A 144,179-nucleotide genomic window follows, 5' to 3' on the forward strand; every position below is an offset into this window, starting at 1 on the left:
TGTTTGAAATTCAGGTCTTTTTTATTCCCAAAACTTTTGCATTCGGAAGAGTGTTGCCAGCAGGCTGAGGGAGGTGATCCTCCCCCTCTACACAGCCCTGGTCAGGACACACCTGGAGTATTGTGTACAGTTCTGGGATCCCCAGTGCGAGAGGGACGTGGAGCTGCTGGAGCAAGTCCAGAGGAGGGCTAAGAAGATGATAAGAGGACCGGAGAACCTGTTGTACGAGGACAGGCTGAGAGAGCTGGGCCTGTTTAGCCTGGAAAAGAGAAGGCTGAGGGGAGACCTCATCAATGTGTACAAATATCCGACGGGAGGGTGTTGAGAGGATGAAGCCAGTCTCTTTTCAGTTGTGCCCAGTGACAGGACAAGAGGCAACGGGCACAAACTGAAGCACAGGAGGTTCTGGCTGAATATGAGAGGGCACTTCTTTACTGTGAGGGTGACAGAGCACTGGCACAGGTTGCCCAGAGAGGCTGTGGAGTCTCCTTCTCTGGAGACATTCAAAACCTGACTGGATGCTGTCCTGTGCCATGTGCTCTAGGCGATCCTGTTTGGCAGTGGGGTTGGACCAGATGGCTTCCAGAGGTCCCTTCCAACCTCAGCCATCCTCTGATTCTTTTGGTTAGATTGCATAATGCCATTTGTTTTTAAGGTGGTGTTATTTAAAATGTAGGACCTCATATAACTTAATGCTATTAAAAAAAACAAAAACACATATCAACACCGTTTTTACAGCATACTCCATGAAAAGTAGTATTAAACAGTTTCACAACAGAACTCTAATATAAGCATAGTTTTTTACTTAATGTATTAATTTAGCTCTCGTTCAGGAGACCTGAGACCTAAGGCAACTTAGTTTTAATTCACAAAGTGTAGCGTTTCACACATCTAATGATTTAATCATGTAAAGCTTATCTGTAAGTCAGGAACATTTTACCGTGCAGTGTTGAGCATACTCTTCACATATATGCAAGCGTTCATGATCCACAATATATTCACCTCTTACAGATACTATATATGATTTTATTGATAAGCCTCAGAGCTCAAAATTTCCTTTGTTTAAAAAAAAAATAATTATTTTACTCACCTAGCTATCATGCATACAACTATTCAGTGACAAGTGGGCCAGATCCTCAGCTCAGGACTCCACAAACTGAGGCATACAACATAAAAAAACTTCAATACCCAGGCAATAAATGAGACCAAACCCACAAAGACAGGCAGGTCTGGCAGGCTCTCCCTTAGTTTCGTGCACCCAGCTCAAATACGGAGAACATGAACTTGCAGCTGGTTCTTCTGCTTTCCCAACACAAGCATAACTAGGGCGAAGCCCTCTCAATGCCTCCTGTTAAAAACCCTTCCCTTCCATGACCACTCTCTCTTCTGGGATACACAGCATGTCTCTTGCTGCATACTCTCTCCCTCACCCATGATACTTGCATTCCTTTTTTTGCAGTGACCTGTGCCTGAACAAGAACCTTAAGCACTGTCTAACTTTCTCTCTCACCTCCCTCTCACCTTGCCTGGTAGGTGACCACTCATCTGAAAGAGAGGAGTTTGAAATGTTTAAGCTAGGCTGGGCACTGGCTACCATACACCAGACACACCAGCCCGCTGCTGTCCCTGCATGTCCCATGTGCTCTGTCCCAATCTAACTGAGTCCTTAAGAGGATCTGCCACAGAAATGTCTTTGGGTGTGAACTCCACATATTCTTCAGTGTGAGGTATGTGCAAAGACCACATTTTAGCATAGCTAAGATTGGCAACAGTTCTGGAGATAAGGAGAAGTTCCCATAGACACTCCAAGATCTAAGAATCAAATGGCTACAACAGAATTTCTTAGAATTATATATATTGGATACTTAAGATGTTTTTTTTTTGAGTTTGGTTCTCAAAGTCTGCTCCTAAAACTGATTCTGTGAAAAGCTGCAAAGATCTGTCTGATCAGAGCCAGTTTCAGGAACAGATGTTAAGATTTCTATCTTTCTTCCTTCATCCTCATTCCACTTGATATGTTTTCCTAGCTTGTATCTCAAAGAAGATATTATGAAAATAAGTATTTGAAAACAGAGATTTGTTTCCTCTCTATCTCTCAACTTATTTTTCCCCTGCAAAATAATTCATCTATTTTTAAGTAATTACAGACAGTCACGAGAGCATAATCTTCCGGTTTCAATCTAAAACCAGTGGCCAGGTAAAGGAAGGAAAGCAAACCAATGAGGTGCACTAAACCTATGAAAGACATGGGGAAGAGAGAGGGGGATGAGGGCAGCTGGCATAAACAGGTCACAAAACCTGTATCCTTAAGAGGAAAGGAATTGAGGAAGACAAAATGTACCAGCAGCAAATTGCTAGTGATTTTAGGCAAACTCTTGAACAAGCAAGGTGACACTAGTGAAATAATTCTGTGGGCTTTAATAGAACAAACGTGCAACTGATATAAAATTAAAACTGAAGCAAGAATATTATACTAGGACTTTCTGTATTCTGTTCAGATATTGGTAAGCAGCTTCTTTATAAATACATTATCATAGGAGGAAGCAGAACACCTAAGTATAAAGTGTAAATCACCCTAGCTTGGTGATTACTTTGTTAATTTGAGCATATAAGCTACCATTTGTCCTCCTCACAGCAGTATGTGAGCACATACTGCTCACAGCAATAGCTGCTTTGAGATCTGTCAAGGGAAGGCAAGATATAAAAATCCCGCAGTCCATAAAGAGTAGCCTGTGTCCCATTTACTCCCATAATTTGTAAATTAATACTTTCATCAGAATCTGAAACCAATCCCACAGGTTTGTACATAAAATGTGTTCCCACACACATTTTTCTTATGTGGATTGAAGGCCCATTGTCTGCACATTGTTCCTACTAACACCAGTACCATGATTCTGGTTCTTGATGTTAGCAAAAAATAGATTTGTTGTCCAAGTCAAGACTCAGCTTCTCCGCAGCTGGTTAAACCCAGTTGATTAGGTCATACCTTAACAAAAACCTACAAATATCTGGGGGAAGATTTCTAAACATATACCCCTGTCCTTTTAAAGGCTTGGTCAGGAACAGCCAATATTGGTCATACCGAACCAATCTTGCCCCAACATCCTATCTCTAGAAGTGACCAACAGCGGATGACAAACTGAAGAATGGGAGAACAGGGCAAGCACAATGACATTGTGCCTTATATGCCTCTAAGTTCAGCACCAATAGCTCATCTAAGCTTATGCTTTCCTTACAGAAAAGCCATGCTAACTCTTCTCCAGCACATCGTATTATCCAATTACCTATGACACCTACCTGTGTTACATTTTATAGCTTGACATAGCATCTTGCTCAGATGGAAACATAACGTAGTTCCTACATGATTTTTTGAACCCTCTGTGGAAAGCTAACATGTTATTATCCAATTTTCACTCCTCTGTCACTGACACCAGTTTAAAGAACAGGTGACACATCATAGTAGTTCAGCAATTTCAGATTTATGTTCCTTCTGAATTCCTGGGTGAATATGTGATTCCGTGATTCTGTAATATGCCTGGCAATATCTTCTCCTTCTCTTCCTCCCCACAGCAGAACAACAACAGGTTTGCATCCCCAGATCTGCTACTCCAATGTCTCTCAAGAGGAGTGTGCTCAGAAGACAGCTGGCTCAGATGACTTGTCAGCAGTCATGTGCATTGCTTGAGAAGGAGATGGCCTCAAAAGATGTAGTTATCATTATTAGCTTACTCACTATCAGAGATGTTTTTATAGCAATGCCATAACACCTATAACAAAAATGTTATAAATGAATTTTAGTAGGTAAAATACACAGCCAGGAAAATATCAAAATGCAAACTATTGTATCACACTCTGACACCAAATAGTTTTCTTTCAAGAATTTCTATCCTTGATGGATCCTATCTTTCTTGCTCTAAATTCAGCATTGATTTTAAGAAAAAAAAAATGTATTCTTTAATGGGCTTCCAAGTCAATGTTTAATTTACTAACTTTTGATGAGAAAGCTTCCTTCTTACATTAAACTGATCTTAGGTATTGCAAACTTCTTAGTCTTCTGTTTAAGTAGAAGTTTAAAAGTGTATTTACTTAGAACTGGCTGGATATCTGTACTATAGGAGTACAATATTTGAGAAACCAAATTGACTGTGACAAGGTGTCATTTCAAGCTACTACTTACCACAGATGCTGTTAATTCATTAAAACAAACAAATAAACAAAAACATCAGCAACAGAAAAAACAACTCTACCCTGCAACAGAGTCAGGAACAAGTCATTTTCATCAGGGAACAAGTCATGGCAAAAATCGAATGCCTCGATAACAGTATTTTGACTAAGAATTTTGACTAGGTTTTCCTGTTCACTGAGCAGCAAAGCACATAAATTCAGAGCATACCTTTCCCCACTGACTATCTACAGGGTCTCAAGGTCTGCAACAATAGGAAACTTCCACTCTTTCTTCTCGGTATTCAGAACCTAAATAGAAAGAAGGGCCTCAACTAATGCTTAGAGATGCTCGATGCAATCCAATGAGTAAAGAATCACTGGCTTGAAGGGACCCTTGAAGGTTATGAAATTGCTCCAGCTGGTGCTATCATAACACTAGATCAGGTCAACAACACCTTTGTCTACGCCTTTTCAGCATGACTGCTGCTCAGGCAATCACCTCCCAGACTGTATTGATAAGAAAGGAATTAAAATCCATAGACTGTCCAAGAGCATTTGTATCAGGTTCACGTGGCAAGGGTTTGTTAGGAAGGGTTGCTGCGGTGGTGGCCTCTGTGAGCAGAGCCCAGAGGCTGCCCAATGTCAGATTAGAGCCAGCTCCAGACAGCTCCAAAAGGGACTTGCTGCTGGCCAGAGCTGAGCCTCATGGCTCACCAGTGACACTGGTTGGGCCTCTGGGGGAGCAGATTGAAGAAAGGGGGAAAAACTGCTGTGCAACAGCAGCTGGGAGAGCAAGGAGTAAGAAGCAGCCCTGCAGTCCCCCAGGTGAGTGCAGCAGGAGGGCAGGAGGTGCTCCAGGCAGGCAGCAGCAGTTCCCCTGCGGCCTGTGGAGAGGCCCCTGGTGGAGCAGGCTGTCCCCCTGCCGCCCATGGGTCCCACACGGAGCAGATCTCCACGCTGCAGCCCGTGGAGGAGCCCCCGGTGGAGCAGGGGCAGAGGGTGACTGTGAAGGAGCGGCAGAGACGAAATGTTAGGGACTGACCACAGCCCCCATTCCCCATTCACCTGTGCTACTTGACAGGAGGAAGTAGGAGACGGTGGATGGGGGGAAGATGTTTTTAGTTTTCTTTTAGTTTCTCACTGTTTTAGTCTGTTAGTGATAGGTAATGTATTATATTAATCTCCCTAATCTGAGTCTGTTTTGCCTGTGACGGTAATTGGTGAGCAATCTCCCTGTCCTTATCTCAACCCTTGAGTCCTTTTTCATTGCATTTTATCTCCCTCTTCTGAGGAGAGTGAGGGAGCAGCTATGGCACAGTTTAGCTGCCCAGCAGGAGAAAACCAATGCAGCATTCATTGTGAACTACTGCATAAGAGAGAAATATCCACTATCATAATGTAGTCCTGTTTTATTTCACTCCTTCTACCTACCTGTAACATTGACCAAATTTGCACTTTCTTTAGGAAAAAATGCAAACAAATTTCATTTTAAAGCACTTTTAAAAATGAATAGTGAACTCCTATGGACTCTTCTAGAGATATGAATCCTCAGTAACTTTCAGTATAATTGCTGGGGCAAGTTCACAGATGATGGCTTCAAGAATAATAAAATTCCATGCTTTAATCCAGCAGTGCACTGGTAATAAAGAGATAGACTCATTTCACAAACAGCAAAGTTTTTAGACTTGTGGAAAGAAAACTAATAACAGAATACTGTTCACAATTACACTTTTATTTTGAATGCTGACTTTGTCAGCAGAAGTTTCTCTGACAGTGTACTTAGCACACACATTTCAGGTTTTGTTAGTGTCCTTGCAGGGGGACACTAGACACAGGAAAAACAAACTTTTCTAAACATCTGTCAAAGTAAGTAGAATATACCCAAGACTTGTGGATCTCAGCATGAAGAGACTTCTTGCTGTACATCAGTTTTCCATTACTGTCCACTCTCAAGTTAGTAAGAAAATGAGTCACATACATTATATCGAGTCAAACCTCATTACATCCATCTCAGGGAAAACCACAGCAACTAAGTCTGAACTGTTTCAAAAATACTGATGTTTAAGAGAAACATTGATGTTTAGGCGAGAGCAAATTCTAGAACTACAGACACAGCAAGATTTTAAAATTAATCTTATTTTCACCTTTGTAAGTTCAGCTAGTCAAAAAAGCACCCACCATGAGGAAGGGAAACAAAGGGCCAAAATAAACAACTTCCTGCTTCCATTTAAAGACAAGGTGAATCCACACGTTCAGTGCTGTATGCCATCTTTTGTTCCCTTAAGTTGACAAAAACTGGAAAAAATAAAGTAACAAGAATAACCACGGATATTCCACGACATCTCCAGAGAACTAAAAAGACGAGGCTTCTTCCACCAGAAGGAGATGTAGCCAAGGAGGAACACAATCGGCATCTCTAAAACCATGAATGGTGTAGAGATGAACGAAAAATGACTCACCAATATTCATCGCAATACAAGAAATACAAAACTTTCACTTCAATTATCAGGCCAGTGGAGAGGGTGTTGTTCAAAAGCAATTGATCAATATTTACCAAACGTAGGCCCCTGTATCGCCGTGAAAGAAATATGACAGCAGGAACATAACCACAATTCAGAATTATTTTAAAAATTTTGCAAAGACTGGCCAAGAGATGAAAACATCAGGAGGCTACATGCGTACATGCGTACATCAGAAGTGTGGCCAGCTCAACATTTTCTCCAGAGCCTGTTCTGTTCCCTCCATCTCCCACTGAACTTACTACCAAAACAGATCCTCTGTGCTGTGTTAGTACAATGTCAGTAAGAATTTGCTGGAAAACAGATATATTTGAAATTCCTCCTGGAAGTTAGCAAAGGAGGAAGTGAAATATTTTAATATGGTAAGTAATTCAGGGTTTTCCCACAACTCTACTTCTGCTAAAAAGCAGCAATCTGTCTTTTTTCTCTTAATTCAATATACTGCTGCCATTGGCTGCTAGCATTGGAGGATTTTTTTTTCATTTAAGAATATTTTGACAAGTGTGTTCTCAAACAATTTAACACTGCTCTTATAGTGGTAGGTAACCTACCTGATTTCTTACCCAAGGAGAAAATTTCAGCTGTTTTGGCTTCCATTATTTATCTATTGTATTTTATTGAAAATCATTACATTCAGATTAAGAAGTATTCAAAGGTTCTTTCTCCCCTTCATTATCACAAAGATTATGCATCTCAGTATACTGAAAACAGTTGGGATCAGAGCCTCAAATACTGGTTTGCAAGTGCACACATAGGTATTATGGACTCTACATCAAAGGTTAAAAGGAAGACAACGTTATCCCCTTAATGTATGCATGGTTTTTAGTCTACCTCTTCTCCAGCATTATTCAATGCAGATACTACTAGCTATCAATATTAAGTATGAGCAATTAGCAGACTTCTTGTTTTAGAGACGCATGGCGGACACCACCATCAGAACTTTGATTAGTATCACCTCCCCTTATCTCTTATGTCAGGTGGGCATAGCTGAAAAGATCTCCTTCTAGGTTGAGCAAGGTCTGTTTCTATTTTCATTTGCCAGCTTCTTACCGAAAGGCATCTATTTATTATTTCACACCAAAGTCAACACAATATTCCTCTTGCTGGAACACAGAAAACACAAAAATGGAATAAAGATGTTGTGCTGCGTGCTGGTCATTTCTTGAAGCTTTCTGTATTTTCTTTCACTTAGATAACTCAGATATGACCTTTGATTTAAGTTGTACAAAAATAACGAAATAAACATAATTAAAGAATAGGATATTCCTCACTTTCCTCAAAAACATAATATTGTCTCTTCCCTCTTCTCAACTCTGTCATGATGCCAGGCAGTGTTTGCTTTGCAGTTCTTCTGTCTTGATTGTTTGAGTCTGGGAACAGGCAGATCAAGCCAACTAGTTCAGCCTTGTAATTCAAATTTCAACATCCAAAAGGCATGCCCTGGAATTATACCTAGAAACTATTAAAACAAAAACAAACAAAACCCTCAAAAAAAATCCAAACCTCCAAATTCCAAATCATAATACCATCACCAAATAAAGCAAAAATCATTATCTTCCTAAGTTTTCATGATAATGTACACATGTAAAAGTGTATGTACACTTTTACCATTACAATCTAAAATTGACTCTAAAATCTAGAAATAGCATCTTGCAAGGGATGCAAAGAATAACAAGTAGAGATTCTATAGGTACATTGGCCAGAAAAGAAAGGTCAAAGAGAGTGCACCCCCTCTGATAAATGAGAAGGGAGAACTGGTAACAACAGACATGGTGAACGCTGAGGTACCCAACAAGTTCTTTGCCTCAGCCTTCACTGCCAGTCAGGCTTCCCATGTCTCTCATTTCCCTGAACCTCTAGGCAGGGGCTGCGGGAGCAAAGCCCCTCCCATTGTAAGTGAAGAGCAAGTTCGAGACCACCTGATGAAACTGAACAGTCACAAGTCTATGGGGCCCGATGACATGCATCCCAGACTCCTAGGGGAACTGTCTGATGGAGTCACCAAGCCTCACTCCATCATATCTGAAAAGTCCTGTGAGTCAGGTGAAGTCTGAAACTGGTGACTGGAAAAAGGGAAACATCACTCCCGTTTTTTAAAAGGGTAGAAAGGAGGACCCAGGGAACTACAGACTGGTGAGCCTCACCTCTGTGCCTGGCAAGATCATGGAATGAATCCTCCTGGAAGCAATATCAAGGTACATGCAGGACAAGGAGGTGATCCAGGACAGCCAGCATGGCTTCACCAAGGGCAAATCATGCCTGACCAAACTGGTGGCCTTGTGTGATGGAGTGACTGTACCAGTTGACAAGAGAAGACCGACCAATGTCATCTGCCTGGACTTCTCTAAGGCCTTTGACATGGTCCCACACAAAATCCTTAACTCTAAATTGGAGATAGATGGATTTGAAAGGGGGACAATTCAGTGGAAAAAGAATTGGCTTGAAGGCCATACCCAGAGAGTAGCAGTCAATGGCTCCCTGTCCAGGTGGAGGCTGGTGACAAGTGGTCTCCCTTGGGGGACCATCTTGGAACTGATGCTGTTTGATATCTTTACCAATGACACACACAGTGGCAACACGTGCACCATCAGCAAGTTAGCAGATGATATCAAGCTGAGTGGTGCAGTCGATACAACAGAAGGAAGGGATGACATCCAAAAGGACCTGGACAAGCTTGAGAAGCTAATGAGGTTAAACAAGTCCAAGTGCAAGGTGCTGCACCTGGGTCGGGGCAATCCCGGACATGAGCACAGATTGGGAGAAGAACTCATTGAGAGCAGCCCTGTAGAGGAGGACTCGGGGCTTCTGGAGGACAAAAAGCTCAACATGAGCCAGCAGTGTGCGCTTGCAGCCCAGAAGGCCAACTGCGTCCTGGACTGCATCAACAGGGGAGTGGCCATCACGTGGAGGAGATGATTGTCCCCATCTGCTCTGCCCTCGTGAGGCCCCACATGGAGTGCTGCATCTAGGTCTGGGGACTCCAGCACAAGAAGGATGTGGACCTGTTAGAGCGAGTCCAGAGGAAGGCCACAAAGATTATCAGAGGGGTGGAGCATCTGTGCTATGAAGAAAGGCTGAGAGAGCTGGGGCTATTCAGCCTGGAGAAGGCTCCAGGGAGTCCTCATTGCAGCCTTTCAGTATTTAAAAAGGGCTTAAAAAAAGATAGAGGGTGACTTGGGCAGATAGTGATAGGACAAATGGCAATGGCTTTAAACTAAAAGAGGATAGATTTAGATGTGATGTTTACTCAAAAGGTGGTAAGGCACTGGAACAGGTTGCCCAGAGAGGTTTTGGATGCTCCATCCCTGGAAGTGTTCAAGGCCAGGCTGGATGGGGCTTTGAGCAACCTGGTCTAGTGGGTGGCATTCCTGCCCATGGCAGAGGGGTTGGAACTAGCTGATCTTTAAGGTCCCTTCCAACCCAAACCATTCTGTGATTCTATGATTCCATAATTTAAATATATGTCAAAATTAACTAGTTTGCTGTTGATTCTTTAACAGAAATCCAGATAGAAGAATTATTCCTAGAGTAGACTCTACCATCTAAAGTATCAAGAGTGAGGTTCTCTCAAGTAAAAATGCTTCCAGCTCAACACTTCCTTCTGTTATGCATTACAAGTTATCAATATGCTGTCTGCTGTGTCTCACACTAAAAATTGTGCAGACAACAAAAATCAAAGTCAAATTCTCATCAAAATAAACAACTCAGAGGCTTTCATACTGACTGAATAATTCATGATCACATTTATTTCAGTTTAAGTTTCTATTTTAATTTTGACAAAGCCATTGCAGATAATCCAGACAGCAGCAGTTGTATATGAATCTAAGAGAGTCAGATACCGACATCTGGATATCGCCTCCTGGGAAGTGCACAATGCCTTGCTCACTGGTGAATCATCCAACTGAGCTGCCTGGATGTTACCCAGAACTAGCATTTTTAACCTCTGTATTTTGTCATTCAAGACTAAAGTGTTTATGAAGTCTGTCTCATCTATTTAGGTTATAAATCTCAGAGAGAAAGATCACCTCTCACTTTTATAATACCTCATACAGTAGTGCACACAGATTGACTGATCCTATAAGCCCTACCCAAACAAAGATGAAACGTGGGTAAGAGTGGAAGAAATACTTGCACAAGGTGGGTTTAGTGGTTTAGTGGTACAAATGAAGTGGTCAGATGAAGGGGAAGGCCTCATCCAGAGAAGCACAGAGTAGCAGATGTTAGATGTACTTGAAGTATTCATATGTTGCAAAAGTAAGAACTGCCCTGATAAGCTTGGAAACGTAACTATACAGTATTACAAATCTGAAAACTTAATTACCTGGTCTTACACATCAGATTCAGTCATACTCATTTCACTGCCCCTATTCTACTTATGCAAATACTGGTAGGATTAGCATCTAATGTAAGGATTTAACTTTTGCATGCAGCTGCAATCCAAATAAGCACTGCAAAAGTATGGAAAGAAGGTATTACATAGTTCCTGAGCTGGCCTGCTGCACCAGAGCAAATTATTACTTATGCAATAAGCAATAATAGTTTCTGTATTATTCAGCACTATTTCCACTTAGTGGGAGGAAATAATTAAAAGCTTTCTGGAAAAAGACTTTTTTGACATTTTATTCCAGTTTTAAAAAGGAGAAGCATAACCATGTTCAAGTGTCACTTTGTAGAACCAGCATTACAAAGTCATGAATGCATTCCACAGAGAGTTCTTACTGCTATGCCAGTTTTCACGTACTGACATCTACTTGAGCAGAGTATAGTCACTTCACTACAGTCACTTCACTAATGATGTCACAATACATCATTAGGATGTATTATGCAATGCACTCTCAATGCAAGACTGAGAAAATAAAACATTACACTATTATATTATCCACAGATAGCAAAATGTAATTCTCTAACATATGTCTCAGCAGCTATTTCCTCCCACAGACTCAGCACATGTACATCATGTGAATTTACATGCTCAAGAGTTGAAAGAAGAAGTTCTGGCTGCTGAATGCAATAACAACCATCACACTTCCTCTCCCTAAAGAATACTTACAGCTTGCTATTTTCAATGCACTTTATATTGCAGAAGCTTAATTCTATGCACCACAGATTCAATTCAGCATTCTGTTTATTTTTTCTTTATGAGGTTTATCATTGTAGGCAAAAAGGGTTTCTTGTATGGTTAAAGGTAGCATGATTCAAATGGTCAGCTTTTTTTCAGACTTAAGCACCAATTAAGCAACAGGAACTACGTGAATATAATGAACTATAGGAGAATATTAATTTCCTCTCCAAGAGATCAGTTCAAATTCTGACACTTTCCAATCACCTTTATCTAGAAATCCTGTCTCTGCATGTCATGAAAGATTTTAATTCCAATTCACTGACAAAGTTTTCACCAACAAAAAACTTCTATTCAAGCATCATTTCTTCATTTTAGTGGATTAGATTCAGTCTTACATACAGCTCCACTGATGACCTACTTATGCATAAATTACCCATAATCTAACACTACAGTCCACGAGATTACTACAGAAAAATTATACTGCCAAATTTCTCATTTATCTCTTCATTTTATAGCTGTCTTTGGATGGGCTCTGAGGAGAAATAATGTTTTTTTCCCTCTTATTATTTTACTTATTCACAAGGGCATATGACAACAGAAAATAGTAACTTCTATAAATTTCTTGCTGAGTCACAGTCAGTTTTCAGGGAAGTTGAAAAATATTTCATGAACATAACCTGGGGGAAAAAGCTGCCAAGAGAGCTGGGAAAGTGACTTGTGCAACCACAGGCCCATCATAGTGTCATACATGGTAATGAGTATGCAGAGTATACCAATTATGGATGGTATAGAGTTGTGTAGAAGATCAAAGTCATTGAGTTATACTGAATAGAAGACACAATTCAACCCACTGTGTCAGTCTAATGTGCGTGCTGATAAAAGCAAGGTAATTCTTCTAAAGAAAGGAAAGTTAATAAAACTTGTATTGGTCAAGACTTCAGGAATGCTTTGGTTGGGATGGCAAAGGTGTTCAAAAAGCTACAGAAAATGAGGTAGAAGAAAGGCAAGGTGGATAAAGAGGCAGCAGAGAAACTTGAGGGCAGGAGTAGTAGAAATGGGATGAAATACAAACAAGATGAAGTGCTGCACTGTGTGCTTAGGTTTGCTGCTGTATGTCAGAAGCCTCTTAACTGAACATAACAGAAAAAGCAGCGGTGACCCAAGGGGAGGAAAACAAACTTAAAAAGTGAAAGAAAGCTTCTGTTCCTCAGAATGGTGTTCCAGGACTTCTGTCTGTAAAGTCAGAGAAGACCAGAAGTAAACCTTTTTAAAAGTGACAAAATTAAAGGGATTACAGAAGGTGACTTCTGACAACTGTAGGGGCCTGCTCTCTGACCTGATAGTCCTTTCCAGAAATTGCATTTGGCTTCACATAGCAAGCTACTGTTAAAGTTTAAATGCTTCTCCAGAAATAAATGAGACATTGAGCTGGGGGGCCTCCTAACAAGATACATCTGTAATGAATTAATTGTTACAGTCATTGAACATAAAAAGCCCATTTGTGGCCATACATAAAACAGTCTGACTAGCTCATTGGTCACATCTGTGGAAGCCCTGTGAATAAATGATAGCGCAGTAAGGATAGCTGTATTCTTGGCTTTGAGTAACACAAGAGTGCCATTGATCACAGAATCACAGAATCATCTAGGTTGGAAGAGACCTCCAAGATCACTGAGTCCAACCTCTGACCTAACACTAACAAGTCCGCCACTAAACCATATCACCAAGCTCTACATCTAAACGTCTTTTAAAGACCTCCAGGGATGGCGACTCAACCACCTCCCTGGGCAGTCCATTCCAATCCCGAACAACCCTTTCGGTAAAGAAGTTCTTCCTAATATCCAGCCTAAACCTCCCCTGGCGCCCATTCCCCCTCGTCCTGTCACCAGGCACATGGGAGAACAGACCAACCCCCACCTCGCTACAGCCTCCTTTAAGGTACCTGTAGAGTGCGATAAGGTTGCCCCTGAGCCTCCTCTTCTCCAGGCTGAACAATCCCAGCTCCCTCAGCCGCTCCTCATAAGACTTGTTCTCCAGACCCCTCACCAGCTTCGTTGCCCTTCTCTGGACTCACTCGAGCACCTCCATGTCCTTCTTGTAGCGAGGAGCCCAAAACTGAACACGGTACTCAAGGTGCAGCCTCACCAGAGCTGAGTACAGGGGGACAATCACTTCCCTAGCCCTGCTGGCCACACTGCTTCTTATACAAGCCAGGATGCTGTTGGCCTTCTTGGCCACCTGAGCACACTGCTGGCTCATATTCAGCTATCAACCAGTACTCCCAGGTCCTTCTCTGCCAGGCAGCTTTCTAACCACTCGCCTCCCAGCCTGTAGCACTGCTTGGGGTTGTTGTGCCCCAGGTGCAGGACCCGGCACTTGGCCTTGTTGAGTTTCATACAGCTGGCCTCAGCCCATCGGTCCAGCCTATCCAGATCCTCCTGCAGAGCCTTCTTGAGCAGATCAACACATGCATGTAACTTGGTGTTGTCTGCACACTTACTGAGGGTGCACTCAATCCCCTCATCCAGGTCATCGATAAAGATATTAAAGAGAACTGGCCCTAGTACTGAGCCCTGGGGGATTCCACTAATGACCAGCCTCCAACTGGATTTAACTCCATTCACCACGACTCTTTGGGCCCAGCTACACAGCCAGTTTCTAACCCAACGAAGCATACGCTAGTCCAAGCCAAGAGCAGCCAGTTTCTCGAGGAGAATGGTGTGGGAAACGGTGTCAAAAGCCTTACTGAAGTCAAGGTAGACCACATCCACAGCCTTTCCCTCATCCACCAAGCATGTCACTTTGTCATAGATTATTTCAGTTATGGCATTGTGAATGTATTAGTACTGCTCACTACAGAATTTAAGCCTCAAGTCTTCAGAACCACATGACATTGTCTGAAAAAGAAATTTTCACACATGCAACTCTTCGTAGGGAAATAACACTTTTCAACTGCACTCCTCTTTAGACCTTTGTAGTGACACAGAGCTAACCAGCTATTCTATATTTAGCTGCCGGACACAGGTTATAAACACTCCAAGGTTGTTTTAGGCTTCTTCCGAGTGCAATGACCCTGTGGAAGTGTAAGTCCACCAAGTGCTCTGGTTTTTCCAGTCAAGCTGGATGCTTCTACTTGCATAGTTGACTGTTTTACTACTTCAGGCTTCAACGGAGGCCAGGATTGCAAATACCAAACAGCAGTTGTACTGGGTCAGATCAAACCACCAAACTAATATCGTATCTCTGAGAATGGTCTACACTGGATAATCATGTAAGAAGGGGGCAAGCACATGTGCATCCTTCTGCATCTATTCCCCAGCACAAATCACAGAGGTTTCCCAAATATATGAAAGTCAGTTTTGATTTATCAATCCTCAAAAGATATCTTACTTATTTTTTCAGTGTTCCAGTGAACTCAAATTATGTGTTTTGTGGAATACTACCTCCTTTCTGTATTTATAGGTATAAAGCAAGGCACAGTCTGGCACATTTTGTAATTTGTAATCATTATGTTTTTCACAGAAACCACCATATATGGGGTACAGATTACTCAGAAAACTTCCATTAAAAAAAAAAAAAGGCAAAGCCATTTTTAGTTCTCAAGGTAGATAAAGTCATATTTTCAAAGTTAGTGTGAATCAACATATTTCTAGATTTCCATCAGGTCTAAGACAATAGCTCTAATAGTCTTTAAGGCAATTTAACAGACAGCATAATTACTTTAGCTTGCAGAGGTGGGAGTCTAGAAATGGGAGTTTGCCTGGTGTAGTCTAAAAATGGCCTTGATACACCACTTACGTGCATCTTGCCCAGTGATTTTTTTCCCTACAGGAATGTGGATACTGCTGCTCAAGTCCAAATTAGGATCATTATTTGATTTTAAGAAGGCCTTAGGAAAGGAGTTCAAAAACAGTTTGCACTAAGGATGAGAAAGGTGAGAAGTCATTTTCCTGGTGATAAGAACTGTAGAGAGTTTACAGAAGGTTGTGATTTTTGGCCCATTTCAGGTATTTTCATTTCAACTATGATGCACATATAAATAATTTTTTCATCATTTCAGTAACTCTTATCACATACTTTTAAAAATATGACTCAAAACACTTACCATGAGACAGCTATGGAATATAAATCTGGAAGTTTTCAGAGGAATACCTAAAAGCAACTCTAACTACAATTCCTACTTTTCTCCAGAGTGGGCTCCTCATTTCTGGATTGGGAACTATAATTCCGGCCAAGCAGGAGTCAGCTAAAATCTTCCTCCCATTAGACAACCTCTGTGATGGTTGAGGAATCCCCACTGCAAATCAGGAACTCTTTCCAGCCGGCCATCTCAGAGGAGGCAAAATCCCCAGCATTAAAGACATTAGGCCATCTCAGAATTTTGGACACAACTCTTGAACTGACTTCACATATGTCAGAATAAGTGAAATGTTACCGTATTTCTACAGTTAATAAAACTTATGATTTTGTAGTTACTGGTCACTATATAAGATTAAGAAAGTGAAAATATGACATTAAAGTGGAAACCTTACCTATGCTCACAGCAAATAAGAACTGTTCCTTCATTTCTCAAACATGCCAGTGACTTCAATTGAGTTTTTCTTTGTTGCATAAGACACTTGCCATAAATTGTGATGAAAATGTATGCAGGTTCACGTAACTAGAATATACTATGAACAAACTAATTTCATTGGTAGCCACCATAAATTATTTTATTATTCTTGGAAGACTAGTAAAGATGCTGCAACTGTGTACAGAAGCAGAATAAATACACTCTACTTGGCAAGGGCTTATAAATGAGCTCTAGTGAAAAGACTCATTCTGAGAAAATGAAACAGCTGCAAGAATGTCTATCTTATTTAAGATGGCTTGGTTTAATGATTGTCTATGCTACTGTTGAAAGGTAGACTGCAGACATTTCCTTCTGAGATTATTACTTATCACTGAAATGTGTACAGCATGAAGCAGTACAGAAGTCTCCATGAATTTTTATGTACAGCAGAACACACACCATTGACTGTCAGTCACTTTACATTTTTGTTGCTGACAGTAATTTCAGATAACCATTTCATTCATATGCTTCCTTATATGACTACGTTTTCCATGGAAAGAAGCATAACAACAATGGATTGAGCAGCAGCCTAGCAGGCCAATTTAAAACCTTGGCTGGCTTCTTTTGACTGATTTGGACTGAGATGCAAACCAAGTTAGAAAGTGTATTTATTTAAGGACAGCTTGCTAAATTCTTCACCTTAGTGCTCCACTTTGTCTTTTCTTTCAAAGGGAAGAATTTGTCATTCCTATATCTGCTCACTGAACATATTTTCAAGCAGTGAACACAGAAGTGAAGCCAAATCTGTTAACAGCACAAATGATGTTACGGCAGACTGTAAGAAAAGTAAATAATCACTCATTTTATTTTTTGCTCTGAATTTTGATCTAACAGCTCAACCTCTACCAAAGATGCAAGATACATCATTGCAAAAGATAAAAAATGAAGCTAGTTACCAAATGAAAAGGAATAGCAGCAAGTCATGCAATCCTATCTTTGGAGCTCATGGGCCTTTGTAGATCTGATCCATTTGTCGAATGCCACTTGTCCTCCACAACGGTAGCACAACAGAGATACTTAGGCACCTGGTCAGACCCCTTAGCACAAGGCTGACTGGCCCAGCAAGAACTACGAGTTCAATCCTCTGCTTCCAAGCTCAAGAGCACTCACCGCTGGCTCTAGTTTGTTGTACAGAGGGCAGCCAGGTGCTGAAACGTATCAAATTCTCAGCTAGATATCACCTTCCCAGTATGTGTTTTACAGATGATGTTGCTCTAATCATTAGCCCTCAAGCTTTAGTAATTTAAAGTTGGTTTAAAGTTACTGTGGGTATCTCTATTGTAACATGTCTTCGGACCTCCCAGCTGCAGCATGAAGTGAAGTTAGCATTGCCAGACATCTGGAAGTTTTTCACTAGAAAATTTTCATCTGTAAGAAGTAAAACCTTTTGCAGAAGCAGTAATTTAGGTGGAATTTTTTTATCAAAATATAAACAGAACTCAAGACTATAGTAAGTTCTGACTGACTTGAAACATATTTCCAGAATTTTATCTTTGATAATATGTCTCTTTTTGAAGTGCCATTTCCAAACACACAGGAAATCCATTTCCCACAAATGTCCCATTAGCCCACAAGTCAGTTGCCAAGCAAATTTCTGAGCAGACAAGCACCAAAAATTTGGAAGGAGTTTAGACAGGATGCATGGAAGATTATCATTCCTCTTTTATGCTTAATCCTGTGGTGGCTAGCAATGAAAGTACTGTTTTAAGCCACATATCTGTAACATGATTTTTTCCTGTCTGATGCTGTCCAGTGTGAAGCTGGTGGGAGAAAAGATATTCCTATTGTTTTCAGATACTCATTGGTCCTATTGTTGTCAAATACTCATTGGTTTCCACAGTACTTGGAATAAACAGACAGAACTGCTCTCCAGAGTGAGAAAGCGACCAATCGTCAAAGAATGAATGAAAAGACTTGGTGGATAGCAGATACAAGATGTGAACCGTGTCCAGAAAGAACCAAGAAATCCATATGTTTAAACGTATCCAACTTTCATTCCATTCTCAGCAAGAGAAGTACCTCTGCAACTGCAACTGGGCAAATGAAACCAACAAACAACAGCAACGACAATAACAACATAAAAAACACAAAAACTGGAGTGGAGATACCAGAAGGTGGCTCACCCAACCTGCAGAAAAACATGCACCAAGCTTGCATACAAAAGAATCTCCCATCATCCAAAAAGGGCAGACTATCCTCTCCAGTGATTCTATACTGAAAGAATGAGTGAAAAATAAAAATCCTATAAGGCTGATCAACAAAAGGAAGTGGTGGCTAGAAGTACTGCTGACATCTCCAAGTGATGCAAAGCTAGAATGCTGCCCCTTACAGCATGCCACTGCCTCATCAGCAAATGCTGAACACTTAACAGAGAGAGTTAGGAACGCGTTTGGAGAAGCAGAACTGCCCGTCCCAAAAACTAGCTACAGTTAAAACTGCTAAGGTAGTTAGGAGGTAAGTGGTTTTGAACCTTGACTGCCCATTAACCAGAAGAGGAAATATCAGGATCCCATCATCTATTTCCATTGAACTAAAACCAAAACATGATGATGTTTTCAGAGAATATGGATAGCCTTTCACTTGTTGCTGTCTTCCTATCTGAAAGAGACCACATCTCCATCTCACTGATGTCAGTGGAGTCTTTCTAGAAGCAAGATTTGTATCCCGATATGTGGTGAGCTTCGTATTTGTCTGTTCTTTCCAGACTACATGTGTGAATTGCATGTTTCTGCACTGGGGCAGGTAGTGCAAAAAGGTACAAGGGTTTTACTGTTGCATCACTGAACATTAGTTCATGTATTAAGCTCTTTCAATTTTTTTTTAAATACTGTTCTTCCTTAAATGATAGAAGTGACACACAAAAATTCCAGATTACTCTTTGGTAAGCACCTTAAAAAACCAATCACATTCATCTTCTTCATGTTCTGGTGTTCAATTAGAAAGCTAGGTCTGTTTCATGTTAAATGTTCTTAGCAATGTATGTCCACAATCAAATTTAACCTCATCTCTCTCCTAATTTTCTGAAGAGCACAGAGGTGCATTGCTCTTCTTTACTGTTGAGATACTTCTAAATGTGCAAGATGGCAGTATCTTGTGGGAGTAGCTTTCCTGCCCAAATTAAAAAACTGTGTATCTCCAGTATCCTTTTATAAACATCATTAACACAAACTGAAACACCTTGCAACTGTGAGGAAGTTGCCTGCAACCTACTCCATTTTGTCCCAGTGGATCCTGTGCAGCTATATTATTTAAGTTCCCAAATACGGTGAAGGTATGTTTGAGACATTCTTTACTCACATGGTATTTAACAAGCTATAAAAAACTGTATGTGTATCATAAAACACAAAGTTGTAAACATATGTGCATCTCAGGCTTGGATAGTTAAACTGCATCATACACTGACACCAGAAAATAAATACGAGCATGATAATTAAGTATCGTCCTTTCACAGGCAGACATCCACATTAACCATACAGGAAACTAGTCTTCTCTGATATGGTTTCACATGCACACTATAGTAATACAGAGCCCTTTATCATTTGAAGCTATCTGCAGACTATTTGCAACTAAATGAAAAATAAGAATAACGTGAACATGAAAGGATGGCCTTGAAGAAGTTACTTTCAGCACAGCAGATTTTTCAAACCTAAGGCGAGGCTACAGATGCCTTAAAGTTCCAAGGGGAAAAAAAATCCTTGATCTAAAAATAGTCTCTTGTATAAATTTGGTGGAACCCATGAAAAGGATTCCTTTCTTTGAAGATGATTCATTACTGAACTCTTTGAACTATATGGATAGTCCCTAAGCCACTAAAATGCCAGAGGGCCAAAAAAGATCTGGATGTGTATCAGCTGTTTCAGTTACTGCATATCTACAAAGAGACAACAAAGGAACCTTCTAAGTTGATAGTGTAGGAAAGAAATAAATAAATTTAAGCCTAAAGCCTAAAAGTGTTGGTTTGAGCTAATTTTGAAGAGAGTTTCTCACCACCTGCTACCTTTTTTTTTTTTTTTTCCCCTCAAGTCTGTAAAGATGTGCTAGGACAAATCAATAAATATTAAGACAAAATCCAGAACACAGAGAAATACAAAACTTTGTTCCACATAAATTAGTGAGGACCTAAACCCCAAGAGCAGCATATAAATATAATCCACTGCAAGAACTTACTAGAGGCCATACAATATCCTCACGCTTTCTGGTTGAGTGTAACACTGATTAGTCCCACTAGTTTATATTTTATCGCTAATGTTAAGATATTTTAATTCCTTAATTATCTGACTTCATACCTGCATATTTCAGTTAAATAACTAAACTTGCTGCCTGTCTGAAAAAGTCTGACAATTCCAAAAGCAGAATGCAAAGAATCTAACTTAAAACTATGAAAATTTAAGTATAATATTTTTAAGACTGGAACAAATCTTGTCTCCAGCCTATCCTTCATAATCGAATTGAGTTTTCAATCATGTTTGAAAAGAAAATCTTCTTGGAATATGAACAATTGTACTAATGGTGCAATAAACAAGTTCTGTCCCTCACTCCAAGCTAACCTGAATGACCAGAGTAGTAAAATGTAGCTCTGCCACTGAAATGAGCAGTAATGCCAGAATGCACCAAAGAAACTCTTGCACCAGATAAAGCAACATTAATACAAAGTCACTTTTGAAAGAAAAGCTGCCATTAAAATAAAATTAATTTCCACAGATCTAATAGACTGTGTTAGTCATTTCTTGGGAATATCCCCTTTGGGCTGGAACACAGGAGTCCGTATCATCATTTCGCAAAGTTGTACCAGAAGTACCAGAAGTATCTCCATGTTTAGAACAATTTTGATTCCCATGCCTGACTTCCCCCCTCCGCCCCCCTTTTGTCAAAGCTCACTTCAGGTCTACAGACCTCCCAGCAAGCTCCATTCCTTTCTTATAATAAAAGCAGTGATCTAGCTACCAACATTTTTCCCCCAGGTATCATGACCAGCATGGTTTGTCTGGAAAAGCACTCCAGACAAATGAAAAAATATGTGAAGCTGAGAAGACTTACCTTTCAAGAGTGCACAGCTTGCAAAAAGACTGGTTAGTAGACTTGAACTTGTCAGGATAAATATTAGATACTTCTCTTTTGCTCTCATATGTAAGGTGATATAGACTTTGTAGTCTTATATTGTTGTGGAGGGTGAAAAAAATAAGAAAAGCACAGACTACTAGGTGACTTTAGGCACCAGTGGGACCCATCTATGCATTCCCTGTTGCAGTGAAACAGGTGTAAAACTGAATGGCTTTAGAAGCTCGTTAAGACTACCACAAATAGACTTCAGAAGTTGTATTTTCAAGAAGACTGCTATAAAACACAGAGTTTTTAGCACTGAGTCATAAACTACATTTTTGTTGTGTAGCTATAAGATCTGTACAGGAATATCTGAATTGGACTTCCAAGTGTCATCAGCATTCTGTGCCACCAAGTCTTTTTCCCAAAACATTTTGCTACACATATGCCTCTTCAGCCCCACTCCCTCTGGCTTACTTCTCAATCCAGGCCTCCTCCACCCTGTAAGAGATGCTCCTTTTAGAATTGTCCGAATCCAGACTAGATGGATTACTTGCTCTCCTTTTGAACAATTATGTCCCGCTTTGAATGGAATGGGATGGCTTGGTTGGAAGGGGCCTTCAAAGATCATCTAGTCCATCTACCTGACCACTTCAGGGCTAAACAAAAGTTAAAGCATATTATTGAGGGCATTATCCAAATGCCTCTTGACCACTGACAGGCACGGGGCACTTTGAGCTCTATTGTCAAGCCAGTTCATCACCCAGTGTATAATGAACCTTTTTATCTCACAGTTAGAAAATTCTTTCAGAAGGCTGCCATTCAGGACAGTATCAAAGGCCTTACTAAAATCCAGAAAGATTACATCTGCTGCCTTCCCTTCATCCAGTATGCGGGTGACCTTATCACAGAAGGAGATCAGATTACTAAGGCAGGACTTTCCCTTGATGAACTATCACTGTGCCCGATAGCTTTGTTCTTTAACTGCCTTTCAGTATCCCCCAGGATAAGCTTCTCCATAACTTTTGCAAGGACTGAGGCTAGACTATTATGTCTGTAGTTTCCCAGGTCTTCTCTCATGCCCTTTCTGTAGATGGGTGAACTGTTGGCTGGCTTCCAGTCAGCGGGGACCTCCCCAGACTCCCATGACCTTTGGTAAATTGTTGAGAGGGGTCATACTATAATGTCTGATAATTCCTTCAGCATTCCTGGGTGAATCCTGTCAGGCCCCAACAATTCATGAACGTTGAGCTGATACAACTGTTCCTTTACAATTTCCATGACCACTGAAAGCAAGTCACTGTTTCCCCAGTCATGGTCCTCCAACGTCAAGATCCAGACAGCCCACAATCTGTAGTTACCACTAAATACTGAGGCAATAAAAGGCATTAAAGAATTAGATCATCTCAGATCTCCAATCTCTCTTCTAATCACCTACTGCACCCTCATACATTTTAGTGCTTTAGTTGATCTTTCCGTACTTGCAAACCTCCACAGAACAAAGATAGCTAAGCAAGTTCTTCAGTCTTCCTAAAGGCAGCACTCACAGGACGCTACGGCTGCCCTACCGAGTACTGCTGAGATGCGTGAGCTGTCCAGCAGCTGCTGCATCTGAGAGCCCCCACCTCACCAAGTTTGAAAGTACTTAGGAAATCAAAACTTTTGAGATGTTTTTTCATCCTGGTCTCTCTTGATATGTTCTCTAAGGTGAAGGGAAAAGGATTTTTGTGCAGGAGTTAGCAAGGCTGATTGATAGGGCTTGAAAATAGATTTGAAGGGGGAGAGAGATAAAAACAGGCACACCAATGATAAGCCAAAATACCATCAAAATGGTATGCCAAAATTTGAGGGATTGCATGCTAGTGAGATCCTTCAGTCTGCTCCAGGAGGTGCTGGCTACAATGAAGTACATTTTAAATGTTTCTGCACCAATGCAGGCAGCATGAGGAACAAGCAAGAGGAGCTGGAAGCCTTGGCTCAGTCCGAGAGCTACTTCATTGGCATAAGTGAAACCTGGTGGGAAGAGGCCTGTGACTGGTGTGTTATGATGGATGTTTACAGGCTCTGCAGGAGGGTTGGGCAGGGCAGGGCAGGTAGGGGTGGCAGTGTCTGTAATGGAGGGGCTGGGCTGTATGGAGCTTGCAATTGGTGAGAACACGTGAGAGCCTCTGGGTAAGGACTGAGGGACAAGCAAATAAAGGGGATGTCATCGTGGGAGTCTACTATAGACCACCCAGGCGGGATGAAATATGCTTTAAGGAACTAAGAGACACTTCTAGATCACCAGTCCTTGTCCTTATGGGGGACTTCAACTAGCCAGACGTGAAATGGGTGTACCACACAGATGATTCGAACAGGTCCAAGAGATTCCTAAAACACCTTGATGATAACAGATTCACAGAATCACAGAATCGTCTAGGTTGGAAGAGACTAACAAGTCCTACGCTAAACCATATCACTAAGGGCTACATCTAAACGTCTTTTAAAGACCTCCAGGGATGGTGACTCAACCACCTCCCTGGGCAGTCCATTCCAATGGTTGTTACCTAACAACCCTTTCGGTAAAGAAATTCTTCCTAATATCTAACCTAAACCTCCCCTGGCGCAACTTTAGCCCATTCCCCCTCGTCCTGTCACCAGGCACATGGGAGAATAGACCAACCCCCACCTCGCTACAGCCTCCTTTAAGGTACCTGTAGAGTGCGATAAGGTCGCCCCTGAGCCTCCTCTTCTCCAGGCTGAACAATCCCAGCTCCCTCAGCTGCTCCTCATAAGACTTGTTCTCCAGACCCCTCACCAGCTTCGTTGCCCTTCTCTGGACTCGCTCGAGCACGTCCATGTCCTTCTTGTAGCGAGGGGCCCAAAACTGAACACAGTACTCGAGGTGCGGCCTCACCAGAGCCGAGTACAGGGGGACAATCACCTCCCTAGCCCTGCTGGCCACACTGCTTCTTATACAAGCCAGGATGCTGTTGGCCTTCTTGGCCACCTGAGCACACTGCTGGCTCATATTCAGCTGACTATCAACCAGTATTCCCAGGTCCTTCTCTGCCAGGCAGCTTTCCAACTACTCATCTCCCAGCCTGTAGCGCTGCTTGGGGTTGTTATGCCCCAGATGCAGGACCCGGCACTTGGCCTTGTTGAACTTCATGCAGTTGGCCTCAGCCCATCGGTCCAGCCTATCCAGATCCTCCTGCAGAGCCTTCCTTCCCTCGAGCAGATTGACACACGCACCTAACTTGGTGTCATCTGCAAACTTACTGAGGGTGCACTTGATCCCCTCACCCAGGTCATCGATAAAGATATTAAAGAGGACCGGCCCCAGCACTGAGCCCTGGGGGACTCCACTAATGACCGGCCTCCAACTGGATAACCGGCCTCCAACTGGATAACTTCTTCGTACAGCTACTAAGAGAGCTTACTAGGAAAGGTGCTTTCCTAGATCTGTTGTCTGTGAACAGACAAGGTCTTGTGGGTGAAGTGGCGGGCAACTGGTGGCCATCTTGGCCATAGTGACCATGAAGTAGTGGAGTATAAAATCTTTGGTGACAGGAGGAAAACTGGCACCAGAATTTCAACCCTGGATATGGGGAGAGCAGACTTCAGGCTGCTCAGGTAGTAAGGTCCCTTGGGAAACTGCTTTTGAAGGAATCATGGTCCATCAGTGCTAGTCAGTGTTTAAGTACCACCTCCTAAGACTATAAGAACAGGCAATTCCAAATGTCAGATGTCAAGCAGGTAGGGCGGAAGGGGCTTGGTTGAGCAGAGATCTTCTAGAGCTTAGGTGGAAAAAGAGAGTATGGCCACTATTAGTGAGGTCAGGCAACATGTGACAACTACAGAGACGCTGTTTTCCTTTGTGGGGAGAAAATTCATGTGGCCAAAGCTCAATTAGAGTGGAAGCTGACCAGTACTGTGGGGAACAATAAAAGGTTTTTAGTGTTTATTTCTTTTTAATATGTGAACAGCAAAAGGGGGACCAAAGAAAATACTGGTCCATTACTTGATGAGGATTGTCATCTCACAAACAGGGATATAGACAAAGTAGATACATTTAATGCCTTCTTTGCCCATCTTCAACAACAATGGTGGGCTCTGGGACCCCTGGAGCCCTGAGTTGGAGGGCTGTGATTGTAGTAACAATGAACTCCCAGCCACCCCTGCACTTGTGCAAGACTTGCTGTTCCAGCTGGATGCATGTAAGTTTATGGAACCTAATGGGATTCATCCCAGTGTACTCAGAGAGCTGGATGATGTCATTGCAACACCTCTCAATTATTTTTCAATGGTCTTGAGAATCTGGAGAGATCCTAGTTGACTGTAAGCTGGCAAACATTGTTCCAATTTTCAAGAAGGGCAAGAAAGAAGACCCTGGTAATTATAGACCTGTCAGTCTCACTTCAGTGCCAGGTAAAATTATGGAGAAAATAATTCTGGGAGTTATTGAAAAACACCCAAAGGACAATGCAGTCATTGGTCACAGTCAACAAAGGTTCACAAGGTGAAGATCCTGCTTAACCAACTTAATTTCCTTTTTTGACAGGGCCACCCATCTAGTAGACCAAGGGAAACCAAATCTTTTTGGATATCAGTAAAGCTTTCAATATGGTTTCTCACAGTATCCCTCTGAACAAAATGGCCAGCACACAGCTAGGTAAGTGCATAATCCAATAAGTGAACAATTGGCTGACAGGTTGGGCTCAAAGTGGTATAGTAAATGGAGTTACACCAGGCTGGTGAGGCTGGTGTCCTGTCACTAATGGGGTTCCCTAGGGCTCCATTCTAAGGCCAGGTCTCTTTAGTGTTTTTATAAATGACTTGGATGCAGGACTTGAAGGTATATGAAGTAAGTTTGCAGATTACACTAAATTGGAAGGAACTGTTGACTTCACCGAGGGATAAGAGGCCTTGCAGAGAGATCTCGAGAAATTAGAAAGCTGAGCAGTCACCACCAATCTGAAGACATATGAGGAGCGGCTGAAATCACTTGGTTTGTTCAGCCCAGAGCAGCGCAGGCTGAGGGGAGGCCTCATGGCGGCCTGCAGCTCCCTCACGAGGGGAGCGGAGGGGCAGGCGCTGAGCTCTGCTCTCTGGGGACAGCGACAGGGCCCGAGGGAACGGCATGGAGCTGGGACAGGGGAGGGTCAGGCTGGGTGTCAGGGAAAGGTTCTGCACCCGGAGGGTGGTCGGGCACTGGGACAGGCTCCCCAGGGCAGTGGTCACGGTACCGAGCCTGTTGGAGTTCAAGAAGCATTTGGACAACGCTCTCAGACATATGTTTTTTATTTTTTGTGGTCCTGTGTGGAGCCAGGAGTTGGATTCAATGATACTTCTGAGTCCCTTCCAACTCAGGATATTCTATGATTCTACGAGGCTGTGACAAGGTGTCCCACGTGCCATTTACTCACCTCTTGTATGCATCACAACACAGTCCAGCACATAAACACAGCCCTAACTATTTAACATGGTGAATAGTCTTATTCAGAAGTGGAATATACTACCTTTTCCTGAAAGTTTGTGTTATTTTCCAACACAACTAAACAGCTGCCTAGGTCACTCTTTTCTTTCTGACACTAGTGATTCATCAGGACAAGACTCTTTGCAAATGGATGGATTTCAGGGAAGCTGTCTCAAGAAACTACAGAAGGAGAATCCAGAGTTGTTATCACTCCAGGAGACGGGACTCACACAGGAGACTCAGATCAGAGGACAGAACCTGAGTGTCTCATCTCTGGAAAGCAGCCTAACCACCATGCTATCACTGACCCTGGGGGAAGTCTCTGTCTCAGAGTTTCAAAATAAATTTGCTTCACTTCAAAAATGAACACACACAAAATTTAAAGCCTCATTTTTCCCTATTCTAAAAGAGATTTATTGGTTCTCTGGCTAGGACAATGCCTAAGTTGCATTTTATAATCAGACACAATAATTATTAAACATAACTGCAAGAGAAGAAGGATCATTGACAATATTCATGTTCCCAGTGCCTTCCAACAGCATTTTAAATCAGTAACAGGGGGGAAGGATAAAGCCTTTTTTATGGTCCTTGTGGCAAAATGGTTGACCTACAAAGAAAGGAAAATGGAGTGCTGGAAGCAGCTCCAAAGTTAATTTCATAGACCTTATGCCCAATTCCACACTGGATTAAGCTTTTATTTTTTTATTTTTTATTTTTTTTTGTATAGCACTAGACCATAAGCCACTGGTAAGTATACCACAATTTAGATTAAAACATGCATAAAATAAGAAAGGAATCAGACCCTGCTCTTCCAAAAATAAACAAATAAGTTGCAATTAAATCTAACAGGTTACAGCTCTACATGAAAACTGGCTATGAGCACAGTTTGTCCTAGGCTTATAAATAGCTGTTTAATAGCTTGTTTTCCAATAGCTACATTGCTTCGAAGCTCCATTCTGCCTATTTTATCTCATTGCCTTACCTCACAGTAGACATTACTGACTCTGCTAATGCACAGTCTCTCATCTAACTGCCCTTTCTTTGGATTTCTTATTTAAATATAATTTTGTAATATCTATACACATGCTCAAACTTGTCTGCATACTGTGTAAATGCACAGGAACCAGAGAGGAAACAGTGGTTCTGTGACATTCATAGAATCACAGAATCACAGAATGACTTGGGTTGGAAGGGACCTTAAAGGTCAGCTAGTTCCAAACCCCCTGCCATGGGCAGTGATGCCACCCCCTAGATCAAGTTGCCCAGGGCCTCATCCAACCTGGTCTTGAACACCTCCAGGAATAGGACATTCACAGCTTCTCTGGGCAACCTGTGGCAGTGCCTTACCATCCTCTGAGTGAAGAATTTCCTCCTAACATCCAATTTAAATCTCCCCTCTTTTAGTTTAAAAGCATTCCCTGTTGTCCTGTCATTATCTGAATGAGCAAAAAGTTGTTCTCCATCTTTTTATAAGCCCCCTTTAAATACTGAAAAGCTGCAACAAGGTCACCCCAGAGCCTTCACTTCTTCAGGCTGAACAGCCCCAGCTCTCTCAGCCTTTCTTCATAGCAGAGGTGCTCCAGCTCTCTGATCATCTTTGTAGCTCTACTCTGGACTCGCTCTAACAGGTCCACATCCTTCTTGTGCTGGAAGCCCCAGACCTAGATGCAGCACTCCAAGTGGGGTCTCACAACGGCAGAGTAGAGCAGGACAATCATCTCCCCAAAACTTCTGACTTCTCTGTTGATGCAGCCCAGGACGCAGTTGGCCTTCTGGGCTGCAAGTGCGCATTGCTGGCTCATGTTGAGCTTTTCGTCCTCCAGAACCCCCGAGTCCTCCTCTACAGGGCTGCTCTCAATGAGTTCTTCTCCCAGTCTGTGCTCATGTCTGGGATTGCCCCGACCCAGGTACAGCACCTTGCACTTGGACTTGTTGAACCTCATGTGGTTCACGTGGGCCCACTTCTCCAGCTTGTCCAGGTCCCTTTGGATGGCATCCCCTCCTTCTGTCGTATTGACAGCACCACTCAGCTCGATGTCATCTGCAAACTTGCTGAGGGTGCACTTAATCCCACTGTCTACGTTGTTGATAAAAATATTAAACAGCACTGGTCCCAGGAGAGACCCCTGAGGTGGTATACCACTTGTCACTGGCCTCCACCTGGACATACAGCCATCGACCACCACATTCCTGTGGACCTGCTTGGGATTTGACGTGCTGGAGTCCCAGTGGCCAATATCTCTGCAATTCCTGCTCCTCTCTTCCATGCTATGAAACCAACTGACTCTGGTCCAATTTTCCCACCTTTTTAGAAATAATGCTGCCTCTTTAGAGGCAGTAGGAATCCAGGGCAAGAGATCAACAAATTGTAAATCTACTTCAAAACTAGTTCTGTATTTTCAAAGGAGTAACTCAAGTTATTAAGAGCTTCATTCTGAGACTGCTTCTCAAGAAGCATCATCTAGATGAGGGTCTTCTTGGAATACATCTAAGTTCTATCTGCTCTATATTTAAGATACTAAATGTTTGGCACCGGATGGGCAAATCAGTAGGTACAGATACATAGGATTTTTTAAACAGTTCTTCAGAGTAATTCTCTATTTGCAGAAACAGAACAGAATGTCTTTAATACATTTTTTTCATTTATGGCTGACAATACAGGTGAGAGAGAAATATATAAACAATTGAATGCAGAAGGCTGGAGCAGTGGTTGACACAAATGGTTGACCTGCAGGGGAAAAACGGGTCTCATGAGCTGGACTAAATGCTTCTCTCAGGTGGAGAAAGTTAGTTGCATTGAACGGCACCTCCAAAAGGCTGTGCAGTATCCTATCTCAGAATTAATATATAGCATTTTTTCCTCACCCAAACGGAAAGATGGTTCAAGCTTCAGAAGTCTAAAGCACTGGAGTGTTTTGAGGAGTAGTGGGAGCTTCTACAGAATAAGCTAGTTTTTCTTCACAGCCTGTAAGAATTGCCCCGAAGAAGATGCCCTCAGAGAAGAGAGGAAACAGTCAGTTGTTGCTGCCCTGCAAGACAGGTGACTTACTGAAATAAGAACTAGAAATGCAACTACTAGAAATGCAACTACTAGAAATGCAACTACTAAACATGGCCAGAGGGAGACAGTGACACACAAGAAATCATCATGTAGCACTTATCACTGTAAACTCATGCCCCAAACCACAAAATAATGCACTTTAAGCACCCATGCTGCATTTCACAATGCTCTGTACTTTTATTTTCACACCTGCAAAGATGACTGTTGATTTTCTGAAGCCATAATCCTGCTACCATTGACTTATACTGAAGTCCAGAAAATTCTGGGTCTGGTTACCCTGACAACAATCCCCCTCCTCTGCTACACCACCAAACACTTCACATGCTATCTCCTAGCAACCACACGGGTACATACAGCCTTTGCCGAAGGCAATTTCAAGAAAGTTACATATATATTAAATAAAATTCTACAGATTTCAAATATGCCATGCATCCTTCACTCTGGGCTTCACTAAAGAAGCCTGTGACCGATAGAGATTTGAATCTTTGAAAAAAGAGGAGTGATCAACAGGTGGATAGGAATTACAAGCAGAGAATTATCTACAAAAATGGAATACCCTTAGATCTGGCAGAAGTGCAGGTGATGCCAGAGGAAAAACTAACCCAAACCATGGCTGCTTTTTCACCTCTGGTTCCTCCTTACATCAACTTTACTACTTAACAAATCTTATTCTCCTGGACGTGCAGATACCTGATCGAGGATCAACTGTACTCGAGGAAACAGAAGAGGTACAGCAACCTGTCTGAAATGATAACTCCCCTGAGAAGTTGAAAGACCCTCACCAGAAAGAGTAAACTCTTTTTGTGAGTCAGGTGCTTTTTTAAAAGCTCATTGCATCAAACAGGGCAAACAGATGACAGATGCACATGCATCTGCCCCATCTGGGAGGGGGCACTCAAGCCAGCTGTTAGGAAATGCTTACATTAGATGTTTGCTATTCTTGCCAGTCTTTAGACTACCTGCAGAACAGGTGTGAGGCTTAGTTTCACAGCCTAAAACTGCTCAATTACTTTGCTGTCTAAATCACTACTCAAAGTATGATTGCTAGGTTATTCCTCTCCTGCCAGAGACAGGAGTGGAAACAATGTGCACATTTTCTGTACTACACCCTTGTGATTATTAAACACACAGAAATTAAAAGATATTCTCAGGTGCAGATATTCAAACCTACCTCTCACATCCCGAGGACATGCACTATTCCCAGAATATATTGTACAACTTTTCAGTTTGTATTATTTCTTTCAGCTGTGTGGTCAGTTTTATTTGAAATCCCTCTGCTCTGCATTCAGTCCTATCATGGAGTATTAGAAATTGCCAAAAGATCCAAATTTAGCTCCTCATAAGATAAAACATCAGTGTTATTTCACACATTGCAAATGGTACAAGGTAGAAAACAGAAGCTACTAATGCTCAGTTCAGCTGAAACAGTTTAACTTTGAGCTCTGAGAGCAAACCTTCCAAAATAACTTTTTACTGAAGCACTTACAGGGATGCAGGAGTCCTGAGATGCCTATTGACTCTCAGTGCCTAAATGACTTAGACAAACTGACCTCTTACAAGTTCACAACACTTCTCATTTTCCTACACAAACTAAGGAAGAAGAAGGGGAAAAAAAAGGCAGGTATGTTTTATATATAATGATAGAACTGCCTATTGCCCAGAACAGTTTTGCAAGTCCAGAATGTTGTGTGACTCGACGCCGAGTAAGTTTAATCTACCAGGCTGCTCTGTTTCCTTTGCCAAGTGGCTAATTATTGTCCGAGGAAATGGTTTTCTCCATGCTCTAACACTTCAATCCATGCACTTCTCCTGTCGGGCAATGCATAAGCATACAACCACAGTGCTTCTTGAAGTTACCTGCACTATTTGAAGGAGGAATGGAAGATCAGATATGGAGCATGAATTTTTGTAAAAGTCCTTTTAGTGTGCTCATTCAAAAAGTCTGGGCTTAGTCCAAGAAAAGCATTTCTCTACTAGCAACCTTTTTTACGGTAAGCATTATTCGGGCCAGCACCTCTCACAGACCAGCTGGGCTAAATTGAAAAGGCTCTGCACTGTAACATAGTTCAACATACTAACACTTTTCAGCCTGCCCCACATGTTTTCTTTGCCAGCTTTGCAACCCCACAATATGTTCAAGGGGACTTGATGCCTTAAACATCAAATCAAGTTGTGAAATGATCATTGCTACATTGAGTCACAAAGTACGGTGATTTCTCCCAATCTTCAGCATTATTTTCCAAGTTTCCTGTATGTCTAGTATGTTCCACATTCTACAGAACATACTAGCAGCCAGTTAAACAGTAGTACAGTACAAACAAATCAAGAAGTACAAAAAGTACAGTGACTTTTTGCATTCTTGGTCACAATACTGCTTTAAAGAGAAGAAACATATCTTAGATCAAGGCATTACTTAGGGTTGCATTTCTCCAAAGCCTGTGGACCTGAGAGAACTCTCTCAGTACCTAGACTTCTCAGAGCTCTCCATAGTACTTTGATATCCTCAGATTCGTAACTGACAGCTGCATCACTTCTTATATTCCCCCATATTAAAAATAATAATAATAAAAAAAAATTTTAAAAAGAAAAACTGGGTGCTTGACATATTGAAGAGCATCCTTCTCCTCAGTGCTTCCACCTCATAACTTAATATAGACCCATGTGGATAAGAAGAGTGATACTGTCCCAATCCATTTCTTCTAATTTTTGAGCTTTGCTTCTATATTTTGCTTTCCATATTTTGATATGGAAATGCTTGAAAACTGTCAAAAACTGTTTTTAGTGTGACTTTCAGAGAAGGTTTATAAATGCATTTTTCTATTCCACAAAGAATGAGAAGAATCAAACCATTGCACCTGTGCTCTTGTCATTTCAAGAAAAAAAAAAAAAAAAAAAAAGATAAAGTAATCAATGAATAGAAAACTGCAGGTATTTGTTTGTTTTCCCATCTGTTGCTATGGTTTAGCAACAAGAGCTTTAAAGCTTGTTTGTTCTTGGAGACTTTAACTTTGGCTAATGCTTAAGTATCACAGTGTTCAAGAAATGTGTTACCTATGCACACACTTTTGCTTGAGATCTTTACTGGCCATAATTAAAAGATGTATTTGCATTAACTACTACAGTGCAAATATTTTAATTTTTACATCTTTTCAAATCACTGAGAAAGTGATCAAGAAGCTGTTCTTATCTTGCTAAACAGCTGATACTGTTGCCCTTCAAAACTGGCAACAGTTGGGCAATGGGTCAAGCAACCCTTATACATGCAGTATCATCTCATGCTCAATGTTATGCTTCAATTAAGTAAACTAATTGCCTTGTATCTTTATAAAAAAACTGAAATAGGGTTTGAGATGTTAATAGTTTGCTGCCATGATACCATTTGCATAGTCTGTAGGAAAGATTAGGTGTGACAGGGTCAACGTGGAAGAATACACCTGCTATCTGCGGCAGTTGTATGTACATTACGAGTTTGGCCATAGGTGATATGGTAAGCATGTGTTTATTAAGAAATAATAACCGTGGGAACCAGAAACCGGGGGTCCTATTTCAAATTATGGCACAGACTCACCTAGTATAAGCTATCATCTCTATCTTCTATAATACTTAGCAAGTCCACTTAACTTCTTTGTCAACTAGTCTGTGGGTATTTGGTACCCAGCTTTTGAGATCCACAAAGAAATACTCTCACACTAGAAATACAAAATGTTTACTCATAACCAGTTATAAGCAGGATGTGATCAACACATCTGAATGTATGGAACAATTCAGAACTTTTTATTAAAGAAAACAAAAGAAATTATCTTTGTAACACTGATCTCACCCCAATGAGCACAGATTAGAAGTACTCAAAAACTACGGTTTAGGCAAGGCATTTTAAGAAACAAGTGTGTTTTTTGTTGTTGTTGGTGGTGTTTTTTGATGTTGTTGTTTGTTTGTTTTTTTATTACATTGGGTTGAAATCATTACAGGTAGTTTTCTTTCATTGTCAGGTTAATATTGTGATGTGGATAAGTTTTAAAGCATTTTATAATTATAGGGTCAAATGCAAATAATGCAACACTTCATTGTGTAAACAAGTAAAGAACATTTTAGAGCAGAAAACAAAGACAAATGAAGCAGCATCATTTAAGTGGGTTCAGTAGTTACACAATAGGAATATTTTATTATTTTATAATAAGGCTAGCAGCCATTTGACATGTGTCTTTGTTTCCTCACATAAATAGTTAGACGGGATTTCAATACAGCTATTATCTACAACCAAGCACTATATCAGTTAAAGCCATGGGTATTGCCAGACACATTTTCTTTACAAAAAAAACTATTATTTTTTCTTCAACTTTCATCTTCTATGGAAATAAATACTGTCATCATGTGTTACTGAAGAGCTGTAGTTCATGCCATTCCATTTCTTATAGCCAGACAGATATCAAGTATTATTTTGCCTTTATGATAGTTCTGTAATATTCAGACCTTACTTCGGTCACACAAGAACATATTATCCTGCAGGAAATTGTGCCAGGAGTAGTGGCAAGAATGGAGGCACTAACTTGATTTAAAAATGACACAAAGTATTTTACAGATCTTAATGCATATAAGACAGAGATATTTCTACCACGTCATTGGAAGTGTTGTTAAATAAATCAAAGCATCATTTCCCTCAGCTTGGGACTCTACGTGTGTCCAAGGAACTGAAGCAATTCAAAATAATATTAGGGTGCCAACTATGAAGTTCAAAAACGGCTGAAATATGTTCACTTTTAATGACCATAAAGTCAACAAATATATTTGCTTATAATGGCACATGATGTAATAATAAAAATATAAACAAAAAATAAACAATTTGTAAGAACAGAAAACAGTATTACCACTTAAAGATTTGGTTTTTATGTATTTCAACTTATAGAATCAGTCAACAATTACTATTTTGCTTTCCTCTACATTTAAAAAAGCTCCAGTAGAGCATTTTACAACTTAAGAATTAGGGCTTTGTCAAATTCAATCATGAATAGAAATGTAAAAATAAAAATAATAAAAAGAACAACAAAAACAAAACAAAACAATAACAAGAAAAACAACATGGGTTTGGCTATCTGTAGGGTAAAGTCTGTCCAAATAATCTGAGGAAATGTATGTGATTGCAGATGTGAAAAAAATGAAATGCTGAGAGATGCCCGAGCAGATAAAATTCCTAAAAAAAGTTTTGCATGGGTAGAATGCGAGGAAAACCCAATGACAGACAGACTGGAAAAACCTGTAGCAGACAGACTATGAACTGTTAGCAAATATCCATCACCTTGTGTCTAACATTCTGGATTAGTTTAAGTTTTCATCTAATAAACTAAAGATGGAGGGCACGCTGCTCGATGCTCCTTGAGTAGGTATCTGCAAAGCACTGGGAGAAAAACTCAACGTGTGTCAATTTAAGCCAGGCTACATGTTTAGTTTCTGAAGTTCACTGGTGGGGTAGCGGGGCTGGTTAAGGGAAAGCTTTCCACTGAAGAGATAAACATTGCATTTCATTGGGAGGGACAAGGGCAGTTACTCACTGACATTGCCTCGATGTTCATAATCTGAGCAACAACAGTACACATAGAATAAGGCAGCTCTGGGGCAAGGCTATGTAGCCTACTCCTTGTTCTATCTGCTCCGAGCAGAAGGCTGGATTAAATGACCTCCTGTGGTCCCTTCCAGTCTGAGTTATTCTGTGACTCCACCTGTGACTCAAGAAGTATCCCATTCAGAAATGAGAAAATAAAAAAAAGAACCTTCAAAAATCCAAGGAAATTTACTTTTACCTTATGTTTTGAGGTGGGTTTTTTACTCGTTTGTTTTTTTTATCTGGTGATCTCTTTCACTTACATTTTCCTTAGACATATATATATAAATATTAGTTACAAAGGCTTCCAGTAATCTTTTAATTTTCTGATTATAATGAAACACCAAGATCTAGATAAGCCCAGGGAATTACTTATGACATGATACCCTGCTTTATGATTACAACAGAGAAGTAACCTAAGGTGCAGCCGGGATCACGATACCATTTGCTTTGAGAACAAGCTTCAGAACGATGCTGCAAAATATAATTCCTAGAAAACATTCTGGGAAATTAGAGAAAAGCCTACTCTGGTGGTACAACATAAATTTAAAAAAAAAAAAAAACAAAAAAAAAAACAGTGCAACCACCTCTTCTACCTGCCAAACTTGACAGATGATGTTGAGGCGCGGGTTGTGGCCGCACCTGCCTTAGGCACTGGAGTCAGGACCGAGCCTTCAGCCCTGGGGTGTGAAATCCCTGCAGACACAGCCGCTGCCCACCCGGACTCCGAGGCGGGGCACACGGCGGCTGCCTTCCGCCTCGGCCGGGGCGGGTTCGGCCCCTCGCCGCCGTCCTCCCCGCCCCGCAGTTTACCTGGCGGCCGGTGCTGCTGCTCTGGGTCTCCGCCTCGGTGCCGCAGCAGCGGGGCGCCCTGGTCCGGGCGGGGGCGCCGGGCTGCCCGCGCTCCTTGCGGCGGGGCCCGGCGCAGGGCGGCGGCTGCCGGCTGCGGTAGGCGAGGACGGCGGGGATGGAGTCGGCGGCCTCGGTCTTGACGAAGAGGCCGTGCAGGGCGGCGGCGCCCTGCGAGACGGCGGCGGTCTGATGTGGGGAGCTGGACTCGTCCGAGTCCCGGCAGTACACCACGCCGCTCTGCGAGACGTGGATGCTGGGGGCGCAGCCCATCCCTTACGCACCCCGCCCCGCTCCGGTCCCGGTCCCGGTCCCGCTGCCGGTCCCGCTGCCGGTCCCGGTGCCACCTGCCGCCCCGCCGCCCTCCCGCCCAGCCCTGCGGGGCCGCCGCCCTGCGCTTCGCTTCTCCGCGGCGCCTCCCCGCGCCGCCGCCGCCGCTGCCGCCGCCGAGCTTGTGGCGCTGCCCCGGCCGCTCCCGCTTCATGTAGCGCCTACCTCGCCCCGCAACGCCTCCCGGGCACCTCCGCACCGGCTCGGCGAAGCGCGGCCGCTCCGCCTTCCCGCCCGCCCCCCCCGCCCCTCTCGGGCCCGTCCCGCCGTCCCCTCGTGCCGCCGGTGGCGCCTCGCGCCCCCTCAGGCGGCCTCGGGGCCCGGGGGGGCGTCGGGGCCCGACCCTCCTCGCCAAGGCAAAGCGGCCTCGGGCCCTGAGGGACTTCGTCCCAGCGCAGCCGCCTTCCCGAGCCTGGCCCGGTTTGGAGGTGGGCACAGCCTGGCCCCCCGCCAAAGAGCACCCACGGCATCCAAGAGTTTGTGTTATAAAGCCGGTAAAAGTGCCTGTGTGGAAGAAAATCAAAGCGCAGCTAGAATCATAGAATCACAAAGGTTGAAAGAGACCTTCAAGATCATCTGGTCCAACCATTGCCCTGCTACCACTATCACCCACTAAACCATATCCCTAAGCACCACGTCCAACCTTTCCTTGAACACCCCCAGGGACGGTGACTCCACCACCTCCCTGGGCAACCCGTCCCAATGCCTGACTGCTCTTTCTGAGAAGAAATGTCTCCTCATTTCCAGCCTGAACCTCCCCTGGCGCAACTTGAGCCCATTCCCTCTAGTCCTATTGAGAGAGGGAGTTAGGAGAATCTTATCAATTAGAGATTTGCGGTAACAAACATCAGCCCAAAAGGTGGAAATCATCGCCTTCATAAGAGCTTTTGAGCTGGCAAACATCTGGACAGGTTTGAAGTATGCCTTTAGTGTGGTGCATGCGCACCATGGGGCAATTTGGAAGGAGAGAGAGGACTTTTATCTTCCTCAATTAAACATGCAGAAGAGATACTGAAATTACTCCAGGTGGTATAACTGCCTACTAAAGTTGACATTAAAGGACACCAAGTAGGGGATACTGATATTGACAGGGGAAATAGATTGGCTGATGCAGGAGCCAAAGGGGTGGCAGAACGGGCATCTGAGAGTCAAATTTTGGCACTAGTACCAGGAACAGAAAACCAGGCATTAACAAAAGCTTTAGAAAACGAAGTAGAATATTCTAATATGTAAATGGAAAATGTTACCTGCAGGTTTAACATAAATAAACGATGTGAGAATTGTGATACCATATTAAATTGAATGGTAATTGGAGAACATAATAAAGCATGCTGGGGAGCTGAAGTAGCATAAGAGTTTTTAAATAGAAAATGGATAGGGCCTAATTTGTATACCATTGTTAGACAGGTATAAAAGTAATCAAGCTCCAAACAGTGGTAAATTACTTTTTTTTTGAACTCCCGAGAAAAGAGGGGTATCAGTATTTATTGGTATTAACTGACACCTTTTCAGGATGGCCAGAAGCATTCCCAACTAGAACAGCCAAGAATGGTAATTCAAGCTGAGGATTTGAGTTACTTGCTGTAGGCCACACCAGAGATCCACAGCAGAGCCAGCAACAGGGATCAGGATTATTCCATGCAGAATCCATATGTGCATTGTAAATAGATAAGCCCAGAAAGACTTCAGAGTTGTCAGCTACCTAGTTTGAGACTCAGTTCATAGTAAAGAACATGAAGGCAGATTGTATTTTGATTTTCAAGAATGATCCTGGTGGCAATGTCATGTCACACCCTAGACTATGTTGTTAGCTATTCACAGGTCATTCCTCTAAATAGATATTGGTGATAAGTCACTTCATCAGTCAGTCAACACCTAGGTTTCCTTAGCTTCCCAGTGCTCAGGGTTCTGTCCTGTTCCTACTGAATTCAGTGACAACTTTGCTATTGATTTTAGAGAGCATTGCAGGCTCCTGCCCATTCTCAAAGTGTATTTCCCTTGTTTGGATATAACATTTGGGTCTTATGTCAGAGAATAAGCCATAGAAATAAGAAGTCACAGCTCTGGAGAACGTTTACTAAATGCAACTCTTAAGTAGCCCTCACTGTGCTGCTGATGTCTGGCTAACGGGGAAGGACACCACTGCAGGGTATGAAGTTGCCTGTACAGGGTGCCAGAGCACTTGAGAGGAGTGAGGACTGCAGGATGGAGAACCATGTGGACTGCCGAAAGGCAGCAGAAAAGGGAGAGTAGTTTAATGAGAAACAGTACAAGCAAGTGATGAAGAGCATGAGCAGAGGCCGGAGTGGGACAAAGGGAGCAGGTGCAGGGGAGTGGGATGAATGTCTACAGCTGAAATCAGAGGTGAAGAAATGAAGGGGTATGTTACAAGTTCTCTTTTCCCAGCATCAGTTCTCTTGCTGCATCTTGCCTATGAGAATACAGCCATGGATTTATTGGACAGGGCAAAGAGGGAATATTTAACGCACATACATGCAAATTTACATCACAACTTATGGCTTACTTCCCCACCAGATGATACTCCTGCAGTCATCTGGATGCAGCCTTCCCTGACTGATGCCTACCAACATGAAGGCATTATTGTGAGCAGCACATACAAATTCAACCAAGGAATTACGGGAGGGACACTTCAAGTAATGAAGTAGACTCTACCCTCAGAAATGCACATTTTGTATGACCTCAGCATTAAGCCAGTGCATCCAACCTCTGTAAGATATTCACATGCACCAAGTTTTCCATTATTAAAGGGCCACCATGGGCTTTAGTTGGAACTGTACAAATCCTAACAAATTTTACACTTACAGGAAACCAATTTCCTACACATGACTAATTTCAGCATGATAAATTTAAGTGTGTGAGTGATTCTGGAAGACATCAGTGGAACCCTGATGCATCTTGTCTCTCTCTCTCTTTTTTTTTTTTTTTCTAGTAAAAAGGAAGGGATATGAATTCTTTATAGCTTTTACACCTGCAAATCTCTCCTCAATGAGGAAAATATTCTCCTCCAAACTTTATATCCTTTCCAAAGCCAGTCGTAGGCTTCAATCTGACCTCAATACTAAGACTCTGTGCTACGAGTAGATTGGTAAGTTTATGTTGGCATTATTGGAAGTAGCATCTGTAAATCCCTGTTCATTGCAGTAAGAATATACTACTTCAGAGGTCACATTTTACAGAGCCTTAAAAATCTGGTACTTGACAGCCAGCTCTTGAAGACAGTTACCTCAATTCATGGTTCATTTACTGTAAAACCAGTTTAAGAAGGCATAAATAAGCCTGTATATATATATATATATATAAGTATTAGACTCTTAGGAGGCTCAACAGTTTCTCAGTCCTTTCATTTTGGTCCATCAATTTTGATGGACCTTTCATATTGGTCCATCAAATTTGAAAACTACAGTAAAAACTAACATGCATACCCAGATTAGAACAAAGTAAAAACCTAAAAATTAATTTAAATTATCCAGACTACATGCTATGTTTTAAACTCAAACTAGACATGAAGAAAATAATAATCATAGTGAATAGAATAGAAGCCTTCTACATAGACCTCTATTTTGTTAAAAAACAAAACAAAACAAAAAACAACAACCAACCAACAACAACAACAAAAAAACAAACAGCACAACCAACTCTATAATAATAGATTATCAAATGCTAACTTCATGTTTCTACTCATCAACAATACAAGAAATCATGTTGCTTGGAAAAGAGAAAGATGTTAAATACAAGATGCAAAGTTTTTTTTTCTTTTTCCCTGAAGAAGAGCAGAATATATCTTTCAGACCACAAATCTGAGGACTCTCACACCAATGTAGTCAAGAGTAACTTCACTGAAAGCAATGAACTTCCTCCAGTTCAACCAAAAAGCAAAATCAAGCCCTTTATTTCTTTACTCCTCCCAAAGCTCCCTTATTTCATAACTTTTAAAAAATGTTGCAGCAAAATTGTTTTAATGTATCATGGATTTGTTATACTATGCTTGTACACTACATTCTGAGAGTGCTATGAATAACGATCTCCCAATGGCTTGGACAATAACAGAAAGGTCAGTTTTCACCAGAAGTTCCTAAAAGACCTTGCTGAATGGATATTTTGCAAGTTGGGAAACTGAGTCCTGAAGCACTCTGTTGCCAAGATCACTCAAAGAAACGGAGCTGAAGGGAGAACTCAGTGCTGTGCCTTCCCGTTTGCAGCCCACGTCCCTGTAAATGCTGCTCAGCACAGGTTGCAGGTTGTGCTGAGCGCGCAGAGGGGCAGGAGCCCTCCTCCAGGATTCACCTCCACCCCTTTGTGTGAGGGGGAGGAAGAGCTGCAGTTCCTGACCTCCCTCTGCAGCTGCTTCTCTCCCCAGGGACAGGAAAAGTTGCAGTCCTGGGCTTTTGCACGTTGGTGCTGACAGGGACAGAAGCCCAAGTGAGAAGCTGCCCCAGGATACCCAGGGCTGCAGAATCCCTCCACGGAACAGACACCTGCAGTCTTTTTCCTTGGATGAGCTAACTTAGCTCTGTCCGTCGTACCAGCACAATCTTGAGAGACGCCCTTTGGCTTTGAAGAGGAAGAGTAATGTATAGAAATACATAGCTACAGGCTTTGGTGACTAGCAGTAGCATTATGTGTTAGCATTAATCCCCTTGAGGAACAGAACTTTTGGCAGGACACTGGCCAGATACCAGCTGTTACAAGCAAATTTTGTAGGGCAACAGTGATCAGACCACAATTAAAAGGCTTAGACTTCTGTTCCCCACCAAGCCGTTTGGTTTGCCTTGGAGTTGGGGTGAATCAAGCATTTCACAGCACTCCAAGCCAAAGGCAAGCCGCGGACCCCCTACCTCCACTGAAAAGTCCCCCAGCCAACACTTCAACAGTCACTTCCTGGCACTCGGCTTGCTGTTTGCTTGCTCTAACTTCACTAACACGGCGGTTCTCCACGGATTCATCGCCGCATGGGAGCCTTCCCTCTCCAAGCACCTCCGGGGCGCTGTCAGGACCCCCCCGGCTCTGCCCAGGGACCGCCGCTGGTGGCCCCCCCCGGCACACCCCAGGCACGGCCGGAGCCTCGCAGCGGGCACAAGCCGGGCACAAGCCGCTCCTCACCTCCCTCCCGGGCCGGTTCCGCAGCCTCGGCGTGCAGCCGCCCCCGTTCATCCTCCGGGGAGAGGGACCGGGAGCAGGAGCGGCGCAGCGGCCGCCCAGGTGAGCGGGGTGGGACCCCCGCACCCCTCCGCCCACGGCACCTCCCCGGGGGCCGGCCCGCTCCCGAGTAAGCCCTTGTCCCGCTAGGCTGCGAGATCCCGGCCACACGGGAGCCCCAGGAAACGGGTTGGGCTTCTGGGGTTCCGATGAGGGTGGAGGAGAAGGGGGCTTCCCCGCGCTCGCCATCCTCTGCCACGGCTAGATCGTTTTCTCCCCTGGTTGGGAACGCTCAGAATGGAGAAAACCGCTCGGGGAAAGTATGGTGAATCAAGAGCCGGGCTTGCTTCAATGTTCTAACAGTTATGTAGCCTTTGGAGGAAAAGGCAAACCCTTACATCCCCTAGAGAAAGGGGTAAATCCACCCAGGGAGCAGATAGCTTGTGGCCAGCGATTATTCCCAGGATCCTCAGAGAAAATCCAGCCTCGCAATCAAGGACAGGAAAGACAAACTGCCTGGGGCTGAGAGAAGGCAGTGTTACCCTGACCTAGACCAAATCACAAATGTCAGAGGTGGGACCAGAGACATGCTTCAAACAGCATGTTTTCATCTTTGTGATATTTTAGTTTGCAACAAGTACCAGGTTGGCAGAATGCGTTGCCTTGGGAATGACATCTTTGGGCTTGACTGGATTTAGCTCTCACGTCATTGCTCTCTCCTTCAAGCTTTAAGAACAGCTTATTGCTATTTTTTGTTTTGGAGTATTGCTGTTTCTTGGGACTTCCTGAATATGGTTAACACTGTCATTGCTCGGTAGTAAAGCCCAATGCCTCAATAAGGGAGCTGTACCAGATGCCCAGCAAATGCAACAAAGAGTCAAGGCAGTGGAGAGCATGTGGATGTCACAAAAGCAAAGCAACAGTAAAGACAACTGGGAGTCGTGGGGCAAATGGTGGTCAAGTCCCAGCAGCTGCCCAGCCCAAGACCAACAAAACCACAGAACACAACACAAAATAACCCCAAAGCACTGAACCTGTACAGAAAATCACTTCTACAGAGGAGAAGCAGAGACAGTGTGGGTCAGCAAGTTATGCCAGATTGAGGCCAGGGACAGTGGAGAGCAGTCCTACTTCTATGGGAGGAGAAACACGGTCAGCAAACACAATCCTCCTTGAGCTCCCCAGAAACCCTAGAGAGGGCACACACTGAAATGTCCTTAACAGGAGGTAAGAACACCCACCTTGTTGTGGCCACACGTCTGCAAGAGCTGCTGTCTGGGAGCCAAAGCCCTTTGCACTGTCTCAGAGTGATCAGAGTAGTGGACGGGAGGTTTGCTACAGCCACGTTGTCAGATTCCTGGGCCTGGAGCCCCAGTATGGTCTCGGAGGTGGTATAAACTTTCCTCTTTAGCACCTCTGCACAGATGCCAGGTGTGAACCAGCCTTTAATGGCAAATCTCAGTCAGCTCTACACCGTTATTTCAGAGGGCTGTCAGACTGGCTGCTTTGCAGCAAGCAAGCATCGCAGCCTGCCCTGGGACTCTGGTGGACGATTTAGGGACTAATTAAAAGATGTCTTTTACTCCTGCCATTCTGTACAGCCAGGCTGCCTTCCCAGCTGAGACACAGGAAGAGGGGAAGAAGTGGCTGGGATCTTCTCAGATCTTACCCAGACAAGACATCGGGATGAGGGCAAGGTGCTTATCTGGACTCAAGGACTCAGAAGAGCTCACACTGTTTTAGGTAAGTTTTAGGTAAGACTGCAGAGATGTTTGGCAGTTTCCACCAGGTCTTTCACTGCGTTTCTCCTCACACCTTCAGACTGATAAAGCTTTTCAGGACTTGATAGAGGACTTGAGAGCAGCCGGAGTGTCAAATCCATGCAGACACTGAGAAGGTGACACAAGAAAAATGTCATGGTTGGCCCCATGGCACTCAGTGTGTGGCAGGCAAATGGCATTTTGAGTGTGCTCTAAATGTAAGATGCCATCCTGCAGTGGCTCTGCTGCCAGCAAGGGATTTTGTGAGCAAGGAGCACAGGCACAAGGCCACTTGCTTCTTACTTACTTGTGACTTGAGAATGGGCTGCTGGCACTAACTTTGGTGATTTAGAAGACAAAAAGTAACTAAGTCTTTGTTTCTGGGGAATCAGCCCTAATATAGGCCATTATTCTGCCTACTTTTCTTTCAAATGCAGAAGCAAAATAAAAAGTGAATCGTCTGCTTTTTCATTACATTTTCCATGCATGTAGATTTTAAGATGCAGTAAGGACCCCTCTTCAGGCTCAGTATACTACTACTGCTGAACTTAATGGGAATGTGGCTGTTTATATTTTAATAGGAGTGGAATTAGGCCCTTCATTCGAATTTTACAGCCTTTTTATTTGCGTTTTTATTAATCTATTTAATCTTTCTTAATTTGCTTCTGCTGTGTTCTGAGAGCATTGTAAGTACACTCTAGTGTCCTGAGTAATAACTTTAAATTCTAGTATGCAAACATTGTGCCTCCTAGTGGGTAATGTATATGGACTTCAACTCTCCTTTGGGTTGCATTTTCATATTAATTTCTTTGGGACTTTCTTCTGTTACTATCAAGAAGGTAATTTTCAACATTTTTATCACTCTAGGAGTCCCTTGTTTCTTTCTTATGCTGTTCCCTTCGCTCTTTCTTCCACAGCAGCCAGTTATGTGCTGAACATTTTGCCCTCTTGATTTCCTTTGCTGTGCATAAATCTGCCTTCGAATTAACCTCTTCCACAAACCAGTTTGTGAGGAGCTCATTCCTGAGAAGTTATTGTATTTATGCCAATGGTAAGAAAGTGGATTTTTGCCTGCCACCTTGAGTGGACTTGCCCTAGTAATATCATCCGTGCCTAAACTGTTCCTTGACAGCAGTAGAGCTCATCTTTCCAATGCAAGCAAAATGCCAACTTCACTGGTTCAGAGCCTTCTGAAGGAGGTATCCGAGACCATGTCATAGATAAGACCAAAGATGGGGTCTTTTTATGGGATGAGTTCCCCATTCTGCAGAATCCAGTAACAAACTCTAGCAGCAGAAAAGTACAGGTAAGGTCCATAACCCATTTCTGCCTCCTTAGCTGTGGCTGCAGCCTGGCTGTAGCTGCAGCTGACAGCCTCCATAGTCAGTGTAGGAAAAGCCAAGCTCAAGGCACCTGCTGATGATGGGCTGAGGCATGCTTGCCCAGACACTCCTTCCAGCCCAGACTGCAAAGGCCAGGGTTTGCTCCTGTGCTAAGCTTCTAGACTGAGGCTCAAGCAGACTGCGGAGCTCAAACCAAGTTTGCACTTGAGCATCTGTTTGGCATTAGCAAAGCAGGCAGGTGGTAAAACATTCCTGGTCTTGCAGACAGAACTAGTCCCTCAAATAAGGTATTCACTCATTTCACTACCATTAGAGAGTTTCCTCCTCTGATTTCACTGTAGGCAGGAGCAGACTTGCTGTGCTCCTTAAACAAAAAATATTTTTTCATTTATGTTTGGCTAGCATTGAAAATACTGCTAGATATTCATAGTTAAATCATCCCAATCTACCTGTTTAGAATAAACAAACAATATTTTGTTACCAACATCCATAATCTATGCATAGGTTAGAATATTAACACTGAAAAGGCCATGATTTGCCAGACTGCAAGCCAAACCAGAGCACAGAATACTGTTTCATCCTTGTTTATTTATATATTTATTTTCACTCAGTCCTTAAACACAAACTTTGGTTTAATCTCTCCTCAGGTTTTCATGTCACCACAAGGTCAAACAGAATAAATCATTGAAGGTTGACATTAGAAGCTGAGGCAAATATCTAACAGTACTCTGCCAGAACACAGCTGGGAGAAAAAGACACTGCCTGACAGAGATATGTCATGTGACGTGTACTCAAAAAAAGCATTGCTTTTGTCAATAGCTAAGAAAAAACTGTTCTTCAGAGAAGGAAGCATCCATCATTCAATAATAGTAGTAATAACAATTATCAATAACAATAGCAATAAGAACAACAATAGTAACAGATTTGCACTCCTTATCAGTTAATTGCCACTTCATATAAAGACACAGATAAAGCTGATAAAATTGAGGGCTTTATGCTGCATTTTATATGCCTGGCTCATGGATATACATCATATTTCCAGACTATTTCCCAGCTTGATGCTGCCTCAAAAGCCTTCATGAGAAATGAAGGGCTAATTCTGTCCCACACGGACATACACCTCCATGGACTTTGGGGCAAAAAAAAATGAGCACGAAAGAGTTGAGTAACTCATGGTCCCATTTCCTGAGTGGGGTGTGCAGAAACAAGAGGATGGCAAGAAGAGGCCACTGTTTGCTGGTGAATAAGAGGTCTCAGTTCAAAGAGTTTCCAGCAAGCTTTAGATAGTCCTGATAGCATTTGACTTTGCTGGGACTGCTAGTATGAGGAAAAGGCTGCAAGATACTTCATTAATCCAGTTTTCATCTATGGGCTTCAAAGTGCATCAAGTACTTCAGTTGCTTTTAATTTGCCCTAGTTAATCTTTTAAGTGTAATATTTGTATGCAGTCAATGCTATAATATTTTAGGTCAGCTATAAATTGTGTAAGCTGACAGTAGCTTCTTGTATTGCCTTAGAATGGTTCATTTGGTTGGTAGACAATCAATTTATTGTTAAGTGTGTCTTCAACTGAAAGTCGGATTGGTGTCCTTTATGTTCTTGTGAGATAAATAAAAAGTAATGAACTGTAAAAACACTCTAGTGTAAGAAGATTTGTAAACTACGACCCAGAAAGCCACAAAGCACATAATCACACAAAGAAAACAATCATGAGAGACATTATTTCTCTATAGACTTACCACAAATTAAAAGAGAACACCACACTACACTTTGAAGAAGAACTAGAGACACAGAAACATTCAACTCAATGAGCCAGTCTAGCAGAATTAAGGAAAACTAAGTCATTTGCAGCTAGAATATGGAACATACACCTCTGGAGGTATATCAGAAATGCTGTTCAAATTGCTGGAGATTGCTGGAGGAGACAGTGATTTCATTTTGCTCTTTAGAGTAAATTTAGGACTCACAAGGGCTGGTCCTTTTGCCATTGAAGTTCACATTAAGACATCGTCTTGTTCTCTCATGATTAGGAAACACAGGTCTTTTGTGGATCTTACAGTCCTCTCCTGACTCTGGAATAAAATGTAACACACCTAAAATCAGATGAGGGATGCATTCTCTAACTGGAATGCAGTTTTAAGGAAAACAGTAATTCCTGATTCGTACTGCTCTGTCTTCATAAAATAAAGCACTTTTCAGAAATTGTCATTGCAGAGCAAACTCATACTAAAAACATTGTGAAACAAAAATATTCTCTAGTTCAAGCAATGGCTCTTTGCTCTTCTTGCTGTCTCCCCCACAAACAAATACCAACTAATGGCATTGGGGGTTCACTGTCTAATAGCCACTGATATATATTTTGCTATAACATAGTATTAGGCATATTCATCTTAGGCATCACAGGAAAATTCCCCTTTCTAATAATTTTGGCAGAATGTGTGCTTACTGAAGATATCTGTCCCCCTGGAAAGATAAAAGCATGGCTTTCAAGAACCATGATACTTGGCAGAACCCCATTACTTGGCAAGGGAACAAAAGAAGGAAGTAACAGGAATCATTTTCTGCCTATAAACTGTCAGGGTAATGCTTTAAACACACAAACATGAAGTCCACTATTTTAGATCACTCTACAGCCGGGCTATGTTGTAAGCAATCCTTTGTCAAACACAATGATTACATCACAGGCATCACACTTGTGCAATCAAATATATAGATTACATCACAGACTGTGCATTTGTGAAACACCCATGACTGAATGGACAGGCACAGGACTACAGCAGCTATGATGAGTACAAGCTGCATATGAGTCATTAATACTTGTAAAGCTCATCGGGTTTATGAGACAAAAGACAATATGCCGGGGCAAAATAGTCTTAATGTGATACTTACATATGAATGCTTCTGCACCTGCTAGAATACAAGTTTTTAAATCTCTTGAATGTTATATGTATGAATACAAATGTTTAACATCTCTCCACAGAGAAACCACTACTCATCTCATCTTAGAGAATTACATTCTGATTTTTTCATCTCTTTGCAGTCATGTTAAGTACCTCTGTGAATACAATCATTCCTGAAAAAATAAGGAGACAGATGCAGCAGAAGAATCCTTTTCTTTGCATGCCACAGAGTCTAACCCAGAGCCACTGTATCACTGGTATTCAGATCTGCACATCATGGCTATCTGCAAACAGTCTCAGTTTAGAAAGTTCAGTCATCATCTTGGCCCTTTTGCATTCAATTATACACATGGATGAATTAGTGTAACCACATACAAGAAAGAGTAATATAACATGACTCTAGGAATAACTAGAACAAGTTAATTTTAGAAAATTTTGTGACGACTGCCTAGATCCAGCAGTTGACAGAAAAAATTACTGAACCGTTCTACTATGTAACACAATAAAATTGTGTATCATTTATTATAATACTTATGCCTATTTCATAGTGCCTACAAAGTTAGCTGCTGTTATGCAAAGCTTGGATAAAAAAAATCCAGACTGGGAACAGAAAAGCAGCAATATATATATATATATTTCATACGAAAATAAAAACCATAATAAAACATAGCAGTTACTGAAAGGATATGGTGGCAGAGCTACACTTTTTTTTTTTTTTTTTCACAGCTCTAATCTGCTCATTTCCATAAGCAATGAAAATGACTCGTGTTGTGAAGAAGTATTCAGGAATCTCTACTACAGTTTAGCCACAACAAAAATATTCAAAATATTTGTGTCTCTTCCCAACTGTGGTAGTAAGGGTGTAAAAATGGTATCTGCGCAGAAGGCAGAGAAGTCTTGCACGCAGTTCAAATAAGAGCAGATTATAAAAGGCTGCAGTGGGTTCTAAAATTTCAGAAGTCACAGAGGAAGTCAAAGTCACTACTCAGTTGTATGAAGGCTTCTGATGTAAGAACAAAGGGTATGAAAGCTACAACTTCTCCATAAATCTCTCATCTAGTAACAATGTGAGGATATGAAATCACAGGGCAGAGGACACACAGTCCTACTGACTTCTGAAAAACTCCTTCTAGAAAAAGTAATTAACTCCAAGTGTGAAAAAACAGGTTTTTGTTTGTTTGTTTGTTTCCCCTCTATTGTAATCCAGCATGCAACACCATTTGCAACTTGTTTGTTGACCCAGACTACCTTCACCCACAAGTCAGGTAGGTAAAATATTCTTTATTCGCAGTCAGGAATGACTGTGTGCAACATTTCCAGGCTTATATCAATAAACCAAATTCAAATTCATTTTAAATTCTGACCTTTAAAACGACATAATGGGTTTCTTAGTGCATTGTATGAGAATGATTTTTCTTGCATAGCGTGTAATTTCCTATGATAATGAATACCACAACTTCAGCTAAAGAAGGAAACAAACTCCAGGAAAAATCATGCTGACTTAGGCTTATGACAGTACCAGTTAATTTTCATTAAAAAAAGAGATGTGCTATTGCAGAAACCATCCTGACTCAGTTTGCCTCCAGACTTCCAAAGTCATCCCATTACTTGTTGTCACTCATATCTTTTTTCTTTTCTCTTTTTAAGCAGTTTCTCTCTTACAGATTTTATGCTTTTGTCCACCTGCCTAGAGGGATACACCTTTGTCTTCCATTCTAAAAAAAACTTCTCTCTAATAACCATTTTTCAAACTTCTACCTTCTCTCGCACATTCTTCTCTCACTTCCATAATCTTGGACTATGTTGTTCACTCTCTCTAGTTAATTTTCCTGTAATTAAGTGGTGACTCTTTAAATCAGGCCTCTGACTTATGCTTTCTCTCTGTTCCATCAAATTGCACTTTTAAAGGTTGATCACGTTATCCATCTATCTGAATCCCCCATTCTGCTGGAAGAGTAAATAGTGACAGTGACCATTCACTCACAGGGTAATTGGGATTGCTCAGTCATCTGAGCACAGTCATTGAATACGATTCTAAATACAGGAAAATGAAGACCATTTGGAAACAAGGAATGAAAAAAATTAACAAACAGTGCAAAACCATCTCAGCAGTTCTGCCTCTTTCTTTGACCACCATAGCATGTTCAACCTACTTCAAGGCCAGAAGTAGCAGGTCAATAAATCTGAAACTAATCTAAGAAGTATCGTTCATATGATACTCCCCGTCCATTGCAAGATCATCACCTACTGCTACTGCTGCTTTTTACTCACACAGCTCTGAAATGAGACTCATAGGAGATACTGAAGGCAGATGGATTGTGTTCATCATCCTTTCTACAAGTTGTTCAGCATCAGGTTGTACTTAAAAAGACCACCATTATATAGATATGTTTGCTTCAGCAGAAATGTAATACCCTGTTCCACAGAAAAGCAACAATAATGTTTTCCAACGGAGAAAAGGATCTGAGGCACAGTTGAACATCAAGGGTAATGACTTCACTGAACCTCTAAGAAAACTCCTTGTCTTTGTCCCTGAAAGATTATATTATTAGCCCAAGTAAGTAAATATTATGGTTGACTCTGGAGCAATTTCTTCTGCAACATGCCTGCAGAACTGTATACAGCAGAAACACTTAGCTCTGTATCCAAAAATTGTTCAGACTTTTCCTGACCTCTTTTTTTATGGAAGCTTTATCTCCTTTTTTTTTCCACCTCTCTCTGAATATTGCAAATGGCTTACAGTTACACATGCATTTGTTCTTGTTCATCTGCTATTCTTTCTTTCCAATCCATTTACTCTAGGAATCCCCTAAAAGAAAGATGTTTTTGATTGTTTGTTTGTTTTAGTTATAAAGTCACAAACCTACCTTTAATTAAACAATTGGTTTTTACCATGTCTTGACATGTCTTGGAGACTGGAGCAGAAACAGAAAAAAATAATGTTGTCGGGGTTTTGTTGGGTACTGTGTGTTCCACAGTGGTGTTCCACTGTGTCCATGAGGTGTTCCACAGATCACCTACTACTACTAAAACCTAGTTCAGCAACAAGGCTGGTTGCTAGCTATTCAGCTTTTCCGATTAAGAATTAAGAATTTCCTCTCCTTGCCCCTGGAAGGTTTATAAACAGTGTGCATTCAAGTTTTTTTATTATTTTATTTTTATGGTCATTACAAAGGCTTTCGGATATATTACATAGCACAGTGAAGTGTACTTACTGTAACAGTTGTGACTTGCATCATGCCTGAGACTTATGCAAGCGCTGTGTATTTATTTGATTAGGCTTTTTAGTATGGGTGACTAAATGAGCAACTTTAGGACATGGAGTGTCTCCTTGTATGGGAAATAGATGTTTGTAAGTCTGGAGAATACAAATACGTGTAGTTTTGGGAGGGAATGGAGGAGGGAGTGGGCCAAGTACTACAGATTTGCTTACCCAGAAACAATCCTGGATTCCCGGATTCTACCACATCTATTTTAATCACTTCAAAGCTGTTGTTTAATGCTGGTTTCACGTTTGTGGTGTGGTAAGTCATGTTTGGCTGTGACGTGAGGAGAGACGCAGTGAGACTATTTGTGCTGTGCTGACAAATGCCATTAAAATAGCATCAAGATGATGAACTACTAATTCATTCAGACGGAGTTTCTCAGCTTGCAGAAGCTCTAAATAAACAGTGAGAGGGAAAACAAGCAAACAGACCAGCCAGAGCAACCAGGAAGATGAGAACTGAGGCCACAATGACCTGCAGAGAAGCAAAAAATTCTAAACAACCCAGAAACCACCCAGAGATTTATAAATTCCCAGTAATAATGCTATCTGAGCACCCTCTAGTGGTTTATAGTTGGGAATAAACGCTCCGGAGAAGAAAATATGATCCCACAGGGAAAAAATAAGCCTAAGATTTAGTGTCTATTTGACTTTGTTTGGACAATAAATTGCTGTAAATAAATTACTAAAGGTGAGATATCTGTCTTTGGTACCTGGCTTGAAAAGTGACTAGATTTGACTAGCAACAACGAAAAATTGGTCACTTCAGAAGGTGGAAGGCAGCTGTGTCAGATCACAAACCCAAGTGCTTCTGTCCTGTGTGAAATCATGTGGATGGAGACACACTGCTGTTAAATCACATAACTGAAGACATCCCTTCCCCTCAATGGGTTTTGTCATCAGTTTCAGGACTCTTGCCTCCCCCCCTCTTTTTTTCTTTTCTTCCACAGGGAGCATGGAAAATCCAGTCCATTCCCATCATACCCTGTGTAACTGAGATTCCCATATCAGGGTAAAATTGTAGATAAATACATTGCTGTTGATTCCTATGGAAAATAAGTAAGTTCCCAGGGAGAAGGGAAAATGGAACAGATCTTATATCCTGGATGAAAGGTATGCAGGAAAATTCCTGTGCTAAGTAATTAAAAAATCCAGGATGAAATACCATTCCAAAACTGTCTTCAACTTGGATATGGAGATCTTAATTCCGGGATGTTTCAGAGAGTCCACAAAGTTTTGTGACCTGACTATTGCTCGGGGTCCAGAATACAGCCATAATCCACTAAAAATGCACATTTTGTCTTAAATAAACATCTACTGAGGGAAAAATGGAAGAGAAGATCCTAGCAAATATGTTTAATTTGCAATTATCTTGTACTTTTTCATCTCTTTACATTACATGAGAGGAATAATTCTTACCTTGATCATAAGACACACAGCCAGAGGGATCATTCAAAATCTTTGGTGGAGCACGTATCTGAAAAATACAAGCAGAAAAAGAAATCTTCATTACAGTTAATTACAGTTAAAATGGATTTGGAAGAGAAATTGCTCACATTTTAAAGGCAGCCATTAAAAATATAATGAGAGTCAGGCCCTGATCCACATTTACCCTGAGTTTGCATCGGTAACCCTGCTGCCTTCAGAGGAGTTTCTCTCCCTTTATACTCCTTTGAGTGACATGAGAATCAGGCCCACAGCCTACCTGCCCACCCTTGCCATGACGATGATGATTATGATAATGAAAAAATTAATGGACCTAGAGTCAGTATTAAAAATTGCTTTTACCTACTACTAATTTTCCTCATGGCTGTGAAGCCCTCTTTTTGAAGAGAAGGAAAACAGAACAGTTACCAGCTGTTCACATAATGATGAACACTAATAAGGGAAGACATGCATGTTAATGAACTGGGGGAGGGGAACCGAAGGGGACACTCTTCAGTGTGCAGCTGTAAGTGTAAACCTTTCCTCTGGGTATCTGGGAAAGCTGATGGCATGTCACATTGGCAAACAGGCTTGAGACTGAAATGAGTCCCGGGTAAGGAAAATAGCACTTTTAGCCTGCCTCCAGCCCTGTCCAGATAAGGATCTGCCTGTCTTTCACTATGGTGTTAACAGTATTAGGATGGGTATTTTCACTACAGGTGATGTTTTCCAAAAAATTATTATTGCAGTCACAAACGAACAGTCCAACTGTGATGACCTCATGGGTTCAGCAGAAAATAACAAATGAAGAAACAGACATGTGGCTCAGAGCTGTGAGGGGAACAAAGATGCACTTTGTACTCTCTAGACTTTATATCATACAAACAAATTGAAGCTTAAAGGCTTGCCTGTATGCGGAGTCATAGGGGCTTCTTTTGAAGTGTGATTTAAAATTTGGTGTAGCTGATTCAGTGGAAAATGAATAGTGAAAATCAGTCTTCCTTTAGTTTAACTCCAGCTTATTTTTATTAGGTTGAGGTCAGACAAGCACAAGCCTATTATGAAATAAGCCATTCAGACCAAAATAAGGTCTGTATATAGGTTTACAGTGCTCTAACCAACCCACCTCAGTTATGTGCAGTCAGGATGTGCTCCCAGGTCTGAAAGAAATGATGGACTTCAGGCTACCATCGCTGCAAAACTTCTTTAAGTATTGAAAGGCTGCAGTGAGGTCTCCCTGGAGCCTTCTCTTCTGTAGGCTGAACAGCCCCAGCCCTCTCAGCCTATCTTCATCGGAGAGGTGCTCCAGCCCTCTGATCTGTGGCTTTAACAGATCCACATCTTTCTTGTGCTGGGGGCCTCAGACCTGGATGTAGTACTCCAGGTGGGGTCTCACAAGGGCAGAGCAGAGGGGGACAATCACCTCCCTCCACCTGCTGGCCACCCCTCTGTTGATGCAGCCCAAGACGCAGTTGGCCTTCTGGGCTGCAAGTGTGCATTGCTGGCTCATGCTGAGCCTTTTGTCCACCAGAACCGCCAAGTCCTTCTCTGCAGGGTTGCTCTCGATGAGTTCTTCTCCCAGTCTGTGCTCATGTCTGGGATTGCCCCGACCCAGGTACAGCACCTTGCACCTGGCCTTGTTGAACCTCATTAGGTTCACATGGGCCCACTTCTCCAGCCTGTCCAGGACCCTTCGGATGGCATCTCTTCCTTCTTTTGTATTAACTGCACCACTCAGCTTGGTGTTGTTTCCAAACTTGCTGGTGGTGCACTTAATCCTGTCATCTATGTCATTGATAGAGATATTGAAAAGCACCGGTCCCAAGACAGACCCCTGAGGGACACCGCTCATCACTGGTCTCCACCTGGGCATAGAACCATTGACCACAACTCTCTGGGTGCGGCCATAGAGCCAATTCCTCATCCCCCAGGTATTCCTTATCACCCTTCAAATACACGTCCTTCCAATTTAGAAATTAGGTTGTGTGAGACTGTCTCAAAGGCCTTACAGAAGTCCAAGCAGATGACATTGGTTGGTCTTCCCTTGTTGACTGATGCAGTTACTCCATCACAGAGGGCCACCAGACTGGTCAGGCATGATTTACCCTTGGTGAAGCTGTGTTGGCTGTCTCAGATTGCCTCCTTGTCCAGCATGTGCCTTAACATTGCCGCTAGGAGGATTTGTTCCATGATCTTGCCATGCACAGAGGTGAGGCTCACTGGTCTGTAGTTCCCCAGGTCTTCTTTTCTACCCTTTTTAAAAATGGGAGTGATGTTTCCCTTTTTCCAGTCACCAGGGACTTCACCTGACTGCCAGGACTTTTCAAATATGATGGAGAGAGGCTTGGCAATTCCATCAGCCAATTCCCTCAGGACCCTGGGATGCATGTCATCAGGACCCATAGACTTGTAGTTGTTAAGTTACGTCAGGAGGTCCTGAACTTGCTCTTTGCTTACAGTGGGAGAGACTCCGCTCCCCCAGCCCCAAATTGTTTATGCTGGTTTACATCAGCCAAAAGCAGCTTTGAGGTTTTAGATCTGCAAATAGGTATTTACAAAAGGGTTAACATTTCAGAGATGGATGCTTACTTAGTAGGTTTTTCTTTCTCAGTAACAGATGCAGCACTTAAATCAGTACTGCAGGTTGTTAGATCAACCTCCATGTCAGCTTAGATTGAAGAAAGGCTGCTGGAGACACGTTCTTTCTTGATAAATATGAAGACAGATTTTTATTTTTTATTTTTATTTTTAATGCAAGGAGAAGACTGAAGAGAAATGCTTACTATTCTAACTCTGTTTTTGCAAGAACAATGTATGCTGCACAGCAGTCAGCACCACTCAGCAGGAAAGACTGTGACCAAGAACATGGAGAGACGTGAAATCAGAGAAGAAACAGAAAATATGATCAAGGGAGATAGATTAAAAAAATCGTTCAGAAAAATTCTATTTCCTAGTAAGTTCTAGCTGGTCTCATGGAAAGCACTGAAATGAAATGCAAAACAGGGAGTCTGACTCCATCAAGATGCAAAGGTTGTTCAGTATGAAAGTCAGTGAAATTGTGTGAATTCATTTTACTTGGAAAAAGTTTTCAGGAAAGTAAAAGTGTCTATAGCTTTTGCAAATGTCTGTACTCGTAGAGCATGAGAAAGGCACCAACAACAGAATGAAGAGCAAAATTAAAACAAACAAACAAGCAAACAACAACAACAACAACAAACAAACCCACACAAATGTTTGAAAATTTACTATTAATGGTAGAGAGCATTTCAAGAGATGAAACAGCCTGATGTCTACCTGACCCACAAGCTAATCCCTACTTGAGTGATCCAACAGCATCACTAGGTTGTTCCTGTACATGCTCCCCACAACATGATATAGCAGAGAGGGTAGGGCCAGAAGAGGTTTCAGGAGATCTGTCCTTGCTGCCTTGCCAGAGGCTGGACCTGGTATAAGATGAGGACCCCCGGGGGCAGCTGTTCAACTTGCTGTTGCAAACTTGTACACTGCCTGGAGATTTCACCACCATGGCCCATGGAAGGGGAAAGTTTTCCAAACTCAGGCATCTTTTACTGCATATTAGGCTCATTTATATATACATTTTTTCCTTATATAATTGATTAAAAGCAACCTCTTCAACACCATGGCTCCAAAGTTTGTGTCAATGCATATTCACTCCTTTTTATTTATTTATTTATTTGAGTAAACATATCCAGTTCTTCAGCTGGACCTCCCAGACATGTTTTCCAGTCCTCTAGCCATTTTTGCTGTGGTCTTCCAAATCATTTCCAACTTCTGGCACTGTACAGGGTGGGGTGGGGGTGGGGGATTGCAGAGAAAAAGGTTTTTGGAGTCCAAGTGAATGATAAGGCTGCTTAAATAAAGCCATAAATTAACAGGAAAACCACTGCCATTCATTTGGTGAAATCTCTGCAGAATTTTTAGCACTCCTCCTACATGCAAACCAAGGGCATTGGTTTTGCAGAACCTTGAGGGCAGAGATTTTTAAGACATTCTTCCAACCTGTGGAAACCTAGGTCGCTTGTTCCCCTGACCATCAGCTAAACAAGTAGCTGCACTTCCAGCTGCCCATGCAATTATGAAGGGTGTTGAAGCCACCAGACCAGTGAGAAGAGATTCCTGGTGTCCCTTCAGTCTGCCCCTGGCTCAGCTCCCTGTAACATCTCATGTCAGCTCAATGCAGAAATTTCTTCTCTGCCTGGGACATGTTGTACAGGTGTGCTTCTCTGCCACCGCTCTGATCACAATTCCCATTGTTACAGCCATGCTGGAGATAAAGTTATCTCCATGTTTTGCGCTCCCAGTAATACTGTCACTGCCCTACAGGAATCAAGCAGTGATACGGCAGTGCACCGCTACTGTATGACAACTTCTGACGAGAAGTAACAATAGAACATATAGAGAAAATTCAGCCATCAGAAAGTGCAGGGACAACTTAGTCACATGGAGTTGGGATTCTCAAGGTCGGAATTTGGTCAAAATACTTCTGTGTGTGCTGAAACTTGCATGTAAACTGTAACAGCCCTCAGTGGTTAAGATCTTGGCTTTTCATCTCTTCTGGAAGACAGCAGCACAGTAAGACACTGGCCATGTATTGATCAGACCATTTAAAGCTTTGCTTTGGACTTCAGAGTACTGAAGTGTGGATTGAACAATGAACTTGAAAACAGCAGGTGACTCTTTGCTTTAACTTGAAATCATAAAAAGGTTCAGCTTTTAGCACTACTTGTGGTGACTTCTTCAGATTTATGCCATGCTCTAGTTGTAACTGTACTGATGCAGTGCAAATGGCGCGGTGGAAGCAACGTGGGAATCCCAATGGTGAAAAGAAGGGATAGTCACAGGAAAACCATGGGATTTTTGGTGCAAGCCAGAATTCATGAAGAAGAGTTGTGAGTGATAAAATGGGACAGTGAAGTTAAAACTCCAATTCAGTTGCTTCCTAGCTAAGCGTATTACCTCCTGTGCACTAAAAGCTGTAGAGGACCTTTGGAAGTAAAGAGAGCATGAGAACGTAATTATACATTAAATCCCGAGGCAAGAAAACTCCATTAAAACAACACTGTTAGCATCATGAAGTTAGGCATTCAGTAGCTGGAAATCCTGATAAATGTTCAGGCAACTGTAGTTCTAGCATTTCTGCTACACTTGAGGGCCTGAGTGCAATGTTAACAATGTACTTATCATGCTGATTTTGTATGCGATATAAACATCAGGGTGCTCCAACATATTTTTTTTTACTACCTCCCATTCTGGAGATCTAGGGCTTGGAACATATTTTTCTTCTTATTAATACCAGTGTAAATTCCAAGTAACTGCACTTAGGAGAGGCACTGTCATAAAAAAAAAAAAAAAAAAAGGAAAGGAAAAAAAAATGATGCAAGTATCTATGAAATTATATCCTATTCTGACATAATCAACAGAAGCTTAAAGCAGCAAGGACCTGGTGAAAAATACTGTTGTGAAAGCCTAAAGTGAAGACTCCTATCTTCACTTTGCAGAAAATGATTTTTACTCCAAATGAGTCTTTTAGAGTCCAAAACATGCTTTGTAAAATCATTGCTAATTGTCAGATGATTAAGTCACTCTAGCTGAAACCAATAAAAAATCATAGCACTGCAGTTGTCAGAGTTACAGATTTTAAGGCTCTGGAAGTTACAGATTTTAAGGCTCTGGACTATTTTTAGCAATAAAAGGAATATAAAACATAATTATTAAAATGAGAAATGTGCAATATGAAATGTGCAGTGTTTTGAAAATAAGCAAGCACCCTGACACCTGTAACTTTGCTACAATTTGGCTGACAGCGTGATTACACCACCTATTAGTTCAGCTGCCATCCAAAATGCTGAATACGAGCAGGGGGTAAATGTTTCATTTAGGTAAGCAAACATACCATGGCTCCTAAATGAACGACAGCAGAAAAATCTTCCTCAGGTAATTGCTGTAATACTGCATGCAGAAAGTGGTGCTGGGAAATAAGGACACATCTCTGAGTTTGGGATTGTGTTGTTCTTCTGACGTGTGACATAAACATTTTAATTTCTCCTCAGGTTTTAAGAGTTAGGGCATGTGTATGTGTGGATTTCTACACCAACGTTCACTCCATTATCCATTCACTAACACAATGTAAGTATGAGTACCAGGGGCAGGATCATTATCTGATGCAGGTTAGCATGCACACTCTGAAGACAAGAGTGACATCCCAGTTGAGACTCCTGCCCTTAGAGTCCAGAATTTGTGGGATGATTTTCCCAGCTTTCAAAACAGGACACACTGTCTGTATCCAGCATGCATAACAAAAACTTCTTCCTTTCAACGCAAAACAAATAAAAACTAAGGTGAACAAAATGACATGACTCATTAGTTAAAATCCCACAAGAAAAAAATTCTTTACCTAAATCAGTTGTGGCAGCTATTAATAATCCTGCCAGCTGTTGCAGGAGGCCTTTTCAAGTGTACTGAAATCTGAAACTTAAAGGTCTCCTGACAATGCACCTACTCCAGCATTTTTAAAATCAGCCTTACAATCAGTTAAGCCTTCTTAATCTTTATTTGTAACGACTAAAGTGATTTATCTAGGCTTCAACACTTCATTAGTTTTAATGGTGAATACTGGGAATTGCAATATTACCATTGCCAGATGTTAGCTGTGTTTAGGGGAAAGGAAAAACATTCCTGAAAGCAAGTCACAGGACAGCTAGGAAGCCCGTCAGGCTCACATCACATTTTCTATAACTCCAAATATACAGCCTTTGGAGAAAATGGTTAAACTTGGTTTTCGTGGGTGTGAGGAAGAACAAGCTGTGGCTACTCAATGTGAGAATGATTACAGGCTTAAAACTGCATTTGGTTTTCACTCGATTCTTGCTATGGCAAAATTCCAAGTCAATGGGCATTGGAGCAAGTCAGGTGCAGATTTCTATGCTCAGCCCAATGGCAAGGTCTCTGCAGGGTGCCACATGTACAGACACGTGGGAAAGCAGATAAGGCTGAAGCTCCCGTTCATCTTCCACATGTATTTCTCAGTCAAGTCAAAATGTATGCCAAATATCTCAATCCATAAAAAAAAAAAACAACAAAGCACAAGTATTGCAAATTCACCGGAACAGCTATCATTCTTTAAATCCCTCCAAAATTTGACACTAAAGATGTGTACTTGGTAATGTTATTTTAAAGAACTTGTAATTTCCTCCTGATGGGTACTGTGAACAGTTTCCCTTTCATGTCTTTGTTATATAAAGACAGAAGATGCCTGAAATGAAGTATCTATATGGTGAACAGAAAAATGGAACAATTGTCACAAAGAAATGATATTTTCCAAAAACATTCCAACTATACTCACCCTCTCATGGAGTGCTTTGAACAAGCTTGAAATTGCCAGACAGAGACCTTGCCTACTTAATTATTTTGTCCTTAACCAGAACAAAAATGGGGACTCCATCTCTATGCTTCTTATCATTTTCACACCACACAGACCTCTATCGAAAGCTTAGCAGCATTCCATGATCAAATAATCCAACCAGCTAGAACCTCTGCTTTCCCACAGCAATCAGGACAACAAACAAACAAACAAACAAAAACCACCAAGCAAAATAAACAAACAAACAAACAAACAAAAAAAACTTTGTTGGCATGAGTCAGAAAACTTCTCACAATAACTCTGAACATAAAACATACCTCTGAAATACCGCAGCTGTATTTTCCCTGCCACTGCCTTTCTGGAGGATCAACATGCCTTCATCACACAAAGCAATAGCCTAAGAATAGAGGGTCCCATTCAGACCTGCCTCAGAGCAAGAGTTTGGTAACACCATGAGTTTGCACAACATCAGGCAATGAAGAATTGCTCTTTACAAAGCACATGACAATATTTTAAAAAGTTGAAATGGCCCAGTGATATGCCACTTACCTGTGCATTATGTATTGTATTTATTTATTTATTTTTAACTAATCATTTCTTTGTTGCTGTGCAGAAGAATGCAGGGCTTGCCAAGCCAGAGGGAGATGTTGTACCTCAGTGGTGCCAAACAGCCTCAGGGAAGGTCTGTGGGAGTTTTGTTCTAACCTGGCATTTACACTGAAGAATAAACACTTGTATACTTTCTAAAATTCTTACTTAACACTTACCATTCAAACTCTTCAGATGCCTGCTGTTCTCACAGCTTAGCCTCTTCTGGGTCATGAATCCTAACCTCAAGAATAAGTGGCAGGATTGAGTTCCTGTAGCAAAGGCTGGATGGCATGTTATTTCTTCAAGTGACACTCTCATGTAAGCTCCTTTTGGTTTTCTTGCAATTGTTAGTTCAAGACTACTTTCTGCCTCTCTAGACACGCTTATAGCCTCCATCTCTGTAATATCCAACTGCTAATCAGTTCTTCATGGCACACTTTGTGGAGAAGTATTATTATTCCCGTTATGCAGAAAAAGAATAAACAGAAAGATCAGGAGGTTGCCAAGGAAGTTCACAAGATCACAGAATAATGTAATGGCTGAGGCTGGCAGGGACCTCTGGAGGCCATAATGTCCAACCCCCTGCTCAATCAGGGACACACAGAGCAGGTTGCCCAGGACCATGTCCAGGTGGCTTTTGAAGATCTCTGAGGAGGGACAAACCATAACATCTCTGGGCAACCTGTGCCAGTGCTCGGTCACCCACACAGCACAGAAGTGTTTCCTGGTGTTCAGGGGGAACCTCCTGTGTTCTAGCTTGTGCACGTTACCTCTTGTCCTCACACTGAGCACCACTGAAAAGAGGCTGGCTCTTTCCTCTTTGCACCACCCCTTCCGGTATTTATAGACATTGAAGAGATGCCCCTGAGCCTCTTCTTCTCCAGGCCTAACAGTCTCAGCTCTCTCATCCTTACCTCACAGGAGAAGTGCTCCAATCCCTTCAGCATCTTTGTGGCCCTCCAGTGGATTCACAGAATCATCTAGGTTGGAAGAGACCTCCAAGATCACTTAGTCCGACCTCTGACCTAACACTAACAAAACCTCCACTAAACCATCTCACTAAGCTCTACATCTAAACATCTTTTAAAGACCTCCAGGGATGATGACTCAACCACTTCCCTGGGCAGCCCGTTCCAATGCCTAACAACCCTTTTGGTAAAGAAGTTCTTCCTAATATCCAACCTAAACCTCCCCTGGCGCAACTTTAGCCCATTCCCCCTTGTCCTATCACCAGGCACATGGGAGAATAGACCAACACCCACCTCGCTACAGCCTCCTTTAAGGTACCTGTAGAGTGCGATAAGGTCGCCCCTGAGCCTCCTCTTCTCCAGGCTGAGCAATCCCAGCTCCCTCAGCCGCTCCTCATAAGACTTGTTCTCCAGACCCCTCACCAGCTTCGTTGCCCTTCTCTGGACTCTCTCGAGCACCTCGATGTCCTTCTTGTAGCGAGGGGCCCAAAACTGAACGCAGTACTCGAGGTGCGGCCTCACCAGAGCCGAGTACAGGGGGACGATCACTTCCCTCGCCCTGCTGGCCACACTGTTTCTGATACGAGCCAGGATGCCGTTGGCCTTCTTGGCCACCTGGGCACACTGCTGGCTCATATTCAGCCGACGATCAACCAATACTCCCAGGTCCTTCTCTGCCAGGCAGCTTTCTAACCACTCGCCTCCCAGCCTGTAGCACTGCTTGGGGTTGTTGTGCCCCAGGTGCAGGACCCGGCACTTGGCCTTGTTGAGTTTCATACAGCTGGCCTCAGCCCATCGGTCCAGCCTATCCAGATCCTCCTGCAGAGCCTTCTTGAGCAGATCAACACATGCATGTAACTTGGTGTTGTCTGCAAACTTACTGAGGGTGCACTCAATCCCCTCATCCAGATCATCGATAAAGATATTAAAGAGAACTGGCCCCAGTACTGAGCCCTGGGGGACGCCAGTAGTGACCGGCCTCCACCTGGATTTAACTCCAGTTAAATTGAACTGGATTACAACAGCAGGTGTGCTTCCAGACACAAGTGGTTCAGAGGAACATCTCTGCAGAGCCTTGCAAGGACAGAACCCCCCCGGCACCTCTCTGCGCCCAAGGGGCTCAGCAGCCACTGCACAGCGTGCTTGCGCTCCAGCCGCCTGAGCCTTGTGTGTGCCACACCACCGCCAGCCTCTCCCCAGAGGGCTGCCATTCCTCCCCCCGCCCCACAGATTGTGGGGAGGTGCTCCAGCTGACCCAGCCTGGGCCAAAGGTGCCACGAGGGACTCCCCCTGCAGACGCAAAAACGTCTCCAGTCATCTCTGCTTGGGCAACACTCCGATAAAGTACGATTTCTGCTTCTCCAGCCACGGCCAGGCCAGGAATGCCTTTTTCCAGAGAAAAAGCCAAAGAACATGGCAAACCACAGCCTGCTGCACCCTGAGGGGCAAAGGCAGAGCAAACCCCAGGCTGGCGCGGCTGGGAGCATCCCTGCAGAGAGCTGCAACGTCCCTGACAGCAGTTTTGTTCAGGGGGACTCGGGGCCAGGTGGGACAGCCTCTGGTGTGCCTCCCACTGCGCGCTGCAGCCTCTCTCGCCTCCAGATGGGTCACTGTTCTCTGCAACGTGCCGTGCCCTTCAGCACACTTTCCCCGTCTTTTTCCTGGGGAAGAAACCTCTGACTTACTCTTACACGTTCGGTATTTGTGGGTAGGGAAAGGAGGAGAAAATACTCTGTATAGAAATGCCTTCTCTTTCTTGTGGGGAGGCAGCAGGCCATCCAGGCAGTGTTCCATCATTCCCATTACAATTGCCTGCTTTATTCTAACCTGGCTCTCCGCAAGAACGCGGGCTGAACTTCCCAACGGCCTGATGTGCTCATGCAGCAACATGGAAGCTGCTCTGCAAGCTCCGTGCATTCACTTATGGTCAAACGAAGCCAAATGCCACTTTGTCGTGGTAAGCGACCAACAAGGGTCACTGAAGTCTGTCGCTGGGGCTGGGGACTCACTGCATGGGGAGCTCCGCTGGCTTCAGCAGAGCCCCCCTGCACGACGTCAGGCAGAATTCTGACCAGAATTGGACTGATTTTGGTCACACCAAGACTAGAGGTCAGACTGATCTTAACGATGTCCTTCAGAGTTTCCTTCAGGAGTATCCTTTCTGCTAAGGGAAGTGTCCCTGCAAATGACGTATAAAATTGACACCACTTCAGCTGCTTTTATTTTTAGTAGAGTTTTGGGATTTCTTAGTTTTTCCTCAACTTTACTCTTTAGCTGAAATAAAGTTCATTTCAAAGCAATTTCTGCTACAGCTACTCGATTCCCCTCCCCAGAATCACAACCCGGGGCTTTGGGCTTTTCCATGTTTATTATTCACTTAGTTCTTCCTTCGTGCTTCCACGGTGGGCAGGAACAGACGTGTCCCCCTGCGCGGCGATGGGGGGCAGCCGGGGGGCTCCTCTCTGCTTGCCTCTCCTCTTCCAGCCACACGCACAGGCAGCGATGGGACGGAACCGGGACACGCTCCTGGCCTCTCCCCCTCGGCGGGGAGCTCTCAGAGCTCTGCAGGGCAGGCAGCACAGCCCCACCCGGACCCCAGCACACTCCCACAGCCTGCTGGCACGGCCCTGCAGCCCTGCACACACCCCTGGGTGCCTTTTCCACCCCCCGGCCCAGGCCTGGGCTCCGTATCACCTGCTGCCACCCCGCAGTGATGCACTGCCCATGTCACAGCAGGCAGGGGGTGCCCCCTGTCACAAAGGGGCGCGGACGGCCTCGGCCCCGGAACACTGGCCCCAACGGCCACGCAGGCCTGAGATGGCTGCCCGTGCTGACAGGGAGGCTGCTCAGCTGCCTGCTCCTGCTGCTCCAGCCTCAGCTCTGGACACACACTCAGCCAGAGGAACTCAGCTCGTCTCTCCTCTCTCCTCAGGCCCACACCTCAAACGGCTTTCAGCACCCTACAGGACACTGACCGAACCAAACCACTGCACACACCTGGCCCCTCCTTTCCAGCACTGTGCCACACAATAGCCCACGCTCTACAGGACAGGTAACATCACCCCAACCCGCACCCTACCATGCAAGCAGCCAGGTGACACGCTCGGGCCAGGATGGCAGTGACCGCTCCATCAGGACGACGGGACACGGACAGCCTCGGTGAGACGCTAGAGACTCTTGGGCAGAGAGGCAGGGGCTGCCCGTGGTCACAGGGGGATGCTGCTCCGTTTGGTGCTTCTTCTCTTTCAGCCAGAAACACACAGCGATGGGACCAGACCACAGCACACTCCTGGCCTCTCTCCCCTTGACAACTCAGCTCGAAAAGATGCCAGCACTCTACAGGACAGATAAGACAGCCCCAACCCATTCCCCACCATGGTCTCACTGCCGGCCGGACGTTGATGGCTTGGCCCAACACAGCTGACTCTTGGCTGTCAGGAGACACAGGCTGGACGGCATTAATGTCAGGCTGGGAGAGCCTTAGGCTGGGAGGCATGGTCTGCTCCTGGCCACAGGGGAAGGCTGCTCTCTTTTGGCTTCCTCTCTTACAGCTGGAAACACACACAGCGATGGGACCAGACCACGGCACGACCCTGGCCTCACTGCCCTCGACCACTCAGCTGGAAGGAAGAGCTGCCAACGCTCTACAGGACAGGTAACATCACCCCAACCCACACCCACCACGGTCCACAGCAAACAGACAGGTGACATGATCGGACCAGGACGGCAGTGACCGCTCCATCAGGATGACGGGACACGGACAGCCTCGGTGAGACGCTATAGACTCTTGGGCAGAGAGGCAGGGGCTGCCCGTGGTCACAGGGGGATGCTGCTCCGTTTGGTGCTTCTTCTCTTTCAGCCAGAAACACACAGCGATGGGGCAAGACCACGGCACGCTCCTGGCCTCTCTGCCCTTGAGAATTCAGCTGGAAGGAAGAGCTGCCAACACTCTACAGGACAGGTAAGCGATCCCCAACCCATACCCCACCACAGTCTCACAGCATGCCAGAAGATGACACGGTTGGGCTACGAGGGGCATCTCCTGGCCGTCAGGGAGACGTGAGATGGACAGCCTTGGAGTGAGGCTGGGAGAGCCTTGCTCAGGGAGGAAGGGATGGCTTTCAGTGTTGGCAGGGGGTGGCTGCTCTGTTTGTCACCTCCTCTATTACAGGTGGACTCACTGAGAGTGAGGGAACGAAGCCATGGCACACTCCTGGCCTCTCTCTTCCAGCACTCTGATGGAGAATTCACCACGCTCTCCAGGACAGATAAGATCACCCCAACCCATTCCCCTCCCCGGTCTCACTGCCTGCGGGAAGGTGATGGGCTTGGCCCAACACGGCTGACTCTTGGCTGTCAGGGAGACACAGGCAGGACGGCCTTGCTGTCAGGCTGCGAGTGCCTCACGCAGGGAGGCTGGGACTGCTCCTGGCCATGGGCTGGGGCTGCTCTTTTTGATCATTTTCCTTTCTCACCCCATCACAGAGCCCCGAGCACACCAAGGTGTGCCACTCTCCCTTCCCTCCTCTGCCCAATCCATCCACGGCCACTGACCTGAAAGCTGCTGCAGCTTTCTACAACCGCAGCCACCGAAGGAGCAGGAAGCACACAAGGACCCCGTCTCTACCCTACTGTGGTCCTACAAGCACAACAACGGGCCCTGCAGCTATGGACAAAGAGAGCTCCGCACGCCTCCACGCCACCCCACCCCATCCCATGTCTCTCTCTAATGTTGCTCAAATAAACGTTCTGATTCACAACCTCATCGGCTGCTTTTTCCCGCCCTTCCTGGGGAAACCTTGGGGGGCTTTGCCTTTTGCAGAAGGAGCGAGTGCACCAGCCTCCTCTTCTTCAGACACTGGCATCAAGAGTATTTCAAAGCAGATTAAGGGTCCTAATTTAAGACCAGTGTCTGCAGGCATGGGTCTGGAAACCAGTTTGCTCCCTCTTTTACCAAGGGACCACACGTGTATAAGGAAGGAAGAACACTTAACACAAAAACCTCATCTGCTCTGATGGAACTGCTTGAGGAAATTCCCCTTCCTGACATGCGCTCTGCACCCAACATGCAGCTGCTGGGGGGGCTGCCCCGCTGCTGTAAATCAAAGAGAACCATGCTTTCTACCTGGGAAATTAAGCGCCTCTCATAGCTTTGCTGCACATTTCTCCCACGCACCAGCCTTGCCAGGGCTGGCCATCACAGCTCACTTTAGGCCAACTTCTTCCCAGTGGGCTTGGCTACCTCCTGGTTACAAACCTGACTGCCAGAAACAAACTGGGACTGATTAAAAACAAAAGCCCAGGGGACGGCGCTACTTTTGCACACTCACGCTCCCGACTCTTGTAGGAGACGCATCCAGAAACGCCCCATGCACTGAAACACAGACCTGCGCTGGGAGGGAACCTACAGCTGCAGGCACTCGGAGTCAGGGGCCTGTTGGAAGGCCGAAAGGGAAAGGTTGAGGAGATTGGGAAGTTTTGTGTCAACCTCAGCATGGGGAGAAATGACTCCCCAGCATGCAGAGTGCTCCCGGTTTCCCCACAGCCCTCCTTCCTCTCAAAGAGCTTTTCAGAGAAGGAGAAAACAGTGTTCCAGCCCCAAACACGCTGACGACCACAAATGGCAACTCACAGAACTAAACTGTGGAATTACTCAAGAAGGATGAACAAGACCCCAGTGCTGCCAATGAAACAATGAAATGCTGCCACGGGGGACTGGGAGCAACGGGTGCTTGTCAAGAACAAATCCTTGGGCTTTCTGGAGACATCTTTTCTATCACCACTTCTTTTAGGAGGCAGCAAGATAAAGGAGCGCAGAGCAAATTAACAAAGGAAAACACACATATATACAAACAGATATACTATCTTGGGTTTTGAGATACCCATCTTCACTTGGGAACAAGGCCTTCAGTTTACAACAGACGGTTTTAAAAGTACTTCATTTTGGTGCTTAACAGTAGTTATCATTCTCCCTTAAAAAGGTTATTGTCAAACTGAAAAAAGTTAAAAAAAAAAAAAAGGGCAAAAAACCATGAAAGTTATCTAAAGTACGAAGTAGCTACAAAAGGAAAACCAATTAAGCAAATCAGAGTTCTTCAGTCCAGAGAAAAGACTACTCCTTGGAAATAATAATAGAGGGTTAAAAACCAACAAGAGGCATTGAAGCGTTGCAGTAGGGATTTCTTGTTTACTCTTTCTATAAACACCAGGGAGCATCCACTGAAGCTTACAGAAGCCTCATTGGAGTCAAACAAGTCTTGGTTCTTCATCTTCTTTTATCATGCGCAAGATCTTTTGCAAGAAGCTCCACCAATTCACTGTATGAAATTTACATTAATTCAGGAGAAGATAGGAGAGATTATTCTGGAGAAGTGAGATATGAGAGATCATGTATTTAAGTTGAGAGATCATTCTGGAGAAGTGCCGCTGCGTGCCATATTTTTCTATTTTTATTTTGGGTGGTCTTTTGCAGACAGGATACTAAGCTTGACCAGCCACCAGGCTTTACTCTGACCTACAGTCACAGATTTATTAGAAATAGTGCTGAGTGCTGGTTTTAGATAGTAATGGAGAATGATTAATTGTTTTAAAATAGATGTACAACAAAAATATGTAATTTATGTATGGATATTTTTCAGGTAAATATTCTAAATTTAACAAACTTCATGTAAGGTAGAGCGAGTGTTTTTAATTGCGTGTGTTAACTACAGTTGTCCTTACTATCATTTTAGGAGCATGGTGAAGAAAATATTGAAAGTTTTCAGATGTGTTAGTCTTGTAGCAAAAACAATGAAAACAATTAACAGGAGCATAAATGGTGCAAGGATGCTACCTTTAATCCTGCAGCTTTCTGTTTTTCTTACTCCATGTATATATATTTTGCTTATCTAATTTGTTAGTTTTTTCTCAATTTTGCTACTTCCCACTTGCTTTAGATGAGTGGTAAGTAGAGTTTTGCCAAAACCAAGAACATTTGCTTCCTAATTTCTGTTCTTATCGATGTGTTTCTTTTCCATTTAGGGGAGAGCATAGCTACTCAGCAATACTGAATCTGTGGCAAGTGCTGCAGTTACTCACATTTTCTTGCTTCCCTTCTTCAAGATTACAGATTACACTCTCCAGGATGTTATGTGAATACAGATGGCTCTTTCATTTGTGGGTAAAGAAGAGCACACTAATAAGAAATTTGATCTAGAAGAAGAATCACAGAATCACAGAATCATCTAGGTTGGAAGAGACCTCCAAGATCACCGAGTCCGACCTCTGACCTAACACTAACAAGTCCTCCACTAAACCATCTCACTAAGCTCTACATCTAAACGTCTTTTAAAGACCTCCAGGGATGGTGACTCAACCACTTCCCTGGGCAGCCCATTCCAATCCCTAACAACCCTTTCGGTAAAGAAGCTTTTCCTAATATCCAACCTAAACCTCCCCTGGCGCAACTTTAGCCCATTCCCCCTTGTCCTATCACCAGGCACATGGGAGAATAGACCAACACCCACCTCGCTACAGCCTCCTTTAAGGTACCTGTAGAGTGCGATAAGGTCGCCCCTGAGCCTCCTCTTCTCCAGGCTGAACAATCCCAGCTCCCTCAGCCGCTCCTCATAAGACTTGTTCTCCAGACCCCTCACCAGCTTCGTTGCCCTTCTCTGGACTCTCTCGAGCACCTCGATGTCCTTCTTGTAGAGAGGGGCCCAAAACTGAACACAGTACTCGAGGTGCGGCCTCACCAGAGCTGAGTACAGGGGGACGATCACTTCCCTCGCCCTGCTGGCCACACTGTTTCTGATACGAGCCAGGATGCCGTTGGCCTTCTTGGCCACCTGGGCACACTGCTGGCTCATATTCAGCCGACGATCAACCAATACTCCCAGGTCCTTCTCTGCCAGGCAGCTTTCTAACCACTCGCCTCCCAGCCTGTAGCTCTGCTTGGGGTTGTTGTGCCCCAGGTGCAGGACCCGGCACTTGGCCTTGTTGAGTTTCATACAGCTGGCCTCAGCCCATCGGTCCAGCCTATCCAGATCCTCCTGCAGAGCCTTCTTGAGCAGATCAACACATGCATGTAACTTGGTGTTGTCTGCACACTTACTGAGGGCGCACTCAATCCCCTCATCCAGATCATCGATAAAGATATTAAAGAGGACTGGCCCTAGTACTGAGCGCTGGGGGGCTCCACTAGTGACCAGCCTCCAACTGGATTTAACTCCATTTCCAGTATGTCCATGTCTCTTTTGTACTCTCGAGCCCAGAACTGGACACAATACTCAAGGTATAGCCTGAGGTTAAAAAGCTGGTACTATAAATTTGACTCACAGTGAGCCTCATTCGACACTGCTAAATGCTTTAGTGTTTAATTCCCCCCTATTGTGTTATATGATGAATAAAAAAAAATAATAAAAAAAAGGAAGTTAAAACAAACAAACACACGAACAAATCCAGTGACCAGTATGATGGTGGTAAGAAGTCTGGTATCATGGTAATCAGTGTTTTTGTTTGTTTGTTTGTTTGTTTGCTTTTTTAGTTGCTAAAGTAGTATCTAAAGAGAAACAGTAGTATCTAGAGAAACAAAAGTAGCCAGAGGGAAAAAAAGAAAGAAGAAAGTGAAGGGTTGCAGAGGAAATGGTTGAACATTGAGATTTCATTGCGAGACTCCCGTTGCTGCAAATTCTCGTCTAAACACCCACGGAGACTTTCTGGACTCACACAGCCTAACGGCCTGGCCAAAGCATTACTTCCCGCAGTAGCATCCAGGCTTGGCCTGAGAACACAAAGGCAAGGGCAGTCCACCCTACTCCTTTGATCAGGAAAGGAAGAACAGACAGAGGGCGAGCAGGGGGAGGCAGAAGAACCGTCCATTTACAGCGGAGGGGCAGCCGATAGCACATTACGAGTCAGCTTGCCAACTTCTGAGATGTGCTGCTGGTCCCTGACCAGGCTGAGGCTACTTCTGCGCCCGCCCCCTTGGCTGGTTGTGCTGGCTCCCAACGGGCACTTCTCTTTTGAAACCATTCCTGGGACTTCACCCATTCTTCTCAGGATCATTTCTGATTCTAAACATTCAAAAAGCCTCTTTAATATATATATTGTGTCTGACTCATTCTGGTCCCTCAGAGCAGCACGGCAGCACCTCACCCAACGCTGCGAACCCCCCACTCTTTGCCTCCCTCCCTCCCGCTCCTCCTCCTCGCGGCCCCAGCCCGCGCTCCTCCCTCAGCCGCCCCCGCGCGGGGCGGACGAGACAAGATGGCGGCGGGCGCGGCGGGGAGGTAAGGGCCGGCCGCGGCTGGGCGCGGCTCGGGGGGCTGAGGGGCGGCCGGCTCGGGCGGGCAGCGGCGGGAGCTGCCCTCACTGCGCCGCAGGCCTCCCTCACAAGTGTGGCTTCCCTAATGGTCTTTTTATTTATTTATTTATTTATTTATTATTTTATTTTATTTATTTATTTATTCCTGCTTTAACCAAGGAGCTTGAGAGGCAGCAGCAGAAGAAACGGGTGATGCTGTGCTGCGTTGTAGGGCTGTATCCAGATTAATTAATTTCTCTTAGCTGTGCCACAGAAACCAGCACACGTGTATGCGGAAGAACAGAGGTACTGCCAGGTTAAAATAAAATTCGGATGAAAGGCAACTGGCTGAAGAATAAACGCTTTCTTTGGTCAAAAAGATAAGAAGCATTTATACAAAGTCCATACAAAAACAACATCAGTTGTTACGCAAATGTTATCTTAAATGCCGTGTGTTCAGAAAGCTGTTTTCGACATCTCTTCCTGCTGTTGTGGCTATGTTATCTACAAGCTGAAAGCCCGTGCAAAGTACATTTTATACAAATGGTTGCAGCAGCAAAGAGTCCATTCTTGCTGGAACAGAAACTCGAGTTTCATCTGTGATATGACTAAGAAAAGTATTTCAAATGCTTACAGTACTTAAGAGCCCCTTCTGGTTTAATCCAGTGGTTTTCATGCAGTGATAAATGTGCTTTGTGTTTTTACTTGACTGTAAGGGTCACAAGGTTTACTTGACTTGAGGGTGTTCAGCACTGAAGAGATGAACGTATCTACCCCTCTTAGTCTATTTTAGATTTTACAATATGTTTGGTAAGTTGGTGCTTTGCAAAATTCCCTACTAGGACTACAGAAAATTGTTTGTATAAACTGATTATTGTAATGTTGTCAACAGTTTTAAGATGATACACACTGTCAATATTACTTTATGTATACACAGTAAATAATGAAACTTTTGACTTGGGGTGTGCAGAGAAGTAATTTTGTCTAAGTGATGAATATAAAGATTACACAATCTTGATGAATATAAAGATTACACAATCTGCGTAAGTTAGAAAAGTCAACAACATGATTGGAGGATTGAGAAGGTAAGACAGTTAGCCTTCATGCTGTATCTTACTGGTTATAGCCTCCAAAATTATAATAGTGCAATTGCAGCTCATGCTCTCCTCCTGACATGAGGGAAAGCAGTACTGCATTTGCACATAGAATTTGCATACCACTGAGGGCTTCCACCTTCCATTTTTCTTAAGCTTACTAAGGGATGACAGGTAGGGGAGGAAGAGCCTTACTTAGCTCAATGAAAGTCTTCTCAATAAAGATACACAACTGCTTGATGAGGATTAGTCATACCTTATTTCCAGTTGTTTTGTTGGCATTGCTTTTATTAATGGAACTGCTTTTTCTGTTTTCCCAGGCAGCACCAAGAGCTAATGGGATTTGTCACACCAACACTAAACTGAGACTAAGCTTCGACCCTCTATACGGAATTGTTAAAAGAGGAAGCTGCAGTACCAAAAGCAGACCGTGCTTGATTGCATGAGACTGTACCTCTCTCAGAGCAAATTAAATCTTACTTCACAAACTTTATGAGATACAAACTTTAAATCTTTAAAGTTAAATCTTTCAACATCTCATTTTTTTTTTTGCATCGCAACAATGAACCAGTGATTGACTTCTTAGAGCTGTAACTTGAATAACTGGGGAGAACGAATGCTATGGTTCCTAGTAAGATACATACAAAATGTGTTCTTATCCCTTCAAATTAAGATTTGTAGTTTGATTTACTATCAAGACCATAGAGGTCAATTTTAAAACAAACAAACAAACATCATCAACAAAAAAAGTATACGCAAACCCTTTGTTTTTGCAGACTCTTGTTTCTTCCTAGTAGCATTAGTCCCTTTTTAGATACTTGGTAAACTTAAAACTTGCTGTACTGCTGTTTAATACAGATTTTTTTTTCTCAGCTAGAGAGAGGTATCCTTTGAAAATGTAAATGTTAACAAAAAGGAATGCACTGGCAAAGTAAGCCAGTAATTCATAACTACCTAAAACTGTGAAAAGATAGCTGCTTACAGAGGTGAATTGTGAACTGATTTTAAGCAATAACACTACAGGCATTCAGGGTGCTCGTAGCTGTATCACTAACTGTATGCTACTGAAGTAAAGAGTCCCTTACGTTTAAACTGTGTGCTTTAATGATTTAAACAACACCAAATTAGTATTTCATTTTATATTATGAGAGTCTAAGAATAGAGTAAGATAAATAGCTAGCAACGTGTCCTGGTTTTACCCCACAGTGCTTGACAGTTGCTTGCATGATCCAGGAAGATGGTGAGACTATCAATTTTCCTTTACTTGGGCAACTATCACAACTGTAATCTGACTAAAACTGGATTAAATTTTTCTCATTGTAGAAGAGTGCTCACCTCCAGCATATGCACAAGATAGTATCAAGATGCACACTGCTTAAATTTACAATAATTTATTGTGTTTAGGAACAGTGAATAAATACCAAGCTGTTAGCTTCAGTTTGGCAGTCCTTTTCCAACCAAAATGTGTGTTGTTTTTTTTTTCCTGGCAGAAACTCCATTGCCAGCAATGGATGCATCAGAACATGAAATTAATAAACAATACACACAGACAGCAGTTTTCTAAACATACCCCCTCTTTTAAAAGGCGTGATACAGATTTACTGAACAAGTCTCAAGCAAATTCTTCACAGAAGAAAATTTTGCTACAAGCTGTCCTCTCTTCGAACATTGTTTTCTTCACCAATGCTGGTAGTTTATTTCATGGAGTATATTATCTATTTTTAAGAGTACTGATGGATCATTAAAAACAATTTTTGTTTTCTACTGAAGGTAAGCTGAGACATGACTGGTAATGAGGTGTATGAATTTAAGAGTCATGTACCTCTTGCTGAGCATTTCATGGCAATCATGAATAAACATACAAGAAAGGAAAAGGCAATACAATGTTCTGTTCTTTGGGGGTGTGGGGTGTTTGTTTCAGCTTGCTTTTAAACCGCTGTTCAAAAGTTAAGGTTATCAAATTTAACAGGTGTTTTGGTTTTTCATGAACTTGTGTGTTAAAAACACAATTGAAGAAACTTCCTGCTCGTGATGAGAATCACATTCAAGTATTTGAAGTCGAATATCCCCTAGGTTTCTTTCATTTCCTATTAAAAATGTTTTTATAAAAGCGTGAAGACTACAGAAAACCAATTAACATACTAGAGTTAATCTAGCATAATTTTTTCCACAACTGTATTTTACATATCACCAAACCTCCGCTTTAGCAAAAGAAAAAAAAGAATAAAAATAAATTCTCTTCCAACTATTTACACACAGGAATTACCCTGCTGTGGAACCACATTTTTTCACTCTGCAGTCCCTCTAACCCAAGGCGTAATCTTAGGTGTATCCTTTTGTGATTTAGGTTCTTGGAAGTTTTCAGCAAACCTTTCTCTTGCTTTATCCCAATTCTTTTTATTCTTGCTCTGGATGATCTGAACATCTTCAATTGAGGCCGGTCTGCTTGTACCCAAACCTGCATTCAGCTTATGTAACTGAAGGTGGATCTGTCAAATACATGAAATATTACTGTAATTGCAGGTTAGGTATTCTAAATACTTAATATTTTATAATACTATTACCCCTCTCCCTCAAGCACTTCTCTTTACAGCTCTTCTATACCTAGATCATACACAAACATTTAAAGTTTCGCAGAGGTTTTAAATTGGCATCTATAATCCAAAGATCTGTGACTTGGCAGTTTTTCCTCTCTCATGGCTCATCATGTAGTTTGAATTTTGTGCTACAGCTGTCTTGGTTAAAGTGAAGGATTACATCATATGCCTATCTTGAATTCACACCACTTAAATTAATTTCTTTCTTCTGACAGACTTTGTATACAAACACAAAATTATTAATCCAATGTCTCTCTTCCCTTGTTCAGTTTCTTAACAACCACCTTACTGTCATTTTCCACTGATGTGATTAAATCATAGTAAAATTTCAGAATACTTCACTGATAAAGGTAAAATTGATTTGTGATCAGTCCTATTGAGATTATTCCCTCCCACACTGAACTTTGAAATGTTTCCAGTGAATAATGGCTTATCATTAGACATTTTCAAATGCAAACGCACTTTTATTTCTTTGTCCTCCAAGTGAAAACCGGACAGACTTACCGGGTCCTTCATACCACCACCATCCTTGCCCAGGCCTTCCCCTTTTTTCCATCCCATCTTCTCCAACATTTTGTGTCCTTTGTTGCTGTCACTGATCTCACTTAAAGAAATTTTAAGATAATTAATAAGCAAGAGTTCATACAAAGCAAATGCTAATCAAATATTCAAGGACAAAAACGTGCATGCATATGCAACTCTGGAAACCAAGATCCAACTACTGTGTTGTTCCTACTTCTAAGAGCTACCTCAAAGGCCCTAGTGCAAACTTTTTCAAGTTCTTGAATACTGCATTCAGTGTTTGGCCCCTTACTACATGAAGTATATTGAGTTGCTGAAGTGTGTGCAGAGGAGAGCAATGAAGCTAGTGAAGGAATTGGGGTTGTTTAGTCTGGAGAAAAGGATGCTGAGGGGACAACTCGTTGCTCTCTACAACTACCTGAAAGGATGTTGCATAGGAGGGTACTGGTCTCTTTTTTTTTTTTCAGGTGACACGTGATAGGACATGAGGAAATGGTCTCAAGTTGCACCAGGGGAGGTTTAGATTGGACCTTTGGAAGAATTTCTTTGCAGAGAGGGTGGTCAAGCATTGGAACAGACTGCTGGAAGTGGTGGAGTCCCCATCCCTGAAGGTATTTAAGTGGTGTGCAGACATGGCACTAAGGAACATGGTTTAGTGAAAGGTCTTGGGTAGGTCAAGCTGATGGCTGGACTTGATCATGTGGGTCTTTCCCAATCTTGATGATTCTGTGATTCTACATTTATTTTCCCATAAATATCTTTGGTTACCAAAGCTATCCTAAGACTCTGGTCAACACCAACTTTCTTAAAACTCCCTCTGAACTACTTGCTGACTTTTAGGAGTTAAAAGATACAGCATAGGTGAGTGGGAATCAACTGCACTAATGAAAGGGCAGTATCACTACCTCACCACTAAAGCATTCCAACACACATTAGAATCTCATGTCATTGTCTCACGTTTCCTTTTACTAACTTACAAGCACCTACAAGGTCATGTTTCAAAAAAACAAACAAAAAAAAACAACCAAAGAAGCAAAGGAATAATTCAAGAGGAAGTTTAAAGTAAGTGTCATTTAAGAGTGTACACGCACACCCTATGATAGGCTGGATATTGACAGTTGAAAGAAATGATGTGGGTGAAAAATTTGTTACTATTGCTGGGACTGGACAGAAAAAAATAGAAACAGGCTGTTGAAAGTGTCAATAGTACATCTAGTCAGTTCCTTGATTTTCTAAGTCGGCAAGAAAGTGATCTAAACATCCTACTGCAAAGATAAATTCTGTATGGAAGGTGAGGAGAAAACAATAGCATATGAACTGGGAAGTGAGAACAATTATTTTGTAGTTCTCCTAACACTGTATACAGATAATTAGTAATCTAACAAAATGTATCCTACTAATTGATACTTAACTGTATCACTGTTTTGTAAGATTCCATAGAGAAGGACACAGAGGACTTTTTTCCCCCAAACACTTACATATGGACAGAAGCTGGAGTATCATCTCTCTGGAAAGTTCCTTCACTGCCAATGGTCTCTCTGCGTTTTCCTGCTCTGTCTTTGTACTTGGGGTTGTTCACTGCTTTGTTGTCTTCATACTCTGTGTTCTTTACAAACAGATTAAATTCCATCAAGACAGATGGTTTTTAAATTCTTTATTCTGCCTCCAAAAGTAAAGCAGCTTAATCCTGCTTCATTCCTATATTAAGTCTTACTATTAATTTTTACTCTTACAACAGAAAACCTATAGTTCTCTTTCAAAAGTAAATGATTTCACGGAGTCTGTAAAATAGCAGATTCTCTTGAATCTTCTTTTTATACTAAGGATCAATTTCTCCAAGTTAAGCACAAAACCATGTGGACAAGCCACTGGAAATACCATGTGACTGACTTTTTGTTACAACACATAACCTGTTTCTCAAGAATTTGCTCTTCAGAATAAAGTTCTACTTGTATAGATTCCATATTGATATTATTTCAGCAGATGAAGAATTCAAGTGAAATGATGGTGTCCTGTTTTCTACATGAACACTTACTACAAATGCTAGATGCAATTCCATAGTTAGAATAATCTCTAATATTGTCATATATTCATGTTGGCATTTTTATACCACAAAGCAGACTTTAACAAAAAACTTAAAGTTTTTCTCTCTCCCTTTTCATCATTTTCCCCTTTCTAAATAAAAGAGAGCACTGCAATTCAGTGCAAACCTAACTTTCAGAAGTAAGGACAGCAATGACTTAAGAAGTGTTAACCTCGACAGTATGAGGAATCTTGTACACATTAGAACTGATTATCTTTTCCGAAAATTCTAACAGAACTTCCATGCCCTGTTATCATCTGTCTCCTTAGAAATTTGTAAAGATTTACTGTACAAAAGACAAGCTTGAGTTAAACCACCACTCAAGACTCTAAAAGCTTCCCTTATTCAGGGAATAATAATTCACATTAATGGCTTAAAACAGGAGTCACAGAGCAGATGTAGACCTTCAAACTCTTAATTTCTACAGTGAACTCACCTGTAAGCCATATTTTACCCGTATTTGTTTTAATGCTTTTCTTCTGACTAACTCTCTCTCTTCTTTGCTAAGTGCTGGGCAAACTAAAAGGAAGAACACAAGATTGAATTTCCAAGTAATAATGTAATTTTTTTTTTTTCAAAACATAATTTTGTTCTAACATTTTTATACATAGACATACATACCAAGAAGAAAATGCAGTACCATGTATTGTAAAACTGTCGTCAGTTGAGAAGAAAATCATAAGAAAACTATCTGAAGTGATTACGAAATTTATAAAGTAAGGACCAATAATAAAAAAAACATATCCAGTGATAACATGACTAACCAGAGGATTCCTTTTTCCTATCTAGGCGAAGATGCGCTCTGACTTGACCTGGTTCACATCCATCACAAGTATCACTGCCAGGATGTATATGAAAAGAAAGTACTGTTTCACCAATCTTCACTTCATCACCATGCTCCAAGATGTAGGGATCACATTTCGTTTTTGGCTATAGCAAAAGAAAGTTTTGGCAGCCATGGTTATTAGTTCCTAAAGCAGGACACCAAATCTATTTTGCGAATGCTGCTCATAATCTAATGATTCAGCCTGGTCTTTCAAATGCAGACAAATATTTAAACTATGGGAGGTATTTCACTCTAGCAACTGTTAACTGTAGTGGATTTTTCCTAATTCCTTATATAAAACAAACATGAAATATTACAAGTGGCCCCGAAAACTGAAGGGAATCAAGGAAGGAATTACTGTATGAAAAAAGCCATACAACGACATTGCTAGTGATTTGCCATACTGTATTTTAAAATGACTACAGTTTTCTGCAACACTACAGCAAATACTTACCTGAAGAATCTGATTTCCATTAACGACTGTCCCATTCTGACTGCCTTGATCCACAAGAACATAATTTTGCAAATCGTGGTCAAAATACACTTCTGCATGGAACTGATAAAGAGAAGACTAAGTGAAATATTCTCATTAAGCATGTACTTAACAATTTACACGCTGTTTTAAAGTAAGATTTCAGAATATATTTTGGGGACTTAACTGAATGGGTTCAGTTAATAGAATATTCCATGCTTTATGATTTTATATATTTGAAATGTAAATGAATGGGCAGCAACAACATGAGATAAGGCGTACCATTAAAAATACAACTATTTTTACCATAAACTGATCCAACACTGAAAAAGTGTACGTACTTCCAATATAGAAAGTATACTTTACTTAAAGGATTGCAAGATCTAGTAATAAAGCATTTTTAGCTGTTCTTATAAATACATGATATTTTTTCCTTGTAAGGTATGTTATAGCAATCTCAATTTTCCCCTTTCTGGAAGGCATCGAAAAAGATACTTAAAGAAATGCAATTAATAAAAAATATGAATCTCTACAGCTTCAGGTTACTTGGTCTTTCATATCTGAAATAGCTTAAAGTGCCATGTTTTTGTAAATTTCATGTAATTCACTTTCACTTGCACCTTAATGCCCAGGACACAATCACTGTCCATTATTTAATGTTCTTTATATCTGCTTTGATTCTGATAATAACAAATCAATTTTTTTTAATCAATTGCAACTCCATATAGATAACGGTCCCAAGTCCACACAGAACAGAGAAAACAAATCTGTAGTCTTGGAAACATAGCAGCCAATTTACAAACACATACATTACCTCCAAAAATGGCCAGTAAGCAAACTAAACTATCAACTTCTGCAACCAACTAAGATTCCCAATAAAAAACAGAAATCTAAAAAAGTGAGTTTAGAATTTGACAAGCAAAGATCTTTTTTGTTATAGTAGTGAAAAAAACACAACAATCATCATGGGAAGAAAGTGCTCATTTGAAACCAAATACCTTCTTGTCTTTAAGCAAGAACTGTCTACAAAAAAAACAGTATTTTGTAGACTGGATAGCATAAATTTACAATGGGAATATTCCTGTGATGGTAGAAAGATTGACTGGGTCATTTGCTAATGCTTTTAATTCTACCTCTGTTTTACTGAGCAGGATGAACCCAAACTTATTCTAAAGATGCTAAATCTGGAAACCTGCAGGGTGCTATTTCTTTAAATCTCACTTTACCCTTAAAATAAGCGAAAGACAAAGTGATCCACAGCTATCAGTTATAAGTTTCAAGATAAATAAACTGGTAGTAACTTTTTGTTTCTAGATATATGTGATTTATCTTCATGCCTTTGCTTCCTTATCTGCAAAGTGGAATAATTTATGTAGATGATCAGTTATTTCAATGAAACATATTTAAAAGCAACTCAGGTACCCATGAAGTACCGGTAGATATTGTTAGCCACACAAAGAAGCAAAGTAAATGATACTATTGCAGAAAAATAAAAAAACCTTTTGCTGCTTTATAACACCAACTTCAAATACATGCCTGAAAATATCATTAACAGCAGGAAAAAAATTTGTCTAGAAATTGTTCAGTATAAAATATGTTACATAGCTGATTAATCAGAGCTATCATCTGGAACAGACATAGTAAAGCTTATTTCATATACTTGCATTTGAAGATGCTTTTATCACCTTTTTTTGTTTAGATGACATCTCTGTCAATTTACATTTTCTTCAATTTAGAGTGCTGTATTTATGGTTTATGTCGAAGTAGTTAGGAAAACTGAGCATATAATTTATCTCTCATCTCTTAACTACAAAAAAAATTCCATCTGTCACTAAAATATTTTTATATTTTTGAACTCTCTATACATAACTTCCACATTCATACAACAAACTTATAGAAAAATAAAACAAAACCTGTTGTTCTAAGCTCAGCTATAAGGACTGGATTTTTTTTAATGACAAAGTTCTAACTAGTTGACATCGATATTTTACAATACAATCGATACCTAACATAACCATTCATTTTCCTCAAGTTCAATAACTAAGAAATTCAAGATTATAATTTATTTACTGTGGATTGAACCATGGACTATTAAAACTCCAATTAAAAAAAAAATTTAGCTTTTCTAGACTTAGAAATCACACTGTTTACATTATATTTCAATACAGTAAAATCCTGTATGCTTTCTTTTTTCTAACTTTGAAGAAGTGGCTAAATGCACATCTCATTCTGAATGTTCATTAAAAAAAATTAACATCTGGCAAAATTTAAAGCTATGAAATCTAAAGCTTCATCCATACGAAGATCTATCTCCCTTGTAGCAAACAGAAATAAGAATTACCTTACTGACTCCAACTTCAGGAATCTGAAGTGTGTGTCCAACATCTTTTTCTCTGAAAAGGCAAGTTGATAAATAAATCACGAGAAAGTAGAAATAGTTTTAATAATGGCTTTCAAAACACGTATTTCAGCTGAGCCACAATACTGTGTTTCCCTTCTGCAGTATCTTGGACCTTTACAGACACAGAAGTACTATGTTACAATATACACACCATGTGGAGACTTGCCTCATGTGCTTTCATCCTATAAATTAGGCAGTGAACATACAGTAAAGCTGTACTTTGAAATTTTTATATATAAACCTGGTATTTCTATCTGAACTTTTAATCTCGTCCAAGGCCTGTAAATAACAGTCTGAACTCTGCATCCTTCAAGCACTTCAGTGCGTCTTGGCATCAGTCTTCAAGGCTGAGATTGAGTTCTTGGTAGCATTAGGTAGGTAATAACAAGCAATGAAGGAGTAATCGATACAGATTTACTATCAAAAATACTGCAGTAGGAGGGAAGAGGAATGAATTTATGTATTAGTTCTTCTACTAGGGGATGAAGAAACAATGCAGCTGTTATAGGACCTATATGCAAATTACAAGGAGACTTCTTAACTGCTAAACTTCACATAAATGTACCTGAAACACTCCAGCTGTAAGAACAAATCAAAACACATATCAGCATCAGTTAAAAGCAGCTGAAGAGGGGCGGAGATTTTGCTAAGGAAGCATTCATTCATCATCCACAACGAACAAACCAGAATTTTATTTTATTTTTAATATCAGAACTGAAAGAATGCATATAGGGTAGCAAAAATCCTAATTTATTGTTTCAAAATGGTGAATCAACCTTACTGGAATTTGCATGAGAAGCCCAGTATATACTTTCTGGTGATACTGATTTTCCGAATGAGTTATCTTAGTTGCCCAGAAAAAAAAAGTACTTTCTTGACTTCCAGTTATTACGCTGCCGTAAGGATTTAGACAAAGGATCAAGTTATCAGTAAAAAAAAATCATGAACACTGAGCTATATTAAATACGTATTCTGTTATCACAGCAAACACAACATTACGTGATGTGACTGAAGTCTCTTACTGTCAGTCAACCAAAGTCAGAAAATCTCGCAATTGCTGCAGGGTAGGGGGACTAGCATGAACAGTAGGGACAATCTTGCGTGGCTTATGCTACTTTCAAAGCCAGGTATAGTTTCAGATATAGGTAACAAATTCCATTCAGTTTTACCTTCCAATTGTAGCAGGTTTCACAGCTGTGATAATATAAAGTGATCCAGTCTGCAGAACTGGTGATCTTATTACAATGACTCTGATACAAGGAGGCCAAATCTTTTCTTCATCTATTAAAAAAAAAAAAGAAAAGAAAGAAAAGTTACTAACAGCAAGTTACAGTTTTACTCCTATATTCCATATTTTTCAAATAACTGATACACATTCTGCAATTATCTAGCTGAATCATATGCAACATTCAGAAAAAGAAATATAAACACATCTGAGAGAAAACTTTGATGAAACTATCAATCAAAAAATATTTTATTAATTCCCATTGCTTACAAGTACACAGCTGGTTCTTTACAGAAATAAAATATAAATAAATTCATAGAATTTACTAACATTGCATACAGATGTACATATATTCTCTTTTGCCTTGGTATCTGTTAATATTCCAACAGCTGTATGAATTCTGGTCTTGAATGTCCATTTGCATCAACAGTCTCCAACAGTTTCAGGTAGGAATACATGGGCAAGATGGGAAGACACTTGCTCAAAAGGTAGGAGGACAGAAACTGTCTCCAGTTTTTACTATTCTGGCATTACTGGGGAGTTTGTATGCTTGCTAGCATCAGGCATTTCAACTGGCATTAATTGATCAGAATCAGGGTAGCTGAGTAAGTGAAAGAATGAAAGCAGAAGAAACAAACTGTTCAATTGTGAGCACGGTCCAGGCTGCAGTACAGACTTCTAAATTCTATAGTTTGTATTTCATTTTGTGATTTAGGATATCCTTTGCGGGTACATTGCACCAGTTGTTATGTTTGCATTAACTTTTTCACCATTTTTTTTCCCAAGAGATTACTAAATTCTTGAGGAGGTCTTAAGAACCTAAGATAACACTTTCTTTGATACAAAAAAGCATACACGTTTCCTCTCTATCCCAATTTCTTACATGTTGCACTGGAATAAATACAACATACGATTTCAAATCCTACTGAGTAATCCTTTTCACCACAATGGATTTAATCTTACACTGAATTATACATGATTGTTTATGAACAGCATCAGGAAAAGAATTTAGTTATGGGACATGGCAGCACAGACTGATGGCCTGACTTGATCTTGAAGGTCTTTTCCAACCTAGATAATTCCATGAAATACTATATATTAGTTGAAGAGCTAGTAAACAGGATTTCTGTGAGCTTTGTACTAGAATCTTTATTTTAAGCAAGACTTTTTCTCCTGACACTTTCCTAATGTAAAAACATTTATTCTACCACTGAGGTTTCCACGAGCCCAGAAAATTATACCCCTAACAGATTTTACAGAAACATCACTACTTAGTTCCAACTACAGGGCAAGTGAAAAGAAACATACAGGTAACATACAGCACTTTTAAACCCAAGTATCTCAAGTAAGATGCTTTTATTTATTTTTTTAACTACCCAAACTGTTCTGTATTTTTTTCTTAATGGGTTCTTGGAAAAATGCAGTAATAACATACATAAAAGGTACAATAATTCACCTTCATTTTCTGAGTCTTCTGAATCACTGGTTTCTTCACTTGTTACTTCATCTTCACTGCTGTAGACTTCATGTTCAGTATCTGTAATTTCACCTTCTTCTGGCTCACTTTCTGTGTCTACTATTTTACTGTCATCTGTGTATGCTGCAGTATCTGGTGTACTTTTGCGTGAATGTGAATTTATACTGTCTGTGGAAAACGATTCTTTGGCTGTTAGACTGGTTCGTATTTTTGTGTCCATTTTAGTCTTCTTTCTTACATTAGGAGACTCTTCTTCTTCAGTAGAACTTACTTGCTCAGTAGTGGCAAAACAGTTCAGACTGTTAGATGATTTCTGCTCTTCTGCGTCCAAATCCTGGAGAGGAGTTACAGAAACCACACTTGAGGAAAGTTATATTCTTTACAGATCAAGTTATTCTAAAATATACTATAAGCTTGGAATTAAATTCTTCACTAGGAATTAATTTACAACTATTAAGAAATGCTTACAGTTCCAGAGTTTTCTGCATGCAGTCAACATTTCAGTAGAAAAAAATTCACATTCTATTAGATATGACTAAGATAATTTCCTACTTGGGAAGGTGTGACTACACTCGTCTTCTAACCTTCAATTACTCTTTGCACTTTTCTCTCAAAACATTAAAATTCTTGTCCTTACTTTCAAACTTATAAAACACCATCTTGAGTATTTTCCAGTTTTGCTTTCATGACTCTTCTCCCTCTCTTACAAAATTCTTGCCACTTGTTTTAAAGTTCTTTAATTCATCTTCATCGCATCTTCCTTCTGTTTCTGTCTTCTTGTTTCATTCCAGAATGGTCCCAAATATCTGGAATTCCCACCCATGCTTGCCTAATGACCTGCTCTTCCTCCTTTCAACACTGAAGCTTTAACAAAGGTTTTCATCAAGATACTGTAGAGAACTTGTAAGAGAGCTTTAATTTATGCTGTATGGAAGAGATTCTACTGAAAATCCATTTTCTACCGCAACAAATTTCTCCATTGCATATCATACAAACCAGGTTATTGCAGCTTTTTCCACTGTCACTTGATTTCACAAGCAGAAAACAGACCATCAACATTTTTTGAACTGAAATGTCTCTAAAATGTTACATCAATTTTGCCAGAGTACCTTGAAAAATGTAATTCTGAATGTAGTAACCCTGATGACCAACTTAAAAAAAACAGAATGAAAACAAATGGCTTTAAAAGAGAAATGAAAAACATATCAGATTTTATTGGTGAACTATTTGCCTTTTCAGATTCAGAATAGATGCATTAAATTGCCTTAAAGAACATCAAAATTTTCAATACAGTGGGTAAACTTTTTTACTTCTTTTCAGGAAGTTTTTGCACAGAGCATTTTATATTTCAAGGTACACAAACTAACGTGAATGCTAATACCATAGAAATTAAAGCACTTTCACTTTACCAAGAGAAAATGTAAATTTGACCAAAATTGTAAAAACTCATCAGTGGCACAATTATACGAAAAACACAAGAATTCCCCTCTGCTCAGTGGTCAAGCTATTGGATAGGACTTTAGAGAGCACTGTTGAGACACTTCCAGTAAGACAGCAGATTCTTAGGAATAATCAACAAGTATTAAATGACCTCATATTTTACCTGAATGATTACAAGCTCACACTTGCTCTCCTCCCTGTATCCTGTAAGTACAGTATCTAGAAAGGAACGGGATTGCAAGGCCTATGCTATTTATTTTCAGTGATGTAGTAATCCACCCTAAAATAAGATTTGCACAGTTCATACACATCACTCATTTGTTTATGGGCTGTTACAGACAGACTATATATAACCTGTTGATAGGGCTTTAAATGAGGATTGGTGGGGGAGAGGGATACCGTTAGGTACACTGAGCTTAAGCCAAGGGATGGTACTGCACCGTCTGAGGGTGGCAAGGCTAATGGGAACACGTATGCTGCTCCAGGGAGTGCTGCAGGCTCAGAAGTACATCTGAAATGCTTGTATATCAGTTTACGCAGTAGGAGGAACAAAATACAAACTCTAAGCTTCGTTCCTTTCCCATAGCTGTTTTCACTGCTTAATGAGACTTGGTGGGACGAGTCTCCCGACTGATAGTCAGGGCAGACGAGGTGTTGCACTGCATGTAATGGAGAGATTAGACTGTACAACCCTTGTTGTTAGGGACAATGTGGTAAAGAGCTTCTGGGTAAGGATTAAAGGGACAGATAAAATAGGTAAGTCAGATGTCCACCATCAGCTGCTCACCCAGGACAATAGAAAGGATGGCAAATTCTATAGGAAATTAGGGGAAATCTTAGGATCAGTTGCCCTTGCAGGAAATTCTAACTTCCCAGACATAAACTAGAAATATCATAAAAGCATGTTGAGGATAACTTTCTGTAACAAGTACTGTGTGAGCCAGCTAAGAAAGGTGCCCTCCCAGACCTGTTCCTTGAGAATTAGGAAGGCCCTGTGGGAGAGGTGATGGCAGGTGGCTGTCTTGGCCACAGAGATCATGAAATAGCTGAGTTCAAAATTTTTGGTGTAAGGAGAAAAAAGGCTAGCAGAATTGCAATCCTGGACTTTAAGAGAGCAGACTTTAAGCTTTTCAGAGAGCTAGTCAGCAGTGTCCCCTGGAAATGTGCTCCAGTGGGTTCAGGATTTCACAAGACCTAGTCACTTTTCAAGAAACACTTTTTAAGAGCTTAGGAGCAGGAATACCATTGTGCTGCAAGTGAAGTTGAGTGGAATAGAAAACCATCCAGGCTGAACAGGGAATCTCTCCTGAAACTAGGGCACAAACTCCATGACTACTAGAAGCCAAGTCTGGCTTCACAGGGAGAGTAGGGAGCTGCAGTTTGCATTCACAGGGAGAAAACAAGAAAGGTCAAAGCTCAACTTGAGTTGACAGTGGTCACTGTCGTGTCAGAAAACAAAAAATGCATTTTCAAGTATGTCAACAGCAAGAGGAAGACAAAGGAAAACACTGGACTGGTACTTGAAATAGATAACCTAACGAGTACAGATAAGGAAAACATGGAGGCATTTAATGCCTTTCTTGCCTCAATATTTAATAGTACTGATAGATATGTGCTGCCTGGTTTTCAGACTTGAGGACCATGACTAGGAAAGCAGTGACTTGCTTTCAGTGGTCACGGAGACTGTAAAGTAACAGTTGTATCAGCTCAACGTTCATGAATTGTTGGGGCCTGACAGGATTCAGCCCGAATTATGCTGAAGGAATTATCAGACATTATAGTGTGACCTCTCTCAACAATTTACCAAAGGTCATGGGAGTCTGGGGAGGTCCCTGCTGACTGGAAGCCAGCCAACAGTTCACCCATCTACAGAAAGGGCATGAGAGAAGACCTGGGAAACTACAGACATATTAGTCTAGGCTCAGTCCTTGCAAAAGTTATGGAGAAGCTTATCCTGGGGGATACTGAAAGGCAGTTAAAGAACAAAGCTATTATCGGGCACAGTGATAGTTCATCAAGGGAAAGTCCTGCCTTAGTAATCTGATCTCCTTCTGTGATAAGGTCACCCGCATACTGGATGAAGGGAAGGCAGCAGATGTAATCTTTCTGGATTTTAGTAAGGCCTTTGATACTGTCTTGCATGGCATCCTTCTAAACAAATGGTCCAACGGCAAGATAAACAGGTTAATGCCCCACTGGGTGTCTCAATGATAGAGCTCAAAGTGTTGCAGTGAATGGGGTTACATCTGGCTGGCAGCCAGTTGCCAGCCATGTTCCCCAGGGCTCAATTCTAGGGCTAGCCGTGGTCAACATTTTTATTAACGATCCGGATGCGGGACTGAAATGCATCTTCAAGTCTGCTGACATTCTCTGCAACCCTAAACGTATTTCTTCCCATAATACCATGAGCTACAGAAATTTTAAGAATTCAGTCTGAAAACACAGAAACTAAATAGCCTGCTCAAAGCACTTGACTGAAGCAAAGCAACAGATGACTGACACACTGGAACCCAAGTATAACACTCCAAACACTCAGCTTTTGTTCTCTGCTGAGTCCAGGGGACTCATTTTTGGTATCTCTTCAAATGTTCTAAATTAGAAAATAGGAAGGTGCTGTTTCAAAGCCTGGCTACTATAGACAATACTCTTTGTTATGTGTTGAAAGCAGAAATTTTTAATAATGCGTAGAGATTGACAAAAGGCTATGTACAGAATATACTCTCTGCCAATACAATCATTAAGCTTGTTCTCAGCAGTTTCAGTATTTTTTCCACTGTTAGTACAATCAGGTCTTAAGAAAGCAAATCAATAAATAGTTCTGCTATTAAATACAGACAGAAAAGTAATCTTCATATACTCATCCTTCTGCCTAAACTATAATCTTACACGCCTCAAGCAAACAAGTCAAAAATGACTCGTTACATTTGCGGAAATGAAAAAAAGTCAGAGGTAATGACCTCATTTACCTATTTAATTAGGACACAAAGCACTCACTTAAGTTATTACAAAAGCAAAGATAATTGTATTTGAGCTAACATAAATGATGTTAGAATTCATTTACTGCTATTCTGGGTCTACTATCTCTCCTGTTGAGATCAACTACAATCAAGTTGGAAAAATACTGTTCACTGAAGTTAAGTGAAACACATGTGAATATCCACAAAATATAGCCTGTTTAAACACTTAATCAGCAAGACGCAGATTCTTTTAACCTTGAAGTCTTGACACCACAGGCAGCAATCTGCTTTGCTCTGCTGAAGTCAAGCACAAAAATGTATTTATGGCAAGGATTTACAGTAACAGACTCTTTTGCAAGTTCAGAACCTCAGAAGCAAAGAGTTTTGTTAGCAGCACAGGATGGAATTGAAGAATTTACTAATCTTTAAGTTTTCAATTACACTCCTGAAATACTCTAGCTATATATTTATAAATCCTTGTATGAAATTGAGGATTTTCAAATTGCGCTGCTAAAAGATACAGACTTTTAGTCTTTCAAAATTTTGCAAGTCTGTATTAAAACACACACCTTGATCAGGTCTAAACATTAAGGCTGGGACTGCTGAATGTATTTGTGGGGGATCTTCTGCTGAAGAAATCCCTCTTCACTATACATGACTGCTAGTACTAACAGAACACACGTATATGAAAGCGCAACTGTGAAAACTGCAGTAAGTTGCCTCCATACAGCCATTCCTTAAAAAAATAGAACCAACAGTAAACAGAATATCCAGTATCATCTTTAATAACTTAAAAATACCAGCAATGAACTTAATTTCTCAGTGGCAGGATATTTAATGCTTCTTCCCAAACTAGTGACACAAAGTATGCAAGTTCATGCTTATTACAGTTACTGTTGTTACACCATGATCTCAGGCACGCACTTCTTTTTGTATGTTGCTTTGCCTAATATCTAAACAGTCTGTAGATGAATCCCAACAGTCTTAAGCTGGACAGACTGTCTCCAGGTGATTCAGCTTTTAGAACGCTTGGTATCTACTGGGTATCACCATATGATCTCTCGCTTTTCTCTCTCACTACTCATGAGTAAAGTTGAGAGGTAGAACGAATCTGATCTGTAATAAAACTTTCTTAACTACAGGGTTGAATTGGTTCTTATTTTTGTATCCCTAACAAAGACAATGAATAGGTGCTAGAGAAATAGTTCAAGATCAGCACGTCATTTTTATGCATTTCATGTGGACTGATCTTTTCAGAACTACAAATCATGTTCATATTGACAAGAATTGATGGTTTTGCTTTCTAAAGGATAGGTCACAAACCAACTCAGACGAAGATCTTCGGAAGTGCCTGCTTATATCTATGAATAATTATAGTAACTGAAGTGTTTTGAGTAACAAATTCAAAATATTTTAGGCATTTAAATATACTTTTTGCTGTATTGTGACAGAGTGAGACAAACATTTGCTCTTTCCAAACAACTTCATCTTTTTTTCTGTATTATGTCTGAGTTATATGCACATTCATGGAATTCTTGAGCATGCCTACAAATTAGCACTTAAATTACTGTGTGTATAAACAGTTTTAAGAAATACACCATTTAATTGATTTGTTTTCCAAATCTGTTTACTTTACACAAAACATAAGCACAAACAATTTTCCACTTACATGTCATCTGTTGCTTCTTGGTTTTGCTGGAAGCTCAGTAGATGATTTAATGGAATCATGCATACTTAACACCCTAATAGAAAGGGCTGAATGTCAAGTCTTTATCACTGAATCTCTCAATTTGAAATACTACTGAAATCCAGTATTTTACTAATGAAACATTTCCAAAAAGGTTAAAATAGTTCTTTTGCTCAGATGACCAAGCTTTCACTTACTAGCAACATTTCACAAGTACTCCAGTTACTGTCTTCTAGCTTCACTATACTAGTATTTTCAATACAAGAAAATAATTAAAAGCCATAAAATGAGTAAAGCTCTTCCTATATCATAAAAAAGTCAATTTATGCAGTAGTGGGGAGCTCTGAAACACAGGAAGCATGAACTTGCCTTACCTGAAGAATGTTTAGCATGATTAATCAAGACACCTCATATTAATATAGTTATGCCAAACATGTATTTTCCCCAAATATTCCAGAATGCCATCAAAGTTTTCTTCAGATGTTTTACTTATACAGTGTTTCAAATATATATTACTTTTGTCCTTTCTAGATGAACAGATTTTGATGAAGCAGCTGCAAAAAATTTCTTTAGGAAGATAAGATAATCTAGACATCAACTACTAGTTTCTTTTTCTTTAGTAAGTATATCAAGGTTAAAGGTAAACATCCACAGACTATTGTGTTTGGTATCTCTACTCTACCTTTACCAGAAGCTGCCAATCCAAAAGAAGATATCTTCAGATTAGCCATGGTTTCTGTCAACTGACGTACCTAAAGATGGGACGAATATCAGCAAAAAGTAAACTACACGTGATAAAAAAATAAAAATCACTGCTTCAAGAGTTCTATGGGAAATACTACTACAAAAGCCTCATCTCTTGTACAGAGTAGCTAGGATTCATCTGTAATAGGATATAGTAGGAGTGACTTTTGCATGCCACACTGAAGCAAAATCTATTGGACAGTAATTAACAGTGAACTGTAAAATGTCATAGTTGAGAGCCTTCTAACGGCACCTAAATTTTGCTATATATCACTGACAGTCCCAATCCAGCAAGTAAAACTACATGATCACCACTGCACACAGTCAATTCTCCAACATTTATGAAAAAGCTGGAACTAGATATTGGACCAGGGATCACATTATTATTTATGCCACCTTGTGATTCATTTTTTTTTTAAAGAAAGTAAAAACGTTTAAAGTGTTCCAAATTAACTTAAAGGTCCTTCTCTTGAAGGATGCAATTACGGTAATTCTTGCTCAACTTTTTTGGCCTACCACTACATAAAGAAGAACTGAAGCTTTAGAATTCCAGACTATTCCACCAATCCTTCTTAAGAGAGCTGCATATGGGCTAATTCTACGTTCTCTCAAATACAAATCCCGATTGTCTATTAAAAGCATGCATGTAGGCAGCATGCTTAGGTTCACAATTTGAAAGAAAACTATTTGTAATAAAGAAGTTTGGTGACTGGGAAGAAAAGAATATTTACAGAAAGTTCTTACATAAATCACGGGACTAACCTTCTGAGTTCATCTCCTTTTTTTGTGCTATTATAAGCACATTCTTTTTACCAGAAGTTCACTAGAATTATCTTGATTGGTAATTTTGCTTGTTAACATTAAAATGATTTTATTTTTAGATTCTCAGATTTATATTGTCTTTTCATGAACACTTCATGGTATTTGTGGAGAATACTCATTACTTCTGTAGTGCTAAACATCCCATGTACTATTTCTAAATAGACAGTGTATATATAAAATAGCTGAGCACACCAAATTTCTCACAATGGCTACAAACTAAATTGCAACAAAAAAACCCTTCAGTCACCAGATACAGAAAGTTAACTGTTTGACCCAGTTACAGTTCTTTTTAAATTAAGAAACAGATTAATTTTAGATTATATGGATTGGGTAAATCAAAACTCAGTTTTTGTAAAAACTGTATAGCTACCAGTATTGTGTATACAGAAATATTTTCTGTGATAATCTACACATGCAGTTGCTAAATTCTTTTATGTCTTGGATACAGAAAACTTTTTACTAAGACTGAGTATCTACCAATACCTTGCTTATATTAAATCCCTTGGCCGAAAAAGAAAGCAAGCAAATTTAACAAGTGTTTGTGTACTTGAAATTCTATATCCACTGCTCAGTATCTTCTTCAGCCTCATATGCACATTCTTAGAAACCTTCTAATCTTAATAGGGGAATAATAATGTTCAGGTGGGCTGTAACATATTCCCAGAACTAGACTATGATATTGCTTTATTTATCACTAGCAGCTCCAGAGCAGGCAAAAAAAAAAAAAAAAAAATCATTCTCCTACTTGTAATGCCTGTGGGGAAAAAAACTAGAGTAAAGCATACATTGGACAAAAAGCTTGATAATGTTCAGAGACGCTTTTCCAGCTAGCACCACAATTTAAGACAGTAAGTAACCCACTGGGAAAAGCAATAACGAAATACTTCAAAATAATTGTAGGAACTTTACAAATTTAATCAGTACTCAGAGATAGCTTTTATTTTACTTTTTCAAGAGTGTAAGACAGAATGGAAAGTAAAGAAGGATGGGCATAAGTGTAGAAGAAAGAATTTCACAATAAAGAACACTAAAAGATTCTACTTAAAATCAGATGTTTTTCTTTCTGAATGTAAATAGTGCAATAATTACTATGAACTAATTAGTGCCTTTAGCAATACCAGACAAAACTGGACAACAATATTGCCAACAGATACTCTACACCTATGAACTGGATTGTGCAGCTAACAAGCTGTTTTATCTTTTTTTTCAGAACACAGAAAAATCCATAATCTTTTGTTCTAAGAAACCTGATCTTTTATTAATGCAACTTTAAAAAAAAAATCAATTCATTTCTTGTTACAACCACATACTAAGAATAATGTGTTTTAACTCAATTACGTAAGACATGACAATAAGGTGTTTTTTGTTTTCTAAATCTAGTATTGCATTTATATATAAGTGGACTGACACAAAGGCTTTTTATTTTTTTCAAAGTTAACGCAGAGTAATTGTTTTAAGTTTCACTTCATATTCTCCATTTTTAAGTTAAAAAAAAGGAAAGTCCTTGTGGACTGTGGCATCACCTTTGACTTACTGTTCACAAACGTACAAACCTACATGCTACAGAATCTACTTTTCTATTTACATGTTTTGCTGGTTAGCTTGTTGCTTAATCAAATTAACTCACAAATAAAGCAATGTACTGAGTGGTTAAAAAGTGGATGTTTACCTCCTACCTTGCGGCTGTGCAAACTTAAAGAAAAGATTTGTTAACAAGACCAGCTACATAACAGTATTTTTTTTAAACATAATATGAGCTAAAGACAGCTAGCTATTTGCAGTACAATCAGATGGTAAAAGCAGATGGGGATGGGATCCCACAAAGTTGCCAACATTATTTTCTAGGTTAGGCCTATATATGCCACAAAACTTTTAATACATTTGTAAATTTAGGTCAGTATGTAAAAGTTCAACACATAACTAAGTTTAAGAGATTTACTAATTGCACAGTATGATAAAGACTCATTTCCAAGTTGTCTTCCTGACACAGAATGAATAAAATTCTCTATTAACTATGCCTTTTGGGAGTGTCAGAATGTCAATTCACTAGCTGCACACAGCTAGCCTGCAACTTAGATGCTGGTAACACTCTTAGCTACAACTGCATTACCTTCTTAAGTCTAAAGGATCATTATACTCAGAGATGCTAAGTATCCACCCCAGGCTTTCGAGAAAGAAATGTTCTATGTGAAGTTATCTCCAGGAGTAGAAATTTTCACATTACCCACAGTCAACTATCACTATCCATCTAACTTACCTTCACTGGTTCTTATTGTAAGCAGTTTCCATCTGCTTGTAAGTCTTTCAGGTAACGTAACTCCCAATATAAGATTTTTAAACTCTGTACTGAGGTTGCATAATGACTAGCTAAGAGTGCTTGTACACTAACGTAATTATTACAGATTTCAACAAATCAGCTTTGCTGAGGCCTCTACAATGAAATTATGCAATGGTTAAAGCAGCAGCTTTAGAAAGACAAACTAAGGAGGTCTGGTCAACAAAGGAATCTATACATTCCAACAAATCTTAAGTAATAAACAAATTTGTAGAATAGTATTATCTGAATTTGTTCCACATCAGTAATAGTGTTCAGTAGGAAAAGGCTTCTTGTGTCTTAATAGGTGTGTGACAGTAGCACTTACAATGCCTAGGAGTGACCAACGTTTTTCAAAGTACCCACTATGTACTACATTGTATGTTTTCTTAGCAATCAGTAAACCAAATAAAGTTACGTTTTTCATAACTTAAAATACAAGTTAATTACAGTCATCACTTATTAAGATATACTTACACACTATGGACAACAAAAATGTATTGACCAAAAAAAATATCAATAAAGAACATAATATTCCAAGAATTAGAACTTCAGATATTTCATCAAACTCAAATGATGGTAGAGATACATTAAAACATCAGTGGAATGAACTCTGGAATACATAGTCACAGAGAAAGAGTGGTGTGTCTCTACAATTTAAAAACCTTGCTTCATCTTTGGATTCATCACAAGAATTTAAAAAAAAGCAACAAAAAATCAAGACATTAAGGTACACTGAATTTGGTTGTAAAACGAGTCCACAGAGTAACCCAAATTCATCCCAGTGTGTTCGTTAGAGAGCTTCACTGATACTCAACTTTAAAGGTCTACACAGTTGCACTGTAATAAACACTGAAAAAGTGAGGGAATCCAAGTTTAAAGTTTGATCCTTAATTAATCAGTGGGAAAATTATTTTAACATTAGCTACGTCTAATCAACCTGCTGTATATAGTTAAAAGACACTTGAATCTTTCAGAAAATAAGCATATGTCCTCCAAAAACCAAACACCACAACCTCTAAGTTGCATCATGAAAAAAACAAAATAAAAGAAAATGCAATGCCTGTTTTGTATCTATCAATTCTGAAGTTACCTTATACTCGTTTGCAGTATTCCACTCTGTTTCTTTTCTCTTCTTTTTCCCTTTTTTATCCTTGGTGTGCTGAGAACCAGACGCCTGATAAGACTGTAGATCCACTCGTGAATGAAATTGGTACCGGCCACTTTCCACATCGCAGTAATAGTAAATTCCAGTTGTTGGATCATAATACAGTTGATTTTCCTTTATGAAAATTAAGAACAATGTTGCCATTACTTTGACAGACCCGTTGCTCAACAGAACACACTCAGCTAAGAAACTGAATACTGAAATCTACTAAAGATCTGAAATCGGTTGACTCTGGCTGGATGGCACACCCAAACCCAGCTGCTTCTTCATTTGCCCACCTCAACAGGACAGGAGGATAAAACAAGATGAAAAGCTTGTGGGTTGAGGTAAAGATAGAGATCATGTACCAATTTATCATCGGAGCAAAACAGACTCAACTTGGTGAAAACTGATTTGTTATCAATTAAAAGAGTTGGAGGGTGAGAGAAAAAGTCAAAAAATAAAACATCTCTCCCTGTCCCTTCTTTCTCTAGGTCAACTTCACTCCCTCATTCCCAGCTCCTCTACCTAACATCCCCCTGCCCAAGTTGAGCAGGAAGATGGGGAATGGTGGCTGTGGTCAGTTCGTAACAGTTTCTCTCTGCTGTTCCTTCCTCCTCACACTTCTACAGTGCCCCAGTATGGCCCTCTCCCAGAACATGTGGTCTTTCAGGATACATCTGTGCCAGTGTGTGTCCCCTACAGGCCACAGCTCCTGCCAGAACCTGCTCTGACGTGGTCTCTCCATTGCCCACAGTTTCTGAAGAGAACATCAACCTGCTCCAGTATGGGGCTCTGCACAGAATCAGTGTGGATATCTGCTCCGGAATGGCCTTCCATGCTTGCTCTGGTACTTGGAGCACATCCGCCGCACCCTTTTTCTTTGATGTTGGTGTTTGAAGCGTTGTTTCCACACACTCTTGGCATCCCCTATGCCTTACTTTGTTTTGCCCTTTCTTAAACATGCTTTCAAAGAGGCAAATTGGCTATCTCTAGTGGGTTCATCTGTTTTCTGTGGTGTAGCCGCTGTAGAGGTGGTTGTGTCCAGCACAGGGCAGTCCCTGAAATTTTCAGTGAGGCCACCCCAACAGCCCCCCTGCTCTCTTACCAAAACCTTGACATGTAAACCCCACACAAGAACATTTCCTGTAATACAGAAAATAGTTCCTGAACAAGAAGATATTCTTTACTCTTTTTTTTTCTGCAATTGTATCATAAAGTGGAATCTGTAGCCCCAAACACAAATATTTAACTATTTCTATAGTTAACTATAACTATATCTGACTGATATCATTGCTTTTGATATAGTTTGAGACTTTAAAAAAGTAACAAAGTACAGAAACACACCTGAAAACAACTACTTTTGTTTACCACAGGCACATTTGCTTTTAAGTTAAGTTGAATGTAATGCTGCAAACAAAACCTATTTTCAGCAGAGGAGTTCCACTAGGATTTGTGACAGTCTATACACCTATCTATTCATGCATGTACAAATACAGACACCTCATAGGACAAGAAGAAAGCTCCAAACAGCTCTGTTATGGAAAATGTATTGCAGAAATTAACTGTTAAAGAATTTTAATTCAAGTCAGCTTAGATCTTAGTTCGCTGTTTATACCAACTTTTACTAATTAAGTTTTTGCAGTAGAGGAAAAATACCCAGGATTCCAAAAGCCACCCTTACCGAATTATAGTAGAATCCAGTGCTATGGTCATAATACAATCCTGTATTTTCATCATAAATAAATCCTGTTTGTGAAACAGCAGCTTCTGCAGCAGCTCTCAAGCTCTCAGCCAAAGAGCCCTCTGGTACTGATGCATCTTCTGTTTCCTAGGACCAGAAAGTAAGAAATTGGTTTTCCTCTACAAATAAACTCTTTAGCTCTTTGGCATTTTACAGTGTGCTATTTTAAATAAAAATATTAGTGCTCCATGGACTTGGACTGTTACCTGGACTATTAGACACGGAGACAAAAATCAAGCTGGTATTTACTGATATACTCTCATGGATTTTAATGGGACCAACATTCCATCCCATCCCTTTCATTTTCCCCCAGACTTTTCTCAGACGTGTTTCACTTCAGAAATACATAGTGAATATCTCAGTACATTCCTAAAATAGGCACCTAAAATAGGTGCCTGCTCTCAGTTCCATTTCAATTTCTAGATGCTAAGGCACAAAAACAGTTAAGTGAGTGAGAGGCTAGATAACAGGGGAAAAAAACACAATAGAAAAAAAAAATAAAAACCCTAACAAGTTATTTCTCCTTATATGTTTCCTACTTCTATCGATGGAGAAAAAAATGGGATCCCATAAAAAAAGTGAAATTCTGCATGGCCATATTAAACATATTTTGTTGATAAAAAATAGCCAGGCTTTCAGTGCTTCCAACACATACTGGACATATGTTTTATAATGTCCACACTTTAAAAAACCAATCTATGACTAATGTTACACAAAGAACTAATGTTACAAAAAGAACTAATTTCAAAGCATAAGGAGGTCTGCTACCACCCTTATGAGACCACCACCAAAAAAGCATTTCATAAAATGACATCAAGACCAAAAGTATATCTTTTAAATGATATATCAACAGATTACTGACTTCAAGATCAGTAAAAACCCAAACAGTTCTATAACCTGTGAGTTCTGGACGAAATTTTTCTCTTCTCCACCTTCAGCAACTCCAGTGCTATCCACCCTTTCAGGAACATTAATGTCCTCCTTTAACTCCTCTGTGGAGTTTTGCTCAGTGCCTTCAGTTCCATGATTGTGCTGCACTGATAGCTCAGATGCACAGTCCTGAGTATCAGTGTGATTATAATAATTTTCATAGTAGTAATAATCTGAAGGAAAAAAAAAAAGTTGAAGTTATATACATTAGCAAAGCAGTATTTTACACAAAACAGTTTAAGGATCCTTAGTCTTAAATAGGAAATTTATACATATAAGTAGTCTAACCAAAGCCCATTATTAGGCCATGCCTCCATGCTGAATTTATTCTACATTTACTGAGAAAGTCATGTCTTGTTTTAATGTACTTTAAAAATTCGTACAACATACACTTGTTTAATGTCTGAGATTACTATATATCAGAGTACCGTAGCACAAATTCTGCTACTGTCCACGATATTTTTTATTGTACAGTTCTAAAAGGCATGGCTTGAAGAAACTGTAAATGGTCTGAAAGGCAAATGTGAGGTTACCAAATTTAATGCAGGTAAGCATACAGACTTGAAATATATTTTATATAAAAACAAACAAGCAAAAAGCTGCACCACACCAAACAAGATACCAGTTAACATCGTTGCTCTAGATGAGCAATCGCCACTCTCTCTACCTGCTTGCGACCACGCAGCATAGTCCTCTGTCTGTACTTCTACACTAGATGTATCTTTCTCCTTCCTATGATAGATTTCCTTAGTGAGCTCTTCCACCTGAAAGAGAAAGAGCATGCTACAGACAACAAAGCTACATTTTAGAGGCCTGCGTCAGGGGGGGAAAAAAAGACCGCATATAGTTTTCTGTAATTCTAACAAAATTTAACTGCTTTGCAGCTATTTAAGTGGAACTTTGTTTTGCAGGAGATGATTTTCTATGCGAACAGTTGCCACAATGAAAAACATCATTTCTGCTCACGAGGAGTATACTAATAAAGGGAAACACTAGGAGGAACACGAGTAACTTAACCAGGACCACTACCAAGACAGCTGAAAAAAGCCGAGAAGCTGAATTTCAAGCAACGACCCCCGGTTCCTTCACCTCGCCTGCCTTCCGGAGCTCCCTCCCCTCCCTCAGCGCCAGCTTTCGTGACGGGAAAACTCCACCGCCGGGGAAGGGAAGGGAAGGGAAGGGAAGGGAAGGGAAGGGAAGGGAAGGGAAGGGAAGGGAAGGGAAGGGAAGGGAAGGGAAGGTTCCCCCACCTGTCTCCTCAGCGCCTCGCCGTCCTCCCGCGCCTCGCGGTAGAGGCGCTCGGTGCGCCGCAGCCGGCGCTGCGCCCGCTCCAGCTGCCCGCGGCAGGAGCCCAGCTCCGCCTCCAGCGCCGCCACCCGGTCCCGCAGGCCCCGCGCCTCGCCGCCGGGCGGGGAGGCCATGCCCGACGCGGCTCCCCCGCCTCAGCGCCCGCCCGCCGCCCGCCGCCCGCCGCGCGGCACCAAGCGGCGGCCGCGGCCCCGCCCGCCGGCCCCGGCCATGGCGCCCAGGCCGGGCGCGAGGGGCACCAACGGCGGGGTCGCGCGCGCGCCCGCCTCTGCGTCCGCGCCCCCGCGAGCCCGGCCCGGCGGCGGCGGCGGCGGCGGCGCTGCGCGAGAAGTTTCCCCGCCGAGCGCGAGAAGCGGCCCGCGGGGCAGGAGCGCGGCGCAAGCCCGGAAGGGGTGGAGGGGAGGCGGGAAGCGGCGTCGCCTCCCGTGGTCTCGCGCGTGCGCCCGGCGCCGGCTTGCGGTTGCTAGGCGACGCGCCCCGGGCAGGGCCCACGCGAGGCCTGGCGGGGGCCGAGGCGCTGCCAGCGGCGCGAGGTCGGGTTGGGGCCCGGGCGGCGGCCGGACACCGCTCTCGGAAGCAGGGCTGCGTGGGGGCAGTCCTGGGGCCGGGCGTGCTCAATTAAATAAACGTCTGACCGTGGTTGTGGCACGGAAAGCTGTGTGCTTGTCTTTATCCTTCGCGTAACGCCGCTGCTGGGCTTGTTAGGGTACTTCAGAGCTTCACCTGCAGCACCTCAGGGAGCGAAATGTTGTTCTAGCACCTACGCTTTTTCTAAAAGTACATTTTAATTTAATTTAATTTAATTTAATTTTATTTTATTTTATTTTATTTTATTTTATTTTATTTTATTTTATTTTATTTTATTTTATTTTATTTTATTTTATTTTATTTTATTTTATTTTATTTTATTCAGCCTATAATGTGGACAACCACTTCATACCCTGTCTGGAAATTGCAGTGGCTGAGAGTACTGCAATTGTAGCCGTATGCACAGCATTCAAAGCTAATGCATTAAATCTGTGCAAAGAAATGCAGTTTTGCACTCCTCTGTCAATTTCTGTTGCTGGGATTTCTAGAGGCACTTGCAGAGGTTTCTCTGATTTTTTATTATTATTTTTTTTTCCACAGCCCCATCTCAGTGCACTGATTTTCAAACCTCTACCTCACAGGCTTCTGATCCTTAACTGTTCTTTGTCTCTGCAGAGCACAATGCTTCTTAGTCATTAATAAACAGTAAACTTCGTAGCCTTTGTGACTTCTGTGCAAGAAACAATTACATCACAGTTGGTAGGTCATAGCCCCTAAATTTTAGACCTGACAATAATGAGAGTATTATATATTTGGTGACCCTGATAGCAGATGTGTCCCTTGTCATGCACCACTTTTAGAGGAAGTGTTCATCTGACTACTTGAAGTAATGTGTGAGTTACGTATGTACACAAGGTGCAATTAAAAATATATATATATATTATTTTATTTATTTTATTTCAGTGTAGGTTAGTTTAGTTTAGATTTGTTTTTGTCCTTTCCTTGATTGCTGGTCCTTGCTCTGCTGAAAGATTCTCCAAAAGTATGAGGGCTTTAAAGTTTGCAGTGTGTAATGACGCAGGCCGTGAAGTTCTGGCATGCTTCTGTGTCTTGCTTTTTGGCTATTGAATACAATGGGATGGCTTGTTGCCTGTAAAACTTTTGTCTCAGCACTCAAAATAGTGATTATTCTTGGCACTGCAGTCTATGTAGGCATAGCTGAAATGTTTTTTGTTTGTTTGGCCTTATGCCATTGCTTACTAAAGCTTGATAGCAACAGGGAAAAACAATAGGTTTCAGATTAGACCTCACTCTGCACAAGTTTTATGTAGCTCTTACGGAGAGCAGATATTACACTTTCTGTCTGTGAGTTAGAAGCCGAAGTAGTGCTATCTTTATTCATTTGCTTCTTGCAGCCACTGAAGAAATGACTCATTTCCAGTAAACAAAAGCCCAAAGACATGCAAGCTTGAAAATCATACTGTGCTGCAGTGTTATTTTAGCATGAACACTACTTTATACTGCAAAGGCAATTGGGTCACGCTCTCATGCACAGCTCATTAAGTACTATTCTGACCAGAAAATGCCAGAATCGAATGCTTGAACTCTACAGGTTGCCCTACGCACGCAGACAAGATGCAAATCTGCATCTATTCATATCTTAACTGAAAGGACATGGGGAAAAAAAAATGTAGTTTGTCTGGCTTAAAGCACTTTCGTAAGGGAAGATAAAGCTCTGGCGTAGACTGTAGGGCATAACATATGTTTAAACCAAACCCACAATTTCAGACCTCAGTTTTGCTCCTCCATAGTAGTTCCTCACCAGAAATGCATGTCTTATGTGCTGAGAATTTTCTGTAGCAAAAACTGTTTCATTTCTGATAATTATTCTGTTTGTATCCAAAAGGTTGCATTTAATGTGTGTAAATAAAGAATAGACCTGAGCTGGAGGAAGACACTTTATGAAAGAGCAGAGATTTCATGCACGTGCTTGTATTAAATTGTATTCAATGCAGAGAATTGAACTACCTTCATATTAAAATGTTAGTCTAATCATGGGCCTTTGAATGGCGATCACAATTTCTAAAATAATGGTTCACAAAATTTAAGCAGCAAAAAAAGGATGAAAAGTGATGCCAGCACTTAAAATGGCACATGTTCCTTGGGGCTGAAAATTGAAGAGGTGGTGGAGATGTGCATCCCTGCCAGCTGGGAGAAGCACGTTCAGGTGCATAGCTCCATGGCTGCTCTCCCTACTTCCTCATTCCCCTTTCCCAGTGGAGGATGTGGTCCTCATCCATGGTATTTCAAGGTTCCTGCTTCTCCTGAGAGACAGCAGCACAAGGAGGTGAAATGTTGCAAACCTATTCCCATGGCCTCCTGACAGGTTTTGTGTGACAAGGTCACCAAAAATGGGAGCTGAACTGTCCCCAACCTGCTACAACCTGAGCACTGCTGTGCAGTGACAGCTCAGAGCCTCATGTTCTCCTCTGACAGACTGCAGGATGCATCTGTCCAGCTGTCTGCAAGGTGGTGGGACACTCTTGGCCTGATACCTCTGTGTTGAAGCTCGGCCAGTCACACAGCATGTATGAGGATGCTGCCACCTGACAGGCTTCAGCAGGACTGGACCATCCAGCTCCTGCATGGCCCCGCTAACCCCCCAGGCTCCCATGGCAAAGGACCTGCTTGGCCCTCCCTGGCTCTCTGCTGTTGTACTCCTTTTACAATATGTCTTTTCCAACATCCCCCTGCTGTCTTGCAGTGTGACTGCTTTTCTTGTCTTCCTGTCCTTCCACCTGTCCTGTTCACTTGTGCAGACGCAGACAGCTTACCTGCAGTATCTGGCACTTCGTACACAGCATCAGAATATCCATCACTTCATGCATAGCTGTGATGTCTGTCCCCTATGCTGCTTTGTGATGAGGAAAATTGAACAATCTCTGAAGAGAAATGGATGTTCACAATTTTGTTTGGTGCTTCAGTGGCCTACCCTCTTCCCATGGTGATGCTTTGGAGGAGGCAAATTACCTGGGAATGTATTAAAAACTCCTTTGCTGTAAGGTGGAGTTGAACGTACAGGAGGGCAGTATGCCTACATTGTGCCAGAGGGCTCCATCCTTTTCCTCAAAGTCACTGGGCCAGTCTTGATCTGCTTTTGGGCTGGCCAGGGGTTCCAGCAGGATCTTCTTTGAGGCACAAGGAGTATTTCTGCAGATAGAAGACTATGTCTCCAAACAGTAGGCAGCTGGTCAGTGACTTCTCTTCTGATGGGCACTGGGAACATTGGGGCACAGGGTTTTTAGCAAGCAGGACCAGGAAGTGTATGCAAAAGACTGCAAGGTACCAAGACATGCAAGGTACTTACTAAGAGGTCAGTAATGTTAGTTCTAATTCATGCGATATATACCATTTCAGTTCATGCTGACAGCTTTTTTTGAAACAGCAAGGTTTTTTAAAATAGAATCAGTAAACTACATTTTGGTGATTTGTTTGGTACTCCTTGCTACAGCCTTGCTGCAGCATCTTAGTATTAGGTTTAACATACTCTAGAATATGTTGTCTGCAAAATTTCTGCATAAGAGGTAACTTTTGTCCCTGCATAGTGTAGCTGGCTCCACACCCAGCACGCTGAGGCTTCTGGTTTCAGACAGAGACCTTTTGCACATATGAGATAGACCTTTTTTCCTCCTACAAGGACAGGGTCCTGGTTCACAACTAGGGATCCTGCTCACTTGAAAGTAAGACAGTGCAGAGCTTAAGTCTTGTGAACATATGTCCTCTATTCACAGTCCTTCTACGTTTACTAAATTCCAGGATAAGAAAGTGAAGGAAATTCTAATTATCCAAACAAGTTTATCTATGACCTTGCACAGTGCTCCTTCTCCAGCTGCGTTTCCCTGTAAAACAGAAATGTGAAAATAGCTTTTACCACTAGATGGCATTTAAGGCTTGTTTTTTTTTTTTTTTTTTTTTTTTTTTTAATGCCCTGAAAACCAGCCCTGAAAACTGCCTATCTAGGCAAAATAATAGATTTCTAAACTAGTTTTCTTCTTCTCCTCACACAGCCTAGGCTTGGGCACGCAAGCAAGTTAATGACACAGAGGTATAAAAGCAGTGCTGTAAAGCTGATTTGAATGAGTTGTGGAAGCCGGCCTTACACTCCTTGTAGTCTTACTCCTTGGCCATCTTCACCAAGGGTTTCTTAAGGAGCTGAGCAAAGCAGTGCATGACAAAAATAGCAAATCTTAGCTTTGTTGAATCAACTGTTGTTGGAGACAGCCAACAAAATCAGCTTGTTGCTGTCCCTTGAGATAATGTGATCTAAGGGCTGCTAGCACAGTGGTAGATCAAGGCTTGCCTGTTGTCTCTGTGGTAATTGGGGCCCTAGAGAGAGTGAGTCACCCACCTGTGTCTGAGATAGTCAGCATCTTTGTACCGTTCTCCTTAAGAATTGCTGCCAGTGGGAGATACCTGTGCCTAGTACCATACAGTGAACAGACACCTTAACATAGGCACCCAAGATGCTCTGTTTTGGATCCTCTTCTTTGAACTTGTTATTGGTGTGGGTTGCAGAGGAACAAATAAGGTTGCCTCTTTCCTGCTGTGCAAGTGACTGCATTTCCTGCATTTTCTCATTACACCCTGATCAGCTCATTCCCAAAGGCACACCTGCGTACAGAGCTGTAGCAGTGTCACCATCTGCCAACATGCAGGGGCAGGTCACAGAGGCAACACCAACCTCAGCTCCTGGCTTAGGTGCTAACCCTTGTTACACATTTTGTAAAAGCTATTCCACTTTGCTCCAGTGGCATAAAGCTGCCGAACATCTGATATCTTCACTTAGCCATTACAAATAAATTTGCTCAGCTGCAAAGGCAAAAACTTTATTTCAGGCAAGTGTTACAGTGGTAAATGTAGGTTGTTCTCTGAGGAGAGCAGTGCTCAGTCCCAGGGGTTCACAAGGAGATCCCAGAATGAAGAGCATCCACTGCTAATGATGCCAAAATTATTGTAGCTCGCTTCCTCTGGGATGCTAGAGTCAGCTCTAAAGACTTTTCCACCAGCATAACCATCAAGGTGGATTTGTTAGCTTGTGTCATGCCCTGTTGTCAGTGAAGCAGCAGGACAGATTGCTATTTCTCTTCTTGGGGCAAGGTATTACTGTGGCCCATGCCTGTGGTGTGCTTGCACCCAAGGAAGATGCCCTCCCACTCTTTCCAGGTACCAGTTCTCAATCCCAACTCCATCTGCTCCATCTGCACTTCTCCACCAGCCATGCTGATGCTCCTCCTGGTCCTCACCCTGGCCTCTGCAAACCTTGATCCAGCAAGAGCTGGGTAGTGACATAGGCACATGGTTTGCCTTCATACTGTGCACACCTCTGCCTGTAGCATGTCCCAGAAGTCAAGACGACTGTGATTGTTATGTCAAGAGAAGCAGCCACACGGGCCAAAAAGCCAAGAAGCCAAAAACCTGCCTGTGATTGAGTTATCATGTATGCCTGGGTGGAAAGCTTGCCCACCTCTCCATGACGCAGATCACATGGTGAACATGCAGGTGTTCCACCTAGATGATCTGCAGTACTTAGGCTCTAGCTGTGTAAGTTGCGGTTTTCCCATCTCCTCCCTGCAGCATCATACTACAGGTTGCATAATTTTTAAGTTCTTGTTTTGATTAAAAATCAAAAGGAACACAGCAACATTGGGCAGAGTGCAGATGTGAACTTCTAATGCAAATGTAGACAAATTGGTGACAGCAGGCTCCCTTCAAAATTTGTTTTCTTGCGAATACATTCCTTTTTACCTGGGTTATTGTGACAGAAAACAAATAAACAAGCAAAAATATAGAAGAGGTTTTGTGGAAGAAACAGAAAGCTCCTTATCACCAAGTTAATTAAACTGGCAGCTTTGTTCCCCAGACTCATATTTCATGAGAAATTCTATAGGTTTATTATCAGTTAATTAACAAATAACTGGGGGATTGATCAGGAAACTGCTGTAGGCATTTGTAGCCATGAAGGGAGGTATATAAGCTTCCATTTCGCGATGCATTAAGCTGAGGTTCTAATTAAGAGCAAATCAGGTGTGAACTTTTTAAATAAGTGTGTTATATGAATTACCTGATAGTTCACAGGAATTTTCTTGTATTTAGATAGTCTCAGCAGATTTATTTTCTGTATACAAGCCAAATTGGATTTAGTCTATGTAAAACACAGGACAAATATTTCTCAATATTCAGTATCAATTATTAGAGAATAAAATGAGATCCATATGAAAGTCAATGTCCAGGCTGTCAGCAGTTTTGATATGAAGCCAAATTTTTAACTTTTGCATTTCTTTGAGCTGAGACATAGGCAACACATCTGATTTTTATCTAGTATGTTTTTTTTTTCCTTGCAAAAATTACTATCTTTTCTATTCTGGGGTAAAGTAACATTTCAGATTGCAGGTTTTTAGCTCTTCATCATTCTCAGCAGCCTCTTGAGTCTGATTCATTCCTCACATCCAGAACAGCCTCCATCTTTTTGGAAGGGAACAAAAGTTGTGTCAAATAAGCAATGTTCAACATGATATCCTGTTTCTAGTTACGCCCCTATGATTCTCCTGTGGCTTCTTCTCTGGTGGCTGGTGTGCACTGGAAGAAAGCATTTGGACTGTAGTTTATTCAGAGTTTTCCCTCTCGAATGGAGTCTTTCAGTATAAACTTTAAAATTATATTTGTGAGGGCAACAGATGAGGTTCAGCTCACCTCTGAAGATGTCTCTGAAAAACAAGAGGGGAGGTGTAGCAGGGGATATGATACCACGGTTTTGGAGGGATCGTTCTGCATCGTGGTGAAACTCATGGCTTTATTTTCCCGGCACCCTGCTTAGCTGGTTTCCCAAACATCAATAAACCACAGAAACTAGCATTTCAAGTTTGTCAGTTCACAGGTAGATGTTCTACCTTTCCCTCAGAGAAGGCACTCTCTTCTTGCTGTCTGTCAGAAGAGCACTGCAAGTAAACAGGAATGTGTCTGTGTTCCAAAGCTGAAAAGTTAGGAGTGAAAATTCTCCCAAGACCATGGGTTTAAGGCATTTCTCAGATCAAACCTTTTCTCTCTTCCTCAGAAGCTGTAACAATGGTTTCTTTCCCCTGAGACTTTTCTTGCAAACCAGTTGCTTCCAAACCTTTGGTTTAATCAGACCCTTACCTTTAAGTGGTATTTCTTGGATGTTTTTTCTTGATTGTAGTGGGATCCATTGCACCAGAGCTTTTTAATCCTGGTTAAATCTTTCTTTGTCATTCTGTTCTTTTGGTGACATACAGTGGAGACATAGAGCAACAGAGGCTTGTTTCTCTGTGTAAAGGTGGTAAATGGAAACTGTACAAATCTATTACATCAGGTAATGAATATCCCATATGTAGATTTATTTATTTGTTTGTTTGTTTGTTTTAGTACTTAAACTAGTTATGATTCTCCTGCAAATATGTACAGTGCAGTAGCTCATAGTGGCAATTTCACTAGCCTCCAAGCTCACAGGGAGGGGAATGTAACAACTGTGTCCAAGGATGACAAAGGAATATACAGGAGAAAGTTAAAAGCTTCCCCCAGTGGTCATGGCCTTTTTCCCCCAGTTTTCCATTACAGAATTACCAGATATTCCTGTTTTCTTAAAATCATCTTGATAATGAATAACCTATACAGCTTGTTTTGTATTATATTTTTCTCTTAAATCTTCATTACAATTTATGTATGTATACTCGCATGCACTAGTCTACCACAAAATTTCTGTGAAGATACCTATCAGTTAAACCCCAGAGCTCCAATTTGCAAGGATAGTTTTTGAAGGCGTATGTTTGCTCACAGACTGGCTACAAGTGAGGCCGAAAGAAAACCAGGATTCTCACCATTACTGGTGTGTTTGATAGCTGATACAGCTGCTGAATTAGTGATGATGAAACAACTTTGAAAAAGTACCAAAACTGAATCAAGACCTAAAATATACATGATGCTAACAACTTTTTTTTTTTTTCTTCACTCTTTCTTGACTCTTCTGGTCCCTGCTGCTAGTGTTGACTGGGTTGGATGTTTCAGCAACCCCTTTTTTCACTACACATGGATCACAAACACATCTAAAAGTTGCTATTCGTATCTGTAACAATGATCCTAGCCCTTCTACTCACATCAGGAATGCTGTAGCATAAACGTGTAATGCTATTCACTGTCATGTCTCTGTTCAAGTGACTTCTTAGTCATTAACTAGTCCCAGCATCATAATTCGGGGTAAAACTTCTACATTTTGCTCTGACTAATGAGAGAGCTTAGGGGAGAATTCTGTTACTACATTGCACATACAAAATAATTGCCTGCTCCCTCAGGAATATACTAATAGCTTTTCAGCTAAAAAAATCCGGTCCTATGCTAGTTTATTTTTTCAAGGTATGTGAATAGGAAGTGTCTGTGTTTTCCAGAATAGCCATTAGGGACAGAGGTACAAAAGCATTGTTTACTCTTTGGGCAATTTCAAATATGAAACTGGGTAAGAATTAGGAAGTTTTTTCAACAGCTATAGTGTACTGATAAAGAAATAAATTTTCAAATCATTAAAACTCTCAGAGGGGCCAGATGGCTGCCAAACAGGCCACTGGTAGCAAAGGTCTGAGACTTTGTTTAATGAATCTCCAGAGAAATCTGGACAAATTCACAGCACACTTTTTTTTTTTCTTCATAATCAAGCCCCACAGCCCTCTCTGTGTTGCTGGGTGCTGAAGCTTTCTTTGACCATGTTGATCCTTTATCTCTTTTCAGTCTTGTGGTGCCCTACAGGGCTGTGTGTAGGAGCTAGAGGTGGGCTGCCAGGCCAGACTGCAGGCGGTGACGGTTGAGGGAAAGAACATTCTTCGAACTCCTCAGAGCTGATATCTGGGGCTAGAGGCTTGTCTCTTTGAAAGTCATTGTCAGCAATCAAGAATCTAGCCCACAAGCCTTGGTCTGGTGAGTGAAAAATGGGACTAAGGCTGGCAGACGGGAAGAAGAGGTTGCAGATGGAATATGGCTTCTTCTGGGGTCAGATCCTTGGTGACACTGGTGCTAAAAGGAGGCAAGAAATGTTCTTTAGGGGACTCTAGCTACTCTTTGCTACTCCTTCAAACAAACAGAAGGAGCAGGAGAAAGGATTAGAGCAGTAACCAGCTACAGCATGGGGAAAATTGCCACCTTCCCCACCACTTTATGGTTTGGTCACAGCTAGCATAAGAAAGAGCACGAGTTTCCTGCCCAAGACCGAGATCCTCCTCACTGACCTTGGCCCAGGAAGGTGCCTGCAAAGAAAAGCAGTCCCTCTTGCAGTGGCCATGGGGCAGCTGGCACAGCAGGCCGAGGCTACAGTTGCAGTGGTGGCTGCATCCTGCCTGGCCCCAGCACTCAGCCCACGCACGATGTTCTGGCTGCCTCTTGCTCATATAGCAGGGCAGTGTTTGAGGACTCACATGGGCTGCTGAGGTGTTCTGTCTCTCAGAGGAAAATATGTTGCTTCTCAGAGCTGCAAGACCTTGGCTATACAGTGATGTGCAGAATCCGGCAGGACAGAAGGTTGAAGGTTGCCTAATGTCACTAGAAAGTTGCCTGATGGGAAGAAGTAAGAAAGATTCTAGCACTGCAAGGTTGTGTGGCTGGGCTCTAAAAGTATCTGGTCTCCCTTCTTCATCCCTGACTAACACCAGCTTTTAAATGAATAACTACTTTTTCCTAATACATATATTTAACTGCAAAATGCTACAGACATAACCAGCAACTTACTGGCTTTAAATAATTAGTCTCACACACATATACTCCAGATCTTCTTCCAGGGATGAAAAAGATTCCCTTTAGCTGAAATCCATATCCTTTAGTGACAGATTTAAGATAGAGCTAGCTGTTGCTGCTAGCTAGGTATCACACTAACACAGCCGAGCCACTTCTAAGACCCCAGGCTAGTGTCTGTCAACAGTGCTAGCAGTTTGTAAATGAACCTGCTTGCTAGAAACCAGTATATAAACTGCTAATTCAGGACTGACTGCACAGTGCAGATAAAGCTTCAGAGGCACGTTTTACAGAATATCCACTGCACATGGGCAACAGATGCCTTTGCCTTTCAGTTGCTTCTCTAATCAGATGAGAACCCTCCCAAAAATGTGGGAGATGTGTGACAGACAGTGTGTCTGTCTTCTTATTTTGCCTACTAGCTTAAGCAGTCTTTGAATTTTTTTCCTTTTCTTTAAAACAGAAGACGAAGTTATCAGTGTGCAGAGTTGATATATAAATGTGGTAATGGTCATGGATGTCTCACGTTCAGAGTTGCCCTGTAAATAGCACAGAAACTTCATTAGTGTGTGAAAGAAGGTGTCTCATCTGTAGGTACACAATATTTCTTAAGATACCTCTGTGACACCTGATTACAGTGGCTGGAAATGTTACCACTTCAGGCTGTTCAGAAAGACCCTTCTATTCTATGAAGTGCTGGCAGACTGCACTGTAAGCACATGCTGCAGGCAGCATGGTTTTCCAAGACGACTTGAGTTTGCTTGGGGCACCTAGGGGATCTCCAGTCCCTGGGCTGTGACTTGTAAGCCCCAGTGGGACCAAAGCAATTCTAATAGGGTCACAGCAGGGAGTGTCATTTGATAGTTGGGCTTGTATTTTCAATTCTAGCTAGAAAATCTGTGAGTCGCTGATTGAAATAGAAAAAAGAAGGCTGGGGCAGGAGATAGAGGAAAAATAAGGTTGATATTTCTATAATCAGTGTGCAAAGATTTCATTGATCACAAGAAATCTGGTCTGTGGAAAGGATCAATTTCCCTGAAACGCCCAAGAGATGCAGAAGATTGGCAAAAACCCTACAAAAACTATCTGTGGAAGAACTCATTGCTGATGAGTTAAGGTGTCCATAGCTGAAAGAAGGTATGTGCTACGCAGATAAGACATGGCCTGTCACTACACGCCTAGTGCAAGCCCACACACCGAGTGCTAACAATTCTGTATGTTCCAAGTCTCACTGAAAACATTTGTCTCCATTGCTTAAAATTCCAGCTCGAGATTGTTTTTGATTTTGTTTGGTTTTGTGTTCAAAATAAAAGTGCAGGGCATCTTGGAATCCAGCTTTGCTATGAGAAGCTGCAAATAATTAGTGCTCAGTGCTCCATGATGTGATGAGTGCCTAACCCATCTTATAAGTCACCACAGTAATGGTACATGTTAGTGGTCCATAAGTTATGTGTTCTTTTCTACAGCTAAGAATTTGACTGTGGCAAGTTTGTGAATAAAAGGCTTCATAGACGTCCTGGAAAAATCTGATCAAGCAGATGTCTACAAAGCTCTTTCCCCCGGTGATTTCTCTGTGAAAACCTTTTAAATAAGCATTTTTAAATTGAGACCCCTGGAGCATTCCTTATATGATGTTTCCCCTTGGAATTTGGTAAGGCAGCATCTGCATTTTTCTGAGAAGGTTTTCAGGTGAAGTGAACCATAAGATTGCTCCCAAATAAACATTCGTCTTTACCTAGAAATGGGCTCATTACTCAGCAGGTCACACATTCATTACTGGCTTTTGTCTCAAGAGCTTGCAGAGTCACCTGGTGTTTCGTCTAAGTGTTTTAGCATTGGCAAAATTGGGTATTAATGATTGCCCCTAATAGGGACACATTGTAAGGTTTGATTTGAATGCCACGGAATAACTGGGCCATCTAGAGTTGACCTGCCTGAAAATGTCAGCCCAGCGTGTGACTATTCAGAGAGTTAGGTACTGAGGTTCTGATTAGTCATTTTATGACTCTGTCCCTAAATCCATCCATTCAGCCGTTTTTTTGGCCTCAGGCCAATGCCAGCTGCTCGGGCTGGGAACTGCCTTCTCTGAGGAAGACCAAAGAAAATGCTGGTTTGTGCTGAGTCTGTTTGAACCAAAGACCAGCAGGGGAGATTTTCTTCCAATCACAAGTGAATTTGAGGCTGTGGATGACAGGTAGGCCACTGCTGTAGCTTATAATGACTCTATCTAAATTCTCAGTTGCCTATTTTAATTGTAACTTAAATTAAGATGTCCTACAAAGAGGGTTCCAAATGTAGGTGTCTTCCTTTCTTAAAATAATCCTTAAAAAGCAGTCAGATGCCTAAAATCCTGTGATGTGGTAAAACCTCTTTCTGTCAAGCCATGACAGGTACTAATGGGCTATACGGTATCTGAATGCAAATCTGACTCCAGCTCCAACATTAGCACGATGCTGTCTGTTTAGGAAGCCGTCACTGAAGTCATCACTGTTACTCAGAAGTGTAGTGGATGCTTGGATGAACATAGAGATCACATTTATAAATTAAGTGGTTACCGAGTGTGATGAATTATTTCAGAAAACTATGATGCTCTCCACCTTTGAGCACTAATACCCATACAGTCTGTGTGTGACCATAGGGTCATAGGACAATTCACATTGGAAGAGTCCTCCAGAGGTCCTTAGTGTAACATCCTGCTCAGAGTAGGCTCAGCCACAAGGCCACGCCAGGTTATGCAGAACTTTTACCACTTCCTCCCATGTGCATCTGTCTGCGAGAGCAGGGTTTTGTTCAGCTCAGCCTTGGTTTTATCCTTGCCCTTGCCTCTTTCCCTCCTGCCTAGTCTGGGGATCCTGTGCAGATCTTACACTTAACAAGGCATTCTTCTAATTTTGCACTGACCTGTTGAATATATTTATTAACACAATACTGGAAAGCACAGTTCAAATTGCCTCTGTGCTCATTCATACCTATTTAGCTATGCTCAGTTCATCCTCAGGTTTGATAATTGCCTACCAGCTTTCTTCAGGTTTAGATAGGATCCTGCAGAGCAGCTTCAATTTCTGTATAAAAAAAAAAAAAATTTAGAAAAATGTACTGTATTTCTTGGTATGTAGCTGTCATTTTAATGCGAATGTCTCAGAAGAAATATATATATTTTTATACAGCATAATTATAATTCTGAGCTGCACACTGGTGGCAAGTCTGGAGCAATTGGCTTGACAGCTCTTTCACATGTGTATTTTTTTTTATGTTTCCAAATGCAGTCTTCCAGTTTATTTTCTATGTGATCAGAGGTGTCTATTGCGGATACCACAGTCCAGCTTGACAGTTGATTACAAGGCTGCCTGAATTCAATACCCTATTTCCACCAGAGCCTGCCACATCATTAATTTTGATTGGAAATATCTTAAAACAGATGGTTTTATAGTTTTGGGGCCTTCAAAGAGATATCTCAAGTTTTTAAGCTATAGATGATACATCTTTAACACAATAACAGCAGAAACATTTCTGAATCAACAACAGTCCTTCCTGTCAGAACAGGAATTGATCTGCGTGCAGACTGAGCTCTGCACAGAAGCATCCTGGATGTTCTCAAAGCCCACTTCAAAGCGAGGAGCTCAGCTCCTGGCCCAGTGCAAATGTTACATTGCAAAAAGTTACCCGTGCAAGAAGTTAGGAGAAAGCAGTCAGATAACTTATTTTGCCTGTTCTTCAGCTTCTGTATACCAAGCACACTCTCCTCTTGGTCTGAAAGTATGACTCAGACCTATGTGAGGAAATATTTCAAGATCCTCATGAGTCTTAATCATTATCCTCCACCAGATGTCAGGGAGTTTTCAAAGTTTTTTAGAGGAAAATCTCAGTTCTTGTCTATCTACTCAGGGCTAACTAAAATATGATCTGGACAAGACCAAAATACACCTAGAATGACTTAGTGCAAGAAGAACATGCAGGATGCCTTCTGTAAAACATTTACCTCTCTGCAGACCACAATCATTGAGAGTTGACGGGGCCATCCTTTTGTGCAGGAACCTTATCAAGCCATCCCTTTCTCTGTGTATTTATCTAAAGAATGTCTTTAAATGATCTCATCACTCTGAACACCTACAGGCCCTGCAAGGTTTTTTCAGACCACTGCAGCACTGAGCTGCCTGTGCTATTTCCTGTTAGGCTGGTGGCTTGTATGCAACATCGCTGCGTGGGGTCGCAGGCTGGTGTAGGGAGATGTGGTGGGTTGCACTTGCCATTGAGCTATTGAACATGGCCTTTTGTCACCATTCCCCAAGGTCATAAAATATAGAAACACCAACCTGGGAGAAAAGAAATAAATTAAAAAAAAAAATCCAGAAACAAAATTAAATAAAGCAATTAAAATTAAAAATTAAAAATAAAAAAAAAATAAAAAATGCTAGAACAGTTCATTGGGTTGAACATCAGGGTCTGAATGCTTTTTTTTTTTCCCCTAATCAGAGTTAAGAAGAGTTTTTTTGTCTTTGCTCATTTGTAAGAAGTGAAACATGATGTATTTCACTACCCACTATATATGGGTACCTGAGAAACTGAGAAATCCTTGCATAAAATCCAGCTTCTACTAGCATTTAAATAACAACTTGAAGTGGAAACAATCTGTGTTATTCCATACAGTGGGTAAAAAAGAACCATAAATCATACAGGATTCAAGCTGAAACCTAATTCTGGAGACTAAGATAATTGTTTCCAAAAGAAACCCATATATAATACGTATGATAACAGAAATGTAACTAATCATTTTCAAAACCTGTACATTTTAGAGATTCCTTTTTCCCCTCTTATCTGCTTCACCAATGCCATCACAAAGTTATCACCTGGGCCAGCAGAGGAGGTAGCACTGCAGCAAAAATGTGAAATGAATTCGTAAGCAGATACTGTGATAAAATGTAATTATGTTATATAAAAAATATATTTCTTTGGAGACATTCATATTAAAGTGACAGCTACATGCCAGGAAATACACTACATTTTTTTCTAAATGCTTTTCTATGTGAAAATTGAAAGTTACTGTGCAAGATCTTATCTACACCTGAAGAAAACAGGCTCAATTTCAGACTAGCTGACAAATGTATGTAGCAGTTTTCCATTTTGCTGTGTAGAATTGCAAGATCCTGATACAAAAGAGCAAAAAGGAAAGATAATGAAAGATGTGTTCAGTAGCTCTTGGGATAAACCAGTAAGAAGCCCCCCCCCCCCCAAAAAAAAAAGAAAAAAAAAAGAAAAAAAAAAAGAGAGAGAGAAATAAGGCAAAAGTCTGCATTCCTGGTATGAGTTCTATACCTTCTTCTTTGCAGTCTGAACTGATCAAATTCCATTCTTTCTCCCTGATCCTTCATCTGGTGTTACTTTCAACCTTTAAGGCATCAATCGCTAAACCCAGAGAGTTCACAGGGCAAAAGGTGAGTAAATTATGTCATCATCTGTAGAAGTTATAAGTTATATTCCATTATGTGAAGCTAAAATCTTAACTACAGTAGCTGACAAAATCATAGTTTTTCCTCAGCATATTTTTTCATGTAAGCAAAGAAGTGTTTTTTGTTTGTTTGTTTGTTTGTTTTTTCCACATAATAATAAAAGGATTTAGAAAGTGTTTGCCAAGGGGATAATGACTATTTGGAATTTGCATTTTCCTTTTGAATGGTCTTTTCAGGGGAACCTCACAAATATCTTAGCAATACACTTCCATTGATTTCTCCTGGGGGAAGGTTCTCTGCTGTGTATACTGCCAGTATGCATTTGTTTGTGTTTGGCTCTTTAGAGAACTAAAATCAAACAGACCAGTTTCAAGCATAATTTGATGACGGAGAATGCCTGAATATCAATAAATACTAGTCTGATTTAGTTTTTTTTTGTCCTAGCACCTGAGGAAAGAAGCAGATATACAAAGCCAACACTAATAACTTATGAATGGTTAGTCTGCTGTGAACATTTGGATGCATTCAAGAAATGACACAGGAGAAGTGGGCTCATATTATATTTGCAGAATGTTATTTCACGTCAGTCTTCATCATTCATTTATGCTTCAGAGAATGCAAAGACCTCAGATGGGGTCTGAGATGGGGTCTTTATCATACCTACAGTGAAACAATCAATTTGGATTTTGGAAGGTCTTTATGGTTCAGTCATAGCTTCCAGTGACACTGCAATGCCAGCATAAAGCGTTTCCACCTTCCACATGAAGCCATGTATTCTCATCCCATTGTGCTCCCCCTTATGTGAGTCTATTTGGTCTTTTCTGATAAAGGAAAAAACAGTTGCTTTTATCCCGCCCCATTTCCCTGTTCTGCTGTACAGTGCAGCCCCACAAAAACCTGTGTCAACACAACTGGAAGGGGAGAAGATTCAAAGTGAGGAAGAAGCAACTGGGAGAGGTCTCCAGTATGTCCATTCCAGGCAATGTTGTAGGTGTATGTCAGGGATGATGAACCCAGTCCTGCCCTCCCTCAGCAGAAGAGGGGACTTCACAGTGGTTTGTCCTAAGCACTGCTGCTCTGATGCAGCTAGGCGTGAGCTCAGATACATGGCTGAAACGATTATCAGAGCAGATGGCTGCAGGAAGCCCCAGAATGCTTCGTGTTCCCCAGGATCTCTCCCAGGAGAGGATTTGTCTTTATGGTCATAGCCATGTGAAGGAAAGCTCTCAGCTCAGGGGACTACGCATGTCAGGGACCAGAGCTGGGAGTCAGGAGCTGGCAGCCTGCCTTGCTTTTGGGTGGTGAGGGAGGAACCTCCCAGGGGCCTGGTGTGGCTGGGGAGAAGCTGGGAAGTAGTGCATCATGAGCATGATGAACATCATGAACACGGTAAACATGATGAATGTGAAGAATGTGATGAACATGATAATCCTCAGCTCTCAGAAGCTGTGTTTAAATACCACCCCTGATTCCTTAAAACTTGCCTGCCTGTTTAGTAAATTAATTTTATTCAGCTTTAAAGTGTACATTAAGATATGCTTCAGGTACAGAAGACAGCAGGTCCTCAAAGTTGCCTTACTCAGGGAGGTGTCATAAAGAAAAAAAAATTAGCTCCTCTCCACTGCCAAGTGCTTTTCACCAGGTACTAGGTGGGTTTGCAATGCAGGAAGATGAGGTGTTGGTCAGACGGAGGATTAAAAACACTGATTTCCTGTCAATAATGCCAAGGCCACCACCAACATTTCCTGTTACAAGTGTATGGGTTATCTGTATCCTGTTCCATGTCTACTCTAGACTGACTATAATAATGGTGATTTCTGGTGCTTGATCAGTAACCCAGTGGTTTTCACATGGGGCTTTAACTACAATGATGCCATACTTAAACCTACATGGAAATGTTTTAATGCTGACCTAACTGCTGTGACTTTTTAACCCCTTCTCTGACTAAAATAATTAATAAAATAAATTGACACTGAAAAGTCATACACAGCCAAATTGAGAAGTATCTTAAGTTGAAAAAATTAGAGCTAATTGAACATAAAATATCTTTCAACCATTTGAAATAACAGTTTAGATGCACTGAATACCATCCTCCTTCCTTCTCCCAGACGCAAAATGTATTTGTTTCTTTTAAATTTCGAAATGTGTCTTCCCACCACATTTCTTAAGAAATTCACTGGGGGGTGGTGAGAAAGAAACACAAGTTTTAAATGTGCTTCAGTGTTTTTGCTGCTGATTGTGCAGGCTTGGAGCTCATTCACCCCAATTCCGTAAAAAAAAAACTATTTCCATGACTCCCAAGTAGTCAAATAAACATGGAGTGTTTGGGTAGTAACTTAAGTTTATCTTGCAGCTTAAAATAAAAGCATATTCACTGCTAGTTAAAAAACAAACAAACAAACAAACAAAAACACTTTGGTCATAGCTGTGATTATAACTATGTTAATAACTGAACTGGATGCAGGAGCTCAAAATGTTAGCACAACTGTCAGCTGTCTTTGTTCTTATGTCCTAGGCTTTGTATTCATCAGGTGCGGGACAAGACACAACAATGTGTCTCAATAAGATAAGTTAGCCTGACATGGTCATCTCATTTGAAAGATAAGTAAAATTTAAGGATTTGAGTAAAGACCTCTACCAGCTCAGTAGTCTGAAAACAATTGCTGTTAAAGAACACCTTCCTTATAAAAGATGCAGAACACTTTTCATTCCCATCATTTCTTGCAGTAAAAGGCATGTGAAATGTCAAGTACTGGTTTCATTTAAACAGCAGTTGGAGAGGTTTACCAAAGAACTGTCCCTTGTTGGCCACTCCCTGGAGTGGTAGTATGGTTGATGCTGGGTGTTTTTGGAGGAAAAGCTGGGGTGGCACCTGACATATCCTTTTGACTGAGACAAGATGAGCATGCAGAGAGTGTGCAAGAGAATAGCAAAGAGATAAAATGTAGCTCCGCTGCTGGTGACAATTCCCTTCTGCTCTCAGCTTCACTGCAAGCAAAATGCAGGTGTGAAACATGTAATCCTCTTAGAATTTCTGTGAACCCACAAGCCTACATGAAGCTTTTTAGCCCACTTGTCTTATGGACTGATGGGTCACAGGCTTTCAGCCATTGGTTGAAAGATACAGACCAGGGCAGACCCAGAGGAGAAAAAAAAATAAAAGTGATATGAAAAAGAAAAACATCTGTGCAGAGGAGAGTGACCTCTCACCCTGCTGAGGTCATAGCTGTATCCACAGGAGCTGGCAGCATGTTAATGACCTCCATAGCCATTTCTGGGCAGCTTTGTTTGGTCACTGAGGCCACCCAGGTCTGGGAGCGTCCAGGTCAGAGCAGGCTGCATGGGTCTCCAGCTCTTGAGGCCCAGTCCCCCCTCCAGAGTGTACCTGGTACACCTCCACCACATTTTACATGCATGCCTCAGCATGGGACATAAGCCCCACAGCATCCTCAGCAAGGCTAGTAGAAAGGGGACGGCACAGATGGGGTCGCGTGGAGGCAGCACCTCTCACTGGCCTCTGCTGGATGAGGACCATCACCCACATATTCACTTTCTGGTTTAGTACTGTGCGTGCTAGTCTGGCTGGTAGTCATGACGTGGCTTTTCAGCTCCCAAACATGGTATTGGAGAGATGTACAACTGTGCAGACCCTGCTGGAGGTTCATTTTTGGCAGAGTAATCTAGTTACATAACAGGCTGGTCCATATACTTGGAAAAACAAAAACAAAAATAAAATAAAAAAACCTGCACTCTGAGATGCACCCAGGTTTTGCACTGGAGGGATCTGGTCCAGAGCTGAGCCAGGCAGCACTTGCCCAGCGTGGGCAGAAGGTGGTTCGGCAGCCTGGCTTGGTGCCTCACACTCCCCTTTTCAGCAGCATAAATATTTCCAGTGAATCCAAGGAGTCAGCATCCAGAATAACAGATCTGTGCCATTCCATTCACATGTTCTCCTGACATATTCACTTACCTGTATATCATAAAAGGGGAAAAATGGAGTCTCTCTGTTTTGCCCACCAAGGAATAGTTGTATTTCAACATACAGTTTTAGCCTATAGATTCTCCCATGTTGTAATTACCTTATTTGATGAATATGAACTCATGTTTTGGCTTGGATTAATTCTGTGTTATCTATCTGAAACATTTTTGCTCTTTGTTTAAAAATAGTCATGTATCAGTGGATTTCAGTTCATGCATACATCTAAAAGTACTGGCTCCTTCAACCTTATCCAAGTATCAGCTAAAATAAATGGACTGAAAAGCCTAATGCCGTTACAGTTAAGAGATGATCTCACTGTGTATCTCTTAGCTCATTCTCTTTAAGTCAGCCTTGAGGGAAGAAGGGTGGGAGATTTTGGACCCTTGCCAGGGCCCCTATTAAAGACCAATTTGCTTTTCATTATTTAACAGACAACGTGGAAAATACAAATACCAGTGGGATAAAAAATGGTTTATGAAGGTAGCAGTGGGAAAACTCTGCGGTAAACCAGAGGTGGGGTTAATCCCTCTACAGTGAGTAATCGCTGCTGAGTCAGAGTGAGGTCTCAGTGGGTGCAGAGCACGTCTGTGAGGAGCTGAGGTTTTCTGCTCCCCAGCAGTGGTCACTACGGTCAGGGAGGACCTACGTGAGACATGAATCCTTCATGCGCTGGAGCCTATGAGGAAGATAAGGACTAATAAAAACAATTTAGATGTCATGACAAATAAAGGGATTGCTTTAATTTCTAATTAAAACTGACCAAGCGATCTGTGTAATTAGAATTATCCTTGGTTAACATATTATTTGGGTTAAAATACATTGCATGGCAGACCTGAAAAAAAAAAGAAAAAGAAATCTTCACTACACATTCATCGTAAAAAGCCAGATAACCTATTCAAGAGAGCTATTAAGCCAGGAAAAAATATTAGCTAGAGAAATAGACCTATTTCTAATGCTCAATTAAGATAGTGCCACTTGATATCTCTTTTTAAAGGTGTGCAACATGAGGACAGATTTAACATGCTGTTTACCAGTAAAGCTATTCTCCTTATGGAATCTGCAGCTTACGTCTTCAAGTCACACCTTGTTTTTCCAACTTTCCTGGGAAGGCCACTTAAATAGAAGATGAGAGGGATATCAGTTCTGAATCTTTTTCCTACATACTAATACCAAAGAAAACAAAAGGGATGTCTAATGCACAGACCGTGCTCCGAGGTTTGCAAAGGGAAATCCTCTCCTCTAAGATATTCCATCTGTACCCTTCTATCTCATGGGTTGTCCCCTGAAAGCAAAAGTCACTTCATGAACCTGAAGCACTAGCGGATCACTAATCATCTTGTCGTTCCCTGTTCTTCCCAACAAGCCAGGAGTGTCTTCAGCTGCAGCAGTGACTTGGCCCTGCAAGGAAGGGGAGATCACGTTTCCACCCTTTTCTTGCCCTGACTGCCTGTGCCTGCCCGTCCTGCACTGCCATACCGGGTCCTTCTCTGAGCTGGGTCATTTCCCTAGCTCAGTGGAGGACTGATGTGGCTGACAGCCAGGTGAGTGGCACAAAGAGGAGTCCAGAGCATGATGGAGAAGGCAGAAGGAGGAGGAAGCAGAGGAGGACGGGACACAGTGGGTTGCGGTGTGACTCCAGCCTCAGCCACAAGCATCATCTGACAGCTCAGCAGAGGAGCCACATGTTTAGTGAGGGTAAAAGACTACTTGTTTCCTGGCTTCTTTTATTTTCAGAGAATGAAACAGCTTTAAACCCTCCCTCCCCCTGTCTCTACCATCATGAGGAGATGATGGGGAGATGAATAAAACCCACCCGTCAGCCTTGTTTACTGATGTGTTTGTGTAGGCTCCCGGCACCTCGTCTTGAATGATTTGGGGTCTCTGTGATTCTCTGGCAGAGTCCCAGTGGTCGCCTTGCTTTATACCGCTCCTGAGGCTCACCCTGTCTTGGGGGGAAAAAGCAAAATGGTGAAAATAAACCACACTACAGATTCCAGTCAGATGTTCCCTTTTAAATACGGACTTGACAAATAATCAGTATCAATGCACATCAGTGACCACATTGTTCAGGCTTGCATTTGGGAGTGCTTTCCAATTAAAAGCAAATCGCTGAAAGAGACTTTCAAATTGGTTTCATTGAAGAAGAAGAAATGAAGGGAAGCTACTTGAGGTCTGACAATAGCTGAAGTGATTTGTAAGCATGAAGCACGCGAGATAACATTTAATTAACAGCAGCAAAAATAGAACATCGCTTTGAATTTACGTAAGTTCTCTTGTTCCATGTATGCGCAATGCCCTTTCTTTAAGATTCTCTTCTCACAAGACTGTATTTACCCTCCCTTTCTAAAGATACTACTTCAGTCACAAGTAGGGCAGCATTTCCCATACTTTCTTCTCAGAGATTTCATACTCACTTGTTGGGTTTGCCTCAGGTTGTATATTCCAAAAATCTCAATCCAGAATCATTTTCCTTAAAGCTGTGAAAGTAACTGTGTAGCAGAAATGAAAAATAATCCCTTGTATTTATTTTGGCTGTGCAGAAGTTACTTAAGACTGCTGCCTGAATTTTAAATATCTCTATGGTGTAGCCAAGTGATATCTCCAGAGCACCTGCAACTCAGGTGATGATCAGGGGTCCTCTAGTCTATAGAGCCACACAGGCAGGGTTTTGGCAACCAATTCAGTTGGGATGTCTGCTTCAGGGAGGTCTGAACCACACAGTTCCTGGGCAATGCTCCTACCTATGACTAGCAAGAATGTCCTGACATCGCAGATGGCTCCATCTGTGGAGATCATTCAGTGATCAGTCTGGAGAAGGTCTTATCTCAGAGGGCACCTCCTGGGCCTGTGTGTTTACATACCCAGTGTCTCCCCTGCATGTCACGTGTACATGCACACATGTCGCAGCATCACTTCACTAGTCACTATAGATTGTATATTACTACCTACACGTGGAGGCTACAGCTTAATTTCAGTGTCTGTTGTGATAGTCTCCCTGTCATCATCTGGTTACTGTCCTACATCAGGTTGTCAGAACTGAGATGCCACTGAAAGTGGTCATGTTAGCACCAGAAGTCTAGGAGGCCTTCTTCAACACTGCTGGCGGACTGAGTCTCCGTTTATAGTGAAGCTGGGTGAGCTGCTGATCAGCAGGGACACTGTTACTGCCCATCTGCTTCAAGACTCTCTGTGATACTAAACTAGTGCTGGTATGCCAGCTGTCCGGTGGTGTCTGTGACATTGGCCAGGGTGCCCACCTTTCTTGCCACTTCTCCCAGGTCCACTTGTGATGGAGAAGGTGTTTTGGTCATAGGAGGAGCACCTGGGTTATGGACTCACTGTATGTAGGGAACTCTAGCCTCTATCAGCTGAGGTCCTGAGCAACCTAGTGCAACTTGGAAGCCCATACCCAGAAGATCTTCTGAGGTCCTCTCCCACCAGAACAATTTTGTGAGTTTGGAGGCCGCAGAACATCAGAACTGTCACCCACGGGGACCCCTGCAAGGATCCCAGCAAAAGGCTGGCATTTACACTTTCAACCCCATCTCAGTTAAGGTAAGGGCTCCCCTTTCTTTTAAATGAAGAACCAGAATTCCTCCATGGCCACAGTTCCCTCCCTTACACTGTGCCCACTAGACCAGGCTGCTTCTGTCTGTTGCTTTTATTGCAAATACATGCTAGTTCAGCTGTGGTATCTCCCTCCCTCCCTTCCTTCCTTCCTTCCTTCCTTCCAAGTTACCGTGCTATTAGTTTTACTGCATTTTTGAGTTTTGTGTGCTTATTGCATGCCATAGAACACCTTGGTTTATTAGAAACCTTCAATGAAACAATGTCCTGATATAGAAAATAGCAATAATTTATATATCATTATTATAACCATAATAATGTGAAAAATAAATAGATATTATAATAATTCATATATAGAAATAATAAATAGAAATTGTATAGAAAATTGTATACAAAATAGTAGTTAATACACTAGTAATCAATAACTAATTATGCATAATGATTAATGAATTGTACAAGAAACATGAGCATACATATGATCCATTTTTGTGATCTTGTTATTAAGAGTTAAACAATGCTACAGTTTTTGTGACGGTAGTTTTGAAGTGAGTGGGATATTTCGATGAGGGGGTCTCATGCATCTCTGTAGTAATATAATTGTACCCCTGAGTTATGATGAACCAGCCTGGCCTTTTCTCATTGACTTTCCTTTTGCACTGGATGCAGTGCAGGCTCCAAAGCCTACTTGACTTTGATGTGTCCTCTATAAAGTATGAAAATATACACTTGCCAGAACTTTTTTCTCATGCTCCACTTTTGCATGTGAAGACAGCAAGAACAACTCTCTAAGCTGAGAGACAGGAACAAATTCTGATGGATCACATTCCCAAATTAAGCTGGTTTGGAGTAAGAACAAGAAAAAGACACTGGGGCAAATCCCCAGTGATTCAGTTTATCCCATTCTTCATCTTAGACTGATTGAGCCAAACTGCATTTCCACTGCATTTCCAGCTCCCCAGAAAATTGTACATTTGACTGAATGTAGAGACTGACAGCTCAGATGAGCTGAGAATGAGAAGTTTTCATGTTTTTTCCAGTCCCCATTATCTGTTTTTAACCAACCAAATGATGATAGTAAACATACAGAAATTTCCATGTTTCGTGAAGTATCTGTTTCTAACGTTAAAAAACAAACAAACAAACAAACAAACAAAACAACTGTGTTTGCACAGGTAGGGCTGATATTGCTGTAGTGACAAATGGATCAGTTAAAACCATCTCCCTCCCAAGATAGCTACATGTTTTGATTTAATGAGACGCTAAACACTTGCGTCAGTTGCATTAAGAATGGACTGTGTTACATGGGGATAGCTCTGTGAGGCTTTCCAGATTTATCTCTTCTTTGTCTTTTATTTTGAGAATTTGATTCTTTCTGCCTCTAAATTGGTCTTTTCTACCTTTCAACATCTCTACTTAAGGGAAACCTGTTTACTTTAGCAGGAGTCTGTTTTAGCTAGTAATGCCAGTGATATTGCCTTTTTTTTTTTTTTTTTCCTCAAAGTTTCAGCTCAGCCCGGGAGCTTCCAACAGCATGAAGACATGTGATCTTTCATACAATAAGAAACTGCCTACACATTCCCTAAGGTAAGGCTGAAGCTTGACTGATTAAAGAATCAGAGATCCCATTTGGTTGGCTTTTTGTTTGTGACACTTCATTTTGTCTTCCAATTTATTGTTATAAACAGTGGGACTGAAGTAGGATTTGATTTAAATCTAATTAAATTATGGCAATGCTAGAAACACTTTATCAATTCCCCTTGCCTTGCAAAAAAAGACATATTTCCAATCCAAAATATTTCCAAATATTCTATTTTCCAAAAATAGAAACTGAGGGCTGTTTTCAGACTTCCTCCAAGAGGTACCCAGTTTAAAGATCAATTTATTGCAGAACCTAATTTGAGAGGGATTGAAGCCAAGAGATACTTAGAACTGTTGCTCAATTTGTCATATCTTGTGGTATTCTCATAGAAGCCACAACAAAAAAGCTGGAACTGCTTGCTGTGATATCTGCTAATGTAGTTCTTGGTTCACAAAACTCAGAGGAGGTGTATCTTTTCCTTGTGAATATAGACTTCCTAGTTGCATATGAAACCTCCTCAACAATGTTAATTTTTTTCTCCCTGCACCCCCAACTCTGTACTTAAGAGCTTTTTGGGATCTGCAAAATCCACATCCAGATACTTCTGCCGTCAGGAGACATCTGGTTTGGCTTGCAGTGCCACCAGCACCCTGTGCAGGCTGTCGAGGGGCACATCTCCAGCTCCTGTTGGGCTGGGCACCTTGCACAACTTCTCACCACGACAACAGCACACAGGGAACAGGGCCAGCAAGGCAGAATCAGACAAGGATCTCAACAAGTTCCCTCATCAGATGATCAAAGCTCTGACATCTGAATGAGATGTCAGAAGGAGTCATCATCACCCAGCTTTTGTGCCTGAGCTCAGCCAGCTCTGCTGTGCTGCAGGCATTTGCCTCTATCTGTCAGTTAATTAAAGCTGAGTTTTCCTAAGGCAGAATAATTGTTCTTCAGACAAATTATTATGATCTTTTATCACCTGCTATTGTGATGATTCTGTAATCTTTATTTTTATTGTGTGATAAATACTCAGTCATAACCTTTACGATTTCCTCAGGTTGTTTTGATGACTGAACTTTACATGACATTTTACTTAAATATACAATATAATACCAGGAACGTGCAATGGTCAGTGGGTCCCAATGGGCAGATCTGGATGACAGGACAGCTTCTGCTGCTCTTACACACAAAGGAGAGCCCTCTTCAAGTGCCTACTTCCCACCAGCAGTGTGAAGTATCTGGGCAGGACATCTCCCATGGGAGAGAAGCTGAGATCACCCTCACTCCGTAACAGTTTGCTCAGACTCACCAGGAGCATTCAGGAGTGGGAGGCTGCGATGTTATTGTCTGTGACCCACCATGGGCTCCTGGAGCACAAGCAAGGCAGAGCTGGGGATGTGTCGTCAGGGAAAGAGGAGAGCTGGGCATCTGCACTCGTGCCTGTGAGCTTGGAGGTCAGAAGAAATTTATCCTCCAGCTCTGTTTGTCCCAGCTTCCAGTGCTGGGTGACACTGAGGAGCACCATTCTGCTTTTGGGAAACCTCTGCTGCCAGCCTGGGGGAGGAACTGTCCATGGTGGGACATCTGTGAACATGTCCTGCATGAAAGCAGCATTATGCACCTGACTTGAAGGACACACTTAGGTCCTTCAGAGTGCTGTGTGAGTCCCCCTGGGGGGCACTGAATAGAGAGGAAAGGCAAATTGTGGTTATAAAACTGCCTGCTTTCATGTTGAGGGGCAAAGTTATAAAAAAAAAAACTATTAGTCAACACTGTAATTGATGGTTTGATGGTAATTTGCAGCAGCACGGTACCATGAATATCAATTTTATTCAGAAGAACAGATAATGAAAACTTCATTTTGTAGTGACTCACGTGTAATACACTGCATTTCCTTTAATAGGAAATGATGTGCGTACAAAATCCATAGTTGCTATGATTAGTTGTTGCTGATCTTTAAAGATAAGAAGCAATGTGGAGAAAAAAAAAAAGTGAAATCTGTGTCAATTTATCAACAAGAAAGTTACTCAGATACCAGAAGTAATGAGGCTCTGAATAAAAATGACTATAATGAATCACTTCCTTGAAGTATAATTTAGCTTGTGTTTAGAACTGAGTAAGTACAGCTTTGAGATCCTAAGAAGTGTACATTTCATGAAAGAAAGTGAAATTTCTTTATGCTCTTAAAAATGAGTTTGGTCCCTGTTACATAATTGGTGCCACATATATTCATTCCAGTGTGTGACAGCGGAGCTCAGAGCCTTTTACACCTTATGTGCACAAAATCATATGGGCAGAAGCAGAGGTAGCATAAAATCTGCTTGGAGTGTGAAATCAGTGCAGTGTGTTGGCCCTGAAGACATATTTCAAATTTTCGGGGCTAGACTTGCAGTAGGAAGGAGGTTATATGATCAAGCACCTAATTCATTCTGCAAATCTACTTACCCTGCTATTCAGCCTCATTCCGAATTACAAATCACACTCCATGCGATCAGCCCCCCACTGAGCAGGAAAAAGCAGGAAAGCAGGACATGGTGTCATTGAATCGATGTTAGAAGAGCAGATAGGAGACATTTCAAAAGTCATTCAGACCACCATTCAGAAAGACTGCACTTGTCTTTGTCTGAGCACTTGTTTCCGTTGTCAGGCATGAAAGATAAAATCAACATCAGTTTAGCTGAACAATTCTAACTTAAAAGGACTATTATGTATTATTGCAGGGAATTGTACATTTCTACAAACAAATCCCTGAATTTTTGTCACTGTGCTTCAAGAACAAAGAATCTGATTTTGGGAACAGAGGTCATCTCACCAGGCAAGAAACTACTGAAATGTCTTCCTAAATTACAGTTGTTCTGCTGAGTTTTTTACCTCCAAAGGCAGCATTTCTAATTTTAATAAAACATTTCTACTGACCCCTTACTTATCAAGAATAACTTTTAATTCCTGAAGTTTTTTTTCTGTCACGGTCCCAAAGAGCTTGAATGAGTCTCTATCAACCTATGTTACCTGCTCTTGGCATGAGTTCGCTATCGGTAGGTCCCATAATAATGTTTCCCATTCCGTTGCCGGAAAACTTGACAAAAGTTATTTCAGCTGACTGATCCTTTCATGTTACTACAGAAATGTAGGAGTTAATTTATTTGCTGCATCTCTCTGTTTTTCAAGGTTAAGTTTCCAATAGGAATAGCTGATTTTTCCCCTTTCGTGTAATTAACATCTTTTAACCCTTTGCAGTTCTTGTGGTGCTGAAGAGTTTTGCAGTAATTGCTAACCCATTGATTAAAGTTTAGCAGTTTTCTTTCTAAGTCTAGCAAGGTGCTTCTATGCTGTGAGATGCTGATGTGGTACCATTTCACCTTTTACACCCTTCTCTAAGGGAAAGTCAGTGGTGATGCCAAACCAAAACGATGAAGAAAAGTGGCTCATTCTTGGATATAAGAGTCTTCACTAAGACATTCACTCACATCCCCTGACATTCTGTGGGTTTTAATGTTAATTTTGAGTTTTGATTATTTTGCCTATGATGCAAGATTTCAGGGTGTCTAAACCCTGGACATACAATGTCTTCTCAAAGCTAAGATTTGCATACAGTCCCCCTTCAAACACTTTTGTTCCATTTCTATTGTTAGAAGCATTTTTTTGGTGTGTGTGTTTTTGTATTTTAATTGTATGCCTCCAGACTACAACCTTGCTCTTCTCTATCATTTTTTTTTAACAAGATAGTCATCTTATTCACATATATCTTATCCTTTATATATATATATTCTACAAACCTTCATTTAAAAAAAAATCTTTTTTTTTTTTTGTTCTTTGTCTTTGTTTCCCTTCTTTTCATTAAAGAGAATCCTTATTTCCTCCCTTCTCAGAACCAAACACTGTAGGAGTTGTGACCTTCGACAGCTATGAGCTGATATCTTAAGACTGAAGTTCTGCAGCTTCTGAAATGACAGAGCATCCGTAAATAGAGGTATAGTGGCTGCAGTGACTATTGTTTTTTTACATGTGGTAGAGCTTAAAACACAAACCAAAGGACAGGCTGGGGTCTGGTTTTTTTTTTTTTTTTTTTTTTTTCAAGACAGTCAACACATTGTGGTGGTGTGATTGATGGTGTTGTCCAAATGTATGTTGATTAATAAGAATAGGTGAAGCTCCTAGCTCCAGTAAAAACACCTCATACTTGAGTACTACACACAGAGCAATAGCAATAGCTAGCGTTGTCATCCACAAAGTGTTTTTCCATTCTTTTCCATCTATAACGGTAAGTTTCCTTAGTAACAGAGTCCACTGAGTTATAATTTGGAGGGACTAATCTCCAACCTCTGAATGTTAAGTATCTTTTCTGTAAGGCTTTGCTGTTTTGGAGGTATTTAAATTGCATTAGGATTGAAAGCAAAGTTTCACGTAAAGCTGAAAGAAGGGAAATGCCACTACTAAACTACACAAAGCAAGAGATGGTGAGCTTATCTTCATCCATGACCTAGTCCTGAGCTGACGGACTTGAACTCTGTTGTTGAGTTTTCCACTCCTCCCCACTGAATGTTTCTCAGTGACCAAGGAGCAATATTTTAAAGACCTTTCCTTCTCCCCAGTTTGCAGATAGGCATATGGGTAAGCGTGGTCTGATACAGGGATCTCTGAATTCCATCCTAAACCTTCCTGATAACCTACCCCATTATGCTGAAGCGTGCCTGTGAAAGGCTGTTGGGGCTGGATATGGTTAGGAGTTCTGGGGAGACAGAAATCCTCCATCACTGCAAGTTTCCTCAGGAAAAAAAACAAAACAAAACAAAACAAAAACCAAAAGCTAGTTCATAGAACTACAATTATTTTTTATTCCTGCCTCAGAGTACCAATGTTTCCGTGCTGGGTGGCCAGGTCTCCTGCACACACCAACACCGCAGCAGGGGCCTCGGACACCTGCAGGAGGTTGCATGGGACTGGAGCAGGGATGTGCTGGCCAAAGATCCCCTGCCCCAAGACATGAGCTGGAGGTGCCCCATGCCGTGGGATAGCCAGAAGCAGGATGATCCCACTGCTGCAGGTCCTGGGTCCCCTTTTGGCCCATCCTGGGGAGTGCTCACCTTTGCTAGAGTTTCCAAGCTGTTGGTTGGAAGTGTGAGGCTTTGTCTGATTTGGGGGGGAAACAAAGCAAAATAGTCACACAGTCCTCATCTGTTCCATAAACACAGCCCCGCAGCATGGACACACCCAAGGCTGACCAAGCTGCCAGACATATCCCTTCATTATCAAGTCAGTTATTAATCAGAACTAGGTTATCAAACCCTACGAAGAGAGAGCCTGAGACATCCTGAAGTTTTCACCAACTTCTATTGAGGCAGGGGGATGAACTTCAGAGCTGCTGACTACTCAGAACACTTGATTTTTGGTGACTGAGTGTGAGACAAAGAGCCAAATATCAGATCTGAAGGTCTCAGGCATGCAGGGGGATTAATCAGCATCGGTTGTTAACTGAACATCAGAGGAGAAGCTGTTTGCCCCCACGTTTGCCAGGTAGCACTCCCAGAAAACATACAAATCCATCCACGCTCTGCCAAGCTTGGACACAGCTCTGGTCCTCTGCTGTGCTTCCTAGAGCTCTCCAGGCTTACACTCCTCTTCTGGGTCACCAAATATGAGAAAAATAACATGTATTTATGTATCTGACTTCACATGTATGCTGGACATTTGACCAAAAACCTTAAATGGGAAACGTGCTTGTAAGTGGCATGTGCTGCATAAGAAGGTGTAGGCAACACTGTTAAACACATTTCTGCCCATAACATTACTTTAATAGTCCACAGTTTTACAGCTACATATGTTCAAAACGATAATTTCCAGAAAAATGCACAAGACTCGGGAAGTTCAACAAAAATGTTTTAAAGAGCTCTCCAGAAAAATACAACATCATAGTGTTTTGCCAACTCTTGGAATGTATTTATTCATGTTTGGGTTTGTGTAAGGAAGTTTCCATGCTATAAATTTTTATTAAAAACATGTCATTAGAAATAAATAGCACATTTATAGTCATAACCAAACAAGTCATTTTTGCACACACTAATGCTGGATTTCCTTTTATAAAACTGGAAATGTATTCCACCATCTTTTTTTTTGTTTATTCCTGATATAAAAGGATAATGTTAACCATGTGAAGTTTATACTTATTATGAGTTTTGTGTGTGCTCAGACTGAATACACAGAGGATTTATGTCTGTTTCCCTAATAGTACTTATATTGGAAACATAGACTTCTCTTCTTGCTATTGATTTTGAATATAGTAAATTATCCTAAATATTGCAGAAAAATTATCATGGTAGTAACAAAGATTAATATACTTTTTCCTGCTTGCTCATGAGAATGACTGATTTGTATGGGGAAAAAAAGGGAATATGCTTGTACTGTAGAAAGGCTCAATAACGCCAGCTGATAAAGGAAAAATACCTTTTTTTTTTTTTTTTAAATTCACCAGAACCTTATTGTCATTAACTGTGTGAAAACATGTTGCCTGGTTTCTCAGATACTAGGGAAGCAGAATTCCTCAATGCTGTTCTCCTTTCTGTTTTCTATTTCCTGCAGATCAAGTTGATAGTACTCAAACGTCACACGATTGATGTGCTTGCCACTGGAGACCATTCGTAGCACAGTATTGTCACAACCAATCTTCATTTGGGCTAATTAGGGAAAAGAGATAGAGACATAAGGATAAATTTATACCAGAAGAGGGAGAAGTGATATGTAGTGTTGGGAATTACAAAGCACTAATGCATACTGCTTTGGAAACAAAGCACTTTTGGATGTAGTAATGACTGCCTGGTAGTGGCTTTGCTGACTAAATGCCTTCCTCTGCATTTGTTAGTTTTACTTTATAATGGCCTGGCTATTTCATTAAATGTTGTAGCCTTTACTCATACGAATGCTGCTCACCTCCCATCCATCTGCGGTCTCAGCTAAAGACATGACACGGAATTTATACATGCTTGCACTCACTGGTTAGATACCACGAGTGACAGGCGAGGACAGCAGCACCCTATCCTGGAGATCTCCAAAATTAACAACACTGAAACGCTGGGAGAGCAGAGACACAGGATGGGATTTTCCTTCCTTTATGCTGCCAGGAAAGCGTGCTTTAATCTCTTTGCAGTGCTCAGTACTTGCTCAGTTCCAGTGCTTACTTGTTAAGGCTTTTGGCAGTGCCTGGACCATTAGGCTGTGGTGTGCTGAAAGGTGATGGAGAGGGTACTCCAAGGTACCACACTCCCTCGGCCCCACATCTGTGTGCTGCAGAGGTCTGTCTGTCTCATCACTGCAACACTGCTTTCTCTCCTCAATTAAATATTAGGGAAACTGGGAATTCTTATTTCTATGTGGAGAAGGAGGTCACTGACATGGCACAATTGCGAAAGAGGTTCAGCCTCAAAGCAGTGGGTGAGGGTTCTGAGGCTTTTTGGGGTATGCTTTGCTTCTGCAGCGGAAAAGAAGGCACTGGGAACACAGTGAAAGTGAGAAAAAAATGCCTGAACTGAAAATGTAACTCCTCTACCTTCATTTATTATGACTTTCCAGGCTTGTCTGTCTGTTGACACTAATAATCATATGTGTCATAGGAAAAGTGTTTTAAAAATTTATATAACTTAATCTTGTTATTATAATTACTGCAGGGGCAAGTGAAGGTATTCATGGGTGTGCTGCATCACACTCCCCAGCTGCAGGCTCAAAGAGATTTAGCTCTCATGTTCTGCTACACGTGAAGTTCACCAGTCTAGAGGAAACCTGGGTTTGAGAGGGCTTTGCATGGCCCCCTCTGGTTTGGTATTTTGTCATGCAGAGGTAAGTGGAAGAAGGAGTACTCACCAGACCCATGAAAGGAGTGACAGAGATCAGCTAGTGGAAACATCTTGGATGGGTCTAAGCCAGTTCCTCCCAACAGCTCTACAAAATCTCCCACTCCTGCACAGCCTGCTGATGGTTTCTAAGAAGACAGAGATTAAAAGTTATTTGTTGTTTTCATTAAAACATGGCAATTTCCTAGATGAGACTGCAGTCAACAGCAGGTTTTAGAGTACTTTGTGCTCAAATCCGTGTGAAATCAAGGCTGTTCTCATCCCAATCAATAAATAGTACTTCAATTTGTAAGTTAATTTCTTTAAGAGACTCTCAGAGAAAGACCTAAGTGAGCTCTGGAAAATCACTGGCTTGCAGTTAAGATGTTGATCCAGTTGCTTTCAGTGCAAGTAAGGAATCTGATTCTGGGTGCTTAGACGTGTAATCAAATGAATAGGGTCACGGGGCAGCACACATGCCCACACTCAGCTGGCAGGCAGTAACTTAGGCTCCAAAATAACCTCACTTTCAGATTCTCAAGCAGAAAGTGACACCAAAACGCACTGTTCTGACTAAGAGAATAGTCCCTGCTGTGGTCCCTTGTCTGCCCGATACGGAATAATGGGCCATCTCTCAAAGTCTGGTTTGAGACAAGTTGTTTCTAGCCATCCTGAACCATCAGTCCTGAAGCTGCTGGTTCACAGACTTCAAGAGCAGAGAAGGAGCTCCTGGCAGGACAGAGACATTGGCTTTTTGATCAGGCATACTGGTACTTCTAGCTAACTTGTAATAGAGGAAGATTTTTTTTCCTCTTATGTATTAAAACTTTACATTTGATTTAAATTTTTGTTTGCCTTTGTTTTCTTGTAACAAGAGTGGGGGTCTCCCTCTTTGTAGTGCAGAAGAGCGAGTGTCCCTGTGAAAACAGCATGTAAAGCAAGGCTATAGCTATGGACTGGTCTGAGCCAAAGAATATTTAAAATCCACACCTTCTGTAATTCCGTGCCTGATTTTGCCCTCATGCGCCGTGCTGTGAGCTGAATTTCCTCTGTCTGGCCAGTCTCTATCTGCACTGCAAGGCTGACCCTTTTTCCTGAGCACTTCTCATCTGTGCTCAGCCCTTTCCTTGCTCACTACTTGCCCACATCTTGTTCCCCTTTACTGTGTAAGCACAATTTAAACATCTCTTAAAAACTCCTCACTTCCCTCTAGGGACTTCCCCAGATCCATTTTCCAGTGGATCTGCAGCCTGGGTTGTGCAGTCTCAGGACTCTTAAGACACTATCAGACTCCTAACAGCTCCACCTCTGGTATTATTTACTCTTTTCATTTGAATTTTGAAGCCTGCCCACCTCCAATCAATTTTTTTTTTTTCTGCAGAATTAGCAGATCAGCTCCTGCTGCTGATCAGCACATACAGCTAACATTTATTGCTCATTTTTTATCTTGACAAAAACAGATCATCTCTGCAGTTTCACTCAAGCTGCCCTTTATGCTGTCTGCTGGTGGGGTACCACACACAGACACAAATAGCTGTGTCATCATTTTGCTCTAAACTTTTCTTTAAAGCTCTCCTTGATGCAAACCCCTCAAAACAAAACAAACAAACAAAAAACACAGGTGAGCAACAGAGCCCCGTGTATTATCCTGACGGAGATTTTTTCACTGTTTCTTGTCCTGTTTCCACCAGTTGCCTGCTGAATTTCTGTCTTTTCATGTCATGCCTCCCCCAGCACCTTGCTCGTGTCAGCTGTGTGCCCTGACTGCTGCTCAGACACAGGTCCGTGGAGGACCTCAGCTACCAGTCTCAATGGAACCAGAAAACAAACTTTTTTTTTTCCTATCCCTCTGGAAATTTTCACATTTGCAGCTTTTTGGACCTCCCAGGCCCAGGGTGCTACCAACAGCTCCTGTCCTCTCCTGTCTGCTCATCACTGAGCATCAAATGCCGTGCATCAGACCAATCAGAGCAGAGGATGCTCAGCACACTGAGCAGGGGATCAACCTGTAGTGAACTCACCTGTTTTTTCACCATGCTCATACTTCACTGCCTAACCTGCGTCTCCTTTCTCTGTTCAGAGTGCTTCCTGCTTTCATTAGTTTAAATGCAGACAGACAGCTCTGAGAGAACACTCTTTTCTTTCTAATGAAATGCTTGCTGTAACAAAGAGTAAGAAATATTTACATGTGCTAATGGCACTTTGCATAATTTGATTGCCTCTGCAATGTTACAGAGACAATAGCAGCAGAGACAGACCCAGCTCTGGTCTCTGGGGGTGCCAGCACCCATGGTGCGCACACACGTGATCTGGAGCACACATGCCCTAACAGCCAGTGCTGTGGCCATCCCTTCTTCACCCCTTCCTCCCCTGTCCATGCCCAGAAAACATGCACGTGGTAGTGATTTATTAGGTAACAAAAACCACTCACCTTTAGAAAGAGGCCATTTAAATGTCCCAGGATGAGATCGGATATTTTTATCACCACTGGGTATATTATAGAAAAGCTGCAGTTTCTGTGCTGATGAGGAATGACCATGGTGAACCTTCCCGAGGGCGTCTGAGAGATGACATTGCAAGCTGGGGCACAGGAGAAGGTGCAGGTGTTACTTGTGCAGCCATTGCTGCCCACATTTAGCAAAATCGTGTACTTTTGGTACAAACAAATAACAAACAATTTAACAGCTGAGAGTTAAAGCCAAATGCTGAAAAGTATGCATACAATATTTTTAGGTTTTCTTGCCTGGCATTTGTTCCCTAGAAATTCCCTGCCCAGTGCTTATGGTGAAGTATGGGCTCTGGCAGAATTTGAGGGTGAAACCATCAATAGGAGAGCTCACACCCCAAATCCACACATCAGGGACCTGTATTCTCAGGGACTCCTACTTTTTGGCAGTTAAAGCTCAGTATGGATGAAGGGTTTTCACTTATCTTTGACTTGTCATTGCCCGATACTGCCAGCAAAACCCCAAGTCCTGTCCTGCTCCTCATAACTGGGGTTCCCTTACCCTGTGAAATATCCCATTCAAACTAGAGCAGGCAAATGCTGATTTTGCCTTGAAGTTCAAAATCATCAGTTCAGGTAGTAACTTATCATTGGTGTGTGCAACCCAAGGAATCCTCTCTGCAGACAATGAAGGCCTGCTTTGGCCAGCAGGTGATGGACAGAAGTGAGCTCCAGCAGTTGCACACAATGATCAGGTCCATGGGCACAAAGCCACACCAGCCTGGATACCCAGTGTCCAGGCTCATGTCTTAACAACTCAAAGTAAGGGCAGGGCAGACATGCTCTCACCTGGAGGTCTTTAAAAGACGTTTAGATGTTGAGCTTAGTGATATAGTTTAGTGGAGGACTTGTTAGTGTTAGGTCAGAGGTTGGACTTGGAGATCTTGGAGGTCTCTTCCAACCTGGATGATTCTGTGATTCATTTTTTGCATGGCAAGGCAGATGAATCAGATTAATTAGTCAAACAGCTTAAATACTGAAGGTAAATGTCCTGAACTCTTTTGGAAAAGTGATGCAAGTGACCATTATTTGTGCCTTGCTAACTCATGGGCTCAGGGAAATAACTTGCAAGTAGGTCCTTGGGATAATATATCACTCTCCATGTTACTATTCATATACTGATTGTACTGCTGAACTTTTTCAAATACTTTTTCCTCATTGTTCACCCAGATTCAGAAGTCGCTCAGATTAAAATCTCTAGTTTAATACTATTCGTTCAAGCCAAATGTGACAGGACACAACAATATTAGATTTGAAGAGATCATCTTTGAAAGAAAGATCCTTCTTGTCCTGAATACAGAAGAAATTATTAAGTTCTCTCTTATAGTTCTCTAATTTTCTTTCCTGAGACACAAGCTGAGCCTGAGTCAAACCCCCATGCATGCAGCTCCGCAAAAGTCACTGGAACTGTGTTGGTGCAGATAAAGTCAGAGAGAGAATTCAGTGCAAACCAACACTTTTTGTTTTGCTTCCTACCCCAAATGTAAGCCATTTGATTAGATAAAATAAGACTTACGGAAGAGGTTGGTAGTTTTCTTGACCGTGACAGTAAATCCATTGCCTGGCTGGTGAATCCTGAAGAAGATCATTGCCACGTTCTGCGATGACCTGATGCTCCTCTGCATGTTGCCGCTTTCACAGAAGTCTGTGTATCTTTCAGAAGTGGGGAGGGGATGGTCCAAGGAACTAGGAAATTTCTCTCCTTTGAGTATCCAGCCATCAAATACCTATAGGGGTTCAATAATTGAAACCAGGGCTTTTGTATATCATCCTCTCAGCAGAAAAGAGAAGTGTAAAGTATTACACTGTTTTATTTTGACACCAGATGGCTTGTTAAAAGCCCCTAGATAAAGCCAAAAAATCTTTGCATTTATCTATTTCCTAACATTTAACTAATAATTCAAGCTTCAATCAATACTTAGGAATGGGATGGATATAAATTTTAATGTTTTTATTTCCTTCAGCTGACAATTTTGGTGACTTGTTTTTGAGGGAAACATCTCTCTTTGCTCCAACACCATCAAATTCATATCAGTTTTTTGATTTATTAGTATTGCAGTTCAATTGCTACTAAAACTAGTTTTTAATGTGAAAGCCACATCAAACAAAAGTCACACTCTTGAGCTATGGACATGATGTCCACTGACCTGCCTGTAATTTTCCACCATCCATGTTTTGCAGCTTGTCTTCAATGTGCCCAGAGCCCCCCAGAGCATCCGTGTTTCAGTCCAAAAGAAAACCACGATAAATCTTTGGGGAGGAATTATCAGCAGGGGGATTGCTCTCACCCGTGTCTTTTCTTTCAGCTCACTGTAATCACTAGAAAGCACAACAAATGCTGCCTACTGGGCTAGAGCTTAAGCAGCAACCTCTACAAATCTTTCCTTCACAACAAAAATAACAACAAATTTGCCCTCACCATGTTCAGGGAGACCTGTGAGAAATGTGTCAGAACTGGAAATCTGTGTTAACCCTAGCACAGCTGAAGGTAACTACCTTCCCTTCCTTGCACTTCCAGTTCCCTCCTGCCTACTCTCACCTGATAACTTCTTTTGTGCTCCGATCATGCTTTGCAAACCTGAGGACCAGATCCTGCTGCTGCTGTGGTGAGTAATCCTGATGTGAGCATGTGTAGGACATTTTGGTGGAAGACCTGCAGAACTGGTCTCCAGATTTGCTAAAACTGCAAATTTTCTGAACTTGTGAGAAGTGGCTGCCCAAATCACACCAGGGAAAAGCTGCCTGTATGAATACAGTAGCATGATGGAGAAACTGGGGACACCATAATCAGAGGAAGGAAACCTTTATAAAGTTTTGAACGTTGCTTGCTATTTTTTTTTTTAGTTTTCACAAATATCTATGGGTCTAGGAAGAAAATCCTTGAAATCATCCTGTAGCAACATTTGGAGAGACCCCGATCAAGGGACGGAGGGACAAGACTCTCCAGGGGAAGGACAAGGACAGGGCTAAAGGGCAGTTTTCCTCCTCCTCCCCCCTGCAGCTCAGCTTGCAGCCATTCAGGAGGGGCTCTGTGCTGTGCACGAAGGGCAGAGCAAGAGGCAAAGGGAGCAGGCAGGTACCTTCAAACCTCCCCTCACCACCAAAACTGAGTTCAGGTCTTGGTCACACATCTGTCTTCCACCAAATTGCTCCAGTAAAATTTTTTTAGTTCTGGACTATAAATGGCTCTGCATCACGGACCTCTCTCTGTTTGGGGCATGCTCTAGCAGAGCCATTTGATAGTCTTTCCTGCAATCCACACATTAACAAGTTAATGCAGTGAGTGGAGGTCCTCACAAAGTAATAGCATTTCAGAGGGCTGTCGTTATCTCCTCACACAATTTATGTTATCACAGAGGCAACAAGAAAACCCTCCTAAGGGGGCTGAGAGCCTCGGCTGGCACTGACCAAGCTTTTCGGTCAGTCTGCCAGCTGCAGACACTCAGTGGAGGTGCTCCTGGAAAAGTTCGGAAGAGACCATGCTGCAGTTTGGAGACTGATCCCCTGCCTGCGATGCACTTTGATTTATGGGGGTGGTGGTGGTGGGGATGCCACCAAAGCACCTCAGGGAGGAGGAAGAGCAGTCCCAGAGATGGATGCTTTGTAAAAGGCTGTTCTGTACGCACACACAGACACTCGTGTGCACTGCCCCTTCCACACACAGCCAGCATCTCACACACCGGAGCAGGGACAGGGACAAGCAGCGGGAGCTGCCAACTCCTTACCTTCAGGAAATCGCCTCCTTGGCAGTCGATGTTTACGAAGTCGTAGTCTATCGTGATGAGCTCCTCGGGCTCGCCGATGAAGAAGGTCGCACAGTGCAGCTGGGGCTGCTCTGCGGTGAAGGTGAACTGCCCCTCTATACTCAGCATGTCGATGCAGCCTGCAGGGACAGAGCCGGGAGCTGCTGCCTCTGCCTGCTCAGGAGGGAGACCCAGTGCCTGCTCCCACTGCACAGGGAAGGGGAGAGCGAGGAGAGACCCTGCACTGAGACCCAGTCAGTGGGGAGGAGAGGGAGATGGCTAAGCAATGGGGGATGCTCGCAGGTGTGGTGGGGGAAAATGACACATCACAGCATCTCTGAGCAGAAAACTGCATCTGCATGTGTACACAAGTGTACAAAGACTGAGTTCCTTCGTATTTCTCCCTCATCACAGCTTTTCCATCCACCACTTCCCCTGGAGACAGACCCTGCCCGTGACTGCAGGTGGATGACCCCCAACCTCCTCCCATCAGTGGAATCCCAGCTCTGACCCCCAGCCTCCTTCAGAGCCCCTCTTTGAGCTCTCTGCCTCAGCCACAGCTTGCAGAGGTTTTCACACTCTGCCCATCTCCCCCCTGCCTTGCAAAATGCACCTGCAGCTCTGTCACTCCCAAGTTACCCTGAGCTCACCCCCCCAGGAATCTCCCACTCCTCAGAGGGACCCAGCAGAGCTTTGAAGAAACTCACGGAGCGACCGCCGGTAGATCTGTCCTGCAGACAGCTCTCGCTTCAGATCTTCGCTGAGAAGTAGGAAGGGCTCATCTTCACCAGCATCCCTCACCTGGCAGGGAAACAGGGCAAGAAGAGGCTGGGGCAAAGCAAAAAGCAGCCCCCTCCCTGCACTTCTCTATAATAGGTGCTGGCAGATTAAATCCCTTCTCCAGGAAGGGTGCAGCTGTGCAAGGGCTTAGTCAGAAAGCTGCCAGGCTGCTGTTGTGGAGGAGCAAACCTGGCACCTGAGAGGTTAGCCCAGCTCAGCACACAGAGAGTGTCTCTATTACTTAGCAAAAAGTGCAAGTTTGAGAAAAGGACAAATAAATGAAAGTGCAGGAGAGCTGTTGTATTAATGTCACACCTGTGGTCAGGTGCAGGGGGAATGGGAATAGAAAAGGAGAGTCAAATCCCAATTCTCGGGAGCTGGGAATAAAGTTAGAAGAGAGCAGAAAAGCACATCAAGGCGTGTTAGCCATCAGCCCCATTGCTCACCTCTAGGTATCTGGTCTCCCCCTTGTAGGCTGCCAGGAAGATGAGGATGAGGTGGCACTGAAGCTGGAAAGTAGACAGCATGCTGGCACCCCTCTCTGCCCACGCTGAGTGCCTGCTGCTCTGTGCTGGGAGGCAGGAGCCGCCAGGGCATCTTCCAGCGACTCTTTTTATAGAGCTGTTGGGAGGGGAGGCACTTGGTCCCCGTACTGATAGGGTAACCCATGGTAACTGAATTCCTCTCGCAGTGACACAGTACGTGGGCATGACGAGGGTCCAAATCACAGCCACAGATTCCCCAGCCAACAGCGCTCCCCTTGCTGGCAGATGTCTTTTCTACTTCTCTGTCTGGTGGAGCTGAAAAGCTCCCAGGAGGAGAGCGTGTTCCCGCACAGCCAGGGCGCTCGCTCCCTATGGTGATTTCCAGTTACTCAAAAGCAAAGTGAGAATCAAAGAGCATCCCTCCCTCCTCCTCCCCTCCGGTCTCAGGGCATTTTAGACCTGCAGGGCTCCTCCTGCTGCCCCACGGCATGCAGCACCAACACTGACCTCCTGGTCCTGTGCCTGTGGTGGGGGCACAAAGGGGTCTGCAGCAAGTACGTGGGAAAAAGAGACAGTCCTCTGCAGCAGACACAGCTTTCACACAGAAATTATGAAAACTTGGGGCTCCTAAGGGAGTATTTCCCATAGAACTGCTGATACTGCTGTTCCTCATCCCTGATCCTCAGGGGAAACCTGAGAAATACCTTCAAAGGATGAACCTGGAGATTAAAATTCATAACTCTGCAGAGTACTGAAAATCATGAACTTACCGACTAGTTTTATGGCGTACTCTAATTTTCCTCTGACCCTGAGTGTGCACATCCACTGATGGTGTGCATACAATAAATACACTTTGCCCATCACAGCCATCTTGATAACACCTTCTGAGCTATGCTTTTCTGTCAAAGTCTCATTTTGGTTCAGTAAAACTTAAAAAAAAAAAAAAAAGATCCAAACTTGCAGAGCTTTAACTTTGCTCCTCCTGATTTCATTCTTAAGGATGGTAGACAGAAACATTTGCCAGCAGTTTCACACCACTTGATGGTCAAACAATAATAGCAAAAAAAATCTTATTCTGTCTATACGCTCTGACTTTATTATGCTATAATTCTTATGTTTGGAGTTTACTTTAAACTATAATATTCCTCAGTATCTGCATAGCACGTCTGTGAGTATGCCATATCTGCATGATTTTCAATAGCATAAAGAATACAGAGGAAACAGAAAATGTTTTTGAACTTCTGACACTAAGTTGTACTCAAAGGTTGCTAAAACTGCTTCAGGGAACTGTGTGGTTAATTGCTGAATGAACCAAGACTGAATTAATTCATCTTCATGTACTTGCCTTGAATTGTTAACTGTGATTTTAGGCAAGCATCTTCAGAAGCGCTACAGGAGCTCAGAATTTAAATCCTCTGGAGTTCTTTGGGGACTGAAGTTGTGGAGGAAAGCTGCAGGGCTTAGCCACAGCCTGTGAGAGGATGGCTGGGAGGTTGCTCGGGGTGGTGTGAGGTGCCCCAGAGACCACCAGGAACCTGCATGACCCAAAGGGGCTGCAGAAGAGCCCAGCCTCTTGCACTTCTCTGATCACACGCTTGCTTTCTGAAGAGAAAAAGAAAGTCAGGATCACAGCATAGCAGGCAGCTTGCTGCTTGTTTGGGAAATGACAGAGATTTGACCAAAGTCCCCAGAAGTGGTAGCTGAAGATCTACTTCAGCCTCAGTAAGAACCCTGCTCCTCATCTTCCCAGCCCTTGGCAGCCCCCAGCCCCTGTTCTGGCCGGGGCACCTGCACTTACCCTGCCGGCCCCCGGCCTAGGCCTCAGTGGCTGCATCCTCCTTGGATGCCTTCACTAAATGAGGGAGAGTGCTCAGTTGTCTGAGGATTTCACCACTTACTGAAGATTTGGTTGAATTCATCTGCAAAAAGGAGTGAAGGACAGATGACACTGCAGCAAAACCTGTCTAATTTAGATCACCTGTGATCTGCTCTGCTCTGACAAAATACACCAACCACAACACCAATGTTTTAAACCCTTCCCAGGGAATAGCTGAGGTCTGGGCTAGCACAGCATTACCTGGTGGGGTGTCCAGATGAGCAGGTAACCCTGGGGCCATAGGACAGCAAGCTTCTGGCACCAAGAGGTGCGAGGACTGTACTACAATCTTCAGGGTGGTGGAGAAAGGCGAGGAGCCATCTTGGGCCTACAAAGGGTTCGTGGTTCTGACACAGTACCTGCAGGAGTTTGCTTTGAGCATTGCAAATATTCTGCATGGCGTTATTGCAAAAACTAAACCCAGATGTCTATTGCTGTGGATGGGGAACTCACTATTAGCAGGGACACTCATGCAACTTTCCGTTTCCTCTGTGCCACCTCTTGCTTGGCATTTCAGCTCTGTGCTCAGCAGCAGCTGGTGAGAGAGGCACGGTGACATCCTGCCCAGCCTCCTCACGAAGCCACCCAGCACCAGAGGTGATTCCCTGCCTCCTAAAGCACGGGGCTGCCACAGTCACAGAATGGTTGATGTAGAAGGGACTTCTGGAGGTCATCCAGCCCACCCAAACCCTGAGGAGTCCCTCCAGCATTGGAGCCTCCCCTCGCCTGCACAGTCCCTCGCTCCAGCTCTGCGTGTGCTTAAGGATGAAGCTGAACTTGTCAGATGTGATTACTTCTAACAAAGCAAAAAAAAAAATCAGCAGTTTAAACAGGGTTCAAAATATCCCTAGGGCACTTTGGAAGGGAAAAGCACCTTAAATGTGATACAAACCCTTGGGCAAATGAGAAGAGTGCCCCCCCCCCCCTTCTTTTTTTTTTTAATTGGGTTGAGTCACGGTAACACTTAATAGGACAATTTTGTTTTGTTAACATCAGATTATATAACACAGTAAAACACATTCCCAATCCAACCCTGCTATGGACCAGATTATCTCGCACTGTGACACCTCCACTCCACCAGAAACCTCTGTGGCCATAAGGCACCCTTGGGAGCAACTGTCTCCTGCCCAGCAGAAGCAGGACATCACCTGCCTTACACCGTGGTGGCACCGCAGGCTCTGCAGAGCTTTGTACTGCTAGAGCTGGGGTCTGTGGGTGGGTTTGGGTGCCCACAGCTGCCTGTCCCATGGTGAAAATTCCCCCACATAATGCTGGGAGCTTGTAGGTGTCTCGTCAGCTGCTATTTCAGAGGAAAGAGATTGCAGCTGTGGTGAGAGGTGGAGAAAATACAGCTGAATAGAGAGTAGTGAAACAAGCCCTGTTTACTCTTCCCTGTGGAGATCAAGTGATGCTTTGTGCTATAATGCAGTCAGTAATTGTGTTTTCCTCTCCTTTCAGGTAAGGTGGTTGGTACGGTGAGGCTGTGTACGATGCTCTTGGAACTGAACTTTGCAGAAAGCAGTGCTCCAGCTACAGGCGCTCCTTAGGGCTGCCTTGCTGATGAGAACAGGGACTGGGTGTTACAAACCACACAGGACCCCTGGTCTCCAAAAGGGTCTCTTGGAGCCCCAGCTCCCTTAAACAGCACTCTTTCATGCTTGAATTCCTGTGAAAGATCATTATATTTCCACACAAGCTTCTTCACAAGCATAACAAAGGCTGTGGCCACCATTCCCTCCCCTCAGAGTGGAAATTTCCCCTGCAGCTAATCCCCCCCTATGCCCAAGTGAACCCTGGAGCTTTCTGATTCCACACAAACCACAGCTCCTGGATTTCCTGTGATATACCTGTTGAAAACCTCAGTCTTCTCATTTGGATCATATTTTAAACCCTGTATTTCTTAATTCCCCTGGGCTGCAGCCTGACTCCTGGCACAAGCGCCAGAGCAGATCAAACCTCCCTCTAACACCAGAATCTTGGACAGTGTTAATTTTCCTGTATAGCCACATCCCCATGCAAGCCCTGGCTCCTTCACGCCGCAGGGAACATCCCAGTGACAGACTGCTGCATGTCCCACAGGGACTCCCCTGTTCATCCACACCGGACAAATCCTCTGCCTGCTCAGAACAGCAGCAAGCCCATGGTGCTTCACCACCAATGGCATGGGTAAGAAGGATTTCTGCCTCAGGCACTCCATCCTCAGCTGCTCATGCTGATTTCTCATGCATGCTCAGCCCGGCTGGAGACATGAAACAGGGCGAAGCATGTGCAGGACCTCTGGCTGTGGTTTAACCTTCCTGCTGTGTCAGCTGATAATCACTGTGCTGAGTTACATGTATTTCCCTTATGCTTATCCCTGCTTTATCTCAGAATTAAGTAAGACTCCGCTTTTCCTGTGGCATCCGGGAAATGTAGCACTATCTAGCTGTTGCTGTTTCTCACATGGCAGCAGGTCCCACACCAGTGTCTGTGTCTTTGAAGACAAGGGATTGCTGCACACCACTTGCACTTTATTACAGAGGTATGCCATTCAACTGGCTGCAATCCCTTCAGTGTATTATTCCTGAAATGTGGGATTAACTATTCTATAATAAAGAGGCAAAGAAATATAGAGACTCTAAAATGTCATAAATACTACTGTGAGGGTCAAATTTTCAGTCCCATGATTACTAAATTCTGTGCTAGCTATCAGTTATGGGTCTGAAAAAAATGCCATGGAAAAGGAAACAAAGGTGAGGCTGCATGAAAAATCACAGCTGCAGGGGTCATTAGGAAACTATGTCCTTAATATAGACCTACACAGAACATTGCTTCAAAGCCTGAGGGATTGTGAAACTAGAGCCAAATGTTTAGAATAAAAGGGAATGATAGCACAAAATAGCTCATTTGGAAGGGATCTTTGAAGATCATCTAGTCCAAAGATCATCTACTGCCTGAGGAAGCTCCTGCCTCTAGTCCATTTCCCTTATCCTATAAGTCACCACAGGAAAGACTGAAGTCCCTGAATCCCTCCCTCAGTACTCACAGATCATTACTGAACACTTCACATCGATTCTGAGGGCTAGTGGGGAAGATTTTGTATTCCCATACATCTCCATTGCCCCAGGCTCCTCAGCATGTTACTGCCTCCTCCCTTGCAGGTGCTGGGGAGAAGAAGGAGGAAGAAGAGGAGTGAGACTTTGCAGCCACGTCCCATCACTAACCATCAGGTCCCCTCTCCACTAACAGGTTATGCCACGCTACATATTTTCATGGCTGATAAGGGTCAGTTAATTGTGAAGACATGGTGCCAAATCTCCCTGTGTATCCAGCACACACACTGACTACCACACCCCATGGCAATGGGTCACTGCTCTGCCCAGGTCCTGGCCAGGGAGCAACCTATAGCACAGAAAATCAATGGAGAGCTAATTAATATCTCAAAACCCCTTGTCATTTGTAGGACCCAAACTGTGACTGCCAGAACCCTTGGGACTGTCATGATCATGACTACAGGATCAAGACTACATCCAGGGACCACTTGTGGCATGAG

The 144,179-nt window shown here is 42.0% G+C and overlaps 3 protein-coding genes, 2 long non-coding RNA genes and 1 other non-coding gene across 13 annotated transcripts in view; 2 read left to right on the forward strand and 4 right to left on the reverse strand.

The window, feature by feature from the left end:
• Positions 1–36,893, reverse strand: part of PDE8B (phosphodiesterase 8B) — an 86,758-nt gene extending 49,865 nt beyond the window's left edge. For all 3 annotated transcript variants that reach the window (XM_066988042.1, XM_066988040.1, XM_066988041.1), the window contains exon 1: positions 36,857–36,893. The gene's annotated coding sequence lies outside the window, so the exon portion shown is untranslated. The remainder of the gene's footprint in view (positions 1–36,856) is intronic.
• A 6,713-nt stretch (positions 36,894–43,606) lies between these two features.
• Positions 43,607–55,771, reverse strand: LOC106042083 (uncharacterized). 2 transcript variants are annotated; one of them, XR_010827852.1, is made up of 3 exons: positions 47,398–51,291; positions 46,919–47,023; positions 43,607–43,737 (listed from the first exon to the last, which is right to left on the reverse strand). It is a non-coding gene; the product is annotated as an uncharacterized lncRNA (long non-coding RNA). The 2 variants fall into 2 exon arrangements; XR_007159417.2 differs by lacking the exons at positions 43,607–43,737; positions 47,398–51,291 and adding exons at positions 52,536–52,593; positions 53,668–55,771 and having other exon boundaries at positions 45,289–47,023.
• Positions 55,772–70,595: 14,824 nt separating this feature from the next.
• LOC125180662 (uncharacterized) lies at positions 70,596–78,892 on the forward strand. 4 transcript variants are annotated; one of them, XR_010827547.1, is made up of 4 exons: positions 70,596–70,750; positions 72,179–73,628; positions 75,445–75,588; positions 77,850–78,892. It is a non-coding gene; the product is annotated as an uncharacterized lncRNA (long non-coding RNA). The 4 variants fall into 4 exon arrangements; XR_010827546.1 differs by having other exon boundaries at positions 70,735–70,750; positions 70,945–73,628; XR_010827548.1 differs by lacking the exon at positions 70,596–70,750 and adding an exon at positions 70,779–71,070.
• LOC125180673 (small nucleolar RNA SNORA47) lies at positions 71,835–71,973 on the forward strand. Its single transcript, XR_007159428.2, has one exon. It is a non-coding gene; the product is annotated as a small nucleolar RNA SNORA47 (small nucleolar RNA).
• AGGF1 (angiogenic factor with G-patch and FHA domains 1) lies at positions 73,234–98,954 on the reverse strand. 2 transcript variants are annotated; one of them, XM_066987957.1, is made up of 14 exons: positions 98,497–98,954; positions 97,914–98,010; positions 97,214–97,419; positions 96,257–96,403; positions 94,519–94,707; positions 90,228–90,297; positions 81,929–82,040; positions 80,700–80,751; positions 78,341–78,442; positions 77,825–77,990; positions 77,497–77,579; positions 76,456–76,583; positions 74,960–75,059; positions 73,234–74,347 (listed from the first exon to the last, which is right to left on the reverse strand). In XM_066987957.1, exons 1-14 carry the CDS (start codon positions 98,665–98,667, stop codon positions 74,147–74,149), a joined length of 1,824 nt encoding a protein of 607 aa, XP_066844058.1. In that variant the 5' UTR covers positions 98,668–98,954; the 3' UTR covers positions 73,234–74,146. The 2 variants fall into 2 exon arrangements, with proteins under 2 accessions (XP_066844058.1, XP_066844057.1); XM_066987956.1 differs by lacking the exon at positions 90,228–90,297 and adding an exon at positions 83,441–83,795 and having other exon boundaries at positions 98,497–98,949.
• Positions 98,955–129,195: 30,241 nt separating this feature from the next.
• Positions 129,196–138,847, reverse strand: CRHBP (corticotropin releasing hormone binding protein). Its single transcript, XM_013190834.3, has 7 exons — positions 138,733–138,847; positions 138,214–138,307; positions 137,489–137,646; positions 135,280–135,490; positions 133,689–133,837; positions 131,289–131,406; positions 129,196–130,108 (listed from the first exon to the last, which is right to left on the reverse strand). Exons 1-7 carry the CDS (start codon positions 138,811–138,813, stop codon positions 129,951–129,953), a joined length of 969 nt encoding a protein of 322 aa, XP_013046288.3. The 5' UTR covers positions 138,814–138,847; the 3' UTR covers positions 129,196–129,950.
• Positions 138,848–144,179: the final 5,332 nt, after the last annotated feature.

This window comes from Anser cygnoides, chromosome Z (genome assembly GCF_040182565.1).
Source record: "Anser cygnoides isolate HZ-2024a breed goose chromosome Z, Taihu_goose_T2T_genome, whole genome shotgun sequence".
NCBI classification, from domain to species: domain Eukaryota; kingdom Metazoa; phylum Chordata; class Aves; order Anseriformes; family Anatidae; genus Anser; species Anser cygnoides.

Coding starts and splice junctions, on each gene's coding strand:
- AGGF1 (XM_066987956.1), bottom strand. CDS start 98,667: ATGGCCTCCCCGCCCGGCGGCGAGGCGCGGGGCCTGCGGGACCGGGTG. Junction 97,420..97,913: donor TGCTGCGTGGTCGCAAGCAG/GTAGAGAGAGTG, acceptor TTTTTCCTTCAG/ATTATTACTACTATGAAAAT. Junction 96,404..97,213: donor ATTTCGTCCAGAACTCACAG/GTTATAGAACTG, acceptor TTCTGGTCCTAG/GAAACAGAAGATGCATCAGT.
- CRHBP (XM_013190834.3), bottom strand. CDS start 138,813: ATGCTGTCTACTTTCCAGCTTCAGTGCCACCTCATCCTCATCTTCCTG. Junction 131,407..133,688: donor TAAATGGCCTCTTTCTAAAG/GTGAGTGGTTTT, acceptor CTGTCTTCTTAG/AAACCATCAGCAGGCTGTGC. Junction 130,109..131,288: donor TCACTCCTTTCATGGGTCTG/GTGAGTACTCCT, acceptor TTCCCTAATTAG/CCCAAATGAAGATTGGTTGT.